At 29.4% G+C, this 122,700-nt stretch overlaps 2 protein-coding genes across 3 annotated transcripts; one reads left to right on the top strand and one right to left on the bottom strand.

The window, feature by feature from the left end:
- Positions 1 to 5,279: 5,279 nt before the first annotated feature.
- Tomosyn (syntaxin-binding protein tomosyn) lies at positions 5,280 to 113,796 on the bottom strand. 2 transcript variants are annotated; one of them, XM_065506608.1, is made up of 24 exons: positions 113,511 to 113,796; positions 66,723 to 66,965; positions 66,207 to 66,304; positions 65,511 to 65,699; positions 63,797 to 63,931; positions 63,672 to 63,735; positions 63,389 to 63,596; positions 63,239 to 63,314; positions 61,971 to 62,125; positions 61,706 to 61,887; positions 61,469 to 61,633; positions 61,100 to 61,411; positions 58,037 to 58,176; positions 57,717 to 57,894; positions 49,158 to 50,022; positions 14,442 to 14,558; positions 14,247 to 14,369; positions 9,045 to 9,167; positions 8,538 to 8,822; positions 8,292 to 8,400; positions 7,969 to 8,055; positions 7,801 to 7,896; positions 5,885 to 6,009; positions 5,280 to 5,814 (listed from the first exon to the last, which is right to left on the bottom strand). In XM_065506608.1, exons 2-24 carry the CDS (start codon positions 66,843 to 66,845, stop codon positions 5,558 to 5,560), a joined length of 4,212 nt encoding a protein of 1,403 aa, XP_065362680.1. In that variant the 5' UTR covers positions 66,846 to 66,965; positions 113,511 to 113,796; the 3' UTR covers positions 5,280 to 5,557. The 2 variants fall into 2 exon arrangements, with proteins under 2 accessions (XP_065362680.1, XP_065362681.1); XM_065506609.1 differs by lacking the exon at positions 49,158 to 50,022 and adding an exon at positions 29,657 to 29,990.
- A 3,779-nt stretch (positions 113,797 to 117,575) lies between these two features.
- LOC135957468 (probable ATP-dependent RNA helicase DDX10) lies at positions 117,576 to 120,137 on the top strand. Its single transcript, XM_065508217.1, has 2 exons — positions 117,576 to 117,872; positions 117,931 to 120,137. Exons 1-2 carry the CDS (start codon positions 117,588 to 117,590, stop codon positions 120,058 to 120,060), a joined length of 2,415 nt encoding a protein of 804 aa, XP_065364289.1. The 5' UTR covers positions 117,576 to 117,587; the 3' UTR covers positions 120,061 to 120,137.
- The last annotated feature ends 2,563 nt before the right edge of the window (positions 120,138 to 122,700 follow it).

The raw sequence follows: 122,700 nt of genomic DNA, 5'->3' as shown, positions 1-122,700 counted from the left end.
GGGGGTATCAAGTTATAAAACATGAACATCGAGTTAGTATTTCCCTACGTCATATATCCAAGAAAAACGACATATTTGTATTATGTACTCACTGTTTTGCATGCAAAAGCTATGTCAACAATAGAAATGCGAGTAAAATATGAGTAAACTATCACTTTTTGCTCAATATTTGGTCATATAAAAGTCGTATAACTTTGTTATTTTTCGAAATTATTATTTGATAACTTGTTAGAAAGATAATTTTCTCTAGTAGCTTAGTTTTATTGCAAATGTTTAATAAACAGTATTTAAATAGGGAATTTTTTTTAAGATATCGAAAAAAGTACCATTTCCGGCACGTGTTCTAGTTATCCGATTGCACTTAAATTTTGTAGTAGTTAGTTTTAGCTGCTAATGAACAAAATAAGACCTATCCAAAGCAAATCTATTTTTTAAGGGCATGTCTAATTAACATACATTATATCTATGTATCTATAATATAGATTCTATATAAATAAAAATCAAATGTCGTTCGTTGGTAATTGCATCAGTTAAGAACGGACGGACCGATTTAGTCCAGCTTAGGTTTTTAGGGAATGACCACGCCCACTTTTTTCGATTTATCTAAAAAAGGAAAACGGCTGCACATATTTGGCTAATTTCTTTTTAAATGTTCGTAGTAAAATTCGTAAAAAAAAAATATGAATAAATTCATCACAGCAAACCAATCGAAAAGTATTTCTTATTTTAATTGGTTAACTGTACATCGATCTTTCAATCAAAATGTAAATAGAACACCATAAGCACAGGGTAGAACTAGAGGCGTAACTGAGAGTAAAACTTTTATGGCTGACACAACAACAAAATACAGTGCACTCGCGGCAACATGAACTAATTAAAACCAAGGGGGTTCATGTTAGCGATTGTCGAATTACATGAGAAAAATATAAAATTTTACAATATAAACCAATGTTTTACACGCTTGAACGTGAAATTCTTTTATTATTAACTGCATTATTAAAATATGAAACTAAAATTATTAATTAAAATTCGAAAACGAGATCACGATTTTTAATTAAAAAACTCAAAATAACTAAATTCGCTGACAACTTGGCCAATAAGCGTTTAATAAAGAAAAGTAGCTCGATCTGTGATCACTCATATTTCTGGCCAAAAATCGATTTTTTATATAAAAACTCAAAATATCTAAATTCGCTGATAACTTGGCAAATAAGCGTTTAATCAAGAAAAAGAGCTCGATCTGTGATCACTTATATTTCCGTCCAAAAATCGTTAGTAACTTGGCCAATAAGCGTTTAATCAAGAAAAGGAGCTCGATCTGTGATCACTCATATTTCTGAACAAAAATCTATTTTTTTATATAAAAAGCGTTTAATCAAGAATAGGGCTCGATCTGTGATCACTCATATTTATGACCAAAAATTTATTTTTTATATAAAAACTCAAAATATTTCTGACCAAAAATCTATTTTTTATATAAAAACTCACAATATCCAAAAACGTTAGGAACTTGGCCAATCAGCGTTTAATCAAGAAAAGGAGCTCGATCTGTAATCACTCATATTTCTGGACAAAAATCGATTTTTTTATATAAAAACTCACAATATATAATATTGCTATTAACTTGTCCAATAAGCGTTTAATCAAGAAAAGGAGTTCGATCTGTGATCACTAAAAACGATTTTTTTTATAAAAACTCACAATATCTAAAATCGTTAGTACTTGGCCAATAAGCGTTTAATATTGGCACATGTAGTCTGTTTCTTTCCTTAGTTTTTATTATATTTTGAAAATAAAAAACTCTTTCCACATTTGCAGACGAAATTACTACCGACCAAAAACCACAAATGTTTTAATTTTTTAACGACTTCAGTCGCTCGACATCAGCTAAAGCTCTAAATTTGAATCATATCAAAATTTGCAATTTCATTCGGAAACATTTTTACACGGTACAATACTACCTATGGATTAATACTTCGTTACTAATGTTGACTTTAGTTCTCAAAAAATTCAATTCGTCTTTGGAGACAATTACCCTCTCAAATTCAAATTTTAGACAATGCAAGGCAAAATCAAAATATTCTGGCGTTATCGTATTGTCATACAGAAGAGATGCAAGCCGATATATTAACAAAACCTTTGTCTCATATTAAATTTTCGAAATTTAGAAGTTTGTTTCAATTGTATTAACCCATTAGTGGACGAAGTTCCCTGGACACTTTCCTCAACTAATTTTCACCAACTATTAATAAAAATTAATTTTAAAAAGACTTGATTCAAAAAAACTTCAAGTTTTGGAGTTATGGACCGTCCCTTATAAGGGACACTGCGCAGTAGGTACACTAGGCGTATGATAACTTTTAAAACATTTTTTGGGGTGAAGACCTTTTCATATTTGTTGAAAATAGAGTTTATTTTTTCCCGCAATGTCCACATCGTTTATCAGATTTTGAATATTCAATATGGTGGTTTCTTCCATCATATCGTGTATCGTGGCCACTGCTACACGTTCAATATATATTGACCGCGATCCAGTATCGTGATATTTATTGAATGTGTAGAATACAGTATTGATGGATCGCGATCCAAATCGCAGAATAACCTAATTTTGCGTGATCCATTACAATGGATCGCGATCCAAATATCACAATATATATTGAACGTGTAGCAGTGCCCTTACAATCGATTGCGATCCAAATATAAAAATATATATTGAACGTGTAGCAGTACCCTTTTAGTGGGGTACCATACGTTTCAAGGTAGGATGTAGCAATATTTCGGCGAAAAAAAGAAGAAATGCACATTTCGGATCATTAGGATGTAACTTCTTCATCAGCAGCCATGCAATAACAACTGAGGCATCAAGGAGATATGTAAATATTGGCCACCACCATTTCTTTAGTCTGACTGTAGACTGCAAATAGTTTATCCATCTTATCAACGACTCCCATGCCCATATTATATCGATGAACACTTTTGGTTGGGAAATACTTACAGCACCCGTTCACTATCTTCCTTATACAATTTTACATGCTGTATAACCCAGATGATTAAGATTTGCATCGTGCTCATCATCGCATTCATCGGTATCGGCTCCATCTAATGGTGGAATTTCGCAAATTGCAACGACATTGAAATCATTATCTTCAAGAGCATCCCGTTCATCCAATATTTCAGAAACTGTTAGTCTATATATGAAATAAATATATACTCAATCATAGTATCACAATTGTACTACGGACGCAGTGTCCCTCTTAGGGGACGTTGAATTCAAAATCACTATATACACGTGGCATAACATTTTGTCATAATTTTTTTACATAAATTTAATCATTACACTTATTTACAAAGAACAACACACAAAAAATAACAAATATTCACATACTATTTAATGTATTCCAAATTTTCTTATCCAGTTCGCGATTTTTGTTTTTTCACAAATTGGTTTTCCATATTTTGCATAAAACACAACACACAAATCACATTAATAGAAACAAATGAAATAAAACATGATTTGTTGGAATGTTAGTAACGGCATACCCTTCTTGTTGTTCAAAAATATCAATTTTTGAAAGTGCTACAGTAGAAAATTCGAGCGTCCCATATAAGGGACTATGCGCACTAATGGGTTAATTAAAAGGGTATTGGAATATTTATTATAATTATTACAAACTTGTTAGTTTTATACTTTGTTAAATTGTATTGAAATTTATAAATTTACTAGTTGACCGCCCGGTTTCACCCGGTAGCTATTTACTAATGTTAGTTCTTCAAGTTTCTCAAACCCACATACCTGTCTGTTCTAATTTATTTGCAAATAAAATATGTAAATTTGTACTGCATACTTTAGGGAGCATTTTTTATTACAGTTGGCTGGACTAAAAAAAAAATTTCAGAGTTTTACCCATCTCCACAATTTCGAATCGAATAAAAAAAATCAGCCAATACGCCATTACATGCATGGACCATTTCATTTTTATATACATATATAGATAGATATACAGATATAAGTAGGTTTTTGAATTTATAGCAAAATGAAAAATATTTTTATTCTGAAATAAACCTTTGAATCTATATGAACATAGAATTACATTTCTCTACATAATGTAGTGACTACTTTTAAATATATTGTTACGAAATTGTACTTGAATTCAAATATAACGATTTTAACGGCGGATTTAAAGTGGCGTAATGCTTTTAAAAACAGTAGTGAATCTCAAACTGTAACTTATCTGTGGGTATTAATAACATTGAATAAAAGCTTTGAGTTGATCATTGATTGTAAGTATGGCAACACTAAGTGATATCGAAAGCTCTAGAATTCGAATATACCAGCATTGACCGTTAAAGAACAATCTAGAGTATAGATGACAGTGTTAAAGTGTGCTGTATTTTCCAGTGAATTCGTATACATTATAAGGTATGTCTGTATTTCTGCGAATTTATAAACGTGTATAAAAAAACACTGAGCGACTATTTAATTCTGTTGTTGTACATTTTAAATAAATAAAGAGTTGTTACAATTTTTAAACTACTAAACGGCTTTTATTTGCAATCAAAAGTATCCGGTTTATTTAATGGAAATAAACCAACGTTTTGAAAAGGTTAAAACGTAACAATATCAACAAAAATTTATTATTTTGAGTTAATACAAAAGTTGAAATAGAAATGCAGCTTATATTTTCATAAAAAAGGTATTATTTCGATTTGAGCCTATATTTGAGTTAATACGGTTTTGTTGATAAAATTTGTTTTACTTTATGATTTTAATTCGAAATGTGACTCTTAAATTGTTTTCAGAAAAATGGTATTTTAAATAAAAAAAACTGATTTTTTGGCATAAATCAACAAAAAATTCCTATTATATTTAAATTTTAAATATAAATAAATATATAAATGTCTTTGTTTGTTGGTTTGTTTATTTGTTCGAGCATCACGCCTAAACGGCTGAACCGATTTTATTGAAATTTGGAACGTAGATAGATCCTTACTGGGAAGCGTCAATAGGCTATATATTTTTTATTTTACTACGACAGGAGTAGCGAAGCGCACCGGGTCAAGCTAGTTTTAAATAAAGATAAATAATTAAAATATTTTTCCGAAATAAAAATTTTCTTTTGCAAAAGAAAATTATAGATAAACTCGATAAATTTAAAGTCAATCGATAACACTACAATATACCGCGAATAGGAAAATAAGTGTTTTCTTGACATTTGTCTGACATTGAATGTAAATCTTAATTCAGTTTATAACAATAAATTGAAATTAAAACACAGATATTGTAAATATTTAACACGTTTTTTATTGGTCTATATTTTATTAAAAACATTTTTTTGTTGTAATCATTATATACTTTACGTTTTGTTTTTTTTTGTTTTTGTTTTTTTCTTTAATATATAAATAACATGACGATTTGAAAACAGAAATTAAATAAGTGTACTCTTTTTAATGTAGTAGAAAGTGTTTGTTGTTGTTGTTGTTATTTTTGGGTTTTTGTTGTTATAAAAGCAATATTACAATAACTGTGGTAGTAGAATTGGCTCCTATAATAAATATTTTACAACTGATACCACTTTTTATCCTTGTATTTAAGCATTAAATTATGCGCTGTACCGCTAAAATCTTGAGCTTGATTGGCCATACGTTCGGCACGCTCTTCCAGCAAATTCAGTTTTTCACCACGTTCCATTGCCAATTGATGGGCGCGACTAATTTCAGATGCTGCAGTTGAAGCTCTTTGATTTAACTGATCTATAGTAGGGCCCGGAATGTGTTTAGCAATAGAACGATTTGCTTTCCCGCTTTGTTCTCCAACTGAAATGTAGAAAATTAAGAAAAAAGAAAATAAATAAATTTGAACGTACAAAAACAAAAGTAAACTTACATAGTTCTTCTCTATCCAAACTTTTAGCACCGCCGCCAAATAAACCCTTAAAAAAGCTTTCCTTCGGTTGTTCTGGCATCTCTTGAACTGTGTACAAGTTCCCCATCATTTCTAATATAAATTGACTAGAAAGTAAAAAGAGATAATATTTTCATTAATAACAATATTAGTTTGCATTTACATATTAAAAATATGCAATCAAATCTTTAAACTAGTATGCATTGGATGCCGAAGATGGTTGAGGATCTAAGGTTGGTAAGAATTCTGGGATTAGGCTATCATCGATAGGAGTGTTAGTACCGGAGCCATCACACCGAACAAATAGGTGTTGATTCGTTAAAAAATGTTATGGTTGAGCTGGAAAAGTTAATGAGCCTGACGACGCTCACAATTGATTTTCATGGCCAAAAAAATAATTTATAAAATAATAAAAATAATATGTTTACTAACTAATTCTCTTCAAAACTTAGGTAGCCAAATGATTTGGTCAAAATATTGGCATTCCAAGGCTATTCTTCTCTATAAATTGCATTCTAGGATGACACGAGATTACTTGAGGGCCTCTCCATTATTATAGAGAGCCATTCTGTTTATGCGGACGTTTCTAAATGGAGATAACGAGTTAGTGAAGGTGTCTACATCGTGGAATCCTTTAATAATATTATATATTATTATGAATAGTAGGTTTAGGGATTAAAACATTGTGGGACTCCATTATGTATTTATTATCTTGTCTAAGGACCTACATTCGCTTATATATTATCAATCACTCTCTCTCTCTTTTACATATTTTATTTGTAAGATAACACATAGTTATCAAATTCATTGATCCAAGTGAGTAGTATCAGTGGGCGTCTATATCTTCTATAGATCCCATTCAGGACATCCCACTTAGATGAAACATTCAGATAACAGTATATCCAAAATAAAAACATAAATTTTACTATAAAGCTAAGAATCAAGTTTCACATCTAGCGTTTATAAACCGGTATTTTGCGAACCGGTTAATTTGAAATGTTGAATTTCGGTTTTTAAAATGTGGGTCTAAAATCACTAAATCTCATATGTTTTGATGAATTTTTTATTAGTATACATCGTCCCCTCAATAAAACAATAGTGTATAAGCACATACACCATTATTTGGTGAAATTCTACTTCCACAAAGTGGGTCAAAAGATTAATTGAAATATAACTTTTGTTCTAGATGTCTACTAACACAAACATTTTAAACTCAATTATTTCGAGAAAAAAATTATACACTATTGTTTTATTAAGGGGACGACATATTGTATCAAACATTTGGTCTGATTTATAAAATAAGATTTTTAATTTAATACAAATTTTTAATAATTAAAATGATTGTAAGTAGTAGAGGGATTGTGAGTTTTTCTAAAAACTTTTTCAGAATCAATTACACTGAAACTATGAAACATTAATTTCCGCATAATTCTAGAAGTTTAGGCTAAATCTTACTAATGATGCATTAAAAATTTAGTGATGATTTAACCAAACGTTAAATTGAATTTGATGTATAAATTGATGATCTTTGATGTATAAATTTGACTTCATTAGTGTGTTTTGTTCTTAAAATTTTGTGTTATTTATCAAGTTTTTACATAAAAATAACTTTTAAATGTTAATCTATATCAAAATTTCGATCTGACAGATTGATAGTAAATGACGACCACAGATTTACAGTTATTTAATATTAACCTCCTGGATTTGGACCAAGATGACTTTAATGACACCTCGAAGACATGATCAAGATTAGGAAAGTTAATCTTATAATAAATAAATACTAAACATAACACTCAGACAAACTCTGCTATGAAAGGTATACACTCTGAGCAAAAGGACGTTAAGGCCACCTCGAATATTAGGCAAGTTAATCTAATGATAAATAAAAATGTACTTACCAAAACTCCGACGATATTGTAAACTTTTGTATTTCGGTGGGTGATGCCATGTACAAACCATGACCTTTATTACTAAAGCAAAATATTTTTGATATTCTAGAAATGAAAAAAAAAAAGCAAATATCAACTAGTTGAAATGAAATTGGTCAATTATTTACGAATGCTTACTGTGTTATATCTTCATGAACAATGATTTGTTGACCCCATATGGAAAGCATTGGATCCACAATTCCCTGTTTGCATTTGGTTTGAAAACTAAAACAAAAATTACGAAACAATAAAAGTAATTATTAATTAGGATGTTAATCGAAAAAAATTGCAAATTTTTGTATTAAATAAGTTTAAAATTAAAAAATCTGAAAATTTCTTCAATGTTTTTTTTTCCTTTTTTGCAAGTATGTAATATTAAATTATTTTTTAAGCTAATACTTTATTCAAGCTTTAAAAGCTATTGTAATGATTAAATGAAAACTTTATAGTTTCACTCTTACCTTAAGTTCATAATTGGTAAGAATTCTGTATCCAATAACATCTTTAGACTAGGAAGACTATGAACCATTAAATGGCCATTCGAAAGATAGGTTGCTAAGCAAGTTCCACCTGAATTAGAAGAAGAAGTGAACATAGATATTTAATTTATTTTAACATGATAACTTCAATGTTAAATAAACCCAAGTTGAATAGTTGTAAAATAAAACATAATTGAGGGCATTCCGTAGAATAAATTAAATTCATACCTTTCATTGTGATAGTTGCTGCTTTGACTGCATAATCCATTTCAGATAATTGAATGCGATTTATACAACACTGATTTGCAATATCGTAGACTTTAGTTTGTTTTTCGCTTGCAATGATGACGTATTGTCTATCCGCTATGTTATCGAGGCCAGTGCTAACACTTCCACTAATACCACTGCTACTAGCACTAGTACTCACATTGCCACCAGATGTATTTGATATTGTATTGGCAGTTGTTGGTGTAAATGTAGGACTCGTTCGACTGCTACTTTTTGTGGGCGTTCCTTTGTATTTATAATAAAAAAAATAGTAGTATTATTTTATATTAAAAACTAAAAACTTCTCCCCATTATTACAATGTAGTTTTCATATAATAATTATTTTAATCGACAGTAGTCATACTGTCATAACAAGACTTTGTGTTAATGGGGGTTATAGTATGTTATTGAATTGTGTAAAAATCTAGTTATACTAAATTAAAAATAATTAAATCACTCTACACATACGATCTTTTTTTCCATCTCTACTATCGTCTCGCCATGGCTCATACGAAAAGGGTATGATTGTGCCAAAAGCATCCAAAAATGACATAGATGTTATTGAACCTTTAAGACGTAAAATAGGGCCTCCTAAAAGATAAAAAAAGTTAGGTTATAATAGGTTGCATTTAATTATAAAAATTACTTTTTCGACAAAACATTTTTTTCCACCAAAGTGTTTGTTTATTAAATAATTAAGTTAAAATCATCATACTCTCTATATTATTAAAATATATACAGATATGTACTAGTGTCCCTTAGAATTAATTTTTTTGAAATGTTGAAACGGTACCCCCTGAAAACTTTCGTAATGACCTAAAATACCACCAAACATTTTTTTAGCTCGTTCTAAGAAGGGCAACCCGTGCCGACTTTCGATTTAGTTTTGAGGTGCATTTACAAGGGGGAAAAATGGATTTTTTTCAGATTTTTTAAAAAAATTTGCATTAAATAATTACTTTTGCAATTTAATTTAAAAGAGTCGAAATGTGTACGTAATTGTCGTTTAATGAGATATAAAAGACAAAAATTGGTTACAAAATTTTAAAATTATTAAAAAATCACCAGGCCATTAACTTGTCTCAAGCCACTAGAAAATTCAAAATTCAAAAAATTATATTTCAAGAAAATCGGGAAAGAATTGGATCCGTTATTAGCAAAAAACCAGACCAAGGTAGAGGTAAATAAAATAAAATTTTACTTTTCAAATGCGAATAACTCGTAAACTATAAAAGATAATATATGGCTAAAGCAATGTTTTTGTAGATCTAGTCTAGTAGATTCCATATATACATATATATAAATATTTCAAATCGGATCGCAAACAAAAATTTTTAATTTTTGATATACCCGAGGTGCCCTACTTTGGGGCATTGTGGCTCGGCCCCCCTTCGTGTTATAAGCCCAAATTCAAAACTTAAACTTATCAACACCTCCTCTATAGCCACTGGAAATTTTATTAAAATCGGGCAATTCGTTTAGAAGTTACAGATTTATTTCCACTTTTTTTTCAGATTCCCCACTGTGCAGTGTGTGATTCCCCCACAGTGTGAATTCCAAAACGTTTGTATGCAATGCAACCTTAAAAAATCGTACAGATGTATGTACAGATGGTAGAATTCCTGCACAATCAAATATACGATTTAATATATTTGAATCTTATTTCGTAAAAAACATGACAGATGTCAGTGGCCTAAGACTACAGTTTCTAAAAAAACGAAGAATATCAAAACAGAGGTTTCGATTTGACTGAAAAGTATGGCAATGCTTACAAAATTAATCCATTAGTGAGAAACACAATCATTGGTTAAATCCCGGCAAAATATGTTTCAGGTTTAATATAACAGCGTGTTAAGCTGAGTATAACTGACAAGTAAGAAACTAGCTCTATAGTATACTATACTAAGTATAGTACTATTACTATTTCGTTCATCTAATTGGGATGGATAACTTGAAACTGGAGACGTGTTATACTCAATAGTACTAAGCGAAGCGAACCGGGTCAGCTACACAGAAAGAATTAAATTTCTGATTAAATCAAGAAATTTGCTCAATCAGACAAAATTTTGTTTGAATTAGGACCTATCACAAAATTTGTAAATTCAAACAAGAAATTTTGCAAAAATTTAATTGAACAAAAAAACAATATTTTTTCAATTAAAAAAAGTATACTATTAAATAAAAAAGTTGTTTGAATTTACAACACAATTTCAAACAAAAATTTGTTTAAAACAGTAAAATTTTTGTCTGGTACAAAAAATTATTTTTAAGCTAATTTGATATAGAACAGTGATGTTCATCCCATATAACAATTCTTTAAAAAATGTACACACATTTGTTATGCTCTTTTAAAGAGCGTAACAAATGTCTCATTTTTTAAAGAAATTCATTAAGCATTGTTGTTGGTTGGTTTTAGGATGAAGCATAGCAAACACACGCGTTTCAATTACAATTAAACACAAAAAAGACAAAGTCAAAAATAAATAAACAATTTGAGAGAATTCAGGCCGTATAATGTATTTTCTTTCATATCCTTAAAATTTATATTACATTTATTTAATAAATTGGTTATATATCTGGCAAAAATTCTAAATCTAAACATTCTTTATTTTGTTCTTATACAAACCAATATCACCAATACATCTTCATTTTTATTTTTGAACATCACTGGTATAGAACCAATAAAAAAGTTTTTTAAAAATAATAATATCAGAAAAAAAAAGAAAACAAAAATAGGAAAATAAAGAAAAAAACTACAAATAAGAAAATAAAGAAAGAAAAAGCTAGGTAAAGAAAAAAGTAATTAATAAACATCTAAAACAGTATTTCAGATGTTTATCATATATCATACAATTTTTGTAAAGTCTTTGACAAAAACAAAACTACTTATTTAAAAAATATTTTTAACCAAATGAGAATTATATCAACTCATGTTAAATACACGCATGCAAACGAAACTACCAAATGTGTGTAAGATGCACATGATAACAACAAACACACTTATTTACTTGCTTGTGTTGTTGTTTTATCCCAAGTGTTGTATTAAAATAAAAATCAAACAAAAATATTAATAGAATCTATAAAAATATTTATTGAAAATAAAATTAGTTTCAGACAGGCGATTGTTAGAAAATATTTCAGCAATAATTCTTTCTGTGTAGTACTTCATACTTCTATCGGATAATGTATTATTGTTACAAAAATGTTTAAATAAACAGTCATTTGAAGTTTAATTGTCAGGAAATACTCCTGTAATCAATATTTTTAAATTAGTTTGTGTCATTCTTTATTAACAGGTTTCCTTGCCTAACCTGCGAAAGGTAGCATGCTACATCATCTGAAGCAATTATTGTGTGTAATACAATTTAAAAAAAAATAAGAAATCTTAAGATATTTTTAGATTGATTTGTTTTTAGATGAACCATTTTGTTTATCATTTCTAAATTTTTAATTTTTCTACTTAAAATAGATTAAAAGCAAAAACCAAAGAATAATTGTCAGTTTCGGTTTTATGCCTTGAAAAACTGCGGTTTCGTTTTCGATTAAAACCGTAAACGAAACTCTACCTAAGACCATATATTACTAGATTATATCAAGATATCGAATTGGGATACCTATAATCAGTGTTTAAAAAGCTACGATAACTAAAAATGTTTAACTATTGCTAAAACTACTGCTTCAAAAAAATGTTCAGTAACGGTAGCAGTAGCATTTATCTATTTTCGTTTTCTTTTTGTTTCCAGAACTACTGCTACATTCAAACATAAAACTCTAAACAGAGCAGTAGTAATAAAACTTGAATTGTAAATGGAGTAGTAGCATTAAAATACAAATCATTGCTACTGCTTTACATAGAGTTTTGATTTATATTATTTAGAAGTAGCAGTAAGGTATCAATAAGAAGTTGACCTAGTAGAAGAAGTAGCAGTCAGGTAGCAGTTGAATTTTAAATATTTTTAGGTAAACAAATTTGTTTTCCAAAGTTGTTTTATTTTAATTTTTTGGATTTTTTTTTGAATTGTTATTTAATTTTTTTTTTTTAATTTAAAAAAAAAATTTTAATTTTAAAATTTTTTTTTGGTGAAAATAAATTCGGGTTAAAAAATATTTTTTCCGATTTTGACCTATTGTAGGTCCAACTTACTATGGTCTTATATACGTCGTTGCAAAAGGTCATTAGATATCTATATTGTCTATATTAATGACTTAGTAATCCAGATATAGGTCAAAAATCGAGGTTGTCCTAGTTTTTTCCTCATATCTCAGCAATTTGAGGAGGCCTTCATAAATGCCTCATTTTGCAGACACAAAGACTTCTAGCCGCATGACACGGCGTGTCATTGCGAGCCAAGGCCTTGCATACTCGCTGCTGTTAGAGAGCTGAGAGAAGGCCTACTTATGATGGGCTGCTGGTAGCCAACAAGCCATTTATTTTTGTAAATTTGTAAAGAGAGTTAATCAAAGACATGCAGAGTATTTTATTTTTTGATGTAGACTATTTTCATTTACTCACTTGTTATTAGAAGGGGATTCATAGGGCTTATTGAACACCTTCTAATAGCAGCCAGAGTGGAATGAGTATTGGAGCTTTTAGAATAAGTAAGTATGTCTTTTAGAAGGCCTACAAACTGAAGTCCTAACGAACATCTTACATAACCCAACCGACCATTTCATAAGCAAAATGTAACTAAATTGTAGAATAAACTTATCATAAGAGAAAAAGTTAACAATTTAATAAATATGATAGCAAATGACTTATGCACGCAATGGTTTTGTAAGTGTTGTTGAGAATGATGTCCCGTTATATGACGTGTGAGTGCATTTAGTATTATTTGTTGAAGTTTTTACTCTTAGTGTTTTGTTCAAAGAGTGAAGTGTTTTAAAAAGTTTAAAACTTTAAAAAAAGTAATTATTAAAATAATAAAACTTAATAAATAATTTATAAATTTCTGAAAAATTAAGTACGAATGAAAAACGAGTACAAATATTATTTGGTTATATTCCCAAGCTTATAAAAATATTACGAATGTAAGCTTATTATATACTACAGGCAAGTAATATTATCGCAAGGGTTCAGTTTTCATTATTAAATAATTTGTAATAAGACTTTTGCAATAGTAAGGCTTATGTTGGTAAGCTTGTTACAAGTTATTTTTACTAAATAGTTTTGGTTTGTTGGGAAATATACAATCACAACAACAGACAATATAAATTTTTGGCTGAAGATTTTTATTTTTGACTACTTCTATTGCTACCTCAACTGCTACTTAACTGCTACATCAACTGCTACTTCTATTACTACTATATTTTATAAGTAGCAGAATAGAAAACACATGACTCTGGTACTTTACAACTTTTTCTTTTTTAAGGTAGCAATACAAAACAATTTACTCTGCTACTTTTAGATTTGTCATTTATTGTTACTACTACAACTACTGCTACTAAAATGTGAAGGTAGTAGTAGTAGTAGTAATTGATTGACTCCGAGTTTTTATTAATTTTTTAAATTAAATTTACATTATTGGGGAAAATGGAAAAGGTATCACGATGGCTGGTTTTAAATTGAATCACTATCACCCTTGTAACTTAAACCAGCCAAACCACTTTTATAAATAATATATTGAAATGAAATTACATGTTTTGCACTATAAATTTGTAAGCAATACATACCATTTATGGTAACCAAAACAGGTTGTGATTTACGAACTTCTCGCTCGGGCATGCTAACCACTAGTGTAAGTATTGAACCGAAACTAGTACCAATCCATAGTGTGGGTACTAGTGATAATATGTCTGTAATTGATCGAGTTTAATTGATTTGCACAACTTGTAGGTAGATCTTGAATAAACGCATTAATAACTTACCACTTTTTTTAGCAAACGTTTCAATAAAAGCTAAACATGTAACAGATTCTGCGGAAGACATGTCTATACTTGACATAGATGATGATCTCGATCTGGAGAAAGATCCATCCACTTTGTCTGGAATTATTTTAATAACATATGTTAGATAAATTTCACTGAGACGTGCACAGAGATTTATGTATGATAATTAATTATTCTCTTTTTTTTGTTTTTTTTTTTGTTTTCTTTACAATAGATCGAATTTGTATGATGTGATTAAAGATTATAAAGATTAATAGATAGATATAGATAGATAGTTGATAGTAGATACATTGATTCGTTGATGGATAGATAGAAGTATTATAAGTATATATATAAATATATATATGTGTGTGTGTATGTATGTGTGTGTTTTAGATAGTCAGAGGAGTAGTAGTAGTTGTTGTTGTAAATAAGTACAAGTAGTTATAATTCTAATAATAGTTGTAAATATTTAGAATAGTTAGAATGGAATAGAAATGTGTTGGATGGGTGTGTTAGGTGTGTTAGCTAATGTAAATGAAATAAATGCTGAGGATGTGAAGTGTGACTACATACATAAGTACATAATTGATATTATTTAAATTAGATTTAGCTTAGAACTATTTATTGTAAATATATTAATTATTATGTGTACAATGCATTACAAGCAGACGACATATGAATTTAAAAACCATCATTTGGGATTGACAATATCAAAATGAGAGACTCATATTCAAATTCCAATTAAGAATGTTTAAGATTGCTGTGGCCAACTTGAAGTACCAGGTCCACGAGGAGCATAAGTATGTGTTGTTTTATAGCGCTATTATTAAAATAAATGAACACTTTAAAAACAAACAAAAAAAAAAAACATAAAAATAAATAGAAAATATGTACTAAAAAATATAATATTAAATGCAGTAAATGTCGGTCGATATTCTTAGCTAAAAAAAAAGTATATTTAAATGGTCCACATTATAGTATGTCAATTTGTAAAATAATAATTATTTGTTTAAACAAATAGTAATTCATTAAAATTAGGAATACGTAACTCAAAACAATATTAATTATTAATACATACATATAGATTTTAAAAATGATGCAAAAACATGTTATTATACATATAGATTTTGGCGAAAGAACCTTAATATTTTATAGTTGTTGAAATATGTATTCCGAAAAATAGCTCTTAAGGACTATACAATCTTTGAATTCCAACATTAATCAGATTCTATACTAACTATGAGATGTCGCAGTTATAAACATACATATGTTTTACTTCGATTGTTATTACTAATTTTATTAGCATTGCAAATGTTTGAGAACAAAAAATAAAGAATGTAATGGAAAATAGTAAAAGTCAGTTCAAAAGTGACATAACTCAAAATTTTAATTTTTCAGAAATCGAAAATAAATACATACATATATACCAATTGAAACACAATGAAAGACATATCTGTTTTTTTTAGCAACAGTTATAACTGTTGTTATAACAACAGAATACACCGATATTTTTTGTATAGATAAACAAGTGTATTGTGCATAGATTAAGCTTCAAATAAATTTTGAGTTGAGTCACTTTTGAACTGGGTGTGCGATATTTATATTATATTACTTAATAATTGAGTTTTTCATTCCAAATTTCAGAAGATTCCCCGATATTTATTTGGGTATTACCGGCATTTTCTAAACTTATTATTTGTGAAATTATTCTTATTTTTAGATCTTAATTATAAAAACTACTAGCAATCTTAATCAGATTCATTTTAATTCAAATATTCGAAAAACGGGGTTTCGGTTATTCGAAAAATTGTTCATTCATAAAGTGGTTTTCAATACAGTTTTATTTGATAAATATATATGGGGGATTTCATGTCAAGTGAACCAATTTCTAAAATCGATGTCTTCCGATTTTGAAAAAAAGTCAACAAAGTTTTTGATTTCGGAATTTTCGAAAGATTGAAGAAATAGCTATCTAAACTATTTGGGTAATAAGTTACATGGATGAGAAAAAACACATGTTTAGCCAAAATGTCAAATTTTGACCCCCTATAACTTGGTGCAAATTTCATCACGATCGATTTTAAAAATTGGTTTACTTGACATGAAATCCCCCATATATATGACAATCAGTTGTATAGAAAAAAATTGTTGTTCGAATTTTGAAGGGTGCCCGTCGGAATATTGTGAAAATGTTTGAGTTTATTAAACAAATTTTATAATATCCAAACGAAATTCTTTGAACATTTGAATTTTTTACATACAAAATATATGAAAAAATAAAATTTGATTTTAATTTATAAAAATCAATTCGTCGGTACACGATTCATTCGTTTGGAAACTCATTAATTTTTTTAAAAACTGTTCGCCAAAGAAAATCAAAATGATTTCTAGTCAACAATCAATTGCAATCAGTCATTCCGACAAATTTACAATCTGTTTGTTTCCTGCGGTAGTCTATAGTGGCTATATAATCAATTAATTTTAACCAAATTTTGTGACAAGTGCTTTTGTGAGTATAAATGTATTCACTTCTAAGTAGGACATCGCCTTGTTGAAATAAGAGGTCTCTTTCATTTAAAGGTTAGAACTGTAAATAGTCACAACCCGCGATGAACCAATCACGGGACCAGTTCTTGGGTGGTTCCCTTCCCTATAGGAATTATTTGCTTATTTTTACAGCATTAGCGATTTTCAATACGAAAGTAAATAAAATATTAATAAATAACAAATATAGTATGTAGTATGTATTTAGAATAAAAAGCAATGAAAATTTTTGTTTTTTTAACAAAAATTCCTGAAATGAAAGATATCAGCTTCAGCTGTTTTTACGAATATGGCAACCAAACACAAACATAAACTAAATGTCAAAATTGTTGTCATTTGAAAAGAGATACAAATATATAATAATATTTATTTGTCCCTATCTTCAAATTACGTTACTAACAATTTATTGAAAAAAACTAATAGTGTATAATTTATTATAGAATTATAGAAAAGCTGTTCAGAAACCAGACCATAAAATACTCAACAACAATTTGAAAACTAAGTGATTTTCATAAAAACATTTTAGTGTTTCTGAATCAGGTAGTGTTTCTGAATCAGGCCCTAAACAAATGAAAAATTATGTTGAAAACTTAATATAAATAACATTAATAAAAGAAGTCAAGCAATCTAAACGAATAAGTTCAGCAGAGTAAACCAGTAAACCTTAAACAAAAGTAACAGGGAAAAATATTCGAAAATTTTTTGTTAATCACAACCTTAGTATCAGTCCTGTCACACATTTCGTTCGGAATTCAAATCCATAGTTATTATACCGATCGATTTTGTTTTAGCTTTTTCATATTGCTTTTGATTTTGTTAATTTAAAAATTTTTGGTTTTTAAAACGGCATTAACAATTGGAAAATGCATATACGCTCTTAATTTTTTTCACACATACAGAAAACGAAGTTCCAAATTAAATGATTAAAATCTCTCTACATCTTTTAATTTTATTCACAAAAGATAAGAAAACTGAAAATTGTTCTGAAGAAGCAAAAAAATTTCGATCGGAATGAAATTCAATGACAGGAGCTATAATAATTGTAAAACGTCAAAGTCGCTGCATATACATATATATGTACTAATCTGTGTACAAAATATTCAAAAATATTAACCGGTTTTCATCTTGCTTAATATTCAGCCGCCGCGGCGCGCCGTTTCGAACAGATTACTTAGATGTGTACAACGATTCTATTCGAAGTGAATTAAGGGCTAAGTACCAGAGATCGAAAATAACTCGTCAATATACCAAAAAACCCAAATTGTGATTTATATATTTGCGATAAAAAAAATCACTGAAAATAACAGTTATAAAATGATTTTTATTTAAATGGTTTGGTATGACCTTTATTAGTTTTTGTTGTTTTTAATGGTTTGGTGTGAGATAAACAATTCATTTGTTCTTGTTCTTAATAACTGTTACTTTCTCTTTAATTTACATACAATAACATATTGTTCGTAATTTTTAACAAATTATGGAAATAATATGATAAATATGAAGTAATAAATCTTTTGCTAAATTTCATATATTTAAACGTTGATTTGCATCAAATGCATTTTTGCGATTTATTTTTCATGTTCGCAAATAAAAGTCACAAGCTGGCCTTTACGAAAAAAATAAATTATAAATCACTCATCCAGATTATTTGTGTTTGATTATTTTCTGTTTCTCTCAACCCCAAACCTAAAATGTTCTCGAATAAATCACTCTCTCAGTGATATATCAGAAAAAATTATTTTTAAATGGTTGCGAATGAGAATTTACCATTAAAATGAAAGTGAACTCGTTATTTTCGGTCTCTGCTAAGTACACAACTATTTCGCATAGCTTTCATACAAATTTTCTCCCAGAATAAGGCCAAAACTGTACTTACATTTCAGTTATCAAAAATGGACAGATTTTTTTTAATGAAAAGAATAGTTTATAGAAGATGCTAGACGATTTGTGGCTGGAATTAAAATGATAATAGGTACACTAATGCTTGGATTCAATAATTGTTTCAATTTTATTGTATTAGGAGTACAACTGTTTATTTTATTCAAAATTAAATGTGCACAGATTTTTAACTGGGATAACTCCTTCTATTGTTGTCCAATGCTTATATGAGATCAAATAATAAAACAAAAATCGGGAAATGCCAACCCTTACACCACAGCGGTACAAATTTTCCATTGTAACTTTTGTATATTTTTATAATGATAATTCTGGATTGATTATGATTACATATGTACATATATAAAACTTAAATTGAAAATATATGTATAATATTTCATAACAATTTGCATAAATTGAAAAAAAAAATAAAAATAAAAACAAAATATTATCCTTTCCAAACTAAACTTTCAGGGTTGCACTGTCAGTCACACTAATCCTATCTATCGTTACCTCTCGAAATTCGAAAATATTTATGTTTATAATACGAATAATTAATCTTAACTGTACATAAATATATTGTATATTATCTAGGTAAATGTAAATGTATACTATATTAATACATATGTATGTACAAGCATATTATGTGGAGGAACTATTTTTATTTATGTAGATATGCTTGGACTTAAATGAAAGATACATATGTATATTCTAAATTAAGTTCAAAACAAATATTGTATTATTATAAGTATTTATGCATATTACTAGTGTAGTACATATAGTAAATGTATGTAAATGTGTGTTTTGCTTTGTAATTGTTTTCAATGTAATTTTGTTTTATTTTTTTTTGGGGGGGGTTCTTTATGATATAAAAAGTAATTGTATTTAAAACAAGAATTTACTTACGTTTTTTAAATAATTTATTACAAAATATTATGAAAAAAGTAAGTTTTCGCAAACGGACCTAAATGCAAATGTGTGTGTAGTATATATTGTAATAACAACAATATTAAATATTAAATTCATTTAATTTGTTTATAAGTACATAATTGTTTATAAATGTTTTTGCTTTATTATTATTTTTTTGATTCATCCATATTGAAATATGTTTGTATGTAATGGAAATTAAGAAGCCTGAATTAATTCGTACTTTGTACTGAAACACTACAAATTATATTAATATATACATACTATGTTTTATTACATGATATAAAGCCGAATTAAAATTAAACCGATTTTTAAGTGTTCATTTCAAAACTCATACTAAAACAAAGAACAAAAATTACTTAAAATTTTTAAATAATATAATAAAATAAACAACAGAATATTGGTGGTTTTTATTACTGTAAGCGAAAATCTAATATTAATTTAATAAAGATTTTATGTTAGTATTTTTTTTTTATCCAAAACTAATATAGAAAATTGGTTGCTTAGTGTTTTTATAATCTTCGTCATTCCATTTGTAATCTCCAGTACTTTATTAATTTGCTATCACATAATAAATAGTCTGATAGTCAGAGATGATTTAGTGATGTCCATCTGTCAGTTAAAATCAACATTCCGAAGCTCACAAGTAACATAAGAACATGAATGATGCATGAATATATCATGAATTCCATCAGACACAAACAAACAAATTGAACGTGGGTCTTCCGATATTTATCATATTCGATAAACTCAATCTCTTTGGACATTTCCATTGCACTATGGCCGAAAAATCCCAAGTATTGGCAAAAACATTTTCCCGACAAGCCAGCCTCACCAAATTTGATTTGCAGTCTTCTACTGTCAAAATATTTGATTTGAGTAAAAATGGGCGGTCCATGCCCCCTTTTTTGTAATGGGCCGCCCATAACTCTCCCTTTATGATTTGGTAGATACATTTCTGTAAACCTTAGACAAAATTATGAAAGTCGTGTCAGTTTTTTCTTGGCATTAAACCTTAGTTTCCCACGAACAACTACATTTAGGAAACTCCTTTATCGGAGTTCTACACCACAAAAGACAATAATACTATTCACAATTTCACAAAAAAGATGACCCAGTAAAAACATCAAAATAAGTTCTAAATATGTACAAACATTTATAAAATATCTTTACAACTGTTAAAAATACACACCTCGAGTAATAGAATCCATATTCAAAGATTTATTTTATTGAAAGTACATACATATATTTTGGAAAACAACGTTTTATTTAATAAAAATTATATTGCTTCACAATTATCAACATTTAATGTCTAATTATGGGTTGTCAACTGTCAATATTTGTATCTATTTTCTTTTTTCTTTCCAATATGATGGCAATTGAACGTTATAAAAAAAATTTTAAAAAATTGATGTTGGAAAATCGACTTTTTGCCACAAAATTTGGAAATTCGGCCATAGTGCATTGTAAGTTAAGTCAATTTAACACTTTTTTAGGATTATTTAGTATTTTTTTAAAACATGTATTTTTTCATTATATTCTTCACTATTTCTTCATTCCATTTTAAATTTCCACAATATTCATTATTAGCAGAGTCGATTAAATGATGCAAATTAGATGAGAATAAGATGACATTAAAGTAATTTTAGCTATTTCCCAATTATCTACATTCGTAAAATTGCTGAAAAAAAATCTAACATAAAACCAATATAAATAGTTACTTTTACGTTTCGTGCACGTGTGGAAATCAGTAAAGGATATTTAAAATATACGTTTTAGCATCTAGGACTAGCTCAAATGAATAAAAAAATGTGTATTAATATGTTTGGTTTTTAGCTTTAAACAATGCATTAAATATTAAATCAGTGCGAACGATTTTAAAAATTCTTTGTCTTAAATTTGTAAATAGTAGGGTTTAAAAAACGTGTAAAAAAACCCTGTTGGAAAACCTATGGAAGAATTTAAGTAACTTGTGTTTACTTTTAAAAACTTTTTTACTAAATAGAGAAATTTATACATATATATTAGGATTAGGATCACAAATTAAAATCACTTTAAAAATACTCTTTAGACGATTACATTTTACGACATACTTTTAGGACAGTAAATTAATCAGTCGAGTAAACCTATACCCTAAAAATATTGAACAATGACCAATACATTTCGCAATTTTCCATATATCTCTGACATTTATAAATAAAAGTTATCTAACACCTCTCTAGCGTTATTCCCTTCAGGGCTTCGGAATTCCCATGTAATTTTGGTTAATTTAGCGATATAAATACATATAACTGCGAAAGTAGTAAAATACGGAAATAATTGTACTACTAATATGAATATAGTACGTATTAGCTTATAGTTAAACAAATTGGATGTTATTGCAGGTGTCCAGTTGGTACACTCTGCATAGGTTAGGTAACTAGTAAATTAACTGACGCTATGTAACCAGTATGTGAATCTAATGCGTTGACTACTTTGGACCAGTTATCGGACAGTCTCATTGTAATCACCTGCTTAAGACATGTACGAGTTAAAATAACTAGTCACGTAACTATTAAATAGTTTCCACGCTAAATGTTGGGTAACATCACTAGTTCGGGACTGTCTCTTAGAACTGCTGCGCTAATCACTAAGCCATAGAGCTCTTACTTGTACTGCTCTCTATTTGTTATTAAGAATTACATGTAAGTCTGTAAGTCTCTCAATTTTTGCATCATCAGGAAGAACGAAAATAACAATGGCCACATTCAGCATTACATGTGGTCATCGAAGTGGTATATTTTACGGGATTTTTTTTACTTGAATTTATTTTCAAAAACTTTTGAAAATAAATTTGAATATCTGACTATAATTTGTTACTGAATACTCTGGTAAAATGTAGTACCAATTCCAATTGACACTTTCCAAACACTTATTATGACAGTACGGCCCTATGCTCATTAACAATTGAAAAAAGGAGACAAATTCAGAATTAAATTAAAGACCATGTATTGGGTAATATCAAAATTTCAAAAGATTATTTTTTTCCAAAGATGGAACAAATCTATTTAACTAGAAGAAGAGTTTGACTCTTAAGTCGAAGTCGAATTTATAAGATATTATCCAATTTCTAAACTGTACCTGATTTTAGATTTTTGAACCGGATTTTTTTTAAATATATTTTATTCTAAACTAGTTGACCGCCTTTTTATATATATAGATATGGCCATATCGAAAAATCGAAAAAAAATTTAGAGGCTTTTTAAACCACTACACAATTTTGATGTATTGTGGTTCCAGTAATACAAATATGGTCCAAATTTTAAATTCTATGGAGAAGTTTTTTTTAATTTTTTTTTTTATAAAATTGCGAATTTTTGTAGATGTTTCTGCACATAATTTATGATAACTCAAAAAGTTTTATTCCGATATTACTGAAATAAACTTATATATATATATATATATGTATATTATCACCATGAAATTAGGTGGTGTTATTTGTGTCTATATGAAAGTTTACTATGTTGAATTTTGTGAGTATACCAACATTTTTAAGCAATTTATGCACGTTAAAGTGATTTTCGGAAGCGGGTCTATATGGGAGCTATGACTAATTATGGACCGATCGTAACCAAATTTGGTGACATGAATTTTGTATATATAAGACTTATTTGGAGCGTAATTTGTGGAGATACATTTATAAATTAAACATTTATGACCGATTAAGTTCAATTTCGGAAGGACATTTGTATGGGGGCTAGGTGAAATAATGGACCGATTTCAGCCAGTTTCAATAAGCTTGGTCCTTGGGCCGAAAAAATAATATGTACCAAATTTGATCGAAATATCTTCAAAATTGCGACCTGTACTCTGCGCACAAGGTTTACATGGACAGCCAGCCAGCTAGTCGACCAGACGGACGGACATCGTTTAATCGACTCAGAAAGTGATTCTAAGTCGATCGGTATACTTTAAGGTGGGTGTTAGACTAATTTTTTTGGGCGTTACAAACATCTGCACAAACGCATTATACCCTCCCCACTATGGTGGTGTAGGGTATAAAAAGTAAAAAAAAAACTATCCAATCTATGCATCGAATCTATATAGTGGTTAATGAAGCCTTCTTTTGCTGTTGACCTGTGTAATACATACCCAGCAAAAACTTAGTAATGACTTGCAATTACTGAACAGCTTACTTTTCAATGATTACTTCCTACCAGCTGCATTAAATATAAGTATGTAGTTTAGTAATGGCTGGGTATAACCTGATACATAAGTATAAGACTATATAAGCCTAAATTTATTAAAATCGGAAAACTAATTACAAAGATATAATTACAAAAATATATTGAAACCACGGTGCATAAGCATTACTATGAGATAAATATTGTAGAAATTGGATAAGCGATTACAAAGATATAATTACAAAAATATATTGAAACCACGGTGCATAAGCATTACTATGAGATAAATATTGTAGAAATTGGATAATAACATTTAAACTTTGATCCTCGTTAAAAGAGAAACCAACTTTAAATTTTGTAGTTATGACCATAAAGTTTTAAGAAATTTGGAAGGAGTGTAAGGTCCGATGGCTTGTCGAACAATTTTGTTTCCTCCCTGCTATGTTTACCCAATTTTACAACTATCATGACTTATGCATGAAGGATCCAAATTCTGTAAAATTTAAAAGCATCTACACAAAGATTATTGTTTATGATATTTGATTAAGGATCTATTTATATTTAGTAAATCTAATACTAAGATCGCAAAGTTATCGAGATTGTACATAAATAGGTTTGTGTGACATGTTGTCATGTCACGCTTCTGTCAATTACCGACTAACACATTCAATATTTATATGTCTCATTTCGTTAATTCTCTCATATTAATATATCAACAAAAATAAATATTAAGATAGATTATTAACAAATAAATTAATTAATTTCAAACAAAATCAAGTAAATTCTTAAAAAACAGCAACATATAAAAAAAATTTGTTGTTTGTTTTTGTGTGTGTAAAAAAATTACATATGTATGCATGTATGTATGTATTTACGTATGTATGTATGTATGTATTTGGGAACTACAGTACCTGCACAGATAAGTATAAAAAATCAGGCATGTCACAGAGTTCAATTTCGTGCAACAGTGAAATAAATTCTACTTTTTTGTTCGATATATCAAACTCAAATCATTCAGGCTTTTCACACATTTTGTTCGGAATGGTTTTTATTCCGATAGATTTCGTTTTAGGTTCCTCAGATTCCCTGTAATTTATTAAATTCAAAAATATTTAATAATTCTATATTTCTGATTTTAATTTTACCGTTTTTTTTATATTAAAGCAAAAGTGAAATTTTTGGTACAGAAACTGATTAAACATTTTAGAAAAACAAATAATTACAAAGAAATATCAATTCCACTTTGAAAACTGAAAGTGATTTCATTCCGAAAGAAATTTTCGTTTTACTTTTTCTGAAGAAACAAAATACGGAATTAATTCCACTTTCGATCGGAATGGTATTCTTTCTATGACATGCCTGCTAATTTCAATTATCTTATTAGTATTGATACAACATAAACTATTGCCTGAGTTTCAACAAAAAACTCTTATACGGGATTTACACGATGACTTTTTGTAGGTAAGAGGGGTGGAGTAAAAGCAAATTCAGAAAAGAATTGCTAAAATTGCATTACTGAAAAGTCATCGTGTGAATCCCATATTAAGATACGTACACACGGTTGTCAGATTGTCAGGAACATGCTTACAAAATGGTTAACACAACCATGAGAACTTATGTTGAATATATCTGACAATATTGTAAGAATATGACAACCGTGTATACATAGCTTTACTTTTCATAATATTACAAATAAAACAATTTATTAACTCTAATTTAGTAAGGACTTGAATTCTGTGACCAACCTGAATTTACTATTTTGTGTCTTTGTTAAATTTGTTTTAATAAACTTTGTAGCACAGTGGGGTCAAACGCAACAAAAAAACTTTTGGTGAAAAAAAAAATTCGGGTTAAAAAATATTTTTTCCGATTTTGACCCATTGTAGGTCCAACTTACTATGGTATTATATTCGTCATTGTAAAGGTCTTTGAAATATCTATCATCAGACATCCATATCAAAAATCGAAGTTGTCCTGGTTTTTTCCTCATATCTTAGAAATTTCAGAAAGTTGATTTCAACAGACAGACGGACAGACATTCGGACATGGCTTAATCGACTCCGCTATCTATAAGGATCCAGAATATACATATATACTTTATAGGGTCGGAAATGAAAAATGTAGAAATTACAAACTGAATGACAAACTTATATATACCCTTCTCACGAAGGTGAAGGGTATAAAAATAAAAAACCAGATGTCGACTTTGACACATGCTGGTCACAAATTTAATTTTCTTTAAACTTAAAAATCCAACCAGTAGTTTAGAAGAGTCAGATTTATTGCCACTTTTTCCCGATTTTTTTAAGCCACTTTGCGTAGTCTGCCGTAGTAATAAAATATTTAATAAAAACATTTTCATAAAAATAACATAGACATTTCAGAAAACGGATCTATCCGATCTAACTTAAAATCGAATTAATGCTCAAATTTTGTGGGTCTTTTATTACCCAATTTTTTGTGAAAAATTGAACATCTCTTTATCTAATTTTTCATAATGTCGAATTGCAGAAATCTGTTGTAAATAATCGTCCAAAGACCGAAAATGTATAAATATCCAAAAAATTAAAAAAAAAATGTTCGATTTCGCTTGGGTATATTGTAGAGTATCCAAAATCGAAACCGAAAACCGGTCAACCGGTTTTTTCATCTTTGTAAACTCCACCGGTTTCAGTTTTAATGAAATATATTTTCTAAAGCTCATTCAAACATACATATATATGAAAAACTTTGATACCTTTTTTAATAATATTGATTTATTTTATAGAAAATTATAGCATGCATTTGACAATATTTCGTAAAAGATATAAAATAATTACATAAATATAGAGCTTTAAAAATTCAAAAATGCAAAATTTCCGAAGATGTAGTACACAATTTTTAACAGGAGACCTTTTTCATATTAAATAAAATTTTAATACAAACCGGTTAACCGGTTTTTTTTTGAAGACAAAGACCGAAACCGTTTAACCGGTTTTTTTAAAATACCATAATCAAGACCGTTTTTTCAAAAACTCACTTTAAACCGGAAACCGGTTTTTCAAATTTGCCGGTTTTTTGGACACTCTTTTGGACATGACTGACTTTTTGGTGACAATTCATTGTGAAAGATCGCATAAATTTAGAAAATGTAAAGTTACCCAGTAGGGTGTAGATATTAAAACTTTGAACTTACATATCTACATACGAGTATGTACTTATATCTACAATAACCATATTCTGTAAAGTTACTTTATAAAATGGTTTTATTATAAGTTGGGCTTTTTATACGATTGATAAATATTATAAAACCTTGGGATGCAAATTTAAAGGAATAAAATAAGGACAAAAGCGAGCACTATTAAATTATATAAAATTTTACAATAAACTTCAGCATTCTCCTTTCATAAAACAAAACAATCAAGTAAAAATCTGTTTTATACAATTCTTATTCGAGTAAGTTGTTACTAGGGTTCAATTTATGCATTTTAGAAGAATAAAACACAATTGTTCAAAGAACACCTTCATTAGAAACAATTTTTAAACTCATTTAGCTCCAAAAAAATACACATATAGCTAATTTTTTTAGAATATTTTTTTCTGTAAATTCAAGACTTCATACGAAGAAACAATTTCTCAACTTCTTCTTGGGACTTGTTTGTTTCAAACATTACAATTTCGAATCAAAATCACTGGTGAAAGAACTAATTCTCGAACAATTTCTAATAAGGTGTGTTAGCTTTACAGAACTTCTCTAGAATTAGTTCTGAGTTCATCAAAATCCATTTCTATGTCAAACTTGAACAAGAATATAGTATTAATATATTTTATTTATATTTCCTGAGTTTTTAGTTGTTTTTTAGGAATCAACTTTTTAATATTAGTTTAAAACATAAATTTGAAAATTAATAAACAGATCTTTATTTCGCAACAAATTTAAACATTATTAAATTTTGTATAGCATTTATTTATTATATTTATATTTGTTTATCAATTGTTTGCTAATTAAGTTTTGGCAAAACTTTTATAACAATTGTCACACTAATCCGATCCGCACTACTCCAAATTTGACAAAAAATAAAAAACACACAACTATATGATAAATTCCATAAGACATCTCTAACAAAATGATCTTGGATCTTCCGATTTTGATCATATTTGGTAAAAACATAGTTTTTAGAGTCATTTAGACATTTTCATTTCTTTTAATTTTGAATTTAATTTAATTGATTTAATTCGCGATTTTTCGGATTTTATTGATTTAAGATGCATTTAAAAGAAAGTAATGAATAACACAGGGCAACAAAATCGAAAAAATTTTGGAGGCTTTTTAAACCGCTACACAATTTAGAAGTATTGTGGTTCCAGTAGTACAAAAATGGTAAAATTTTTAAATTCTATGGATAGATTTTGTTTAAATTTTTTTTTTCTAAAATTGTGAATTTTTTTTAGATGTTGTTTCTCCACATAATTTATGATAACTCAAAAAGGGTTAGTCCGATATTATTGAAGTAATCTCAGAAAAGTTCATATTTACATAACCTTTAATCTGTTTATATATTGCGTTTTAATCGGCTCAGTAGTTTCCGAGTTATAATAACAAAATTAAAGCAAAAAATATATTTTTTAAGTGAAAATAGCAAATTTTTGTATTTTAAAAAACTCATGAAAAATCGAAAACGGCAGAACTTGTTCAGGTTTATTACTTTGTCGCAAAGCCGCATATAATGCAACAAAATGATATATCGAAGATATAAATCGATTGATTCATTTCGAATTTATTCACAATTAAGTGAATTCGCTCATTTTCACAAAATTTAACTTTTTTGTGTGATAAAAAATATATTTTTTATGTAAAAATATACAATTTTTTGTTTTAAAAAAATCATAAAAAATCGAAAATGGCAGAACAATTTTAAGAAATTGAATTGAAAAATTTTACCATTTTTGTACTTAGGTAACCATGATGCATCAAATCTATATAGTGGTTAGTGAAGCCATTTTTTTGCTGTTGACCTGTGTAATGAATTAAAAAATTGCATTTGCATCATGCATTTTTTGAAAACAAATATTTTGTATTTAGTATTATGTAGTCTGAGGAGGACATCAGATTTATAAGATACGAACAAAAAAATTTAAATCATAGCGAGTTTTTCGAAATTTAAAAGAATAAAAGTGGAAATATTCAAAGGACTCCAAAGAGTATGCGCTTAGCAAATCGGGTCAAAATTGGAAGGCCCAAGGTAAAAACTTGTGTTCATGAATGTTTCTTATAAATTGTCTGAAATTTTAAGCTTGAATTTACAAAAGGTTGATTTGTATTCAATATTCAAAATGTTCATGTATTTAATTAAGATGAACCAATGATCATTAGTAGAACTACATAATTTCGTAAGGAGGTTCGTTTTAATAGTCATTATGTAATTTATTATGTTTTTCATATATAGTATATGTATATGTATGTATATGTAATTGTTAGTGTAAATGTGTATGTACATAAATGTTTGGGTGTTGTATGTAATGTAGTAAGTATATGCAGATACATGTGGCATGTACGCGTGTTTAGTGGCAAGGTAGTGAGTGAGTGACTGTAGTTGTGGTACACAATTAAGTTTTAGCAAACAATTTTTTTATTTATTTTGAATATGTACTCCTTGGGGTTGTGATTGGCAAAAATTCTTTGATACAAATCAGATTGTAGCAAATAGTGCTTGAGAGGATGCGCACCTGTATCACCCATATAAATACCAGCAGCTTGAGAGTCGGCGGCGTTATCGAATGATATTGACGATGTGGATGCCTGTTCCGTAAATGATACTTTGCCAACATTAGCACCGCCGCTTCCAGTGCCAGCACTACCGATAACGTTGCCAACACCACCACCACCACCAGCACCACCAACACCACAGCCACTTGAACCAGCACCAGCGCCGCTTAAATACTCATCTATCGATGAATTTGCCTCTGAGCGAAGATGATTGTTGGGACTACCTGAAACAACTACTTTGTTACCACCACTGCTGCATGCACTGGCTACCGGTGCTGTGGTTGATCCATTTATCTGGGGTAAATATCGAATCAGAACAAACAAACAAAACAAACAGAGATGGGCATATGACAGTAATGAGAAATCATCATTATATTTCAATTCATTTATTATACTATTTTCTATATATATAGGTATATTTTGTTTTATTTTTTATTTATTTTTTTTATTAACTATATACACAGATATTGATATTGATTTTTTTTTTATTTTTTTTTTGTATGCATGTGTTTGAACAATTTTGCACACACACACAAACACACAATAAAATGCACATTTATAGAATTTAAATTAAAGTGAACATTAAATACTAAATTATAATAAATACGATTTCAAAGCCAAACAGAAAATTATAGATTTAAAAAAAAAAAACAAAAAACGAATACGATAACGAAAATGAAATAAAATTTTGCAACAAAATAAACTCTTACTTAATCTTAAATAAAACATTGTGCAGCAGCAGCATTTTTAGTTCGATATTCGAAATTTATATTCGCCATTCAACACAGCAAATACCAACTATGATTTGTAGATACGTATTGAAAGTGGCTTAAAACTATTTTTGTACAACTTTTACTCTTCTGAACTTGATAATTTCATGCCCCGACAAAATTTAAAGTTCTTCAGATTTTCGAAATTCGATTTAGTTTGGTTTTAATAGACATATGTATGTTCAAAGTTCATATTGTTCTAATAGATGCCTCCAAAATACCTAAAGTCAAACTGTTAATAACTTTAGAACTGTTACCCGCAGTAACACGAAGTCTGGTTATGTGTTAACTAATACTGACAGTTTTCATACAAAAATAACTTTAACTGACAGTATAACTATTAGTTAAGGCATAACCAGCTAGAAAATCGTTCTTGAACAAAGGACAAGTAAGATAGCTATATTCGGCTGTGCCGAATCTTATATACCCTACACCAAATTATACTTCAAAATACAAACTTTAAATATTTTTAGATAAACAAAAATTTTATTTTTTCCAAAGTTGTTTTTTCATTTTTTGGAAAAACATTTTTTTTCGAATTATTTTTTTTTTTAAACACAACTTTTGTTTTTTAAATTTTTTATTTTGAAAAAAAAAATCAGGTTAAAAATATTTTTTCCGATTTTGACCCATTGTAGGTCCAACATACTATGGTCTTATGTAAGTCGTTGCAAAGGTCTTTGAAATATCTATCATTAGATATCCATATTGTATATATTAATGACTTAGTAATCCAGATACAGGTAAAGAATAGGTAAAAAATCGAGGTCCTGGTTTTTTCCTCATATCTCAGAAAATTGGGGACCGATTTTGCTTCTCGAAAGCATGTCAGACAGAATTATTGAAGACTTGGATCCCGAAGATATCTTCAGAAAATTGATTTCAACAGACAGACGGACATGGCTTAATCGACTCCGCTATCTATAAGGATCCAGAATATATATACTTTATATGTTCGGAAAATTATATTGTGGAAATTACAAACGGAATGACAAACTTATATACATATACCCTTCTCACGAAGGTGAAGGTTATAAAAATGATATCTTAAATTTTCCAAAGATATATAACAAGAGTCTTGTATTCTTGTATATCCACCATCATCCACCATACGTGACAAGAAAATATTTTTCTGATATAGGGGTTATATGGGGGATATGGATACACTGATCCTCACAAAAGTTGGTATAAAGATTTAAGTTCATTATTAATTCATATTAATTACACTGTCCAACAAATTGAGAATTTTTGATTGGAACAGAATAGCGACTGAAAGGCCAGTTAAGTAGATCATATTTGTAGAATAAACTTATAGTCCAGCTGGTCTGAATTTTTTTTTACAGTGGGTCAAAGTTTTTATTTATTCATCGAAGGGAGCATAATACTAACTGAAAAAAGGTTGTAAGTCAATGTCTGAGAGAATTCTTATTGTCAGAGTTATATTATGGAATTTTATAGGGATCATTTATGTGGAAGATCTTAACTCTCTATCTCCACTCTTTAGGGGTTAATTTGACCCTTTTTTCGAGAAAATCAAAAAAAGTCCTAACAAAAAGGACATCTCCAAAAATCCAAGTATGATCCGAATTACCTGAAATTTAAAATATAAATAGGCCTTCAGGAGATCTACATAGAACATGCATATAATGTAAGTTATCTCTTTTAGTTCAAGAGATATTTAGGTTTATTTATTTTTTTTTAATTCTGCTCGAACTTCTTTTGGTTTTTTAAATATGGCGTGCCTACAGAGTTTCAAATTTTTTTTTAAAAATATCATCTATATTATCTATAAAATTTCGAATACAATAAAAATAACTTGCTAACAGTTGTCTCATCCATATAAAAATTTGGAACATAAAGAAAATGGCCGTATTTTTTACGTTTTTTCCAAAACACATTTTGCATGGAATGTATAAAAATGTTAAAATTTTTCAAAAGGGAGTAAGGTTTGTGAGGCTCCGATACGCTTTTTGTATAAGTTGTTGGTATTGGTGAAAAACCTGGGACTTCAGGATTAACAGTTTAGTGATATGAAATAATATTATGAATTTGTCGGACTTCATTTACCTTAGAAATTAAAAAATTATAATATAGAGATTATCCAGGAACAAAAATATAAAATTTGAATTAATGTAAAATGTTAACGGCTAAAGATATTATAACAAGATTAGAAAATACTGTAGATCCAAATGTCCTTAAATCAATGGCATTATAATTTTTGACATTTTTTATTTTCAAATACCGAAATTCCTAATACGGGGAAAATATGTTCCAAAAACTGAGTTTTTTTTTTAGAAAAGTGCCTACTGTGACGTTATTTACCATGTGATAGTAAGATTAATTTGTATTTTCTTAAACAAGATATAGGGTTATACAAATATGGAGCTTTTTAGTGGATCAGTGGCTTTTTAGAATATTTTACTCAAACCTATTTTTTTTTTAAACAAAGTTGGCAAAGTTTCGATAGGTCTGGGGCGACTAGGTCCCCTTAAGTGAGCCACGTATTACTTTACACGCTTTTGCATTAAGTTCTCTTTTCGAATCATATACAAATTTTATATAGTCTCAATGAAATTTTTTTTCTACAAAGAAAAAAATACAGGGACTTTTTTGGGAAAAAACGTAAAAAATACGGCCTTTTTTACGTGTTCCAACTTTTTATAGGTACGAGATAACTGTTAGCAAGTTGTTTTGATTTTATTCAGAATTTTATAGCCAATACAGCTGATATATTCAACCCTCCGTAATCTCGCCATATCTAAAAAACAAAATAAAGATCGAGCAAATTAAAAAAAAATAAATAAATAAACCTAAATATCTCTTGAACTGAAAGAGATAACTTACATATGTATGCATATTTTTTGTAGATCTCCTTAAGGAATATTTATATTTTAAATTACAGCTCATTCGGATCATACTTGGATTTTTGGAGATGTTTTTTAAAAAATGTGAGACCCGAGATAGAGTGTAATTTTGCTAATTAAGCGAAAAAGGATTTATTTACAACTTTTGTGTCTTTGGTGACCCTCACTGAAATTTTAAGACAAAAAATTTCGTAGAATATTTTAATCCTTAAATGTCCGTTTTGAAATGACTTTTTTTTGATATTCTCGAAGAGAAAGAGAAGAGATGGAGGGTTAAGATCTTCCACGAAAATGATGCCCATAAAATTCCACAATATAACTCTGACAATAAGAATTCTCTCAGATGTTAACTTACAAAAATTTTTTCAGTTAGTATAATGCTACCTTCGATCAAAAAATTCAAACTTTGACTCACTATAAAAAAAAATTCAGACCAGCTGGACTATAAGTATATTCCACAAAAATGATCTACTCAACATGCCCTTTCAGAACTATATGATCGCTATTCTGTTCCAATCAAAAAGTCTCAAATTCTTGGACAGTGTTATTATTTTCTTGTTAAATAAATAACTTTGAAGCCTCATAACTTTTTAATGGTTAGCGGAAACATTGGTGCCGTTTTGCTAAGCTTAAAATACTGCATGTTTAAAAAAATATAAAACTCTTTTTTTATTTTTTTATGAGATTTGCACCCCCTGTTTTAATTCTTTCGACATCGTGGACCAGGCTGTATGTTTTCCTGTTTTTAAAGAATATTTTATTTTTCAAATGAAATTCTTTGAACATTAAACAAAATAAAAATGTGACCTAAAAAAAAACAAATTTCTAATACAATCGCTGTTAGTTCTGTTAGTTCCACAGCTGTTTACACTTTGTAAAGATTAAAAATATTATTATCGAATTATATGACAGATGGATAAATATTAGTTTTAGCCAACTTTCACTGTAACTACATAATACGTGTTTATACTATATATAATACATTCACACATACGTTGTATGTTTATTTATTTAATTAATTATTTTTTTTTATAAACAAAAACATAAATATTTATATATGTATGTTTTTGTACGTATTGTAATGTTGTTAATGTAAAATTTAATTAATTAAATTTATGTTTGACATTTGTTTGCTTATTGTGCTTAAAATATACCAATACATATAAAATTAAAAACGAAATGTTAACTTAAAATTGACAAATTAAAATAAAATCCACATTAAAAAAATATTAACGAAAATAATTGATTTATGAGAAATGCTTGTAAGAGAGTAAGTAAGTAGGTGGTCAACAATATGTACAAAGAAACAAAGATGCAAAGAGAAAAACAATTGAGATTGATATTGATATTGAAAGTAGAAAGAGAGAAAAGAGAGAATTAGAATAATCAGTAAAAGAAAGTAGAAGTATTTCAAACTGCATTGAGTTTATTTTTTTTAGTTTTTTATTTATTTATTTATATTGTATCAATTAATAAATAAAATCGTTAAAAGTTGCTGATAAAATGTAATATACATGTATAGTTTATTATATAACTATGTTCAGATTACACCAGATCAAGGGCAATTAAAAAAAAAAGAAACTGTATTTACAATAACTGTCAAAAAATAGACATGCAGAAAATTTAACCGATACATTGCTATTATCCTTTGTATTTAATATCAATTTATCTGCATGAACACATTAAATTTCATCCTAATTATACACTTTCCATTAGTTGCTTCAGTCAATATAGACATTTGCTCTAGAATATTTTTCAGATACAAGTTATTCTCGATTAAATGGTACTATATATTTATTATTAGTACTTCATATTTGGTTATTGTTTTGAAATTGCATACTGATACTTTTTTCAATACATTTTTATCACATATCTCCCATAAAATATTTGCTATATTGCAAGAAAATTACTTAAGATTGCTTTAAAAACTATCGAATTTCAAATAGTTTGATTTGAATAGCATCACATTCCTGTTTATTTTATTATTGGTATCTTTGCCATATTTATAAGCCCTAAAGAATTGTGATCATTTATTAAAAAACAATTATTTACAATACAATACATTACACAGGTCAACAGCAAAAAAAAGCCTTCACTAACCATTGTATAGATTTGATACATCATGGTTACCTAAGTACAAAAATGGTAAAATGTTTTTGGAATATTTTTTTTTTCTGAAATTGTGAATTTTTTTAGATGTTTCTTCACATAATTAATGATAACTCAAAAAGGGGTAGTCCGATATTATTGAACGACTTAAGAACGTTCAAATTTACATAACCTATAATCTGTTTATATATTGCGTTTTAATCGCCTCAGTAATTTCCGAGTTATAATAACAAATTGAAGCAAAAAAATATTTTTTACGTGAAAATAGCTAATTTTTGTGTTTTAAAAAACTCATGTGAAGTGAATTCGCTCATTTTCACAAAATTTAACTTTTTTATTTTATATGCATCAAACCATGTTATGTACACATTTTTATAAAAATCATGAAAAATCGAAAACGGCAGAAATTGTTTACTTTATCGCAAAGCCAAATGTAATAGGAACAAAATGAGATATCGATCATACTTATCGAACTAATCGTTTTTGAGTTATCATAAATTATGTGGAGAAACATTTAAAAAAATTCACAATTTAAAAAGATATCTATCCATAGAATTTAAAAATTTTACCACTTTTGTACTACTGGAACCACAATACATCAAAATTGTGTAGTGGTTTAAAGCCTCCAAAATTTTTTCGATTTTGTTGCCCTGTGTTATCATTGCGCATTTAAAATATTACGAGTACTAATGTGATTCCACATTATCGAACATTCTTACTTAATGTGTTTTTTTTTTTGTTAATTCAAATTGAATTGATAACTTTGTTTTCCATTATTAATAAAAAATATTAAAATTATTCAAATAATTTATAACAAGTGAACGAATTATTCTAAATTCGAATTATTGTTTGAAATCGATAAAAAAAAGAGAATAATGTTTTGTAAATATTATTAAGCTTATATCCATGAGAATATTCTTGGTAAAAATAATTCTTAAAAATGGGTTTAAAAGAAATACAAATGTAAAACTTCTTGATTCATACAATTTAATATGTACAATTAAAAATGTACTTGTTTTTCCCCCAAAAAATTATGTCAATGTCGATAATATTTAAAACAATTAGAGCAATATTTTGAATGCTTAAAAGTTTATAACCTTTATTCATAATAAAATTAAAAAGTTAATTAAAGGTTGAAGCCGGATTCACAAACCTAGCTACATTTTCAAGGGATGTTTACAGTGGAAGCAACATATTTATTTAAACGCAGAAACATAGATATGGGCAATTCCATATCATCGTACGTGACATTTGTAAGCCTATAGAGTGGAATAGATTTTGCAAAAATGTTCCATTCAGAGGGTACTAATATATTTTTAAATAATAAAAAGTTCTTACGAAACATTGTTGTCCCAAATATCTAGCGAAATAAGGTTATATCGTACGTGACATAAAACGGAAGTCATGTAGAAATATGCGATAATATTCGAATCGTGAGAGGCGTTATGTTTTCTTTTAATTTCTTACACTAAACGAAATACCTTTATAATCCGTCATATTTAAATAAAAACAATCTTTGGATGATTTTATAATAAATAAAATTTAATATCGTACGTGACATACCGTACGAGACAGATTTTTCTCTTATAATAAAACAATATATATTCTGTAAATATATGTATACAAAAACTAAACAAATGAATAGAAAATATACATTCGGTTTCAATAAACAATTCGAAAATAGCAAAAAAACAATCAGAGTCAAATTCATTTCATACTACAAGCTAATTGGGAGCCTACTTTTCGCCGCAATTTTAGCCTAAAACATGTCAATTAAATTAAAAATTTAAATATAGTCAGTTTAAATTATTATTTTTGCCAATAAAATGTTGTAATAAGCTCTAAATACTTACACATGTAATATTTTAGTGTTTTCTCTTATTCAAATCATCTTGAAAAATAGTTTCAAGGGTTTTTGGGTTTTCAGTTTTCAGTAGTCATTGCCCATATGTAAATAATTGTTAAAATAATAGTTTTTGCAATTACGGAAACAAATCTATTATGAAGTGGGCTTCATACTTTGATAAATTAAACTAAAATATGAAACATAAAGTCTAAATATGAAAACCAGATAATTTAAAAACTTTCAAAAGGATAAAAATCCAATAAATATGAAATCAATCAAAATACAAAAACAACTTTATTTAAAAAATGTTATGTAAAACGTTTAATGAAGAAAATTGGAATATATTTTTTTGCCCAAACGTTATTACTATTTTATTATAAAACAATGGACAACCTAAAGTATTAAATAAATCTTTGAAAAATTAGCGAAAAGTCTTTGAAGAGGTCTACCGAAGTTTTCTTAATGATTTATGAAAGCAGATGAACTATTTTTCAATTTAAATATATGCTTTTAAGATTAACAAAAAAAAGAAACAAGTAAGAGTGTTATATTCGGATCTGGTGAATCTTGTAAACTCACCATCAATATGTGAAAATAAAATCTTTTTCTGTTGTAGGGATTATATGGACCGAACCTCAGAAAAGGAGGGTGGGGGTGTACATTTGTATGGGGGCTAGGTGAAATCATGGACCGATATTTCCCATTTTCAATGCCAAACCTTATCTACAGAGAGTATTTATGGAAAATTTCAGCCAGCTAGCTCCTTTGGTTTGGACCCTATAGTGTTATCAACAGACATCCATAGCTATATCGTCTTAGAATCTTATGAGGATCCAGTATATATATTATTATACCCATCGCCATGAGTGGCAAGGGTATATATAAGTTTGTCATTCCGTTTGTAATTTTTACATTTTTCATTTGCGACCACACAAAGTATATATGTATGTATATTCTGGATCGCTATAGATAGCGAATTCGATATATCCATGTCCTTCTGTCCGTCTGTATGTTGAAATCAACTTTCCGAAGCCCCCAAATAACTTACATACATGATTCATACATCAATATATCGGCAATTCTCGGTTGCTATCGGCTCACATGGCGACAAAATCGGCCCATAAATGGCTGAGATATTAGGAAAAAACCGGGAAAACCTCGATTTTTGGCCTATTTTTGATCTATATCTGGATAACTAAGTCATTAATATAGACAACATGGATATCTAATGATAGATATTTAGAAGTCCATTGCAATGTATATAAGGCTATAGTAAGTTGGACCTACAATGGGTCAAAATCGGGAAAAATATTTTTAACCCGAATTTTTTTTCATCAAAAAATTTTTTTGTCATAAATTCTTTATTTAAAAAAAATTTTGAAAAACAATTAAAAAAATAATTTTAATTTTGTTTAAATAAAAATATTTTTAAGTATAATTTTTTTATTTCGGTATGTTACAAAAGGAATGACAAAATTGTATTATAACTAGTGTTTTTATTTTCGTAAAAATAATACTTTGATTAATAATACTTTGGTTAACATATATTTTAGTAATATTCCAAAAAACTTTTGGAATTATTTAAATTTGATCGAAATTTATTTGGTTAAATATTTTTTTAAACAAAAAACGTATTTTTCGTTATATATAGTGGAGTCATTCATATAGCCATGTCAGTCGGTCCGTCTAACCAAATAACTTACATACATGATTGATACAACTTAAAATCGGCCCACAAATAGCTGAGATATACCCCAACAATTTTATCACTCCAAATTTTTTTTCAACAAAATTATTTTTTACTAAACATTTTTTTAATATTTTTCTTTAAGTTTACTTTGGTGAAGGGTATATAAAAGTCGGCACAGCCGATTATAGCACTCTTACTTTTTTTATTTAAAAAATGATTTGAAAATCTGGCCTTTTGTTATTTAAAAATGGAAGAAGTACCTTGAAAAATATTTGTAATTTTTTTTGACAATTTTTATATTAGCATGAGAAACAATTTCTCATATTTTTACTCAGGTTTTTCTTGGAAGGAAATTAACCTATTATTGATAAAATATCGAAAGTGAAGCATAAAATACTTTTTAAAAAAAATTCTATGGATCTCAATCAATCTGCTGTAAAATCAATTTTTTTTGAAATTAATTTAACCAATAATTCTAATTAAGTATATAATTTCATAAAAGGAATCGTCAAAGAGAATTTTTTCCCAGACGATTTTGATGTTTTTCAACACTTCAAATTCCCTGCATTTTAAATGTGAATAAATTTCGCATTATTTTTAAATTAAAACGCATTTTTAAATGGAAGAAAGTTTGTTTTATTTTTAATATAAAACAATATATTATATTTTAATTATTTAAAATATAAAACCGAGAAAAATTAGATCATCAAACACAAAAGTGCGATCCATTTTTTGCTCACATTAATGGTGTTTTCTTTTCTGACACAAAATGTTGCCTATATATTTTGTACCATTTATTAAATGTTACCCATACCCTCATAATGTGTTGCATTTTTAACGATCACAATAGAACAAAAATCATTACCATTTATGCAATTTTCTTTTATGTGGCTTCGAAATATTATAAAACTATACTTTTTGCTTACATAAAAATTTCTAACCCTTTGATAAAATTGAGGGTGAAACATGTAGCATATATTCAGGTTCTTTATTTCGAATACATTTTCTGTCCTTTCTTTGTATGCCTCCTATTAATAGCTGCACAACTTTACTTCCCACTTCTACCGTTATTCCAGCATATTTATTCCACTTTGTTCTCATCAAAATCTGGTTATTTACTGTACCTGCACTCTTTTTCAATTTACGTTTAACAATTCTCCAATATATCTCGATTGGACGAAGATTTTTGCAATTTGTTTAATTGATGTGTTTTGCTATAACATCAATATTATTCTCATTATACCACTTCATAGTTGTATTTGAGTAATGACAACTTGTCATTGAGTAATGACAACTTGACTAAAACTTTGTATCAGATGTGTGATGTCTTATAAATGACAACAATCGCTTTTCCAAACTATCTTTTTATATATAATTCTGAAAATTCTTTAAAAACATTTCTGAAAATCTTGACTCTTCTAACAGCAGCTGCGGATTGCCTGCCAAATTAATATTTTTGTTCAACTTTACGTATTCATATTTAAAGACCACACAACCTCGAGCTGCCGAGATGTAAAATTTCTGACCTGATATCTACCAAAAATCAGATTTTGGGTTTCTTTTAACAAGACAAAGTCGGATTTTCTAGATATTTGTGCACAATTTTATCACTAGCTTCTTTTTCCATTGTGTCTACACTTTTTAAAACTAAACATAATGACTTGCAATTCATTTGTTGTTAAAAACATATGTAAATCTTTTTCCATTTTGATAACTGGAAGCTTTGTTATGATTACTACAGTGCGTACGGATTTTAAGTGGCCACTTCTTTAAATGCATCATTTATGCCAGAAAAGAAAACACCATGTACAAGTATTATATTTAGTTTAACTTTAGAAAAACAAATAACGTTTTACCCCCTGTCTATACTTGACAAATATTAAACATAAGAGGCAAAAACAGTTATTCACAATTGAAGTTGAACGGGTTTACACCATTCATATATAAAATTTTAACTTCGACCTTTGATAATTCATTTTGCTTATCAAAAGAATAAACTACAGAAATTTAAAACAACAAAATACTTATTTGAAAATAGAAAGCATTTTCAAAAGAGCTCCCAACACATCCGCAAGGAAAGCATTAGCTCAGTACTCGGACTATTTGGTACGAAAAGTTAAGGCCAATGCTGGTTTAGAGACCAAAGACAGAGCACGGAAATTGAAGACAAGTTTTGTAAACAAAATTAAGTATGTATTTTGATATTAAACAATTTGACGGGTGTTCAAGAGGATACTCTTTGGTACTCCGAATGGTACTTTTTTAATATTTTAAATTATTTAACATATCGAGCCCTTAGCATTAAATTATCGTAAGCGACATTTTCTAAATTTTTTTTATTGCAGAAATTAAAATTTTAATGACCGACTGATGTTTTAGCGTTCTCAGAATATCAAAATTGTTAGTAACTTCAAAAATATATAGATATTATTATTATACAAAATTTATTTAAAATTTTTTTTTTTAATATTTAGTTCGGATTAAATAATATTTTTTTCCGATTTTGAGCCATTGTAGGTCAAACTTAATATGGTCTTATATACGTCACTGCACAGGTCTTTGAAATATCTATCATTAGATATCCATATTGTCTATATTAATGATTTAGTAATCCAGATATGGGTCAAAAATCGATGTTGTCCTTGTTTTTTCTTTATATCTCAGCCATTTGTGGACCGATTTTCAAGAATTTAAATAGCAACCAAGGAAGAATTTCGGAAATATTGATGTATCAATCGTGTATGTAAGTTTTTTGGGGGCTTCGGAAAGTTGATTTCAACACACAGACGGACAGGGATATATCGACTCCGCTATCTATAACGATCCAGAATATATATACTTTGTGGGGTCGCAAATGAAAAATGTAGAAATTACAAACGGAATGACAAACTTATATATACCCTGGCCACTCATGGTGAAGGGTATAAAAATTTTTCTCATTTTTGGGATTTCTCAAAACATTTTTAGGAATTGCCTGATTCACGATAACAAATTTAAAAATTGCTTTTTATTTTTCCATTTTCAAATGAAAAATCTATATAACTGTAAAATTTCATTAAAAATATTGATAAATAAAAATAAATAAAAAACATTTTTTGTCATATTTTTCAATAAAGTATTCCATGAATTTTTTAATTGTCAAAAGTTATAAATATTTTTGAAAAATAGACAAATAGCTTGAACGAAATTATATTATATCGCATCATAACATTTTTAATTCTATGTATAAATTTCAAAATAATCAAAAAAACCTTCTCTTGTAAAATTTGTGTTTTGTCGCTTACGATAATTTGGCGCTAAGGGCTCGATATATAGTAGGTAAAAAATGTTATCTGTTATACTGCAGAGTGAAGTACTTTTTGAATTTTTTATAATAACACAGTGATACAAAAGTGAACGACAAAAATATGCAGGAATTCTCATGTAGCAATTCTGTTTTGTGGGAGTCCATACTTTTAGTTTTTCTCGATGACTTCTTCGTTTTAGTGAAATAACGATATTCTTAAAGTTAAAACTTCAAAATATCAATAATAATTTCTTTAGAATCTAATTTTAAAATAGCTTCTATTAAATTTTAGAATAATGGTCCCAAAATCATGAAATCCAAAGGGGGAGATTATTAGTACTTTTACTTTATTCGAATGGTACTTTTTGAATAATTTATAATAATGAAACTAAAATCATGAAATTAAACACGCACTAAGAGGGACGTTTATGCTTTATATATTTTTCATAATATGTATGTACTTTTACCATTTGGACCACTATTTACCGACTTACTGCCACGTTTATGTTTCATTTAATTTTCATATGAAATATTGAAAATCATCCACTTTTTGGTTTCAGTTCATTTTCATTTTACTGAGATTGGTTTCCAAAGTCCGGATTGCTTAACTAGTATTTTATAAAATACAAAACCGTCCTTTGTTTTCAGAATACATAATATGAGGAGCCGCAGAACAAAAGGTACTTTTTTGAAAATTTAAAAATTTTGGGAAATTGATTTTTTCTAGAAGATTTCAACCCAAATATTATAAAAATACCAAAAAATCAATTTGTAAAAGAATTCGAAAAAGTAACTTTTGTTCTGCGGCTCCTCATATTAGTTACGGATTTCGAATTCTAAGCATCAATTCTCAATTCACAGTCATTATCATTACATACATAACACATATACGAGTACTATTTTATGGAAAAGGGGAGTGATGTAATTGTGAATAAACATATATATATATATAAATACTTAGTACGTTGTGCCACTTAGTTAGGAATTTTAATTGCTGTTTTTATTGGTTAAATATATTGTATATTATATTATGTAGATATGTATTAACTATTTACGTATGTGCCATAGAGTTTAGAGTACATTTAAAGCTACAAGTGTTTTCAACATTTAAAATATTTTAATTTTGTTCTCAGTGCCTACACATTTTTGTTTTTGTCGCCGAATGAGAATAAGCTACCAGTGTAGGTTCAGTTCAACACAATATTATATAAATATGTCTAAATCTAATTTTTACTACATGTTTCCAAAATCATCCATTCAAAATGTTGCACTCAAATGAAGCATAAATAAATAGTTATTCAATTCACAATAAAATTAGTTTGTTTGTATTATTCCAGCTGCTCTGTAAAATCATACAACTTTACAACATCATCCATGAATCAATCAACTATTAATGCATATTATATTAAATATATGTAGGTATGTATCTAAATACATATGTATATGTAACTATATATAGATAATTAAGTAATACAGTGCACTCGCGATAATATGAACTAATTAAATCCAGGCCAGTTCACTTTTGCAAGATTGTTAATATTTGCGAATGGCATCTAATTCCCATCTACAGCTAGGGAAGTCCAAAAAATTATTAAGCTGTTGAATTAGAATTTAGCTGCTACCCTGTTGATTTATATATTAACTCTGTGTAGATAGATAAAATACGTTTAAAAAAACAAAAATAAGTTCTTCATATTTTAAAAAGCTTTAAAGTTCATATTTTAGAGTACCCTATGGAAGTAAAAAGTGTTCATATTTTGGGGTGTTCATATTATCGCGACTGCAGTGTATTTTGAATACATATTGGTTTGGTACAATAATTACCAAAAACTTTCCATATTATTACATAAAGACAATTGTACTTTTCATTATCGTTATCATCATCACCATTTCCCGATTCCAATTCCTTTTAGTTTACAATAATATAAATAAAAGACAAAAAGATAACAAAATTAACAATTATAGTTAAACAGATCCAGTGTTTATATGAAAATAAAATCTATAGCCTGAAAATGGTTAAATTGGTTACATTTCCAGTCAATACTGCGATTCCCTAACATATTATGCGAATCTGTAACCCCGAAACATTTCGACTAACACACTATACACACACACAAGTACTAAAGGGTTTTTCAGAAGGTACGACGTATTTTGTTTTTGACAGTTATCGAATAGGATTGAAGTTGGCTTCGCAGTTTATGTCATTTGATCATGCTTTAAGAACGTTTGCAAATTATTACAGTTTTTTTTTTATAAAAGTTTACTTTCCAATTTTTGATCACCGAAACCGTCCCACACCTCGTTCATGCCATTAAATCCTTTTAGACTAAAATCGTTAGAATAGCTGCAGGCCAACCTCAAACGCGAATGGTATTACGGCCGATTTGTGTGTTCGAGTCATGGAAAATTGAGTCCAAAGTATTCACTCGTTCCAAACTTAACTCGCAGAGAATTTACCTAACACTGTTATTTACATTCATAAAAATGCTGTTAAGTAGGCAACATACTTTTTATGAATTTCTATATTAGGTAAATTCTCTGCGAGTTGTTAAGTTTTCCCTAATTTATTTGCCACGTAAAAAACATAAGGTGGACATGTTATATATCAATGGATAGGGGATTTTGACTATTTTTTAATAATTAAGAAATTCATTTAATACTTTTTTTGAAAAATAAGGCAAAAATTGCTTTTTATTGAGTTTTTGCAAAGATACAAATCTTTCAAATTTAAATTAAATTTTTATTTATGAATATTTTTTAATAAAATTTTACAGTTATATAGATTTTGCCATCGAAAATATAAAATTAAAAACTAATTTTGAAATTTGTAATCAAGAATCCCGCATTTCCTAAAAAAATTGTTGAAAAACCCCAAAAATGAGTTTTTTTAGTTTTTTGGTTATAATATCGATACCAAGGGCGGGGTTATCGGAGTGCTTTACAAAAGAATTAAAAACATATTTGGCCATCTAAAATGAGTTACTATATTTTGATATCGAGTATGCGATTTGAGAATTTTTGTCCTAAATTTTAGATAAAAAATAGTCGTTTTTTGGATGGACCTGGTTCAAATTTGTTTTCATTTAAAATATTTACTGTAAAGTTAGCTTTTCAAAAAGTACAAATTTGTAATACATCTTCTTAGAAATTGTTTAGATAACTTAGAAATAAAAAAAGTTCTTTTTTTCCAAAAACTATCGAAAAATCGACTTTTTAACATTTTTTAAATTCAAATACTTATAACTTTGGAGTCAGTCACGATTTTTAAATAACTCTTTTTCTGTTTGACAGATATTTTTGCATGCGTTTTACTAACTTTGTAAATGGGCTTTATCTTCCAAGCGGGTGATCCTAACCAAACAAAACTTGGGATAATTGCTTAAAACACTTTTGGCTAGGATATAAAGAAATTTCAGGTCGATCCGATTATCCAATTCAGAGCTACAGCATTTTGAAAATGCAAAACATACCCAGGTATGTTGCCGTTGGCATAAAGGTTAAAACAATGGAAAATTAGAGTCAACGAACAAAAATTTACATATAAAACATTTACATTGCGTAGAGAATCATGCCCCACTATTCATATCAATAACCAAACAATCTCGATCGTCGCCTTACATGGAAGAATCATATAGATGCAAAGTTTACTCAAATGAAATTGAAATCAATTTAAATTAATTGGCTCATTGGCAGAAACTCTACGCTTAGTTTAGATTGTAAACTTCTACTTTATAACATGATCATAAAACCGATATGGTCAAATGTTGAAAAAATCCAAAGACGCCAAAACAAGTTTTTATGGATGATACACAGAGCTCTAAACGTGCCCTTTGTAAAAACTGAGATCAATAAACACGTAGAAAAATATTTAAAAATGCTCGAAATCCACCCAAATCCACTGGCCCGCAACATATTAGATAACAGTGGCGCCACATTCGATTATGAAGGAGGGACACTGCAGACCTAATCCAAAGACAAGACAGAAGAATGCCAATTTAATCAGAGCAACAATGGATAAACCATTTTTTGTTAAATTATGGTTATTAGATATAAGACTTCAAATATTTGTTGTTAGTTCATTAAATAATGAAGACACAATTGGGGTATTCACACGGTCTACTATTTGGTCATATTGTCCTAATATATTGTGATAGTTTAATCAAAATTTTGTTGTGTTTCAAACCAAAAAGTTCTAAACTAATAAGACTATTTGAACTATTTTTATTGTTTTGTCATAAAATAATACTTTTTTTTGTTTAAAACACAACAACAAGCAGACCGTGTGAATACCCCAAATATATATGTAAAAGAAAATTAAGAAAAGAAATTCAATGTAGGAATGTTCAAATCGAACGTCCACAAACACTACTCCCCCTCCCATAATCTATTTTCCTGAGTCTGGTCCAAGATGAAAAAAGAGAATTAATTTAGTTTTTTGTTATTTTTTGCTAATTGAATCATAATATCGGTATCCGGGTTTTGGTTTACCAACATATTGTCAAATACTGTTACCGAAACGAAAATAGATTGAAAACTTTAACCGATACCGTTATTCGAGGAACCCAAATCGTTCGAACCTAGCATACTATGGATAAAAAGAAAATGTTGTTCCTAATTACTTTTAAATAAATATCGATACAAAATAATGAATTTTTGAACCTTTACTCTTCAGAATTCGATAATATTTGTAATATTCCATGACCATACAAAATTCAAAGCTACCAGAATTTCGAAATTACCTTCACTTCAGTTTCTATATACATATAGGTTCAAAGTTAATAGGGTAAATCACACTTTGTTGCAAACATCTTCTACAAACCTTGCACATGTTCGAAATCTAGCGTACGTGCTATATTTTTCAGTAACACAACAACAGTAGTAACCTTTAACTTATGACGTGAAAATTTTTGACAAAAATTTTAATTTAAAAAACATTTTTTCGTTAATATTTGCTTTTTAACAACAGAAAGCAAAATGTTATTTGAAACAAAAATGCACTTTAAAAAAATGAAGAGAGGGTGTACAATTTACCACCACCTCATAAGTTAAAGGGTAATATAGCAGTTGCAATATATGCATGATTTGTAGGGTAGTTTGCAACGAAGAGTGATTTCCGCTAATATTTTTTAATAGATGCGTGCAAAATCAGATTATGAAATTTTTAATCTCATATCAATGAATCGTAGATTTCAAAGTTTTTACTAGAAATCTGTTTCTCATTAAAACAGGATGTGACTTAGAAACTCGATCTTAACTACAGAATATTTCAAAAAATCTATTTTTTTCGAATTTTTATTTTAAAAATTTTTTTTTTGGTGAAAAAAAAATTCGGATTAAAAAATATTTTTTCCGATTTTGACCCATTGTAGGTCCAACTTACTATGGTCTTATATACGTCGTTGCACAGGTATTTGAAATATCTATCATTAGATATCCATATTGTCTATATTAATGACTTAGTAATCCAGATATAGGTCAAAAATCGAGGTTGTCCTGGATTTTTCCTCATATCTCAGCCATTTGTGGACCGATTTTGCTGATTTTAAATAGGAAACTTCTCGAAAGTATGTCTGACAGAATTATTGAAGATTTGGATCCCGAAGATATCTGGGGTCTTCAGAAAATTGATTTCAACAGACGGACAGACGGACATGGCTTAATCGACACCGCTATCTATAAGGATCAAGAAACTTACCCTTCTCACGAAGGTGAAGTGTATAAAAATGATACATATCCTTTGTTATAGAACAAATTTCTGGAGCAATATCATGTGTTCAACAGAAAACGATTTTTTATGGAAATATATTGAAGCTAGGGTACATAGAAATTGTGCGATTTTACACCATTCTTATATAAAATATCAACTTTGAACATCGATAAAAGACAAACCAAAGTGAATTTAAAATTCTGTATTTTGAATGATCATAATGAACCTGTGTAACAAGTTTTAACAAATTTGGAACGGGTAAGGATCGATGCTTTGTAGAAATAATAATACAATTTCTCTGCTTAGTTAATTAATATTCAATATAGTTTATATAAAATGTTTATTTTGCACTTATATACTTAAATATGAACAACGAATGTATGAATTTCAATGAATATGAAATACTAATGAATGAATGTGATGACATTAATGATGACATTTTGAGGAGAATTACATTACTATTTATATGTATATTTTTTCATTATACATACATACATACATTTAAGTATTTTTTTTAAGATTAAATGCAATCATAAAATAGTACAGAACACAACACATCATATAATATCATAGCACACGGACATACACTTTAATTACTACTTGCTTCACTTTTCTTTAAATCTATCATCTGGATAATAATGATGGAAGCCTTCATTTGGCAATGAGGATTTTTGTTATTGGTTCTTTAAATCCCAAACCATGTTCTCTCTTAAGTTCTATAGATATATAATTGTATTTATATTACTAGAGTTGTAAAATCTCGGTACTTTTGACTACTCAATACTATACTCAATATATTTGTTTGGGATACTCACTCAATACTACTCAATACTTTTATTATTACTTAAAAAAGAGTTTCACTTTTTCACTGAAATATATTGGAGTTTTCAGATATTGTAATGAAAACTACAAATCTGAAAGTATCGAGTAGTAGTTATTTTTTGGTATTGAGTACCGGGAAAATATACAGTGTTGAGTACTGAGTACCCAAATTTTATATAGAATTATTAATAAAAATTATTTTCTGTGAAGATTAAGTGAAGGACAGTTTTTTTTTTGTACGAAAAAAAAGAGTAAGTACACATTGGTTTGTTAATATATATATATAGTCGTGCTTGGAGGAATAGCACATACACATATAAAGTAGTTGTGTTCGAGAGAGTTAGTGAGAGCAAATTCGAATACTTACGCGTCTTTTTCGTTACAACTCCACCACCACAACCACCACCACCAACAACAACACCACCACCGGCGGCACCACCGCTAAACGAAGGTGAAGAATCGTTACGATTTGGTCGTGTGCGCATATCGCGCATTTGATATTTAATATTCGGTACAGAGAGTAGGCGTTGATCGCGTTTTTCTTTAAACTTTTGACGCGGAGGTCTGGTTGGGGGAACAGCTTCATTAGAGGTCACTGTCCCAGTGCCGCTTCCAGAGGCAACCGTAGACATAAGTGGTAAATTGTTTGGTCTTGAGCTTTGATTGCCTGTATCGTTTGCAAAGTCTACACGTTTTGCTGACTGTTGGACAGTCTCGAAGAGATACTCCGGTGGGGCCGTTTCTTTCTCCTCGGAGGAGAGACCACTTTCAGCCTGAGCATCTATTGCATCGGCAATATTACTTTCGGTCATGCTTTCGCGTGCTTCAAGCCCCACCACAACGGGATCTTTGGGCGGCGATTGGTCACTATCTTCTGGCGAACATTCTTTTTGAGTATAAAATACGGACGAGCTCTTTGGACCCGTCCCGTCATTTTCATTGTTCATATTTTTGCCTATTTTCATATTGACTTTTGATAATTGACGCTTCAGATTCTTCTTCCATGACATGGACATTCGTCTCTCCGGCAGTTCTTTGGGAGGAACTGACACTTCTTCACGCATAGGACTTTTAGTCGGCATACCGCCAACAGCACCCCTCTCATTGTCCGGCGATACTGGTCTAGATGAGTTCGATTGATCCAGACTCTGACTTTGGTTTGATGATAGTGTTTCATTTGCCTCCGGTATATATTCAATTGATGGACTATCTGGACTTGTGGTGTCGTTGAGCTAAATCGATTTGCAAATCATTCATATCAAATTAAAATAAGGAACCATCAATAATTTGCCCTAAGAAAAATTATTTTTTTTTTTTTTGTTTGTTTTCATTTGTTTTTACTTTACTTTGAACTATATGTATGTATAAAAAAAAGCAATATAATTTATACTTCGTCAACTCTTTTTCCGGCTAATCCAGAAAACGAACAATTATTTAATGAGAGGAATACAATTAATTCATTCATTTAATAAGTTCATTAATGAGTTGGTTGTTTAGTTTTTAACTGTTTATAGAAATGTTCGATCGGAATAATTAGTTAATTAATTAATTAAATATTAGTTGCTGTTTAAAACTTTTTACTCGATATAATGAAAAACGTTCGTTTACATTTAAACATGACCAAATACACAAAAAAATATATATTTCCGTGCACTAAAATAATTAAAAAATAATATTTATTATTGTTATTTACCATGCTTCCTTTTTTATCTATGCATTGGCTAGTCCGTCAGAACACTCTCCAGTCAGTAATAAAAATCTAAGTTATACATTTCATTATTCAATATGTCGATGTGGATTTTTGACAGAATCGTCTTAGATAAAAAAAAAATTCCAGTTACACTTCAAACGCTTCCTACATAGATAACCCACTTTAAAGTACTTAATAAGATACATTTAATTGTAATTTTATCCTAGGAGATTGCATAATTTTAAGACTGAACTAACATTTTGGGAATTGAAATATTTTAGGTTAAGTCTGGCAATAAAAAAACTTTTTTCCCATTAAAATTGTTTGCCAAAAATCCACATATATTTAGTTGGTATAAATTGGATAGAGAACATTACAGTAACTTCGGGTAATGTGGACTACCGTTTTGTTTCTTCTAAATTCTGGACACAATATATATGGATATTAAAAAAGTTGTGAAGCAATATATTAGCTAATATATTCCCTAATTGTTTTTGCAGTTGAAAATTTTTTCCGTCAAAGGATAAACAAATTATGTGAAAATATTGTAAGGAACCCAAAAACCAGCATTAAAAAAATTGGAGGGTAATATGGACCACTATATGAGGGTAATGTGGACTAATATTTAATACATAAAATTCATGAATGATTAAAAAATTTAATTTCAATATATTTTTATTTATACAAACTAATATGGACCAGTAGTACATAATCAAGTAATTTAAGTGGTCCACATTACACGAACTTGGGTTACAGTGGTAAAAAAATATTTTTACCTAATAATCTAAATGTGCTTAAATTCTTATCAAATATATGCAAAACTACGTGTCCACTTTAACTATATAAAACAACCAAACATTAAATTCTACAAAGTAACTGTACCAAATTTTGTTTCTTACTTGAGCAGAAAAAAATGTTGAGCACGCGCATTAATTTCAATACAAGAATAAATAGCCAACATATCAATTACTCATGAAAGCAAATGTGCAATTGTGGTTTCAAACAAATTGTAAAATGTACGACAAATCAGTTTTATCATACCTTCAATAGTTTCTGAAAAAAGACACTGGTCCACATTAGACGCATAGTCCACAATACCCGAAGTTACTCTACTAAACACTTAAATAGTTTATTATTCTTGTAAGACAGATTTATTTATTTAAAAAAAAAACACACACACAAGGACTTTAATTGAGTTGTCTCATTTATGAACAAAATGCTTCACATCCATCAGCAATTCACTCCAACCAGCTAGTTGTAGCTATACAATAATTTCAAAACTTTAACACAAACAACAAGAAAATTTATGTTTTCCCGGTTGTTTTTGTAATTGTTCTGTAGAACTGTAGAACTACCTTTACCATTGACTTAATCCTTCAAATGTAAAATTTTACTCATGAACAACACAACTCTCGACTTTAAGAATAATTGATACAAGTTATTTTCCAATAACCCTTACGAGAAATAATAAAAAAAAAATTGTTTAAATAAACTGTATATCGGTAAAAGAAGCTAAAAATTTTGGAATTTAGACACCAAAATAACACAAGAAAATCAAGCCGAACATTTCAAAACATTCAAATGACAAATAAGTTCAAGAGATAGAAAGTGGGAAGAGACACAGCGCTGGAAACGTCCATTTATTTTCTTTACACACAAGATAAAATAATACTATTTATGTATATCAAGAATTATAGGTACTAGAGTGCTCCAAAAATATTAACTTCAGAATTTTCATCCATTGTAGAAGGAAACAATATGCCATTAAATAACACTGTCCAACAAATTGAGACTTTTTGATTGGAACAGAATAGCGACCCTATAATTTATGGTGATAATTTTTGTGGAAGATCTTAACCCTCTATCTCCTCTCCTTAGGGGTCAATTTGCTATAATTTTTTGAGGATAATTTCAGTGCGGTCACCAAAGATACCAAAGTTGTAGATAGAGCTCTTTACGCTTAATTAGCAAAATTACACGCCACCTTGGGTCTCACATTTTTTAAAAAAATCGCCAAAAATCTATTTATAATCCGAATAAGCTGATATTTAAAATATATACTGGCTCCCTTTTGAAAAATGTTAACGTTTTTTTTAATATATTCCATGGAAAATGTGTTTTGGAAAACTTGTAACTTTTCATATGGACGAGATAACTGTTAGCAAGTTGTTTTTGTAATATTCGAAATTTTATAGAAAATAAAGATGATATTTTAAAAAAAAATTTTGAACTTCCGTAGGCCCGATATATAAAAAACTAAAAAAAGATCGAACAAAATTAAAAAAAAAATAAATAAATCTAAATATCTCTTGAACTAAAAGAGATAATTTACATTAGTCTCCTTAAGGACTATTTATATTTTAAATTTCAACTCGTTCCGATCATACTTGGATTTTTGGAGATTTTTTTAAAAAATGTGAGACCCGATATGGCGTGTAATTTTGCTAATTGAGCGTAAAGGACTTTATTTACAACTTTTGTGTCTTTGGTGACTGACTCCCACTGAAATTTTACGGCAAAAAATTTCGTAGAATATTTTAGTTCTTAAATTCTTTTTTGAAAGGACTTTTTTCAATTTTGTCGAAAAAGGGGTCAAATTAACCGTTAAAGAGAGGAGATAGAGTGTTAAGATCTTCAACAAAAATGATCCCCATAAAATCCCGCAATAAGAATTCTCTCAGATATTAACTTACAACGTTTTTTTTTTCATTTAGTATAATGCTGCCTTCAATTAACTTTGACCCAATGTAAAAAAAATCAGTTATAAGTTTATTCTACAAAAATTATCTTCTCAACATGCCCGTTCAGAATTATAGGGTCGCTATTCTGTTCTAAAAATGCTGTTGGACAGTGTAATTATTTTAATGTAAAATCTAATTTTAATGTAAAACAATCGAAATGTGTAAGTAAGTATCATTGTAACTAGAAATACAAGACAAAAATCGGCCATTAATGTTTCTCAGGCCACTTGAATAAGAAATAAAAAAATTTACATATTTTGATTATATATGACGTTATGCTACGTACATAATGTCAAAAAATATTTAAAAAAAATGCCTCAAAAATTTAGATTTTTTAAGGCAGCTTTTTTTTAAATTTGTTAAATAAATTTTAGAATTTTTAGTTCATCACTAATGGAAAAATAACAAAATAAAAACATAGGTTTTTCACTCTTTAATTTTGGCGAATAAACCCAATTTCTTTATTGTTATAGATTTTAATTAAAACCTACTCAAAATATTATAATCCAGATAATTTTAAATATACCCCGGACGTTTTACTAAAAACGGACACCGTTAACCCTAAAATCGTTAATGTCAAAAGTAAAATATTGGATGGAACTTTTTTATGAAACTGAGAAAAATATATCTTAAAGTGTTACATTTACACATAATGGTGGAACAATCGATATTAACCCTTAAATGCACTAGTGGTCAAAATGACTCCAAACTTTAAAAATCGTGAAAAACTTTGTCAATTTGAATATTGCTAACCAAATATTAATGAAAGTATTGTTTATAAGACAATAGTAAATTAAACCATTTTGAACAATCTTGATAAATTTTGAACCAACATTAATGCCTGATTTTTGCATAATTAGAAAATAGGTTTGTCGTTTAACTGAATGAATGAATCGTGTCCCATTTAATTCTAAAAAACATTTAAATTACCATCATTCAAATTGACAAGGTTTTTCATAATTTTAATTTTGATTATTCCATTATTATTTTCAATGTAGAACATACATAGATATATTTTTCTCAAGTTTCATAATAATACAAGCACAAATATGTATAACACAATATTTCACTATATTTTCATTACAAATTCAAAATATTGAAAAGTTTGACCTTTGACATCCACGATATACGGGGTATATTTAAATTAAATCGCAGGTACGAAAAAACTATAGGAGGTATTGACATAATTTGTTTATATTTTTATTGCCTCTCGGCTCTTAACTGATAGAACAACACTGCTCCTGTCAACAGTCATCTCTCACTTGGCAACTGTCAAAATTTAAACAAGCTGCGTCATTTAGTTTGTATGTTTGACAGCCATTGATGGTAGACTACCTCGTGACTTGAGGAGAAATTGGAAAAAAGTGAATTTCGTCTCCTCATTAAGCATTATTTTTTGCGGAAAAAATCCATCACTCATAGCGGCTAAGCTTGATAAATACTATGGGAACTCAGAACCATCAATTTCAATGGCAAAAAAATCGTTGTGGTCGTACAAGCACAGAAGATGCCGAACATTATTGAAACCCAGTTGAGGTCTCTACAGCCGAAACAATGGAAAAAAATCTCGATATGGTGTTGACCGATTGAAAGTTCGAGAGATTGTGAAAGCCATAGGTATCTCACATGGCTCAGTGGTTTCAATTTTGTATGATCACTTGGGTATGAGAAAGCTTTCGGCAAGATGTATAGAGTAATTTATTTTATCAAAAAACATTTGTTTCATTCAAACAATTGGGAACTTTGTGACCAAAGTGATGTTATAAAAACTCTAAAATTTGTTAAACAAAATTTAAAAAAAAATTAAGTTTGAAAATTTTCATACTAGAAAATAGAAACCTATCATCCTAATAGTTTACAGAACGTGTTTCAACATTCCAAAGAACAATTCTAGAGGAGAACCTAAATATTTGTTTCGGTTATACAATCTTGGAGCACTCTTATAAGAACATTAGGTTAATTTTCTATTTAGTACGAAAATTATTTGGGAATTTCGAGGAGTGCGTTTCACTTGATATAAAAGTTTTACTTGGAAAATTTCAGTCAAATCATTTTATAGGCACATCGCAATTTATACAGAAGTAAAATATAGAAAGTAAAAAATAGTGTTCCCAGGCCATATCTAAAGTAAAATGCTGAAAAAATATTACTCGTTTCGAGAAAAACTATTTTCATACTTCTAAGATTCATAAAAGATCTGATATGAATTTCAGTTTAACTACGACGATACGGTTATCAATTCCCATTTGCGGTCAATAAAGGTAAACTTATTTACAACCAAAATTTATAAAAAATAAAAAAAATTCATAATTTTTTTTACTGATAAGTATTTACCGGCTAAGTAAATGAACACATCTATAGAAGTGTGTCTGATAGAACACGAAGGAAGATGCCCCTGGTATATGTATATATATAAATAAATTGACAGCGAGTTTCTGAACCAGTTCAGTATCGTAAGCAGTGCTTGAGTTAACATCAAACTGTATTACCAGTCTTGTTTTGTTTTTTAATGTGTGTATTAAAAGAGAATGACTATTTAAACTGTTGTTGTGTAAAATTGAATAAAAAAAGAGTTATTACAATTTTTAAACTACTTAACGCTAGATTGACCAAAATTGATAGTAACGCCTTAATAAATCTTATATTTTCCATTACATGTTACTTGGATCACATAATGGTTTGCGAAATTTTTAATAATTTGAAAATTTTCTAATCGATTTTTGACCTTTAGATCTTTTTAGAAAGAAAATAGATTATGACATAATATTTAATAAGATTTGTTTCAAAAACTAAATACTTATATACGCATTTCAAACTTCAGAGCCGATGCGGCTTCGGTTAACATTATCCGATTTGACTTAAATTATCAGCATTGCAGTTTTATACCAAGTGTCACATTAAATCGATCCGTACTTTTCGAAATTCTACAAAAATAACAAAAAATCACACTAATGTATATATAAATTTTCGGAATGTTGGCAATATAAACAAATAGATACATACATATATTTCTTTCTGTTTAAGTTAGATTTGCGAAATTAATGTTAGAATATGATATTTTTGCCTCCAACTTAGTTAGGTCTGCAACTCGTCTACGACAAGGCAGTAATATAGTTAATAACTACAGACTACGTGTTTGCACCTTCTACTAGGTAATATTTTCTTTTCAATTAAAAAGATCTACGTATCAGTTTTTTAACATAATTTGATTAATTTATGTTATAGATTTATCAGATTTGCCATCTAAGTCAACAAAATATATATTTGAGCCACAAAATATTTGACTTTCTATTATTTACTAAGTGCCGGTTTACACCATGATTTTTACGACGTCGTTTTTTCTTAATTCTGTTTTGATTTTTTGAGTTTGTGGATAAGAGGGGTGAGTAAAAGCAACTTTAAAAGAGAATTAAGAAAATACAACGTTGTAAAAATCATGGTGTAAATCGGCACTAAGTCTTCTTAACTTTGCAGCATATTTGTAGTCCTAATTTTCAACTAAAATTACATTAATTCCTTTGTTTTATTTCTAATTGGCTTAAGTTCATCTTTCTAAATGCAGACGAGAAATTTAAATAAAGTTACAATATCTTGTTATTAAAATTGTTTGCAAAATGCATACTTAAATTAAGTACAAAAAATCATGATTCTAATTCCTTTCATTGTTTTACTAAAATAATTTCCCTGAAATCAATCAATCAATCATTTGAAGTTTTTTTAATCATTCATTTGGTGTTATTATATCATTGAATTGTAAATTGTGATTATTGCCTCCAACGAGCAAAAAAAAAAAAACAAAGAATATTATTCGTAATCAATTAATTAACGGACACATTTAAAATTATTTGCATGCGTAAGAGGGGATTTAATAAGATTTTAAAAATTATTTATAGTATTATTGCATTAATAAGCCACACTCTACACAGTTGTCAAAAAGCTTTTGAGTTCAAGGGTTGTTTTTTTTTTTTGGTTTGGTTTTTAAGACTCACAAAAATAATAGAAAATATAGTAAAAGACACAGAAAGGGGGTGGGGGTGGTTTGGAGAAGATATTTAGGAAAATGGGGGAAAACATTTAAATATTCTATACTTTCAATATATAGGTATTGTACTTCCACTTTACTTTTAATGGAATAATGAGTAAAAAAAACATTCCAATTAAAAACGATTAATAATGGAAACAAATAAGAAAATTAATTAAGTAATTAATTATAAAAATCTAAATAACTACCAATTTTTACTGAAAACAAAAAAAAAGAAGTAAAATTTAAACCCAAACAAGGAAGTGAAAATAAAATTTTCCAAAAAAAATATAGTTCGTACAAAGAAGCAAATTCAAAATTAATATTACAAATGCATTTTTATATGCTGCCTTTAGAAACTACAGAATGCAATTTAGAATTTCGATAACAAAATAAAAAATAATATTCTTAGAGAGCATCAATTTTATTTGAAAAATAATAAAGAAAACGTTTTACGACATGTATTTAACTTACCTGATCAGAACTGGGCGAACGACTTTGTTCATCTTTGTTTTCAATACGTTTTGGACTTTTTGGTGTTCTTGAGTATGGGTCATGGGCTCCATACAGATCTGGACATGCTACGCTTAGCAAACAAACCTTTTGTATAATATCTATTATAACAAGTCCATATTCGGTACCATAAGCCATTCTAAAAACAAAAAAACACACACATAAGAAGAAGTCAATGAAAAACTAAAAATATATGTACAAATTTAAAGGATACAGAAAAATTGAGATGTTTGAATATTTCGTATACTAAATAAACGTTGTTGTTATCAATTTCTACTTACAGTCCATAATTTGAGTTGATACACAGAGATGTCACTTGAACGACTCTTCTGTTTGGTCCTGTTGTTAGGCAAACCAATTGTGACTGAAACCCAGGCGGTTTTCGCTGAGCGCCTGTTTTGACTCGCAACAAATTATCCGTCTAATCAGGACAAAAACAAATTAAATATATAGATGTTTAAAAATGCAAATATGTATATCCTGAATCCTGAGGATTACAGATCTTATTAATGAGCTACTTGGTATAAAAATGCAAAGCAGAGAATTTGTGTCAATTATAATAATGGTAAACCCTGCCACAGTGGCTCTGAAGTTAGAAATGCATTTTTCTTAAATTTTTACACAAAATGTGTTATTAAATATAATTTAACGGAATCTTAATCTATACAGAATTGTCTGTCGAAAAATCGGTTGGAACATTTTCGATTTATTTTATTATTATAATATTTAAATTTGTTAGTTAGATAATGTTGAATATTATTTTTTATTTTTGTACAATATTTTTTGGAATTTTACATTTTTTTGTAAAATATTAACAATATTCATACTGTATGTATATGTTTATTTGAACTATATTTCTACTTTTTTTACAACTATGTCTTAAAAAGTATATATTGTAACGAATTCAAATTGATGAATTTAATGGCCTGTAACGGCTGCTTGCAACATTCATCATGTTTATAAACATTTCCATCAGTAGAAACTTATATGTTGATAAAGGTATTTATAGACGGCAATACTGAGTATTAATATTTGTCAAAAACTCAAGTATCATAATACAATTTCATCGTCTAAACAAAATTTGTATTAGATTTTCAAAAAATACGAATAATTTTTTTTTGATTTACGGTCGGTATTCAAAATTTGTTTAAAACAATTCAAAACCTTTTTATTTTCATATGTATCGGGTATGTATTTATAAATAAAGTTTGCTGAAAAATATCAATCAACAAAGAAATACAATATTTTTATTACTATCGTGTAAACAATAAATGTTTTTTCAATTCAATAATATTTTAAATTTGATCAATACTGGCGTTTTAAGATCTGAAATAAATCCGAAAGTACAAATTTATTTTTGATCTTCAATTACACAGGGCAACAAAATCAAAACTATTTTAGAGGCTTTTTAAACCACTACACAATTTTGATGTATTGTGGTTCCAGTAGTACAAATATGGTCCAAATTTTAAATTCTATGGAGAATTTTTTTTTAATTTTTTTTTCTAAAATTGTGAATTTTTTTAAATGTTTCTCCACATAAATTATGATAACTCAAAAACGGTTAGTCCGATATTATTGAAGTAAACTTAAGAAAGTTCAAATTTATATAACCTTTAATCCGGTTATATATTGCGTTTTAATCGGCTCAGTAGTTTCGGAGTTACAATAACAAATTGATGCAAAAAATATATTTTTTACGTGAAAATAGCAAAAATCGAAAACGGTAGAACTTGTTCAGGTTTATTACTTTGTCGCAAAGCCGTGTATAATAGGAACAAAATAAGATATCGAAGATAAACATCGATTGATTCTTTTCGATTTTATTCACAATTAAGTGAATTCACTAATTTTCACAAAATTTTACTTTTTACTTTGTTTGATATATGTACATAAAATTGATTAGTTAATGTTCTTCTTACGATTGATTGAATGTTAAAAACATTTTCCCCGAGCTATATACAAATTTCCATTGTATCAACGCCCGATTTGTTGGCGTTGTAATCCAAAATAGCAAACGGCTTCTTCTATTCAGTTTGCATGTCCACACCGCAAGTATAATGTTGTGTCGACAGCAAAATTACCGCTTTGTTCTTCTTGGGCACATATGAACATAGTGCTATATCGCCTTCGTTGAAGCCGAACAATGTGCTGTTGACAGGACGCGTATGATTTTTTTTGGAATTCCCGCGGCACACATGTCTTATTCGAGCGCACTGCTCCAAAATATACGGTTTTCTTCCTGATCAAAGTACGCGCCAAATCCAAAGTTGTGAACAAATTTTCGGCATAAATTGTACATAAATTGTTCAAATATCTCTCCTAAAGTTGAAGTACAACATTCTGCCCTTGATTCACCTCTCGTGCCTGGTCAGTCAATTTCCCAGAGTTAATCATACCTTTGACAGGATAAAATGATTTTGAGTCGCACAATCACCATATCTTTATACCGTACTTGGCAGGCTTCGATGGAATGTATTGTGTGAAGCGGGTGCGGTAAGTAACTAAAGTAACTAGAATTCAAGGAACACGCTTGTGATGTGTTCAAACAATAAAACAAGCCAAAAGACAGTGCATTTATTAACGATTTCTTGAAATTTCAGTACAAGGTCCCAGCGGACACGTTCCTGTACTACACATTTAAATCTCAATAGAAACTAAACTACTGGTCGGATCGCTTTGATTTTTTTTAAACGATTCTAGATAAAATTTCGGGTATACTTCCCATGGACCATCAATGAGTAATTTCAGTTTGAAAATGAAAAAGGAACCTTCTCACCCGCCGGAGGGTTAACATATATAGTTATATTGTCGGTTAAAATAATGTTTGTATGAAAACTGTCAGCATAACTTTAGATTAAAACATAACTATAGATTGTGATAATGAGGGGTAAGAAACATAATTTTATGTTGTAATTAAATGCGAATATTAATATATAATAAATAATATTTTTTTTTCTTTGTAAACGCAATTTAGAAACTTCAGAGCCGATGCGGTTCAGGTTAAAATGATCCAATTTGACTCAAATTTTCAGAGTTGCTCTATTATATCAAGTCTTGCAATAATCCGAGCCGCACTCCTTGATATTCTCCAAAAAAAGTCATACAAAAAGTAACTATAAATATATTACAGCCTTACAACAAGATGATCGTAACTCAAAACAAATAGTTTCTAATTAAATGGCTATAAACGTACATGTTTATACAATATTTATAAGAAATTTATTGGATTTTAAACAAATTATGCATCATTTTATCACATTCTCTCCTATTGTACAATAAAGTATGCAAAAATTCGAGTTATGACTCTCTTGTTGTAGGTGATAATTAAGTATAATTATTACCTTATCCGATTCACTAGATTCAGTTTTTTGAACTTGATGTGGAATAAAATCACATTCGGGACTTGTACCATAAATATCCTCGTAGTTTTCGAAGAGTATTGGTATTTCTAAAACTAAAACGTCCGAAGTTGACTCGACTTTGCGAAATTTGAATAACAAAACTTGTCCCAATGAACCGGCCACACATAAACGTCTTGATTCGGAGCAGAGGTATATTAATTGAATTGCCAGGGGATGATCCATACCAGTGGTTTCAGATTGTAAATTTTTCGATTTTTCAAAAATTTTTGCCGTCTTAAGTTTATATAAAATCTAAGAAGGAAAAAATCACACAATAGTTATATGTATTTGTAAATAATGAAAATGTACCTGTAATGTGCCAGCACCAGAATCCCAAAATTTCAAACTACCATCCTGATGGCCAGTTATAACAATTTCCGAGTAACTACAAGACGCCGGTGACCATTCTCCCCCCGATATGGGCCATTCTCTTTCCGAGAAACCAGTTTTTTTAGATGTCGTAGTACGACCAACCTATAACAATTTCCATAAAACATACACATACAATGAGTGTTTTAATCCATGTTAATATTATATAGCATTTACCGAGTAAAACGCAGGAACCAAATCCGAGGGGCAATCAGTTAAGTAAGTGCAACATGTAACAGGTGATTCGTGTAAGTCCATAGGATAAGGCGATTCGAAACATGGAAAACCGGGTGTAAGTAAGTCTATTAATACTAAATCATATTGCAGCAGCACTGCTATCGCATACGGCTCTTGGGTTTCTGTAAAATACAAATGTATCAAACATTCCATTTGTTTACACTCTTACAAGATTAAAAAAAAAAAAAAAAGATATTCCAATTACCAGATGTCCAAGGATTTTCACATAGTGTTATAAAATCAACAACAGCATGTTCCATTTCCAAAACAGTGGTCGTTTTACCCACCATTACAGTAATACAGTTGGATTTTGCACCTTTTTCCGTTGGCATCCCACCCGAAAATATTGTAAAGGTTTCCCTGTAAAATAAAAAAACAGGTTTCATAAAATACCTTCTTTTCAGGTTTCAATGGACTTCATAAATAAGAGCATATTAAAAATTTTGTAGAGTATATAGTCAATTTTACGCTATTTAAATATTTGATCTGTGTTAATATTACATTTATTTCGAGTCTCTTACCTTAAACAAAAATTTTAGTTCTTCACTTATTGTTAATTTAGTTTGTAATCTAGGTTTAACTGAGCTTAATTGTCCAGTTAAACCTAAGTTAGAATTGTCAAAACAATAAACAATTCAGCACACCAGTTATTCTATTGCTTTATTGACACAATTTTATTCTATGTACATTTTATTTACTTTATTTTTTGTTTTTACAAATTTAAAATTTACAAAAGCAGTTATGAGCGCTATTGCTTTTTGTTATAAAATATAGAGTATTATCGTATTTATATGAAATCAAAACAATTCTAACAAAATTGACAGTTTATAATCCATTAGTGAAAAACACAATGATTGGTTAAAGTCCGCCTAAATTTGTTTCAGGTTTAACTTAAAAGCGTGTTAAGTCATGTTTAACTAATAAATAACACAGGTCAACAGCAAAAGAAGGCTTCACTAACCACAATATAGATTCGATGCATCATGGTTACCTAAGTACAAAAATGGTAAAATTTTTAAATTCTATGGATAGATTTTTTTTTAAATTTTTTTCAAAAATTGTGAATTTTTTTTTAGATGTTTCTCCACATAATTTATGATAACTAAAAAAAAGTTAGTCCGATATTATTGAAGTAATCGATTTTTATGACCGATATCTCATTTTTGTTGAAATTTTAAAAAGAAAAAGTGAAAATAAAGTAAATTAAATAAATATTAAAAATTATAATGAAAACAAAACAAAATTGGTGAATTGTTTATTTTATTTTTTCAGCTGTTTGTGTTTTGATAATTCTAACTTAGGTTTAACTAGCAAATTATGCTCAATTAAACCTAGATTATAGACTAAATAAAAAAAAAGTGAAAAACAAAAATTTTAGTTTAAGCTAGGTTTAAACAAAGATAGTATAATTTTTTTTACTTTATCAATATTCGAGTTATACTCTTATGAGTTGTTAATAGTTATGTAACATACCCAGATTGAGAAGCTTTTAAATCAACTTTATAAATGGAATTGCATTTTTCCAATGTACCATCTTTCGATGTTTTGGCTGAAAAGATAAAGATAAAGAGAAATAAAATATAATATACATATGTAACATTATTTTGTGCAAATGTTTTATACCATGAGGAAATACTAATGACTGAGGTTTTGGTGTTGGCCTCATAGGCCATGAACAAATGGAACCATCTTTATGCGAGGATACAAAATATTTTCCTTCATAATGCCAAGCAATTGATTTCACGGGCTCCGCCGACTGCCATCTCATTTCAGCAAATTTGCCTTTCAAGTCCCACAACACAAGCAGACCACATTCGAATGCAATTAGTAACTAAAACCAAAAAAAAAATACAATTTCATTATTATTTAGCATTTCTCTAATTTGTAATTTTTTATTTTGTTCAACCTTATTTGCATCTAACGGATTATCACATAATGCAATCACAGCACCAGGATGACTAGCTCTAACACTAAAATAATTTCAAATAAATTATAATTTTAGCTTACTTTCATAAAATGTTGCATACTTACACTTCAATTGCCTTATTCCAATTAATAACGTAACCGCTAAGAGCGAAACTTTCTATGTGCACCACATGGATGTTGCCCTTTTCTGTGCCTACATACAACCATTTGCTAGCCACCGGTAAATGTATGCACGTAACTCTGTAAGGTAGAAAAAGCATTAAATAAAACCATTACAACTATTATCGAAATACTTGGACATTGTACAATATTTGATCCTATATTAGGGGAAGCGAACCGACACGGAACTATTTATGTAGCACGATTTTCAGAGGTAGGGTTCCGGTCAAGGTCTGACTTTATATGAAAATCACCTATCAAGTTAGACATCCCATGAATGGACACATAACTAACCCAAAACAAAATTGTTCACTTTTGGATATTATCATACTGATTACAAAATTGGTTTAAAGTCACTTGATTATATTTTTTAATAAATTTATTTAAAATTCTTTGAAATTTCCTGCAAACCATGACATGCTGCAAACTAGAAATAAAACAGACGTTTCTTTTCGAAATTAAGAAAACTGAAAGTTGACATCAGGTGAAACAAAACAAGTAAGAGACCTATATTCTGCTGTGCCGAATCTTATATACGCTTCACCAAATTATACTTTAAAATAAAAATTTTAAATATTTTTAGGTAAACAAAATTTAAATTTTTTTCCAGTTGTTTTTTCGAAATTGCTTTTTAAATTATAAAAAAAAGATTTTTTTAATTTAAAAAAAAAATTAATGTTTTTTTAATATTTAGTGAAAAAAATTTATGGTGAAAAAAAAAATTGGTTTAAAAAATATTTTTTCCGATTTTGACCCATTGTAGGTCCAACTTACTATGGTCTTATATACGACGTTGCACAGGTCTTTGAAATATCTATCATTAGGTATCCATATTGTCTATATTCATAGACAATATGAATATATCCATATCCAGATATGGGTCAAAATAGGTCAAAAATCGAGGTTGTCCTGGTTTTTTCCTTATATCTCAGCCATTTGGACCGATTTTCTCGATTTTAAATAGCAACCGAGACGGACGAATTTCGGAGATATTAATGTATGAATCGTGTATGTAAGTTATTTGGGGGCTTCATTCCGTTTGTAATTTCTACATTTTTCATTTGCGACCCCACAAAGTCGATTAAGTCATGTCTGTCTTTCCGTCTATCTGTTTAAATCAACTTTCCGAAGCCCACAAATAACTTACATACACGATTCATACATCAATATCAATATCTAAATAATATAAATTTTTTTTTTCGCTAAATATTAAAAAAAAAATTTAAATTTAAAAAAAAAAAAACAATTCAAAAAATTTTTTTTTAAAAAAATAAACTTTGGAAAAAAAATTTTTGTTTACCTAAAAATATTTAAAATTTTTATTTTGAAGTATAATTTGGTGAAGGGTATATAAGATTCGGCACTGCCGAATATATGTAGCTCTCTTCCTTGTTTATTTTTATGTTTTCTCTATGTCTTACTTTATTTTGGGAAAATTAAAAATGAAAAGGGACAATTAAAAAAACATCCAGTTTATAAATACAAATAACTATTGTTCGAAATATATAAATATCCTTCAGATAAATTGCCTACAAAATTACAGGATAAAAAGGGTAATTCTTACTCCTCTATATAAGTATAACAAAACAAATTATGGACCAGCTGGTTAATATTAATATTATTCTTAACAAATTTATAGTTATTGTACGTTTTATTTTACCTTTCGCGTTGAAATTTTAAACTTTGAATAACTTGTGGTACTTTTTGACGTAAATTCCACAAATGAATTGTATCATCAGCCGTTACAGTCACCAATTTGCCATCATTCACTATGAAGTCAGTTAAAATAACAGCACATTCGGATTCACCTTCGTGCTTAATATGAGCATCAACACCAGGTCGACCCAAACTATAAATGTAAATGAAAATATAAATGATAAAAATTAAAAACCAAATTTTTAAATTAATTGTAACATGTGTATGCAGTTGTTTTTTGTATGAAATTATTATTATTATTTTGGGGGAATTCCGAGGAGTGCTAGTCGTATTATTGTTTAAAGCAAAATAGATTAAAAGTCAATTTTGTTCTTCCATCTGACAAATCTCTTTAAAAAGATAATATTGTAGAAATGACGATTCCGTTATTCCGTATTAACGGCGAAAATTAATATTTATTTAATTTGTTGATGAAAACGTAAAAACGAATTTTCAAACTTTAGAGCCGATACGGTACGAGTTAACTTATCCGATTTAACAAAAATTTGCAAACGTTTCAATTTTACACCATGTATCTCAATAATCCGACTCGCACTCCCCGAAATTTTATAAAACTACAAATTAAATACCTGTTAAATTAATTAAATACCTAATTAAAGATCTAATTTGTTTTTTATTTTAATTTTGTACAAAAACTTACATTCGTAAACTGCCATTTTTGTCACCGATCGCTAACAATTTTTGAACAGGGTCGAATGCAAAAGCAGTTGGAGAATAGGGAAATCCATGGCGAAAGGTCTAAATGGAAGAAAAATTATTTAATTTAATTTAATATCTAAAGTTTTATTAGCAGTTTTGTTGTGGTTGTAATATGTAAAAAAAAACTGTTCAATCACGATTCTACTTTTTAAATGTACATGTTTTACACAATATAAATTACTTCCATGTATTGTATTTAAAGAGTGTTTAATTTGTAATTTAATTTTGAAAGACTTCACTTTTACATTTTTATTACTTTACGCTTTACTATAAAACAGCTGCAATAGCCGCGTGTGTCTTATGATAGTTTTCAATTTAACACTACCAAATAAAACAAACGCTAACTATCGCAATTGTATTTTAGAGCGAGTCTCTTACTTACTTAAAGCAACACAAACAAAAACAGTTTTAAAATAACTTATGATAAAAGTATGTAATTAGTTAGAACTATAGTTACCTTGCGAAGAGCAAAATGTTCAATTTTTAAAGACTCCTGAATTTCTTGCTCCTGCCGTATGGCCTGGGGCTGAACAGTTTGTCGAAATCCATCTAGAACTCCTTTGAAGGTAAACTTTTTCATTTTTACATATAGAATGTATTTGTTGAAAATATGTAGAAGATTTTCAGTTTAACGATTAATTGTAGTTAATGTTGTTTTTTTTTCTTCTTTTTGTTCTTACAAATAATAATCCATTAACCCCTGAAAATAGTTAATATTTATAGGTTAATATAAATGTGAATATATTCAAATATAAGTTATATATTATACGAATAATGTTGGGCGTAATACATATATAAATTGTTTATTTGCAAACTGTAAAACATAACTTCATTTTGGAATGTCCCGAGCTCAATCTTATTGGGAATTGTTGCAGATTTTTTATGTTTTGAAATTAACGTTTTAATAAAAAGAAAATTTTTTGGTTCAGCCTGTGATTGCAATTGCCTCTATACAGTACTTTAGTTGTATTATGTGTTAGTCCACCAAATTTTATTTATACATTGTATGTATGTCAATACAAAATAGGTAACACAATATATCTTCAAATCTTATGCTATTTTTGTATGTGAGAAAAATAATTGAAAGAACATTTGTTTTTTTTTAATTATTTTTTTATCTTAATAATTGGTATTACTTTTCTCTACTTGTGTGAGTTGCCACAATTTTATATAAAAGTTGAGAATGAAGAAAATAAAAAAAAAATCTAAATATCTATATATATTTAAATGTTAATATCATTAAAATACGTGAATTTCGATCATAATTTTGAGATTAAAATAAAAAGAGTTTTTTTCTACGGATCCTTTGACATCAAAATTATACATGGTCATCATGTCATCCGAGTCCGAGTTAATTTTTATTTATCATAAATATGGACATGATAACATCTACATATTTCATCCTTAACTTTAACCACCACCTCGCAAAGCTACAAACAAAATCATAATTCCAACAACATTTTTACAACAGAAATATAAAAGAAAATAGCCGACCGCAATATTCAATCCAACTTCTAAATGCAACCATAGACTACTTCATTATCATCATCTTCAAATATCATCATCATCATTATCTTAAAATATAATTCTGAATCACGCTCATCACCAAAATCATCACTCATATCACCACTAAATATCCTATGGAATTTGACTAAATATTATCATCTCCAATAGTGTTAATATATTAATATTATTATGCATTAATATTAGATTATAACAAAATTTTGCCATCGATCGACCCATTGTGCATATAATTTTTACAAAACATAATAACAAAACAAATTGTCTTTTAACAAATTGTTTATGACGTCACTAACATGTTACTGCTGTTAGTCCCGGTCCACACTGTGAAACATTTGCTGCAAAACATTTGAGTTTGTTGATGAAAGGGGAAAGAGGAATGAAAAAGGGAACTTTGTTTCATGTACATGAAGTTTTTGTTGAGTATGTCATCCACATTTATTCGTTCGTATTCGTACTGTACAGAAATGTCAAAAACTGAAAAGCAAAAACTTCACTGTGTGGACACGAATGCAGTTTCAAAAGAGAATTTAAAAATGTTTTGCAGCAAATGTTTCACAGTGTGGACCGGGACTTACTAAACATCAGAGTTCATGCATTTGCTTTGTATCGATGACAAAAAGAAATGAAAACACAAAAATAAAAACAAACGAACGAGTATAAAAATGTATCGTGATAATTAACATATTAATTATCATTAAATATAGTATGTTAAAAATCTTAATTATTGCAAACAAAACTTCATTAACAAAAAAATAACTAACCCTATAGGAAATCGAATAAGAGATGAAAAATACTAATTCAAAATAATACAAATTACAACCAAAATTTTCTATTTTTGAATTATTAATTATATCAACTAGTGTTAAGCTATATATTCAGCCCAATTATGAATAAAAAATTCAGCGGGAGTTTGTTCCCCGGGAGTTTTTTCCCATGAGAAAAGGGGAATTTTTATTCATAATTGGGCTAATTATTTTCCAATTTTAGTAAAACTTTCGGAGTATATTTAGAATTATCTGGACTATAATATTCTGAACAGATTTTACTTAAAATTAATAACAGTAAGGAAATTGGGCTCATTCGCCAAAATATGGACAACAAATTAGTTTTTCTCGAAAATCGCAAAATTTATATCGCAGGTACGGAAAAACTATAGGAGGTATTGACATACTTTTTCACATTTTTATTCCCTATTATGTTGACAATAAATCCCAATGAGATGATTAAAAAATTCTGAAATTTGTTGAACAAAATGAAAATGGAGTTTTGAAACTGCCGTTAAAAAATTTTTATTTTTTTTTTAAACCTGCGAATAGGTTAACGGTATCCTACGAAGACAAAAACTCATATACAAGTAAATATGGATATATTTTAAGTAAAAATTTGCTTTTATTTTAATATTTCTCAAAATACGTAAATTTTGTTTCTACATTTCTTGTTCTAGTGGCCTGAGACACGTTAATGGCCTGGCGATTTTTTAATAACTTTAACATTTTTTAACCAATTTATATGTTTTTTATATCTTATTAGAACGACAATTACGTGTACATTTCGATTCTTTTAAATTAAATTTCAAAAGTAATTATTTAATGCCAAAATTATTACAAAAACTGAAAAAAATGCATTATATACCAAACTGGAGGGTGAGAATGGCCAAAATCCAACTTTCGTTTATTAAGGGCCACCCTAATGTACCTATTTATAAAAAAAAAGAGTGATACATTTCTTATATTAAAATTGCCTCTCTGTTCTGAACTAAAAAAACAGATATGATACTAGAGCTAAAATGCTCCTTGGGTTTTTAATTTGCTGTCAGTTGCCGGATAATTCTGAGAACAGATTCTATCCAGTATGACCATTATTTTTTCGGCATTATGTCAGAATTCGTATAAAAAGAAGAAGGAAAAATAACGAAAACACGCATTTAGTTAAGAGAGTACATTTGAAACATTTAAGTTCATAGTTCAATACTTAACTAATACTAAGTTTATACGTAGCCTATTCGCAAATAAAAATAAATTGCAATTAACTAACTCTTTGGTTATACAGTGAGTGTCACTCAAAATCGTACAACATATTTTTTTGAATATTATGAAATTATACAGGCAATTATAGGTGATTATATAAAAAATTAAAAGTAATTTTATTAATTGGAACAAAAAATATGTATTTCAATAAAAAAGTTAACAAAATCTCAATTCGTTAAAAAAATATTGATAAAAATTAAAGAATATCACAAAATTCATATTTCACTTAAATTCGTACAATTATATTAAATTATAATTAAAACTTTAAAAATTAAAAAAAATTTAATATTAAATAATCCTAATACTTTGTAGGGTATCATTTGCTATTTTTTAGTGCCTTTACGATTTTAAATGAAGCGTTTATATTCTAAGCACTGACAGTCTTACCCAATTTTTTATTTGTGGATAAGGGCAATTAAAATTATACCCAATTTTCTGATAGGTAATAGCACACACAATATAAAAATAGCATTTTAAAATATTTCCAAAACATCAACTTTCTAAAACTAATGAATAAAATTTGACTACGATGGTGTACGATTTTAAGTGACATTCACTGTATGTCACTTTGGTTACGAAAAATTATTATTTTTTTTAAATGAAAAAAATTCTTGATTGTCTTGCAATCCAACTAATGCAAAAACGCAATGAAATATTTAAAAAACGAAAGAAAAACTAAAAAAATCAAAAAATATGGTAATGTTAATAATCTTATTTGCAAATAGTGTCGTTAATCAGGAATTGTTTTCGTGATTTAGCTATTTGCAAATAAAAAATTAATTCACTGTTTTTACGGCTAATTTATCAACTTTCAATATAATTATTTGCGAATAAGTCGTGCGTATAAATGTAGTATAAGTGAGTAAACGATTTGAACTAATTCATTTAGTTCAAATAATGGAATCGTTCAATAATGAGTTCGTTCATGAACTACCCAAGTCTTTTTGATTGGAACAGAATAGCGACCCTATAATTCTGAAAGGCCATGTTGAGTAGATCATTTTTGTAGAATAAGCTAATAGTCCAGCTGGTCTGAATTTTTTTTACAGTGGGTCAAAGTTTTAGTTTTTTGATCGAAGGGTGATGTTGTAAGTTAATGTCTGAGATAATTCTTATTGTCAGATTTATATTGTGGAATTTTATGGGGATAATTTTTTTGAAAGATCTTAACCATATATCTCCTCTCTTTAGGGGTCAATTTGACCCTTTTTTCGAAGAGACAATTAAAACGCAAAAAAGACAATTACACACAATTGAGGGGCTCACATTTTTAAAAAAAAATCGCCAAAAATCGTATGATCCGAATGAGCTGAAATTTCTACAAAAAACATGAATATATATGTATGTAAGTTATCTCTTTTAGCTAAAGAGATATTTAGGTATATATATATTTATTATTTTTAATTCTGCTCGATAATTTTTTGGGTTTTTAGATATAGGGAGCCTATGGAGGGTCGACATTTTTTTTTAAACATATCAGCTATTTTTGGTAAAAAATTCTGAATAAAATCAAAACAACTTGCTGACAGTTTAAAAGTTGGAACATCTAAAAATGGCCAACTTCGGCCGAAGGACCAAGCCTATTGAAACTGGCTGAAATCGGCCCATTATTTCACCTAGCCCCCATACAAATGTCCTTCCGAAATTGGACTTTATCGGTCATAAATGTTTAATTTATAAATGTAGCTCCACAAATTGCGCTCCAAATAAGTTTTATATATAAAAAATTCATGTCACCAAATTTTGTTACGATCGGTCCATAATTAGTCATAGCTCCCATATAGACCCGCTTCCGAAAATCACTTTAACGTGCATAAATCGCTTAAAAATGTTGGTATAAACACAAAATTCAACATAGTTAACTTTAATATAGACATAAATCACACGACCTAATTTCATGGTGATCGGTCCATAATTGGTAATAGCTCCCATATAAGGCCCACTTCCGAAAATCACTCAAAAATATATATTATTGAAATTTTAAAAGAAAAATGTTTTTACTCTTTTACTTAGTGTAGGGTATTATATGGTCGGGCTTGACCGACCATACTTTCTTACTTGTTTTTTTATTAACATGTCTATAAAAATTAGTTTAAGTAGACCTTTTTTTTGTATTGATTAAAAATTTTTATATAAAACCGGTTAACCGGTTTTTTCAAAACATCACTATTTGGGTTTAACCTTAAAACGGTTTTTTGAATTTGCCGGTTTTTTGTAATTCTAGTTGTGGCGGATATTAAAGTTTTCGTATAATTTATGCTAGATCGTGAATCTATTTTGTTGTCCGACACTGTATAATGAACATAATCTGAGACTGAAATAAAAAAAAGGTCGTTGGTGCAAGTGATTTTCTTAAATTTAATCAAACATCACAACAATGGCATTTGCTTAAATGGATTTCATTTATTTTTAATGAAAGAGAAAACTGAGATATAAAAAAAAAACAAACAAAAAAAAAACTATTCACGCTTTTTATTGTCGTATATAGTACATATTATACATATGTATGTCGTTTGTATTCTAATCGATTTTTCGCCAAAATGGCAAATGAGAAAATGAAATGAAACAAGTTAATATTTCAACACTTTGCAAATACTCATGGCACACGCAACAGCTAAAGCAAATCCTTTCAAAGGATAATACAATACAATAAAAACAACAACGACAACAATAATAATAATAATAATGTGTGTACATGGAAACATACATATTTAATGTTATAATTAGGGTTCCTATTTGTATGCAAATGCAAATATATTCCCAAAATTTTCTGAAAAACATTTCCCGGGAAATAAAGAGAAAATATTTGTTCTGGGAATTCTTTGAATTTAAAAAAAAAAAATTGGAAATTTTTCAAAATCGCTGAGAATGATAGGATTTTTTTCCAGTAAAATTAGAAACCCTATTCATAAGGTAACACTAACGAGCACAATTTTTTATCGCATGAAATCAACGATTTCAGTTGAGGCAAACAAAAAAAAAAGAAAAAAATTCAGATTGTAATTTGGCGCTAGTTATGAGTTCCTTTAACTTTTAACAATTAAAATTTTGAGGCGTAATACCTAAAGCAGGAGCTCCTGAAGAAGGATGAAAAAAGAACTTATTGTTATGGAGATTAAAATGTATTGTTAGGCATAAAAAACAATGTATGTATAACGACATATGTACTTTGGTTTCTTTGAAAATAAAAATATTCATTTAAACCACCCTTGTAAAAATGATAAGCCCACAAGTTCATAAATTATCAAATATTTTTAGGATTATTTAATGAAAATTTTACTATTAAATATTATAGTTATGTGATATTTTTTTTATTTGGTAAAACATTAAACATTGACATTAATAACTCAACTGTTTAACGTCACGTAACTACAAACACATTTTGTTAAATAAACCAAATGTTACTTCACCTTATGCAATCTATGCAATACAAATAATCTTAAGACAGAATTCATTCAACAAAATTGTATTATGAATAATTTTTCTTTAATTTTGTGTATGAAAATATGTCTTCAGAAAATCATATTTTTCACAATTGAATAATGCATTAATACAATTAGAAAAATTTTGTGGATGAATAATTAGGATATAAAATCAGGTTAGGTTTAGTTTTTTCTATAATTTTATAATTTTATGTAAAAAAAAATTAGAATCGTACCTGCAGAAATTAGGTAATTTTGCGTCTAATTAAAGTTGAAAAAAACATTAAACATTTCCAAAAATATTTAAACGTTTTTGGGGTTTAAATTAGCGGTATTCACAATGTAAAGTACTTGGCCTAGTAAAAAAGCAGAAAAGCTATTTATTGATAAACATTTCAATTTCTAATGTATTTTTAGTTTTAGTTTTTTGTTATTGTGCTCTGTTACTATATTACCAGGCCAAGTACACTGCATTGTGAATACCGCTATTTACTATTTTTATATCCTCCACCAAAAAAGGGGGTTTATTGATTTTGTCATTCCGTTTGTAGCACATCGAAATATAAGTCGTAGACCCAAAAAAGTATATATATTATGTCAACATATACAATTCAAAGGCGATCTAGCTATATCCATCCACCTGACTGTTGAAGGCAGTTTCTTCCCTCTAGGAATATTATACATATGTTGGTCAAAAATGATCGGTCTCGTTTAAGAACAATAAAAACACGATAGTAAATTTTGCACAAACAGTTGTATGTGTCCAAAAATTAACAAAATAGGTTAACTCTTTGCGGTTTGGTGGTTAGTTTACTAACCACATTTTCTATAGTCTTTAAAACGGTGGCAAGTCACAGTGTCCATTGACATAATGTCCATGGACATTATGACATTATATCGTTGGTGTCATAATGTCCGTGGACACTATGAAGGTAAAATAATAGAGATATTAGTGATTTTTAGTTAAATTTGAAATATTTTTTTTTTTTTCATACTAAATTTTTGGGGTACTTTAAAATAAAATTCTTAATAAATGCGAAATTAACCCTAAACTCTCTGTTGTTGTGTCTTATTTCTGACATTCTGGTTGAATTTTCCGTTTTGGTGTATTCTGGGACTAATAGTAAAATTTCACGGGTAATATTTTTGCGGAACATTTTAACCCCTTAAATCCCTGCTTAATGGTTTTTTCCTCTTTTTTAAAATAAGGACAAAAAAGACCCATGCCTTGAGGATTTAGAGGGTTAACATATTCTACAAAAATATTCTCCGTAACATTTTACATAAATATGCTGAATACATTTTATACCTAAAATATAAGTATCAAATGGTTTCTTATGCCGATTAACAATAAGAATGTGCCAGAGTTGGGAAACTTTAACCCCCCCTCAAATGAAATTCAGATGTAAACTTTCAAAACGCCGATATACATACGTGTCTTTTTTTTTGCCTCCTCTACCAAAATTTATTGGTCGGATCTTGTAATTTGGGAAAAAATTTGATTTTGTTGTATAGTGTAATTAGAACATATGTTGTCAAAATGAAGAAAAGAAGGAAACGAAGTGAAATACACTATTAAGTATGACGAAAATAACATACCATAACAGTGAACTCTATTCATAGATTTTCTAAGAAATTTTCAGATTGCTCTCGTGCAACAAATAAATTTCATATTTAGGTTTTAAAATTTTATTAATTGCAGACTGTACTCTTATATGAATAGTAGATATTGCACTATTTTTAAAAAAAATTATTAATTTGTTTATTTTTAACATTATTTATTTGACAAGTTGATTGGATTTTATGTAATTGCATTATAGAAAAAAAGTGCATGTTATGAAAACAGTACAAAAATAATCACAATCAACTAAATGCAAGAGATTTAGAGATACATACAAAGGTTATGTTAAATTAGAGTTTCGTGTTCGGCTATAACCGAAACCGCGGTTTTTATGTCTTAAAAACAAAACGGTTTTTCGTTTTTTTCTTCAGTTTTTCATTGTTGAAACACATCTATGATTTTGGAAAAATCTTAGAATAATAATTTTAAATAAATGTGAAATATTTGAATTCCCATTTCATCTTTAAAAGCTGTTCTTGGATGCTATTTTTAATTGACTAATTTAGAAAGACATTAAGAATGAATGAACTACATTCATTTTTTTTTTTGGTAAAATAGGGATTTATGTGGGGCATCGATTTTCAGATTGGGGACATGAGGTAACATGTTTCTGGCAAATTAAGCAACATATTGGCAATTCCATATCATCGTACGTGACATTTGTAAGCCTATAGAGTGGAATAGATTTTGCAAAAATAAGAGTATCTGAAAAATAATTTGGTCTTTATGTTCCATTCAGAGGGTACTATATTTTAAAATAATAAAAATTTCTTTCGAAACATTGTTGTCCAAAATATCGAGTGAATTAAGGGTATATCGTACGTGACATAAAACGGAACTCATTTTGAGGTACATGTAGAAATATGGGAAAATATTCGAATTCTAAAAATATGACGGATTGTAAACGAAATATTTTTCCTTTACAATCCGTCATATTTAAATAAAAACAATCTTTGGATGATTTTATAATAAATAAAATTTAATATCGTACGTGACATACCGTACGTGACAGATTTTTCTCTAATAATAAAACAATATATATTCTGTAAATATACATATGTATACAAAAACTAAAAAAGTGAATAGAAAATATACATTCGGTTTCAATAAACAATTTTATAATAGCAAAAAAACAAACTCAGAGTCAAATTCATTTCATACTACAAGCTAATTTGGAACTTAGTTTTAACCGTAATTTTAGCCTTGTTAATTAAATTAAAAAATTAAATATAGTCAGTTTAAACTATTATTAGAGCTTATTACAAAAATAAAATGTTGTAATAAGCTCTAAATACTTGCACATAGTAATATTTTAGTGTTTTCTCCTATTCAAATCTTCTTGAAAAAAAGTTTCAAAGGTTTTTGGGTTTTCGGTCGTGGTAGTCATTCCCGTGGAATTGCCCATATGTAACTTAACCCTTTCGGGACTACTGGGATAATACGTCCCAGCAATTTTCAAATGCAATTTCTTATCTAAGTAACACCTAAACCATGTTTAAGAGTTCATTATAATATTTGAATAAAATAATAACGGAACATGCCTGCGTAGAAATTTGAGCAGTTTGGAAGTAGGTAGTAGAAATAATATAGAGGGAAATAAATCTCTAACTTCTAAACGCTTAGTCCAATTTGAATGAAATTTGACATGCGCAAAGAGGAAGTCTTGAGTTTGGACCTCATGGATCCACCAGGGCGCGGTCAGGGAATCGAAATGTAGGTCACTTTTGGATCCCCTAGTTTGGATTCCGATTTCAAAAAAATTATAATTAAAGAATCTCCTCGTCAAGCACTATAAAAAATCTTAGTGTATCTATCAAATATCTCTTATAGCTTAGGAGATATTCCTATTTGAAAATTTAATTTTCAAAATTTTTACCCACCTTGCTCCAATTTTTTGATATCAGAGGGTCCAAATATTTCCCGAATTTCTCAATTTTTATTATATTAGACCAGTATGCCAGTAGTGTACAAATATGATATGCTCAGGCTGCAACAACGCTTGGTGTTACAAGTGTTTTGGACTATTCCACAAATTAAATCCTTAATTACATTTATAAAATGCTATAAATAAGCAAATAAATGTGTACTTCCATCTAAATTTAATAATATTCTGATGTTTTATTAATTTTTTAATTTCGAATGACCCATCAAGAATAAAGATTGGGATTATATGTCCCAGGGTAAAAGGACGAATTCAGGAATTCTGAGTATGCAGAACATAATATTTTTCCTCCTCTTTTAGAATATGCACATATTTCTAGCATATATATTTTGGTTCTCAAAATAAAACTCCGTCCCGAAAGGGTTAATTTGGAAATTACCAAAATATATGGGAAATTACTTATTTAATTCCTAGTTGAATTCAGCCAAAATCACAAATTTACTTGATATGGCTCGGTCTTAATGGTCTATTCTTCCATAGAGATTGGAAATAATATTATTCCGTGAATATGCCGGTACTTCGACAAGTAACATAATTAACAAGTAAGAGTGCTATATTCGGCTGTGCCGAATCTTAAATACCCTTCACCAAATTATACTTCAAAATTGTAATTTTTTTTCCAGTTGTTTTTTGAATTTTTTGGAAAAAAAAAATTTTTCGATTGTTATTTTAATTTTTTTTTTTTTAAATTTAAAATTTTTTTTTTTTTAAATTTTAAAAATTTTTTTTTTAAATTTTAAAAATTTTTTTTTTTAAATTTTAAAATTTTTTTTGTTTTTTATTTTTTTAAAAAAAAATCTGGTTCAAAATTTTTTTCCCGATTTTGACCCATTGTAGGTCCAACTTTCTATGGTCTTATATTCGTCGTTGCAAATGTCTTTGAAATATCTATCATTAGATATCCATATTGTCTATATTAATGTCTTAGTAATCCAGATATAGGTAAAAAAATAGGTCAAAAATCGAGGTTGTCTTGGTTTTTTCCTCATATCTCAGCCATTTGTGGACCGATTTTGCTGATTTTAAATAGCAAAATTCTCGAAAGCATGTCTAACAGAATTGTTGAAGATTTGGATCCCGAAGATATCTGGGGTCTTCAGAAAACTGATTTCAACAGACAGACAGACAGACAGACAGACAGACAGACAGACAGACAGACAGACAGACAGACAGACAGACAGACAGACAGACAGACAGACAGACAGACAGACAGACAGACAGACAGACAGACAGACAGACAGACAGACAGACAGACAGACAGACAGACAGACAGACAGACAGACAGACAGACAGACAGACAGACAGACAGACAGACAGACAGACAGACAGACAGACGGACATGGCTTAATCGACTCCGCTATCTATAAGGATCCAGAATATATATACTTTATAGGGTCGGAAATGAAAAATGTAGAAATTACAAACGGAATGACAAACTTATATATACCCTTCTCACGAAGGTGAAGGGTATAAAAAATAAAATCATCATTTCAATAAATTTCCTGTAAAAAGAGCGTGACTAATTTATAAATATTTATTTAGACGATATATGTACATATGTAATCAAACATAGTTATTTGCATTAATTTATTCCAATAAGCAGTTTCAGTAACAAACTGATTTAAGATTAATATAATTTAAACCTCTAAGGATGATATTCACACAATATTTGATTGAAAAAGAAAACATATTGGCTTGTACGAGTATATATGTATGTACATAATATCAGTATGAAGCTCGATTAAATAGCAATTATTTACATACATATATTTTTTAGGCGAAAGGTCAAACGTACATATGTATGCGAATGAATACAATCCTTAATGAACGACGCTCTTATTTTTAATATATTTTTTCTTTGTTTTAACAGGATTCTCTTCTACTTTCTACTAAAAACAATATGGTATTTTCCACTCCCTTTATGTTCTGACCTGGCCAATCTTAGTTAGTCATCATCATAATTGAGATACTATTCGTATACAAAACACAAAATACAACATATAATATGTAAAATGTAAAATGAATATTGGCTCAAAACTAAACTAGCAGTTCTGCAAACCACCCGCAGCTAAAGAAGGTAAAACACAATAATAAGAACAAAAATACGTTCAGCTTAAGTAGATTAAATTAATTTAAGAATACTCGTATCACAAAGCCTTATAAAAGCATATACATACATACATATACTTACAAACACAAACACAACTACATATACATAAATAAAGTCCCAGCTGTTCTGTGTGACATGTCTCGAACTTGTGATTTTACCTAAGCAAGGATGCAATTGACATAGATTACAAAGCGACTGTCTTATAGTTGGTCCAAAGTAGTCAAAGCAACTAAAATATCAAATATGAGCAATTCCACGAGAATCGCTTCCACGACTGAAAACACAAAAACCATTGAACCTTTTTTCAAGATGATTTGAATAGAAGAAAATAATAAAATGTTACTATGTGAAAGTATTTAGATCATATTACAACATTTTAAAGACAAAAATAATAGTTTAAACTGATTATATTTATTTTTTTTTATGTTTTAGGCTAAAATTGCGGCGAAAACTAGGCTCTCAATTAGCTTGTAGTATGAAATGATTTTGACTCTGATTGTTTTTTTCTTTTTTGCTATTGTCAAATTGTTTATTGAAACCGAATGTATATTTACTATTCAGTTTTTTAATTTTTGTATACATATATTTACAGAATATATATTGTTTTATTATTAGAGAAAAATCTGTCACGTATTATAAAATCATCCAAAGACTGTTTTTATTTAAATATGTCGGATTGTAAAGGCAAAATATTTGGTTTAGTGTAAGAAATTAAAACAAAACATAACGCCTCTCATGATTCGAATATTTTCGCAAATTTCTACATTTACCTCAAAATGACTTCCGTTTTATGTCACGTACGATATAACCTTATTTCGCTAGATATTTGGGACAACAATATTTCGAAAGATCTTTTTATTATTTTAAAATATAGTACCCTCAGAATGGAACATAAAGAACAAATTATTTTTCAGGTACTCTTATTTTTGCAAAATCTATTCCACTCTATAGGCGTACAAATGTCACGTACGATGATATGGAATTGCCCATATATGTGTAAATATTTAAAATTGACTTTACTTTTTTCTACTAAGAGTTAATCAAATACGATTCACTGACTCTAGGTTACTTGGTAATATTTAGTATTTTACTGATGCTATTATTATAATAGTTATTAACCTAACAATACATTTATAATTGGCCACGATGGCTTTTATGTATTGAAATTAATGAATAAATAAATAATCCTTTTTCTCTTATACTTTAAAAGATATTTACGTTTCAATTTTGAAATTTTTACCTGACTTTATTTAGTTTTTTGGCAAATACTAAGCTTATTTTTTTTAAATTCTACACAAAGATTTTTAATAAAAATTTGTAATATTGTTAAAATTAGCTTTTCCTAAGAATAAAGAATCTAACCTGAGAAATTATCTTAGAAACTTAGACCCTACTAAGAACACAGAATATAGTCTCTGGAAAGCTGTGAAAAATATGCAATGCCCTATTGTATATGAGTCTCCCATACGCCTTCAGAACGGAGAATGGGCAAAAAATACTTCAGAAAAAATCGAAGCATTTGCCAATCACTTGGAGAATGTATTTACCCCAAATGATACAAATTCATATATTAAAGATAATGTTATAAATAATGTGGTGCCAGCCCCACTAAAATTCCGGTTCTCTGCCGTGAGGACGACGGTCAAAGGTCTTAAGGCTGGAAAATCACCTGGTAGAGATAAAATTACTACCACGATGATAAGTAATCTGCCCAACTCAGCCCTGAGAATTATTTTGTTCATATTTAACTCAATACTACGTATTGGATATTTCCCATCCTCATGGAAAATATCTGATATAGTTATGATACCAAAACCGGGAAAAGATGTCACTCAAGTGACATCATACCGTCCCATTAGCCAGTTGTCAATATTCTCAAAACTTTTTGAAAAGTTGTTACTTGAGAGACTTATAGTGCACCTTGACGAAAATTGCATTATTCCTGACCATCAATTTGGTTTCAGAAGGAAACATAGTACTATCGAACAGGTACATCGGATAACTACACTTATTCGGAAAACCTTCGAGAGCAAGCAGTATTGTTCCCCATTATTTATTGGCATATCTCAAGCCTTCGATAAAGTCTGGCACGATGGACTAATACACAAAATTACTAGATTACTACCTGCGAACGTACATAAACTGCTTAAAAATTACATACAAGAAAGATCTTTCCAAATCAGATCAAAGGATGTGATCTCAACACGTCGAAAAATATCCGCTGGTGTACCACAGGGAAGTATTCTAGGGCCGTTCCTATATATTTTATATACTGCAGATATGCCCACGAGCGCACTGACTCACACATCTACATTTGCGGATGATACCGCTTTTTTAAGTACACATGAAAATCCCGTAATAGCTTCTGAACAACTCCAGTCTCACATCGGCGATTTGGAAAAATGGCTGGTCAAATGGAAAATTAAGGTCAATGCAACAAAATGTATTCACGTTACATTTACTTTAAGACGAGAAAGTTGCCCTTCCATACAGATAAATAATATAAAAATCCCAGAACAGAGCCATGTGCGATATTTCGGTATCCATCTTGATCGCCGTTTAACGTGGTCCCACCATATTGAAGCCAAGGTTACGCAAATAAAATTAAAGTCAGTCCAACTGTACTGGTTAATTGGCCCACGGTCTGCTCTAGACTTGGAATACAAAGTGCTTTTGTACAAAACAATTATAAAACCGATATGGCTATACGGCATTCAGCTATGGGGAACAGCCTCCTCATCTAACGTTGAAAAATTGCAAAGAAAGCAGTCAGCACTGTTAAGTACAATAACAGGTGGCCCATGGTACATTCGCAATAGTAATATCCATAGGGATCTCAATGTCCCCATAATACGCGAGGAGATCAAACTCTCCAGTCTAAAATACATTTCAAAACTAATGGATCATCCAAACCCCCTCGCCAGGGAGTTGCTGTCATTTGAGGGTCATAGACGACTGAGGCGATTGGAAACACTGGATCTGGCCAGATAATCATTTAACGAGCACTCATGTTGGATATTGCAGCGGCAATAACAACTTTATTTTTAGTTTAGGTTAAGATTTGAATACTTATTTGTAAATTTCTAAAAAGAAAGAAAAAAGATACTGAAAAAAAAAAAGCTTTTCCTAACATAGAAATTTATAAAAAAAAAAATTGGTAAATTCTCTGCGAGTTGTTAAGTTTTCCCTAATTAATTTGACACGTAAAAAATAAGGTAGACATGTTATATATCAATGGATAGAGGATTTTGTCTACTTTTCAAAAACGTATATAACTTTTGACAATTAAAAAATTCATGGAATACTTTTTTGAAAAATATGACAAAAAATGGTTTTAAAAAAATGGTCAAATTTTTCAAATTGAAATTAAATTTTTATTTATGAATGTTTTTAGTGAAGTTTCATAGTTATGCAGAATTTTCTATTTAAAATGGAAAAATTAAAAACAAATTTTTAAACTTATTATCGACAATCCCACAATTCCCAAAAAAAGTGTTGAAAATCCAAGTTAGCTTTTCATAATGTATAAATTCCTTATACATCCTCTTGTTTTTTGCGTTAACTTAAAAAGAAAAAAAGTACATATTTCCCAAAAAATTAGCGAAAAATCGCATTTTTAAAAATTTTTAAATTCGAATGCATGTAACTTTGGACTTAGTCATTATTTTTAACCAATTCTTTTTTTATTTGTCACATACATGTGTTGTTACTCCAATAAAGAAAATCGGGAAATATTAGGATCCGCTGTTATCAAAAAACTGGAGTAGGGTGGGTAAAAATGTTGAAAATTTAATTTTCAAATGCGAGTATCTCCTAAGCTATAAAAGATAATTGGTAGTAGTTTTAGTAGTAAGAAGTTTTTTGTAGTGCTCGATAAGGAGATTCTATATTGTTTTTTTTTTTATTTTAACCTTTTCAAAACGTTGGTTTATTTCCTTTAAATAAACCGGATACTTTTGATTGCAAATAAAAGCCGTTTAGTAGTTTGAAAATTGTAACAACTCTTTATTTATTTAAAATGTACAACAACAGAATTAAATAGTCACTCAATGTTTTTTATACACTTTTATAAATTCGCAGAAATACAGAAACACTTTATAATGTACACGAATTCACTTGAAAATACAGCACACTTTAAGGCACTCAGTTGATGTTTATTCGAAAAGCGTCTCTGATAAACTGACTAACGACTGCAACCTCTGCCACTATTTATAACACTGCCACCTGCACTCTAGATTGCTCTTTCTAATACATACGCCATCTGTGGTGTACTTTCTACAATGTTCTTTAACTGAATATTCGAATTCGAATATACGGTCGCAGCTGCCAACTTACGATCAATGGTCAACTGAAAGCTTTTATTCAATGTTAATAATGCCCACAGATATGTTACAGTTTGCTATTACTCAGCCGTTTTAAAATCGTTATATTTAAATTCAAGTACAATTTCGTAACAATATGTATATTTTTGTTGAAATCGGAACACAAACGAAGAAATGTGATCGTTTTAAAAATGTAACATACCCGAGGTGTCCTACTTTGAGGATCCTTGGTCGCGCGCCTGGGGGGCCTATGAAGTCCTAGTTCAGAACTTAAACTCAACAATACTTCCTCTTTGTGCATCTGAAATTACATTCAAATCGGACTTACCGCTTAGAAGTTACATATTATGTGTGGTCATACATATCAAACGACCCAAAAATATATATATTGGACATAGATGGGCACTTTGCAGTACCAGTACTTTTTCAGTATATATTTTTTTTACTGGTACTACACTTCAATTTTCATTACCAGTATATTTTTACTGATTACTGGCAAAACAATCCGTATTCAGTAAAATTTACTGACTACTGCACCTCTATTTACACTACAAACAGACATACGTATCAAATGGCCCAAAAATATATATATTGGAGTTAGCCAAGTGAAAATTACTGCAAGGGATACATTGAATAATTTTAAAACTGTTGGGATATGTACAGAATTAAGCTATTTTTAATAAAGTTAGTTATTTAGTTCATGTGGATTATTTTGCATAGTTACGTGACATTAATGTTGTTTTGTAGGGAAAAGAAAATAATTAAAAATTCGTTTGATTCCAAAAGGAGTGGTGGAATTTTATTGACTTTAATTAATAAAATATGTAGAATATCCCGGCAGGTCTTGGGATTTTACCTACCTAATTAGGTGTTTTAACACATGCATGATTAGAATGAAACTATCCCGTAGCTGGTCTAAAGTAGTCTACGCATTGGATTCACATACCAACAGGTTATTTGATCAGCTACATAACTAGTTATTTTAACATTTACGGGTGCTAATCTCATAGATAATCCAATAACTGGTTGATTGTAACAAACCTTCAATAGATTACTTCTTGTGGGTAAAATAACTACTTTCTAAAGTACAGTACAAAATAGCGTTTAAAGTAAATCCTAAATTTGTATACCCTTCACCTTCGTGAGAAGGGTATATGTACATTAGGGTGGCCCTTAATAAACGAAAGATGGATTTTGGCCATTCTCACCCTCCAGTTTGGTGAACATTAGCAAAAAAATCATCCTGAAAAAATTTTAGGTAAATCGGTTAGGGTTAAGACGTGCCGCAAGCCCTCTGAAGTTTTGAGATGCATTTACAAGGGGAAAAAATGCATTTTTTTCAGTTTTTGTAAAAATTTTGCCATTAAAAAATTACTTTTGTAATTTAATTTAAAAGAATCGAAATGTGTACGTAATTGTCGTTCTAATGAGACATAAAAAACAGAAATCGGTCAAAAAATGTTAGAGTTATTAAAAATTCGCCAGGCCATTAACGTGTCTCAGGCCACTAGAACATGAAATGTAGGAACAAAATTAACATATTTTGAGAAATATTAAAATAAAAGCTCATTTTTACTTAAAATATGTCCATATTTACTTGTATATGAGTTTTTGTCTTCGTAGGATACCGTTAACCTATTCTTAGGTATGAACAAAAAAATTTAATTTTTTTAACGGCAGTTTCAAAACTCCATTTTCAAATTTTTAAAAATTTTGTTAAACAAATTTCAGAATTTTTTGATCATCTCATTGGGATTTATTAAGAGTATAATAGGGAATAAAAATGTGAAAAAATTATGAAAATATCTCTTATAGTTTTTCCGTACCTGCGATTTAAATTTTGAAATTTTCGAGAAAAACCAATTATTTGGCAATTTTTAGGCCAATGAGCTCTATTTCCTTACTCTTATGAATTTTAAGTAAAACCTATTCAGAATATTATAGTCCAGATAATTCAAAATATACTCTGAAACTTCTACTAAAATCGGAAGACGTTAACCCTTAAATCGTGAAGGTCAAAGGTACAATTTTTCAATATTTGGAATTTCTCTTGGAAAGATTTCGAAATGATCGAAATGTTGTATATTTTTGGGCCGATTTTGATGAAATTTAACAAAAATATAACATAAACTCTAGGGTTTATAATAACAGCACAAGAATGGAAATTAATGCTTAATGGCACTTGGGGTTAAAATGACACCAAACTTTTAAAATCATAATTTTTTATGGTTTTAGAAGTTTGGGGTCATTTTAACACCAAGTGCTATATAGGGTTAATTTTAATTTTTCTGCTGCTTTTGTAAATACTAGGCTTTGTGTTATATTTTTGTTAAATTTCATCAAAATCGGCCCAAAAATATACAACATTTCGAACATTTCAAAATCTTTCCAAGAGAAATTCCAAATATTGAAAAATTTGACCTTTGACCTTCACGATTTAAGGGTTAACGTTTTTTGATTTTAGTAAAAGTTTCAGAGTATATTTAGAATTATCTGGACTATAATATTCTAATTAAGTTTTGCTTAAAATTCATAAGAGTAAGAAAATAGAGCTCATTGGCCTAAAAATTGCCAAATAATTGGTTTTTCTCGAAAATTTCAAAATTTAAATCGCAGGTACGGAAAAACTATAAGAGATATTTTCATAATTTTTTCACGATTTAATTCCCTATTATACTCTTAATAAATCCCAATGAGATGATCAAAAAATTCTGAAATTTGTTTAACAAAATTTTTAAAAATTTGAAAATGGAGTTTTGAAAATGCCGTTAAAAAAATTAAATTTTTTTGTTCATACCTAAGAATAGGTTAACGGTATCCTACGAAGACAAAAACTCCTATACAAGTAAATATGGACATATTTTAGGTAATAATAAGCTTTTATTTTAATATTTCTCCAAATATGTTAATTTTGTTCCAACATTTCTTGTTCTAGTGGCCTGAGACACGTTAATGGCCTGGCGAATTTTTAATAACTTTAAAATTTTTTAACCGATTTCTGTTTTTTATGTCTCATTAGAAGGGCAATTACGTACACATTTCGATTCTTTTAAATTAAATTACAAAAGTAATTTTTTAATGGCAAAATTTTTACAAAAACTGAAAAAAATGAATTTTTTTCCCTTGTAAATGCATCTCAAAACTTCAGAGGGCTTGCGGCACGTCTTAACCCCAACCGATTTACCTAAAATTTTTTCAGGATGATTTTTTTACTAATGTTCACCAAACTGGGGGGTGAGAATGGCCAAAATCCAACTTTCGTTTATTAAGGGCCACCCTAATGTACATATATAAGTTTGTCATTCCGTTTGTAATTTCCACAATATAATTTTCCTACCCTTAAAGTATATATATTCTGGATCCTTATAGACAGCGAAGCCGATTAAGCCATGCCCGTCTGCCTGTCTGTAGAAATCGGCTTTCCGAATCAATATCTCTAGAATTCTTCTGGCTCGGTTGCTACTTAAAATCGAGAAAATCGGTCCACAAATGGCTGAGATATAAAGAAAAAAAACCAGGACAACATCGATTTTTGACCTATGTTTCATATACATACATATGTATGTATATCTAGATAACTAAGTCATTAATAAAGACAATATGGATATCTAATGATAGATATTTCAAAGACCTTTGCAACGACGTATATAAGACATAGTAAGTTGGACCTACAATGGGTCAAAATCGGAAAAAATATTTTTTAACCCAAAATTTTTTTTTTCACCAAAAGTTTTTTTCCCGCTTAATATTAAAAATTGAAAAAGCAAAACAAATTTTAAAAATTTTTGAAATTTAAATAAAAAAAAAATGTTAAAAAAACAATTCGAAAAAATTTTTTTACAAAAAATTAATTTTGTAAAAAATAATTTAAAATTTTAATTTCGAAGTATAATTTGGTGAAGAGTATAACCAAAGACTATACAAAGACTATATATATTTATAGTCTTTGGTATAACTCTTGTTAAATGAAATTAACAACTGGGGGATTACTCTCTATTGCGATGCGAAAGAAAAATGGTACAATTGGTACCCTTTATTGCGCTTACGCATCGCACAAAAAATTAGTTTAAAATGTTTATATTTACAAGTTTTGATTTTTCATTTTGTCATTCTTCGCTATTGTTTATTTTGTGGTGCCAGTATTGTATCTTTTTGCAAAAGCGTTTGCGTAGACGATACAGAGCATGATAAAAATATAGAAGGTAGTTGCAATCAATTTTTTTTTTCAAATAAGGTTTTTTGAAGTTTCCTTATTTTGTGAGCTTATAAAAAGCGTTGCCACATTCCTAAAAATGACTTTTATTTTAGAGAAATTTTTTACAAAAAATGTGTAATTTATAATTTAGTATTTAAATAAAAATTTATTAAGTATATTGTGTTGGAAGTTAATGTATTAACTGAAATATTGCTTTTAAGGAAATGGTCGGAGCACACCATTGGCTCTTTTGGCAAATCTTCTTCGCAAGTTTTACATACATCCAGCCACTGTTGTCGTTTGTTAGGTAATGTAGGGACTTTAAAAAAATTTACATTTGAATTTTTGCAAAAATATTTGGTATTTTCGCAGTTGGGGAAAATGCAACTCATGTTTGTTAAATCTTAAAATAATGTTCACAAATTAGCTTTGAAATATTTGAAAATAAAAATCTTACCTTTGATCCCAATTTGATTCCCATATAGAATATATGGGAAAATTTTTAATTAATATGGTATTACTATTTTAACGAAAACGTCAAAATCCTTAAGCATGTCAGACGTAGAATTTTAAAAAATAAAGAGAGAATGAAACTACCTTCTATTTTTCTACTATGATACAGAGTACAAAATTGTATTCTTAACGCATTTACCTTTCGCATCGAAATTGCTTTCGCATCGCAATACAGAGTAACCCCACTGGGTTAACTGGGACGAATTTGTATTAGCGATTTAAATTTAACGGTCTGCAACGACTGCCTGCAATATTCATCATGTTTATAAACATGTTGATAAGTACGCAGTTATTTGGCTAAATCGTTCATCTTATAGGATGAAAAATTTGTATAATTGAAAAACAAATAATATGTATGCAACATTTTGCTCAGTTCTAATCGATGTTTGTTGGGGAATTTAATATTAAATATAATTTTGTTATTTATTAAAAATCGTACATTTTGCAACACTCTCAAAGCCTACTTAAACCTGGCGGCGAAGGTCAGTTACCAAAGCACTTGTATGCGGTTGAAAGAACAAACTATTGTATTTGAATTAGTGAAACACTAAAAAAAAATATATTTTAAGGTGAATTCTCACGGCTATATTGAATTCACATACATACACATACACACACACACATACTTATGTACATATATGCATGTATTCATATCAGGGTTGGAAAATACAATTTCTGTTCGTTTTCAATATAATGTGCACTACTATTATACACAAAATGTTCTATAGAAAATACTCTTACACCAAAGATTTTCTATAGATAATATCTTAGACTATTTAAAATAGTACATTGTATTAATTAGTGGCAGTTTTGAAGGATCGCTCGTGCAGAATGTCTAATGTAAAATGAGCTGTGTGGCAGGTAGCGCCGTCCTGTTGAAACTATGTATCGTTGGTGTCCATATCAATCAATTCAAAATAACTTTGTAATCATCAACCTATAGCGCTTTCAGTCCCTATTGGAAGACACTTTATAAACTCTCTCTTTAAAATGGGTTGGGCGTGACAGTTCATTGCTTAAACAGTTAAGAAGAACTGTATTGTTTTAAAAATAATCTTTGATGTTTCTTTTCATGAAATAATTCACTTTTCTTTCACATATTAATTAGAATTTACGTTCAAATCAAATTTCAAAAAAGTGCAAATTTGCAATTTGCAAAAACTCCCGCTGATTTTTTTTGGAAAACACATTTACCACCATTTTCTCAAACTCGGGTTATTTTTTATAGTGACGATAAACTGACAGTTCTCATACAAAAAAATGTTAATCGGAGGGTTATCGTTGCGAAAAACGATAACCAGATACATATTGAGAAAATGGGGGTTAAAGTTTTAAACATATTTCACTAATTATTTAATATGAATTTATGTTTTTATGCATGTGCTCCAAAAAAATAAAATTGCGAATTTTAAAAGCTTATTATTACTTAAAATGTATCCATATTTACTTGTATATGAGTTTTTGCCTTCATAGGATACCGTTAACCTATCCGCAGGTATATCCAAAAAAAAATAATTTTTTTAACGGCAGTTTTAAAACTCCATTTTCAAATTTTTAAAAATTTTGTTAAACAAATTTCAGAATTTTTTAATCATCACATTGGGATTTATTGAGAACATAATAGGGAATAAAAATATGAAAAAAGTATGACAATACTTCCTCTAGTTTTTCCGTACCTGCGATTTAAATTTTGCGATTTTCGAGAATAACTAATTATTTGGCCATATTTTGGCGAATGAGCCGAATTTCCTTACTGTTATAAACTTTAAGTAAAACCTATTCAGAATATTATAGTCCATGCAATTTTAAATATTGTCGGAAAACGTCAACCCTTAAATCGATAAGGTCAAAGTTAAAATTTTTCAATATTTGGAATTTCTCATGGAAAAATAGCGAAATGTGATATATTTTTGGGCCGATTTTGATGAAACTTAAAAAAAATATAACACAAAGCCTAGTATTTACAAAAACAGCAGAAAAATTAAAATTAACCCATAATAGCACTTGGGGTTAAAATAACCCCAAACTTCTAAAACCATTAAAAAATAGTCAATTTCAATATTGCTGATCAAAATTTGATTTTTATAGGAAACCAACTTTAAAATATTGTGTTGTGTATTAGAAAATAGTATTACTAAGCCATTTTGAAAAATGCTCACAATTTTGTTAAATTTGGACCACACATTTTTCAAACGGCAGAATATTGTATTTATACCTGATTTTTGCTTGAATAACGTAATTAATATTTTATTGAGGATTTTTGAATAATAAAATTGATTTTAACCCTTTAGTGTACTTTTGATTTATTAAGTTTAAAAAATTACTTGAATGATTGAATTTATTTAACTCTGAAAAACATTAAAGTTAGCACCACTCATATTGAATGTGTTTTTCGTGATTTTAAAAGTAGAGTGTCTTTTAACCCCAAGGGTTAATTTTAATGTTTGTGCTGTTATTATAAATACTAGGCTTTGTGTTATATTTTTCTTAAGTTTCATAAAAATCAACCCAAAAATATATAACATTTCGCTATTTTTCCATGAGAAATTACAAATATTGAAAAATTTTACCTTTGACCTTCACGATTTAAGGGTTAACGTTTTCCGATTTTAGTAAAACTTTCAGACTATATTTAGAATTACCTGGACTATAATATTCTGAATAGTTTTTACTTAAAAATCATAATAGTAAGAAAATTCGGCTAATTCGCCAAAAAATCGCAGGTACGGAAAAACTATAAGAGGTATTGTCATACTTTTTTCATATTTTTATTCCCTATTGTGTTCTCAATAAATCCCATTGTGATGATCAAAAAATTCTGAAATTTGTTTAAGAAAATTTTTAAAAATTTGAAAATGGAGTTTTGAAACAGCCGTTAAAAATTTTAATTTTTTTGGCTATACCTGCGAATAGGTTAACTGTATCCTAAAAAGACAAAAACTCATATACAAGTAAATATGGATATATTTTAGGTAATAATAAGCTTTTATTTTAATATTTCTCAAAATATGTAAATTTTGTTCCTACATTTCTTGTTCTAGTGGCCTTAGACACGTTAATGGACTGGCGATTTTTTAGTAACTTTATCATTTTTTAACCAATTTTTGTGTTTTATATCTTATTAGAGCGACAATTAAATTGCAAAAGTAATTATTTAATGGCAAAATTTTTACAAAAACTGAAAAAATTACATTTTTCCCCCTTGTAAATGCACCTGAAAACTAAATCGCAAATCGGCACGGGTTGCAATCATGATAGAAAGTCAAAATTTCATATTTAACTATAGTTTTATATATGTATATAAAAAATAGAGAGTTGGCGTTCCAAAATTCCAAAAAAAAATTTGGGACACCCTAATGTACATAAGTATTTGTTTATACTTATTATTAGGTCACGTCTTTCAAGATTTATGCTTGAAAAGCAATCTTTGGCTTATTTTACAAGATTTTAGAAAAAAAATAATTTTTTGAAGACATGGGGTACAACTGGGTCTGAAATTTTAAACACACATCAATTTATTCTTATAAACTGAATAGTGCCATCGTTGTGAGACTCTTAATTTCGACGTTCTTGCAATTTGGACAAGTCTAATTTACATACATATATTTACATTTGTATCTACAGTCGTTTGTGAAGGGTGGTAGTGGTTTTTAATTTGACGTTTAAACATTTTCACTTGTAGTTGTCAATATATGGTGGAAGGATTCAATACTTCATATTTATATGCATTTATACATACAAATAAATATTGTGTATAACTTATTAAATTGCTTTCACACTTTAAGGGTTGAAGCATTTAAACAATTTGTCCCACTTTTCAAACATTCTAATTCATATAATTATTTACTACTACATCCATTTAAAAATTGAATTTGTTAAATCACTACATGTCTATTATTAAATACTTCATAGGAAATGCTGTTCAATAGAGTGATATTTTTTTACTTCTTCCAAATTTCTTCCAAATTTCAACTACAAAGTTGAAAATATTGTTAAACCGTTTCATCTAAAACTTTGAAAATAGAAAATCCATACCAGAACAGAAAATTCTTGTGCGAGTTTAAAAAAAAAAAACAAAAAACAAACTGCGCAGCGTTTTGCTTGTCCGCAGATACACCCAGAATCTCTGGTGTGAATCGAACCCTTAACTCTCAGAATGATAGTCTAGAGCACTATCATCTAGTCTATCGGGGCACCCAATAATAATAATAATAAATGCGTTGACTTGAAAATTAAAAGAAGAAACGTTAAACTGTTTAAATGTGTTCATACATCATGAATGACAAACGAAAAGAGCTAGCTGGCTTCGGATTAGGGTCATAACTTTTATAAAGAAATTTTAAATAAGAGACTTGTTTTGAATATTATGATATTGTGTCTTGCATAACTATGCAAGAAAATCCACCATCAATATTTGACAATAAAATAGTCAATTATGGACCGATCCTCACAAAAGTAAAACTTGTAAAATGTATCCAGGTCCAACTTACTATGGTATTATATCGGTCGTTGCAAAGTTCTTTGAAATATCTATCATTAGATATCCATATTGTCTATATTAATGACTTAATAATCCAGATATAGATCAAAAATAGATAAAAATCGAGGTTGTCCTGGTTTTTTTATGTCAGCCAGTTGTGGACCGATTTTCTCGACTTTAAATAGCAACCGAGCCGGAAGAATTCCGGAGATATTGATCGTGTGTGTTTATTTTTTGGGGGCTTCAGAAAGTTGATTTCAACACACAGACGGACAGACGGACATTTTTCGTTATTTTACTCAGAATCAATAAATCTAATAACGGTGAACTTTTGGGCGTTATTTGAATTTTTTTGCCAGAATCGACATAAGACATGTATTATTATATATCTCATAAAAAAACTAAAAAAAACTACTTTAAATTAAAGTAACATAATCATTTTTCCTGTATGTACTTTCTTGGGCTACTGTATATATATCCATGTCCGTCTGTATGTTGAAATCAACTTTCCGAAGCCCCAAAATAACTTACATACATGATTCATACATCAATATATCGGGAATTCTACCGCTCGATTGCTATTTAAAATCGACAAAATCGGCCCACTAATGACTGAGATATAAGGAAAAAACCGGGAAAACCTCGATTTTTGGCATATTTTTTATCTATAACTGGATTACTAAGTCATTAATATAGACAATATGGATATCTAATGATAGATATTTTAATGTCCATTGCAACGATGTATATAAGGCTACAGTAAGTTGGACCTACAAATGGGTTTTTTCTCATAAATTCTATTTTGAAAAAAAAAATTTTAAAAATTAAAAAAATTTTAAAAAAAAAAAATTGGAAAAAACTATTTTTAAAAAAATTTAAAAATAATTTGGAAAACAAAAATTAAAAACAATTAAAAAAAAATTTAATTTTGTTTAAATAAAAATATTTTTAAGTATAATTTGGTGAAGCCGAATATAGCCATCTTACTTGTTTTTTAATATTTTTGCACAGCGGAAGATAAAAATATTTTTGATTTGATTAATACTTGCAATAATATTTATGTTAAATTTTCATTAAAATCAGAGATGACAATCAAATTCAACTGTTGTCCGCTTTGACATGGATTTTCCCAAAAATATTTTTATATACAATATATTTTTTTTTTTTCAAAAAAAAACTTGGTTAATTTATTTAGTTGCCAGGATATTATGGTACAATACTAAGTAGAGATTTCAGTAGTAGGTATGCAAATATGTATATAGATTATTCAATATGTTCAATGTTTGAAATATTTCGCTCGTTCGTATTCAAATGGAAACCTTGTTGGAAATCTAGGTAAAACAAATATGGTGTAATTAAAATACACACAGTACTCGTCGTATGCTAACAGATACACATACAAACAGTGTGTATTCTGTTTGACAATGTAGAGTCGTAGAGTAGAGAAGAGTAGAGTTGAGTCGATTAGAGAATATAAAACAAAAAATGCTGTATTGTTGAAGAGAGTGAGCAATCGAAATTGCATGTTTTAAAAACGTATTAAAATACATTAAATAGATATGTACATATAAATGTATATTCAAATACACATACATAGATACACACATACATAGTATGCATGTATGTGTGTGTGCGATATGTACGTGTAATGGCACGATTTATAATTATGGTCAAAATATAACAGGCAGCTAACTCGTCATCATAATCATCACCATTATCGCCGTCATCGGAGCAGAAGATGCTGTATGAATATCAAACAAGGCAAACAATCAACCAACCAACCAAAAATACATACAGTATCGGTCAAAACACATTGGACAGAAATTGTTTTTAAACTAAATGTTTCAACCTTATAGCATTTAATAAGCAAACGATAAAACATATTGAGCAAAACTGTTTGGGTTTTGAAAAAGAAAATAAAAAATTAGCGTTAGTATTTTTCAAAAAAAAAAATTAAATTGAATTCTTAACTAATATCAAGAACAATTGCAGTGCTTATCTTTAAACAAAAATATAGATGAAAATTATTCATGAATAAAATATCCGCAGGAGTTTTTTTCCCTTCTCCCATTTTTAAAATTGAATTTGAATAGGAAAAAGGGGAAAAAACTAACTCTCGCTCACTTCGTTTAGTCCTCCTTAAAGTTACAACTTTAAAAAATAATTAGTATGTGGTTTTACTAATGCTAGTTCTTCAAGTTTCGCCAAAAATGTTTCTTATTAAGAAAAATGAGAAGTGAAAAGGAGGTAACACATTAAAAACTTAAAATTACCGAGTTTTACCACGATTTTTTTCTTTACAACCCATCTCCTGAAAATTTCGAATCGAATAAAAAACAAGTAAGAGAGCTATATTCAGCTGTGCCGAATCTTATATACCCTTCACCAAATTATACTTAAAAATATAAATTTTAAATATTTTTAGGTAAACAAAATTTAAATTTTTTTCCAGTTGTTTTTTTTCGAAATTGTTTTTTAAAATTTTTTTTTAAAATTTTATATTTTTTTTTTAATTTTAAAAAAAAATTTTTTTAGTTTTTAAATTTTTTTTTTAATATTTTGTGAAACAAAATTTTGGTGAAAAAAAAAATTCGGTTTAAAAAATATTTTTTCCGATTTTGACCCATTGTAGGTCCAACTTACTATGGTATTATATACGTCGTTGCACAGGTCTTTGAAATATCTATCATTAGATATCCATATTGTCTATATTAATGATTTGGTAATCCAGATATGGGTCAAAAATAGGTCAAAAATCGAGGTTATCCTGGTCGGTCCATTTGTGGACCGATTTTCTCGATTTTAAAATTTCGGAGATATTGATGTATCATTCGTGTATGTAAGTTATTTGGGGGCTTCAGAAAGTTGATTTCAACACACAGACGGACAGACGGACATGGCTATATCGACTCCGCTATCTATAACGATTCAGAATATATATACTTTGGTTCACTAGGCGCTTTGACCTCTTCGCTTATTTGTGGCAATTTTTCTTCTTGCTGTATTTGTGCTGGCATAACTTCATCAACCTTTGATTGTTTTTCTTCCATACGTTTACGTTTTTTGGCCATTTTAGACTCGCCTGGTCGAGGTATTATACCACCGGTAACTTCACTGCGTGGCAAAGCCTCTTTGATTAGTTCTTCTTCCACATCATTATTTGCGGCATCTAATGAAAAATGTAGAAATTGCAAACGGAATGACAAACTTATATATACCCTTGCCACTCATGGTGAAGGGTATAAAAATCAGTCAAATCAATCAAGCCGTTCTCACGTGATGAAATTACGTAAATGCACCATTTCATTTTTATATTTATAGATATTCAAGATTTATTCTTCATATCGAAGAGACTTTGTGAAAATCGGTTGGAAAGTTGCCTCAGTAAACATTGCTTGTAAAACATACCGCTAAGAACACCAGAAAACATCGATCACTCTCTTATCAATTTCGATAAAAAATCGCAAACTGGCTGCTGAACATGCTACGCAAACCCCCCGGCAAATCAGATATACTAGAATTTATTCTGCAGATATCGAACGGCTCTTAAATGAAAAAAGAAGATTTCGAAGAGAGTGGCAATTGTACAGAACCCCCCAATTCAAATCGAAGCTTAAAGATTGTATAAAAAGACTTAAAAAGCTCTTGGAATTTCGAATCCCTTATAGACAGTAATTGTCACTAATGACTTATCACTTGGCAGACTCTAATATATATTTTGGGTCATTTGACACATATGTGCTCTTTGTAGTGCATAGAGAAGACAATTGGTTACTTCATATATCCCATATAATCTATGGTGAAGACAATTGCCACTGAAGTGTCTCTAAGTAATCTAGAGTGTAGTCATTTTAATCGTTTTGTGAGTAATTCGTACAAACTGGTTTTATACAAATTGTGTTGATATAATTCTCATACAGCTTATTTTTATTTTTGCTTAAGTATACTGATATCCCATGTAACATAGCGTGAAGTCTATAGTCACTTTAGTGTCTCTTAGTAACCTATAGTGAAGTCACTTTAAACGTTTATTTTGTACTGCACTTTAAAAAGTAGTTATTTTAGTAGTTATTTAAAATAACTAGTTATGTAGCTGATAAAGTAACCAGTTAGGTAACTAGTAAAGTAACTGACGCTATGTAACCAGTATGTGAATCCAATGCGTTGACTACTTTGGACTAGCTATCGGACATTATCTTTGTTATCAAAAAGAGTCAATTGCCCCCTGCTTAGGACATGCACGTGTTAAAATAACTAGTCACGTAGCTATTGAAGTAACTAGTTCCTTAAATGATGGGTAAAATCACTAGTTCGGGACTGTCTCCTAGAACTGCTGGGCTGCTATTCTAAGCATTCATGAAAACCCTCAAGAATAGGGTTGCTAATTTCCCGGACATTTTCTTTCCCGGGAGGAAATTAAAAAATCGTTTCAGTCCTAAATTAAATTTTTCAACACTAAATTAAACCAAAAATTGTTTGAATAAATTGATTTAAAAGACTTATTTGGTTGTACAATGTTGCTCCAGCCTTTATAAGGGTTTCTATTTAATAGTGTCATTTTATCGGTATTGTCACAATCGTAGTTTTAATCAGTATAAAATCAATAAATTTTTTGTTTAATTAAAAAACTTAAGAATTTAGACTAAGTTAAATATATAAAATATGCGTAGTAAGAGACATTTTTCATATATGATTGTAGATAAACAAATTTGTTATTTTCTCTAAATAGGAATAATATTCATTGAATATCCTAAAAGTTGTAATGTTAGGCATCTTAATAATTCCTTTAAAAGCATAAACTTTAAATTAGATTCATTCTTAATAACCAAATTTTTCTTCTGTTGCTTGAGTTGAGTGAAAAAAATTTGGTTATTTCAACTGTAATACTTCTTTGCCTACTGACTGTCTGTTGCTAGAACCGAAAAAATCTATGGATATAATAGAATGATTCAATTAGCAACAAATTTGGCCATCGAAACGAATCTGAATATTGTAACTTTTAGAAGAAACTTATGAAGAAATTCCCGACAAACATTTCCCGAAAATTAACAAAAAAATATTCCCTGGAATTCCCGGGAAATTTTTCACGCGTAGGAACCCTACTACTACTTTATAATATGATCATAAAACCGATATGGTGTTATGACATACAGCTATGGGGCACGGCCTCAGCGTCAAATGTTTTTAAGAATGACAAGTTTTTAAGAATGAACGTGCCCCTTGTAAAAGCTGAGATCACGAAAAATGTAGAAAAATATTTAAAAAAAAACTTGATATTCACCCAAACCCACTGGCCCGCAACATATTAGATAACCGTGGTCATACTCGATTAAGGAGGAGCGACACAGCAGACCTAATCCAAATACAAGACGGAAGAATGCCAATTTAATCAGAGCAACAATGAATAAACAATTTTTATACCCTTCACCTTCGTGAGAAGGGTATACATATATAAGTTTGTCATTCCGTTTGTAATTTCCACAATATAATTTTCCGACCCTATAAAGTATACATATTCTGGACCCTTATAGATAGCGGAGTCGATTAAGCCATGTCCGTCTGTCTGTCCGTCTGTCTCTTGAAATCAATTTTCTGAAGACCCCAGATATCTTCGGGATCTTCAATAATTCAGTCAGACATACTTTCGAGAAGTTTCCTATTTAAAATCAGCAAAATCGGTCCACAAATGGCTGAGATATGATGAAAAAAACAGGACAACCTCGATTTTTGACCTATATCTGGATTACTAAGTCTTAATATAGACAATATCGATATCTAATGATAGATATTTCAAAGACCTTTGCAACGACGTATATAAGACCATAGTAAGTTGGACCTACAATGGGTCTAAATCGGAAAAAATATTTTTTAACCCGAATTTTTTTTTACAAAAAAAAAATTTTAAAAACAAAAAAAATTTTTAAGATTAAAAAAAAAAATAAAAATATTTTGGCCGACACTGTATACACATAGATACAATAAACAATGAAACTTAAACATTGTATTAGTGTTGGTGTTGTTGCTGCTGTTGTTGTTGTTGTTGTTGTGCTATACTATAGATAGTATTTAGTAGTCGTCGACGTCGTAGTAGTAGTAGTGTTGCTAATGGTGGGAAACGGAAACATTGAAAAGGAAGTTGAGTGGGGAATTTAAAGATGACGATGATGATGATGTTGTTGTCGCTGTTTGTCGTATAAAAGTGGTGGGTCCCTGATAAATACACACATAGTTTTTTAGTGATGGCTGGCTGGCTGGCATTATAAAATAATATAAAAAACAAAAAAAGAAACAACAACAACATTGATGATGGTGATGATAATGATGATGATGATGTTGAAGGCTGTTTGTTGGCTTGCCTGCCTCTGGCTGACTGTTTTATTTAATTTGATGCCATCGTGTATCTATACACTTCCCGTTCACCTTGTTTTTCATTTCTTTTTGTAATTTTGCATATTTTTTTAATTTTTTTTAGTTTTTTAAGTTTTTTTTTTGGGGTGGGGGATGGTTTTTTTTTTCTTTCATATAAAACTTACACATTCCAACATACTTTATGTTTTTGTTGGTTAATTGCGTTTTCTTCAATTCTCATAAAGAAAAGCGTAGATTTATTTTAAAATATAAACTCGTTTGGTTTTTCTCGCTGTTTTTTTTTTTTTTTTAAAAAACTTTATTATTACTATTTTTTTAGTTTCTATTGGTAAAAATTAATTCGGTTTTATTTAAAGCTTTATTTATTATTTTTCTTCGTTTTGTTGTTTGTAGTTTAAAATTAATTATTTAATTATGCGTGTAAGTAAATTAGTTAGAAATAGGATACGTAGTATTAAAAACTTCATTTGTTTAGAAAAAATATGTATCAATTGATTTTTCACTTTGGATATGTAACACACAAAAATTATGGGTGAGCAAAATTTTTTCACTTGTGCTAAAATGGAGTAAAAATTGAAAAAAAGAAAGAAAGTATGAAGAAAAAAAAACAGATTTTAACTAACTGAATGAAAACTGGATAAAATAACAAGAAATTCAATAAAATAAATTTAGATTTCGATTGCGTGTGATTTATTTGATTTTTCAATACCGATTTGAATAATTTTTTGTACACTTTTTTGGGGATAAAAGTTTGATTAAAAAATCTTTAAAAATCTTAATTGGTGTTGTTTTGTTGCAAATTATAAGGATCCACAAAAATGAATGTGTATATAGAGTATGAAATGAAAAGATATACACGGATAGATAGATAGATATGTAGATGGAAGGATGGATGGATGGATGGATGATGTATGGGTATGTGTGTTAATGTGTCGGTATTCGCCAAAATGCGCATGTTTGAAAACTTTCATCGCGGTGAATTTTTCTGTTGTTTGTCAGTTTAGTTTGTATGTAAATTGTTGTGTTAGTGGTGAATTTAGTGGTTCTTTCTTTTGTTTCCTTTTTTTAAAAAAAAAAAAAAAAACTTTAAAAAATACTCAATTTTTCTGTTATTTTTTCTAGTCACATGACTCGATTACATACTTAGTTATTCATACATTAATACATATACATATACACATAAACATATACGTACGTACATTGAATTCATAAAATTTTTTTTTGCAAAACCAATTATTTAGATCTTTTCGTTTCGTAGAACTTATCCCATCATTATATAATTTGTTAATAATATTTTGTTTCCATTTGCTGTCACAAATGACATTTGCACTTAACACAATTTTTGTTATATTTAAAAACGTGTAGAAAATATACATTTAGCTGAGCTGGGCAATATTGTCATTACATATTTATTAGCTTTGATACAAAACTAGTTCTTGCTTTTCTTTTTAGATTATTATTGTATTTTTATTTACTTTTTTTTTAAATTTATTTAATTAATTATTTGTATGAATTTAATAATTATTATTATTTTTTTTGAATTTAATGTGTATGTATGAATGTATATATTGTAGATATACATGCATATGTAGTACATATGTCTTTTATTTTATTTAATTTTATTTTAAATGTGCGTATCTCATTTCAATTAGACCAGCAAACTTCAAAGGATAATATAAAACTGAACTGTTAAATAGTTTGTAGTATACTACTTATAGTCAAACTTACCACATTTGGCCTAATAAATGCATTCATCTCTCATCTTACTTCTTACACACTCTCTCATTCAAATTCTTATTCTCAGATTATTTTATTTGGTTATACTTGGAAGTGGTAACATAACTACAAACATTATTTTATTAAACCAAAATCAAAACAACGACAACAACAACAACAAACAGTTAAATCAAAGTATAACACTCGTACAGTGGTGAATTTATACAACAACTTAAGAACGCACTGCTGTTAGAAAATTTGCACAATTCTAATAGCCACTGGAGACATTCACCGTTTTTATACCCTTTACCTTCGTGAGAAGGGTATACATATATAAGTTTGTCATTCCGTTTGTAATTTCCGCAATATAATTTTCCGACTCTATAAAGTATATATATTCTGGATCCTTATAGATAGCGGAGTTTAATTATTAAATCAGTCTGTCTGTCTGTTGAAAACAACTTTTCGAAGTCCCCAAATAACTTCCATACACGATTCATACATCAATATCTCCGGAATTCTTCCGGCTCGGTTGCTATTTAAAATCCAGAAAATCGGTCCACAAATGGCTGATATATAAAGAAAAAACCAAAGAGCTATGCAATGACGTATATAAGACAATAGTAAGTTGGACCTATAATGGGTCAAAATTGGAAAAAATAAATTTTAACCCGAATTTTTTTTCACCAAAATTTTTTTCGCTAAATACACTGTCCAACAGCATTTTTGGAACAGAATAGCGACCCTATAATTCTGAAAGGGCATGTTGAGTAGATCACTTTTGTAGGATAAACTTATAGTCCAGCTGGTCTGAATTTTTTTTTTACAGTGGGTCAATATAGCATGATAATAAATGAAAAAAATGCTGTAAGTCAGAGTTATATGGTGGAATTTTATGAGGATAACTTTTGTGGAAGATCTTAACCCTCTAGCTCCTTTCTTTAGGGGTCAATTAAACCCTTGAAAATTTTTAATTCCAATGAATTAATAAAACAAAAATTTAACAATATTAGGAAATAAAATTAGTGTTATATTCGGCTGTGCCGAATCTTTTATCAATATGTAGAGTGATTAATTTCTTAAAACTTTAAATGACTTATGTCAAAATTTATGTTAATATCATTATAATAATAAATTATTTATTGAAAATAAATTATCCTCCGATCCTCACAATAGTTGGTAGAATGATTTAGGTTCATATAAAATTGGTTTATGTCAGGGTTTACAATTGCTACTATATTAGCCGTCAATTGCAGTAAATATACATTTTTATCAATCTGCATACTAAAAATATAGTTACTATTATAATTTTGTATAACTCTGCTAATATAAATTGCTGTTACTATTCATATATTACTATACAAATTGCAATGTTAGTTTGCAATTTCTAGTAGCAGATACAAACAGTTGTCAACTCGTTATTGTAGCACAACAACCAAAATATATGTTCGTGCTATAGCAGCATACACACTTTTTTGCCGAACTAATATTGCGCGTCAGCATTCGTTTTTGTTTTGTTGTGCTAGCAATTTTCTCTGGCAGCAATTTACATTTCTTTGGTTGCTCTGCTATGGTTGCATTGATATTTCTTGTTTTTTGGCTATTTGGATGCTGCTAGTTATTTTATTGTCAAGTATGTAATACGAAATAACGATTATTCATTAGTGTAAATATTTTTGAATCTAACTGAGATATTGACTTGCATTTTTTTGTAAGACCAAAAATTAAAATATCTAAACAAGAAAAAAAATCTTCGGAATAAATGTGGATCAAATTGTTCCTAATATGTATTTGCAATCCTATTAAAATTTTGATAAAAATTTTAGTTTTAGAAACTCAATAAATATGTAATATGTAATAAAATCTTTATTTATTAGCAAAACTCAATGAAATTTTCAACGTTTTTTAAATTTGTCATTCCAAATTACAAAGTGTAAAAAACCTTTTCAAAAGGTCAAAAGGAATCCCACAATTCCTAAAAATGTATGCGAAAATCCCGAAAATGGTATTTTTTACAATTTTAACCATAGGGTCTACATTTCCTCCGGGGCTGGGAAAATACTTTGGGGATAAATAGGAAACACATCAAGGTTTCTAAAGCTGCTTTCCGTTTTTTGATCCCAACTTTGGGATTTTAGAACATGTGGCCCAAAGTTGAAATTTTGATAAAAAAATAGGTCAAATTCCGAAGGACGAAAGGGCAACATGTTCAAAAAATAGGACATGTTTTTTATACCAAAATGTTCTCTGTAAAGCTACCTTACAGAAAAACATAAAATTGTTATATGTTCTTAAAGAAATTTTTTTTTTAATAAAAAAGAGTTCAGTCACCTTTTCATCCAAAAAACAGCAAAAATCTACTATTTTTTGAATTCTTAAATTGAAAATCGTTTATTTTTGGATCTATAATCGATATTACTCTGAAATATTTTGTATATTACTGATAATTTAGTTGTCTAACTAACAAAAAAAATCGAGCCTGTTCGGTACAAAAGTACGACATATATTTTTAAAAAAGCGGACCAAGGTATGGCAAAATTTTAAAATTTCAATTTTGAAATGCTTATAACTCGAAAAGTATAAGAGATAAATAGCACACGCAAGCATATTTTTTCAAGACATAGGCGAGCGCTTTCTAAACATATAAAACTCTTTGAAATCGAGTGGGAAACAAAAAAAATGGCACGTGTTTAAAAATTTTGCATGTCGAAGGTACCTTATTTTGAGCCCCCATAGCGCCGCCCCTGGGGCATTTGTTGGGCCCATTTTAATAATTTAAACTCGAATACTCATTGGCTACGCCCGCGTCAAATTTTATCCTGATCAGATCAGCAGTTTAGAAATGCCAGATTTATTTCAAAAAAAATTTGATTCTGCCCAACTGTACATTGGGTGTGTTTACTGATATGTTGTTATGCACTTATCAAGAACAGCAACTGATAGCATCAATTGCAGAAATGTCAATTGTGCTATAGCACAACCACAGAAGTGTGTATTTTTGCTAGAAAAGTTTGACAGCACAACAAAATAAAACGAATGGAGTGCAATATTAGCACGACAAAAAAACTGTGTGTGCTACTAAAGCACGAACATATATTTTGATGGATGTGCAATTAATTGTGTTTGCTACTAAAAATTGCAGACTAGCATTGCAATTTTAATAGTAATACGAACGAACAGTATGAATATTTATATTAGTTGATTGTGATGAAATGAGATAATTGCATATTTATTGCATAGTCAAAAGTAAGAAATATGTTGCTAGAGCTGAATATCGAAACCCTGGTTTATGTCCTATTATTAATTACACTGTCCAACAGCATTTTTGTAACAGACTAGCTATAATTCTGAAAGGGCATGTTGAGTAGATAATTTTTGATCATTTTGTCTGAATTTTTTTTTACAGTGGGTCAAAGTTTTAATTTTTTGATCGAAGGTAGCATTATACTAACTGAAAAAAATGTTGTAAGTTAATATCTGAGAGAATTCTTATTGTCAGAGTTATATTGTGGAATTTTATGGGGATCATTTTTGTGGAAGATCTTAACTCTCTATCTCCTCTCTTTAGGGGTAAATTTTAATCCCTATTTCGAGAAAGTCTAAAAAAGTCCTTTTAAAAAAAGTTGTAAATAAAGCCGTTTACGCTTAATTAGCAAAATTACACGCTATATCGGGTCTCACATTTTTTAAAAATATCTCCAAAAATGCAAGTAAGATCCGAATGAGCTGAAATTTAAAATATAAATAGTCCTTAGGGAGATCTACAAAATATATGCATACATATGTAAGTTATCTATTTTAGTTCAAGAGAATTTTAGGTTTATTTAGTTATTTTTTTTTTAATTCTCGATCTTTCTTTGAATACGGAGTTTCGAAATTTATTTTTAAAATATCATCTATATTTGCAAAAAAATTTTTGAAAGGACTTTTTTTGATTTTCTCGAAAAAAGGTTAAGATCTCCCACAAAAATGATTCTCATAAAATTCCACAATATAACTCTGACGATAAGCATTATTTTAGATAATAACTTACAACTTTATTTTCAGTTAGTAAAATGTTTTTTATTTATTTTATTGACCTGCAATGATTTTGTATTACCGATTTTTTATGAACGTATTCGTAGTGATTGTAAAACACAAGGTTTTAGTTATCTTGTTGCTGCATGATAAATATGGGTTTTAAGCAAATTAATATTAAGTATACGTAGTTGTGGACTGGTGTTATTTCTAAAGCAAGTGTTCCAAAAATAGGCCTGCAAACCACATTCTGTTTGCTTATGATGACTGGTAAAGAGGGATATACAGTAGAAGACAAAACTGTTCACGAGTAGTTGAAATATTAGTTTATACATTATTTCTTGCACATAACAATTGTTCTGATTACTTTTATAGGTTTTTTGAATCACATCTAAACGAAGTTACATGTGAACAGTATTGTCCGCCAATAGATTTTGTGAAAAAATTAAATTAAATTAAATAAATTTTCAGTTACTTTACAATGTATAAAGCTATAAATTCAGTTTTGAAGAATAATAACCTAGAAAATATAGGAAATTGCATTTCGTACCAATTAATTGCTAAAATATAAAAAGTTTCTATCGGACTTATCAATAAAATAAAAAACAAACCGAAGCTATCTTCTGCTGATGCTCGAATTACAAGGCGCTTAATCGTTTCAGGAGCCACAAATACTGCAGTTTCCACTGCAATTAGATTAATTAAGAGCTTAGAGAGGCCCATGGAGTCAACGTCAGTGACAAAACAATTCGAAGATGTTTTAAAAATAATGGACTTAAAGCAAGAGCGATTATAAAAAAAAAACATTTTTAAGTCAAAGCATCGCACAGTGGTCGAAATAACGAATCTAGCGGCATTTAATGTATAAATATGTAGTAACAAAGCCCAATGCTTATTTTCGACTATGAAATGCTTAAAGAATTAAAAAAAATATTTCTGTGCTTAAAATACACTCAGAAAAAAGTTGGATAGTTATTATATTAAATGGCTTATATATGTTTCTAATCAGAATCAGATGTATCTGAACTAGGGTTCCTACGCGGGAAAAATTTCACGGGAATTCCCGGGAATATTTTTTTGTTAATTTTCGGGAAATGTTTGTCGGTAATTTTCGGGAATTTCTTCATAAGTTTTCTTCTAAAAGTTACTATATTCAGATTAGAGATGCTAAACGGGGAATCCCGTTCCCGAAAATCCTGGGGTTTTCGGGAGTTCCTAAATCCCGAAGCCCGGGATTTTTTAATTTTAAATCCCGGGGTTTTCGGGATTTTCCAAATCCCGTTTTTCATAAATAAATAGGGGAAATTGTCATTTTTGTGTGACTTTTTCATTCATTTTGACATTCTACATGCCCGAATATCGCAAAGTGATGTTCAGCAAAGTTGTTAAGCTCAACTCCTGCTACAATATAGTTAATAAAGGAAAACGGTATTTTTGGTTTTCCTTGAGTGGGGCTCTAGAAAATCAATTCTTCAACTTTTTTTGTAAGTTATCTAACAAAACTCAATTTAAATCCTCTTCAAATGAAATTGATTTTATCTCAGATGAGGAGCTCGAACAAAATCAAAATATTTCGATTGTTAAAAGGCTGAAAGATATTAATAATAAATGTAAAAACCCCAAATAACAATAACGAAACCAAATTATAATGTAGATTTTCAACTTGCAAAAGAAATACATCATTTTATTTCTGAAGGAACAAGAGGAAAATACTTGCAGATGCATGTTATAAGTATTTGCAAACGAGTTTGCCAATGTGAAAGATGTTTTTTGGCAGCAGCATATGTCGAAAACAAAATTCGTTCCAGAATGGCAGATGAAACCATAGATGCAATAGTATTCATAAGAAGCTATTTAAAATTAACACTTTTTTATACTAAAGTACGGTTTTTCACCAGTATGTCGATTTTTTTCACGAGAAATCGTATGCAGAAACGCATTCTACGGAAAATTCTAAGAAGAAACCAGAGGTCTAAAATCAAATCCTATCGCATTTCGTCTTTTATCCAATGATATTTCAGTATATATATTTTTTTTAATAGTTTTTTTATTGGATAATAGACGAAATGCGCAAGATAGGATTTGATTTTAGACCTATGGTTTCTTGGGGATAATTTCATAGAATTTTGCGTAGATCGCGTTTCTGCTATACGATTTTTTACGTTTTGATCGTCCATACAAATCGACCCGGCCTAATGTACATACTTTATTATTTCGTGAGTAGCTAGAAAGTCATTTGGAGAGTGAGGATATGAGAGGATCAGAAGAGAAAAGAAGTGAATGTATTAAGTCCTCCATTGAGTTTTTCCTTGAATTTTTGCGTGTATGATGCTTTTAAAATCCCTTAAATCCTTATTACTAGTTGTCATTTCATCAAGTAAAATAAATTCACTGTCCAACCAATCTTTATTAGGTTCTTCAAAATGCAAAAACGTATTGTTGCAGTTCTCATTTTTTTTTAATTTCTCCGCACTGCCTTTCATTACATTTTGTTTCGTCTATAATATTATGAAATACGTGGACCTCGACAACCGAATATTTTTAAGTAAGGACGTTTTCATTGTGCCAAATTAAAAAGGTACAGTTTGGAAACATTCATCGTGCCTAAAAAATTCATTAACAAATAAACGTGCAAAAACGGACAGACCATTGTGGACGTCTTACAACAAAAATAAACTAAATTAATAAAAAAAAAACAGAATTTAACCGAATCCGTTCGAATCCCAAAAGATGCACTCCACGAAACTGCAGTAAACAAGATTTCAAATATGTTATCATAGATGTTAACTTATACAGTGAATTTCTATTAAACTAGACAAACACGGGCCACAAAACTTTATTTTTTAGTAAATACAAACCTTCCACTTACAATAAAAACTTGAATTAATAAAATTATTTATCAACTGATTTAATATTGATAAAAAACACGCACTTAGTAATTATGCGATAAATTCTATCAATGCACTTGTTGCTACGTATGTTATATTTGACAGCACACAGCTGTGCAAATATTGAGAGCAAAACGAAACAAAAAATTACAATTTGCTCAGTGGGTTATCGGTAATCGATGCAATGCAAAATATTTATCGATTTCAAAATTTTAATTAAATGCCACTAGATCAGTGATTTTGACCACTGTGCATCGTAAGGCTCGATTAAAGTTCGCTAAATCGTACGAAAACTTCTCCTTTGACGATTGGAAACAAGTTATTTGGTCTGATGAAACTAAGATTAATCGGGTGGTATCAGATGGACACACATGGACATGGGTTGATAAACGCGTTGTGGTACAAGATCGCAACATATGTCAAACTATGAAATTTGGGGGTGGATCAATCATGGTTTGGGGATGTTTTCGTGGCAATGAGCTCGATGTACTTCGGCGTATCAATAGAATTATGAGTGGCACAGACTATATTACCATATTGAAGGACTCTTATCTCCCGAATCTGGATATATTCGGTGTTTAACGTGGTCAACAAGAAATATTTATGCAGGACAATGATCCTAAGAATACCGCGAAAATAACAAAAAAAAATAGTTTGTTGATAACGGAAAATAGCTGAAATATGCTGGACATTGTATGATAATGAAGTGGAATTGCCTAGAGCTAAAAAAATTTAATTAACGAATACTTCCTATCCAAATTTGCTACGAAGATCAAATAATAGAGATATTAGTGATTTTTAGTTAAATTTGAACTATTTTTTTTCTTGCTAAATTTTTGGGGTACTTTAAAATAAAATTCTTAATAAATTCGAAATTAACCCTAAGCTCTCCTTTGTTATGTCTTATTTCTGACTTTCTGGTTGAATTTTTCGTTTTGGTGTATTCAGGGACTTAGAGTAAAATTTCACGAGTAATATGTTTACGGAACATTTTAACCCCTTAAATCCTTTGCTCTTTTTTAAAATAAGAACAAAAAAGACCCATGGCTTGAGGATTTAGAGGGTTAACATATTCTAGTTAGAGTTTATACCTAAAATGTAAGGACCACATGGTTTCTTATGCCGATTAACAATAAGAATGTGCCAGAAATTCAAATGAAATTCAGATGTAAACTTTCAAAACGCCGATACACTTGTCTTTTTTTTTGTCTCCTCTATCAAAATTTATTGGTCGGACCGAGATAAATAACTTGTATGTGAAATCCATGCTAAATTTTGTCTAGCATCATTGCATATGCAAAATTTTACAGTAATTCAATAACAAAATACACACTTTCATTTGAAATGATGCAAGACCATTACCACATGATTGTGAATACCGCTAATTCCTAAGAACGGATCTGGCAACTTTTGCCATACAACAATTTGACAACCGTGTGAACTGACAATTTTTGTTGGCAGATAAATTTATTGTCTGGCAATGAAATTGTAAGGTTTTCTTACAATCGTCTGAACTGACAATTTACCTGTTGCTAACAATTGTTCATTGCCAGTACATTTCCAACAAATTGACATATCGACAACATTGTAAGATCTGACAGATTTAAGGAATAACTGATGAGATTCTGTAGTATGATAGCCGTTGTTGTAACAGTTCGACTGTGACCGATTGATCTTTCCTGAAATTATAAGAGTGAATATTTTAATTATTTGTGTTGATGTCAGTAGGTGGTAGTGGGAGCTGGAGAAACTGCGCCACCTCAGTTGGTCTTAACCACAGGTCTATGGGGCGCAAATTTGTAGACCTGGTGGGACAATTAAATAAATGCATTGTATCGTGAGGACTTTGATGACAGGCGGGGCAACGGTTTAAAGTGCCAGGTACGATACGTTCTCGGTAGCAGTTGAGGAAACTGCACCATCCGGCTCTTAATTGTGCTAATATAGTTCTTGTATGCCTTGGTAATTGTCTCTCACAATCCGATATCGCAGGGGGGTGTTCATTTAGGACTCTGTTGCATCTGTAGCCATTAATGGCTTCAGTAACCGCCGTTTGATGCAACAATTTCCGAGCACTTGCAATAGACAATCTGTCGACGTCCGATGGTATTTGGATGTCGCTGCGAAAGTGTCGAAAGTCCATCCGGATGTGTCGGGGAAGAGGATCCTGCATCAGAATCTGATGGTTGGGGTGACTCGGCAGATGGCATGCCAACAGGAACTGTCTAGTCAACAACACATTATGTTGTCTGACCGACAGTAACCTGGTCTCCTCATGTAGATGATCCACATTCGTCATCTTGACACAACCGGTTGCGATCCGGAGAGCATTATTTTGGCATTATATATTATGATAGCCGTTGACAGGGGTGCTGTAGCGATATCGATGTGATGGTATTAGACAACTGTGGTGTGATTGTTGTTGGGATTATTTTTACTGAACTGATGTTACAATCCTCCTGATGTTACAATCCTCCTTATTATTATTATGTGTTCGTGCACGGTTGTGTTCTGGAGATGGGGAGCGAACAAGGTTCTGTGTGCATGTATGTAATTGTAGGGACAATGCATATATTGGGAGGTTGTGTACTTCAACAGCTCGCTGTGAAGCTGGAGGACCAGTTGCGGTGACGGGTATGACACACTGAGCAAACAAGATTTCTGGAACTGAATTTGCTCAATACTAAATTCCTTCAGGCGGCAAAATGCTTTATCCCCGCATGAAGAATACCCGAATATTAGGCCATCTCAAGCAGTGGGACAATAACGCGATCTCCTACGTTCTAGTAACCCAGCTAATGAGCAAATTGAGCAGTTGATGGCCAGAATTGACTATATCGTAGACGAACATAGCCGCAACAAATGACTAGACCACCTAACACATTGCTAAACTGACTCTAAATCTAGAAACATTTTAGTATACCTACTATTACTCACCCTAAAAAAACATTTTCAGCTCTCCACTCTTCAGCATGTATTCAGGAAAGCACATAGCACAACAACATAAATAACCACCCAGATCTCCAATGGCCTCAATCGTGTCAAGATAACAAATGTGGATGCTCTCCGGATCGCAAATGGTTGTGTCAACATAACAAATGTTGATAATCTACATGAGAAGACCAGGTTACTGTCGGTCAGACAACATAATATGTTTTTGACTAGACAGTTCCTGTTGGCATGCCATCTGCCGAGACATCCCAACCATCAGATTCTGATGCAGGATCGCCTTCCCCGACACATCCAGATGAACTTTTGACGCTTTCGCAGCGACATCCAAGACATCATACTACCGGACGTCGACCGATTTTCAATTGCAAGTTCTCGGAAAACGTTGCAAACAGAGTCCTAAATGAACAACCTCTGTGATCTCGGATAGTGCGAGACAATTACCCAGGCATTCAATATTGACACAATTAAGAGCCGGTTGGTGCAGTCATCAAAGCCCCGCCTTTCATCAAAGTCCTCACGACACTTTGGACTTATTCAAAAAAAAACCAGGTCTACAAATTTGCGCCCCATAGAATTATGGTTAAGACCATCTGAGGTGGTGACACCAACATAAATAATTAAAAACTTTATTCTTATAATTTTAGGAAAAAACCACGATTACAGTCAAACTCTCACAACTACAACTACAATGTTTGTACTCCACTTTCACATATCTATAGATTTTTCCATGTGTAAAAATAAATGTTTCACGGTTTTATATTAATGTATAATTCGAATAGACAAGGGAGTATTTCTTCAGTTAATATATAGAATCAAATTTTATAATAGAATCAAGGAAATAAAAATATTTCACAAACGGCTCTGGAAATTTGTTTCAGACGTGATTCTATTGTGTAAAAAACTCCAATGATTGAATCAATTGAAGAACACTTACGTGGAAGTAGTTACGAAAGTGACAATTTCAAAGAAGTATTTGCTCCTTAACTCTTCCATAAAAATATCTCCAAAATAAGTTTTAAAATTCGTTGTGAATTTATTTAAGTTTTTAATGGAAGGAAAACCTATTTTTAGTTATTGACATATTTTATTTTAACTTGTTATTGATCAAGCCTTAAAATATATTGACAATCGTGCTCATTCAACGCATTCACTAATGGCAGTTAAGATGTTTAAGATTACTTTTCAAATCTAAATATATATGCCTATAACTCATAAACCAAATGAGAGCAGAACAAAATTTCTTCACCAACAATCTTAAACCATTCCGTATGATATATTTAAGCTAGGCTAGCCATACATACTGTTGTCTGCATAACCCCTCAAAAAGTACTTTATTTGTAGTTTTTCTGTTTAGCATCTTTAGTAAATAAATTTTTCAGTGTAGAAAGAATCACATACTGCCTTTTTCACGATGGCGAAAGAAAAATCATTCGAAAAAAATTGTGTGAAAACACTCAGTTTTAAAATTTTTTTCCAATAGTTTTCATACAGATTTGTTCGAATCATTTTTCCTTCGACATCGTGAAACAGGCCATAGTTTCTTTCTGTTTTTAATCTTAACTCGAACATACCATTTCATGAATTTGCCAAACCCAAAATGTTAATGAAAAATTTTATGTAATATTTAAAATTAGAATTGTTTTTATTGAAATTGGAGATTTTGAGTTGTTTTTTTGGCAAACTATTTTTTTAAAATAACAGCTAAATCACATAGTTCATACAGTGCTGTTGTCTGCTTATCATTTTCAAAAGCCCATTGTATGCATATGTTTATCGATGTTATACAATCGTCCACTTTAATTTAGTTTTCTTCATGTTTCCGTGTCTGATAATTGCATTTGCTCCTAATTACTTTCCATATGAAATTCTTCTGAATCCAGTTGTATATGTCAGCATTCGCTCTTTACATATTTTTCTTCCGGAAGCCGTTTTCTCATTACATATGACAAGAGTGTGATTTGGAAGAATATAAACCGGATTCGTCGGCATTGTAGATTTGGTGAAGAGTCAACCCATGCTCATCAATGTAATACTTAAACTTTTTCACAAATTGATCAATAAGAAATTGTATATTAATTTTCTAATTTCCAATTTTTAGAAATATAATTTTATGTCGACGCTTAAATTTCTTCAACCATGCTTCACTGGCATTGCAGCCTGAATTTTGATAAGTTTTGGAACACAAATGACTGGCTTTTGATCGTAAAATCGTTGCTGATTTTGGAAAACAAGCCATTTATAAATCATTTTTTTCCATTTTTGGATACTCAGCTTTCTTTAAGGTGCAACGTTACCCGGATCTCTGTACGTACGAACTTTTTTAATAATATTTCTTGCTTTATAATGCGGTAAAACGAAGACATATACAATTTATAATTCACGCAAATTGAGAATATGAAATTTCCACTTTTAAATTTTTGACTTTATAAGATAATATACCAAAAGACGGGGATTACCAAGTAGATATTCCATATCATTTATTAATGTAAACTGAAGCGCATATGTACTTACAAATTTAAAAAAAAAAAAAACTGTTTAAAGAATCCATACGCTTTCCCATGACTCCCAATACAGACTTACATTGAGTTACACATAAATGGCAACACTGATCACAATCTATACTCCTCTTTCAAGTTTTAAATTCATAAATATTTAGAAATTTTGTTCACTGTAGGTATGTATGTGAAAATAAACAATTATTTGCACTCTGGGTGATTCAATATTGTTGTTGCCTTTGTATCGTAGAACATTTTTTGCAAATGATTCATTTAGAACTAAAATCTTGTTTCTGTATCTACATCTCAAGAATACTTATATTCTTGGTTACAATCGTAGTAACAGATATGTACTTTCTTCAACAAATCAGGTTCTAAATAAATCACAAGCACAGAAATCTAAAATTAACAGCTGACTGTTTTCATTCCTCTACAGTATGCAGTAGTAAAAACACAAATGACTAAAAATTCCAACTAGAATAATAATAATAAATTTACAATGATGCATCACTTGCTTTTTTATTCATAAACACTTTGACTCGACCAACATTTTTTGTTTTTGTTAATAAATTTATTGATGCATTTCGTGAAAAACAAGACAAACAATTAAAAAAAAACAAATTTTTGCTCTAATAATTCAGCAAGCACCCACCTGTTTCAGTAGAGTTTTTCTTTAAAATATTGTCAACACACATGCACAAAAATAAAGAAAATAAAGAATACAATAAGAGGGAGTTCTTCACTTGTTTTACATTTGACCACTAAAAAGGGTTAGTCTTGTTTACGAATATTTTATTTTTATTCACTTTATTCTGCAGTTTTTCACAGATTTTTTAACACAAATATGTTCATTGATTTTTATTTTAAATGTTTTTTTTTTCCTGCTCTTTTGACAAATATTGTATCGAAAATATGCACCCGACGGATGAGGTCACGAAAGAAACCACTGATAGATACAAACAGTGTTGTCCGTATTTTTTCAGATCTCATTCCCAGTTAACGTTTTTGTATACCCAAAAATCCTCCACAACATGTTACTAAAAGTCCACTGGGCTTTATATCGGAGATTTAACCAATTATAAACCGATCCTCATAAAATTTTGATTTAGGTATTTATAAAAGCTATTTGATTATTTTTTAGTTTTCGATTTTTTACATTTTGTGCAATTGAAAATTTTACATTCAATAATTTAATCAGCACAATTATGAATAAAAACTTCTTCTGGAGTTTTTTAACATTGAATTTGAATAGGAAAAATGGGAAAAGGGATAAAACTCTCGGGGAATTTTTATTCATAATTGGGCTTAATATATTTATTTTCGTACGAAAAACGATAACCATATATTGAAAAAGTGGTGGCAAAGTAAATTAATAAAGTAGCGACAGTACTACAACAAATACAACATTTACAAAAACCACAAGCAATTTTGTTTTTGGTTTAAGGTCTGAGCTGTCAAAGTTGCCTGTTGTTGTTTTTGCTTTTGGGCTTGTTGTATTTTTCGCCACAACAACCACAAGTGAATTGACAGTTCAGACCAAAGTAAAAAAAATTGTCAGCTGTTCTACTGAGTCTACTTTATTTATTTACTTTGAGTGGTGGTAAGTATCCCAAAGTTCCCTGAAAATTCATACAAGGCGGTGGCAGTTCTACAAAAACAACAATTGGTCTTAACAAATGTCAAAAAAGAAAAATGAAAAATTAAACAAATAAGTATTAAAACTTAATATAATGTAGATAATTGAATAGTGAGGGCTTTATTTATTTATGTAAAAAATAAATACTTTGTTAATAAGCTGAATATGTAGATATTTAAATATAAAAACAAGCTTTGACAATTGTTAGAACCAAAAAGCAAAAAAAAGTTATCAGCTGTTTAACTGACATTTGTTAAGACCAAGGCGTATTTAACAAGGTGACAGCAGTGGCGAATTGAAATAAATACAGGCGAATTCACTTATTTTTTATATATAGAGTTTGACATACGGTCGTACGGGCGGATATTTTTTATATATGTAGTTTGACATTTGTGCGAGCTATTTCTATAATCAGCTGTGCTGCCGATTGCACCTTATTAAATGCACCTTGGTCTTAACCAAACTCTATATATAAAAAATAAGTGAATTCGCCTGTATTTATTTCAATTCGCCACTGCTGTCACCTTGTTAAATACGCCTTGGTTAAGACCAATCCAAAGTAAATTAATAAACCGAGCTGAAGAAAACAAACTTTTTAACAAACTTTTTTATTATACTTTATTAATTTACTTTGTTAATAAACTAGCGACAGTACTACAACAAATACAACATTTACAAAAACCACAAGCAATTTTGTTTTTGGTTTAAGGTCTGTGCTGTCAAAGTTGCCTGTTGTTGTTTTTGCTTTTGGGCTTGTTGTATTTTTCGCCACAACAACCACAAGTGAATTGACAGTTCAGACCAAAGTAAAAAAAATAGTCAGTTGTTCTACTGAGTCTACTTTATTAATTTACTTTGGACCAATCCAAGGCGAATTTATACAAGGTGGAGTCAGTCAAACAGCTGATAATTTTTTTTTTCGCTTTTTGGTTATAACAACTGTCAAAGCTTGTTTTTATATTTAAATATCTACATATTCTAAGCTTATTAACAAAATATCTATTGTTTACATAAATTAGTAAAGCCCTCACTGTTCAATTATCTACACTATATTAAGTTTAAATACTTATTTGTTTAATTTTTCATTTTGGTTTTTTGACATTTGTTAAGACCAATCGTTGTTTTTGTAGAACTGACACCACCTTGTATAAATTCGCCTTGGACCAATCGATGTTTTTGTAGAACTGACACCACCTAAATGAATTCGCCGTGATCGTGTGTCTGCAGGGTTAGGCGGAGATGTTTTCCGCCAAGGTATATTAACTTAGCCCAGCTGATCATCAGCTGTTTATACCCCAACTGTCAAAATTTCTGTTTAAGTTTTATAACATTGGAAAGTGACAAAATTAAAAGAAATTAAAAATTTTAAACATGTGTATACTAATTTGACGAAATACACATTTTTCTAGCACGAGTTTTTGTTATTTTTGAGTTCTTTCATATTTTTTTGATAGTTTGGATTTATAACAAAAACAAAATGCCTGTTGTTTTTGCTCAGTTGTTGGGGCGAGTACACCTTGTATGAATACGCCTTGTTTTCCGCCAAAAAAAAAGCTCTGCGACAGAAAATAACTTAATATCTGTCACTTCACACAAACACATGTTAGTCTTATGCGCATGATATCCAGTGCTCTTCCAAGGTCTTGAGTACTTCAAGCACTTATGGCAATTTTACATTGGGCGCCGACTTTCAAGCAGATTATTTTTTGCAGTGGAAGAAAATTTCCAACCGTGGAAATTCGTCTCACCTTTTAATTATGAACAGAAGAGCAAAATATAATTCAAGGCGTATTTAGGCGTGACAGCAGTGGCGAATTGAAATAAATACAGGCGAATTCACTTATTTTTTATATATAGAGTTTGACATACGGTCGTACGGGCGGATATTTTTTATATATGTAGTTTGACATTTGTGCGAGCTATTTCTATAATCAGCTGTGCTGCCGATTGCACCTTATTAAATGCACCTTGATATAGAGTTTGACATACGGGCGAATATTTTTTATATGTGTAGTTTGATATTTGTGCGTGCTATTTCTATAATCAGCTGTGCTGCCGATGGCACCTTATTAAATGCACCTTGATATAATTTAAGAAAACTACAACAAAGTATACTCAAGTAATCGGTGGTTATTGGTTACTGAAAGAGATGGCGTTATTTTTCTGTATACTACTGAAAGTTGTATTTCCAATTAAATCGTAGGAAAGCGAAGATATCTATCAAAACAAAGAACATGATAACGAATGATGAACTCAACTGAATGGACTACAATTAAGGCGACTGACTGCAAGCAGTTTTTTTTTAGCTTATGATCGATCGGGTTAGTTTTCATTGAAATTATCACATTTGATATCAAATATTAATAGCATGGTTATCTTTTTTTTTTATTATATTCAGTAATAAAAAGCCAATTGGGCCAAAATAATATTATCTAGTAATACAATAAACCTAAGTATAAATACAAGGTTTAAATATTCAATAAATTTAATGTTACAATACTATCAAATGGATATTAACCAGTTTTTAAAGTCACTGAATACATTACATGAAATATTAACAGAATAAAATTATGAAAATATAAACGTCATTGGTTTATTGATTAGTTCCGGAAGATATATATATATATCACACTAGAAATTAGATTATAAATAATTGATTTTAATGTGTGCAGTTTTAAACTAATACTATGTAATAGCCGGGAGAAAGCACTATCCTATAATTATTTTTTTAACAATTCTCTAATGTTGATAAGTTCATTACTGTAAAACAAAAATTGTAATTAAAACAAAACATTATATTGAATTTAGTTTTATAGTAAATCTTTCGTAAATTTAAAAACTATATATACATTTTAAGTTTTCTTTGTAATTTCACGTTTTGTTCTTTTTTATGTAGGATTGTTGTAAAGTCTCAAATAAACTTAACTTTAAATTTAAACAGTACATACATAAGTGTATAAATATTTCTCGGTGCAACTATTCAGTACATTTTAAAATACATTGGTCATTCGAGGGTTAACAGAGCTGTCAGTCTTTAATACTAATTAATACAACGGTGTAGTTTGCAGTTTCTTTCTTATATTCATTCACAACATGAAGCAAAAACGTGCGTTCCAGAAAAAATCTTTAAAAAATAATTTGGATGAGGAAATTCAGCAATTACGTTCTCAATACGAGACAATATCGTGTGGAATTGATGTAATAAAACGGTTTCAAGATTTCCCCCTGTCCCAAAAGACAATTAAGGGCCTGGCAGATGCCAAATTTTCCCAACCCACAGACATACAACGCGAGAGCATTGGACCCGCTTTGCAGGGCAAAGATGTTTTGGGTGCTGCTATTACTGGAAGTGGCAAAACTTTAGCTTTTCTTATACCGGTGAGTTTAAAAATATGCTTAAGTTTTATAAAACTAAATTGAATTTTCCATTTGTCAGATATTAGAACACCTGTACATGGCAAAATGGACAAGAACGGATGGAGTAGCTGCTGTAATCATATCACCAACACGAGAATTGGCCTATCAGATCTTCGAAACGTTAAAGAAAATTGGAAAGTATCATGATTTTTCTGCCGGCCTAATTATAGGTGGCAAAAACTTGAAATTTGAACGAAGTCGTATGGATCAATGTAATATATTGATATGCACACCAGGTCGATTGCTGCAACATATGGATGAGAATCCACTGTTTAACGCATCCGCTATGGAAATGTTGGTCTTAGATGAAGCTGACCGATGCCTTGATATGGGCTTTGAACAAACATTAAATGCCATTGTTGAAAATTTCCCTCCCGACAGACAGACATTGTTGTTCTCTGCCACTCAAACTAGTTCTGTTAAAGACTTGGCACGGTTAAATCTTAAGGATCCCGTATATATTGGGCAACCGCAAAACATGGATGTGACAAAAAATGCTACACCCGTGGTACCCGATTTACTTCAGCAAAATTATGTAGTAGTCGAACTGGAGGACAAAATTACAATGCTGTGGTCATTTATCAAAAATCACCAGAAGCAAAAGATTATTGTTTTTCTCTCAAGCTGCAAACAGGTGAAATATATATATGAGATATTTTGCAAATTAAGGCCGGGCACCAGTCTGTTGGCATTGTATGGAACGCTACACCAAGATCGCAGAATCGCAATTTACAATGATTTCGTCAAGAAGAGTAATGTTGTCATGTTTGCTACAGACATAGCCTCACGTGGACTCGACTTTCCCTCAGTTAATTGGGTGGTTCAGTTGGACTGTCCGGAAGACGTCACTCAATACATTCATCGTGCAGGTCGATCAGCTCGCAATAAAACGCGTGGTGAGTGCCTATTGGTTCTGATGCCCTCAGAGGAGGAAGGCATGATTGAAGAATTGAATCGTAAATTTCTCAGTCTACGAAAGATTCATATAGACCCAAAAAAACTTTTTTCGCCACGCGCAAAAATTGAAGCGTATCTGGCACAGAATCCGGAATTGAAAGCATCAGCCCAACGTGCCTTTGTGGCTTATATCAAATCAGTGTTTCTCATGAAAAACAAAAAAGTATTTAACGTTCTCGCTTTAAATTTTGATGCGTATGCAAAGTCATTGGGTCTGGTAGTCACACCTCGAGTACGATTCTTAGAGCGATATTTGAAAAAACAAAACAGTAACAATAGTGCCGATAAGAATGAACAAAGTCATACTGAGTCAGGTGAAGATTCAGATGATGACAATGCTAATGAACTCAAGAGTGGACAAAAGAAATTGTCAAGACAATTTAAAAATGATGATGAGGATGGTATTCTTTTTAAAGCCTCCGATAGTGATACGAACTCAGATGACGACGGTGATGACTTTATTAAAATCAAGAGAGCCAATCATGAAATATTGGATAATCAGCAAAGCAATACTGATGATGATGAAGATCTGCCACCGCCGGTGCTAAGAAAGAAGGAGAAACTTGTAACAAAAGCTGCTTTGGCGAAAAAGGTTCTAAAGAAAAAACTGCAAATGAATGAAAAAGTCAAATTCGATGAGGAGGGCAAAGAAATCGCAGATCCCCGCAAACAGTTACAATCCGAATTGGCCAAGGAATATGAGAGCATAGAATTGCCATCAGGTGGCATAGACATTGAGATGGCCAGACAGCTGTTGATGGAGGAAGATAAATTTGATAAACAGCGCCATAGAGAACTTGTAAAACTAAGACATAAAGCTCTTAAAGAGAAACTAAAAAAACGTGATGAAAGTAAAGATGATGGTGTGGAGAATCCAGACAGTAATGCTGAGGTTGCTGATTATGATAGTGGTGATGATGACGGTTCCGTTGATTTATCATGGCTTCCAGATCCATCCAAAGTTTACACTAAAGAATCGAATAACGGCTCTGAATCAGATGATGCTCAATTTGATTCCAAGCTTCAACAAAAAAAACGACGACAACAAAGTGAAGAGAGCAGTAGTGAAGACGACATTGAGGATGAGAACGATTTTGAAGAACCTTTGGCGAAAAAGTCTAAAGTAACTTCAAAATTAACCCTAAACGATGCTGAAGTTATTGCTGCACAACTTCTAGCCAATTCAATGTAGTCGTAATCTGTTTAAGTTAGAGTGTTTTTTTTTAAATAAATTTAAACAATTTACATATGAACGTAGTATGTATGTAATTTTGCTGTTTTATTTTATGCTTAACCCTTAATAGCCTGATTTTTTTTTTTGAGCTGAAAAAAATTAATGTTATAAAACTCGCGTTTCTGAACAACTTTTGTTCTACGACTTTGTTCATAGGTGTAAGAAAAACCTGGTTGGTTCTTTGCGAAACCTCTAGGCACCCGGAGATAACAAATTTTAAATGTGTAATTTCTATCAGAGAATTTTTTTTTATCAAAAATCAACATATTTTATTCAGGTAATTCAAAAAAGTTGCAAAAACAATAAAGAATTAATAAAATTAAGATATCAGCAATGGCATTTAGTTTTGGTGAAACTCATCAAAACGTCGAAAAACACAAATGTTTACCACATTTTTGGCATCGAACTTTTGTTCGGGATGTACATTTCGGATTGACTACGGCCGAGTGACGAATCTAAAAGGTCAACACCTCCCATGTATTTGTTATGTTCCTGAAGTATGTTTGGACATGGAATGCATTCCATTACCTTTTTCTTTTTATTATATCGCTCAATGGTTGGTGCATTCTCAGGCGTTTGACTATCGGCCAAAATATATGGCTTCATTCCAACCAATGTTAATGCCATATTTACAATCTTATTGTCCTTCCATGATACTGTTGTGACGTCGATTTCATGAAACATTCCCACGTATTCTTCGCAATCACCTCTATTGGCGAATTTCTGTGGTAATTTGCATAATGGAAGTCGTGGGCGGCGATCTGTTTCAAGCAAATAGATGCCTTGTGTAAGCAAATATACCATCAAGGGAATTGATGTGTAGTAATTATGTAGTGATTTATGAATCGAGGAATCGCACCACAACTTTCGCAGATGCACCCAAATTCGGATAATTTTCCTCACGATGGTCGTCGTCGCCGGAATAAATTTCAAACGAATAGCAAAATCCGGAATCATCGCACATAAGAAGCTATTTGTCAACCTATGGGTTCAGTGTATTGTTTCATATAGTGTTTAATCTTTGTGTCACCAATTTGTTCATCAACACACAATCTTGCTCGCCTTGCTACTTTTTGAAAGTAACCGTTCAATGCGGCAATTATCGGACGTATTTTGTACAGACGATCGTAGCCTGGATCGTATAGCTGCATCAATATTGAAATCTGGGTCATAATCACTGTCGTCAGAAGAAAAATTACAATCATCTTCACGTTCTGACCACGCAACCGAATTAACAAACTCGCAAAGCTCTTCTTCTGTTTTAAAATCACGAATTTTAATCGACATTTCTAATCAACAAACTGAAAAAAACGTTACAAAAACGTTGATATATAATTTTATATTTGGTAAATGACTGAATTGGAAACTGAAAATAACATTTTGCATATACGAATTAATAGAGGTGATATTGTTGTTAGTGGCCTACCAGATGGACTAGATGACCTTATCACGCCAATAACCAAAATTGGTTCTATTTTTAATATAGAGATTTCCCCATATAACATCAATTATGCATGTTATTTTATTAATCGGAAAGCTGTGTTATATAAATTTAATAATGTTTTTGTACGTGACAATATTATGAAGGCATATTTTAAAACTAGATCCTTATGTGATGTAATTGGTGGTGAGATTGATTGCGCCTATATTTAAATGATCATTTTTCTCCTGCGGCTAGTAAATTAAATTATATTTGTAGGAAGTTATTGCATAAAAAAATGATTACTAAATATAGAATTTTAAACACTGATGTTGTTAAAGCTAAGCTGTTAATGGTTGATGGTAAACAAATTGTTTGTAATTTTTCAGAATGTACTTCTCTTAATGAATAATATTTCTATTATATACATATGTATATCGTTGTAATTACTAATTGAATTTTTGTTATTATTATAATAGCTGTGTTTATACATGTTAACTTTTACGTCGATAAATGTGCTCCCAATTTATAAATAAAACTGAATTTATGAAAATATAAAAGCCAAAAATAATTTAAATTAGAACAACAATTAATTTTTAACTAAAAATTATTTTTTTATTAACTATCAATGTTAACACTATACGTTGGCAACATAACACAGATAATATGCCTAAGCATCAAATTTTATATTTTTTTTCTTATTGATCTCATATATTCTATGATTAGCTGTTTAATTAATGTGAATTTGAAAATAATTAATGTATTTTTTAATATTTATATATATTTTTCCTTTAGCTTTTTGGTTCCCCACCTCATCCTTTTGTATTTATATTGATGTCTTTTAATTGTAATATTGGTCCGGTATTCAGTAGCAAATCTGATATTGATGTGGTTTTGCGTCCTCATGAACATAAATTCAATGTTGCCCATCTCAATTGGCAAAGCATTAGGCCATCTTCAAATTTTTCGAAAGTCGATGAACTTAGATCTATGTATATTGGTTGGATCATATTTTAGTATTTTTGCTGTTACAGAGACTTGGCTAAAGCCGCACGTATCTAATCGGGCTGTTGAGATTTCTGGCTATAAATTCTGATGTAATGATCGCTTAAACTCAAGAGGTGGTGGTGTTGGTATGTACGTATCTATTGGTCTTAAGTACAAAATAGTTTTTAGAT

The sequence above is a fragment of the Calliphora vicina genome, chromosome 4 (genome assembly GCF_958450345.1).
Source record: "Calliphora vicina chromosome 4, idCalVici1.1, whole genome shotgun sequence".
In the NCBI taxonomy this organism is placed as follows: domain Eukaryota; kingdom Metazoa; phylum Arthropoda; class Insecta; order Diptera; family Calliphoridae; genus Calliphora; species Calliphora vicina.
Note: the sequence above shows the minus strand (reverse complement) of the source record. Positions and strands in the feature narration are given on the sequence as shown.

Bases quoted from the DNA above. Each gene is read 5' to 3' on its own strand.
- Tomosyn (XM_065506608.1), bottom strand. From the start codon at position 66,845: ATGAAAAAGTTTACCTTCAAAGGAGTTCTAGATGGATTTCGACAAACT. The intron at 58,177-61,099 runs GTAATAATTATA...TGTCCTGATTAG, and splicing joins AATCTAGTGAATCGGATAAG to ACGGATAATTTGTTGCGAGT. The intron at 6,010-7,800 runs GTAAGTACATTT...TTTACTTTCTAG, and splicing joins ACAATATCGTCGGAGTTTTG to TCAATTTATATTAGAAATGA.
- LOC135957468 (XM_065508217.1), top strand. From the start codon at position 117,588: ATGAAGCAAAAACGTGCGTTCCAGAAAAAATCTTTAAAAAATAATTTG. The intron at 117,873-117,930 runs GTGAGTTTAAAA...TCCATTTGTCAG, and splicing joins CTTTAGCTTTTCTTATACCG to ATATTAGAACACCTGTACAT.